Source organism: Hemitrygon akajei, chromosome 29 (genome assembly GCF_048418815.1).
Source record: "Hemitrygon akajei chromosome 29, sHemAka1.3, whole genome shotgun sequence".
Classification (NCBI taxonomy): Eukaryota; Metazoa; Chordata; class Chondrichthyes; order Myliobatiformes; family Dasyatidae; genus Hemitrygon; species Hemitrygon akajei.
Window position 1 is genome coordinate 26,751,056 of NC_133152.1, and position 104,955 is coordinate 26,856,010.

The following is a 104,955-nucleotide window of genomic DNA, read 5'->3' on the forward strand; positions in this document are numbered from 1 at the left end:
CTTCCCTGCAACAAGACGGTCCCATCGAGGGGTGATGGGAGAATACTCGAAGGGGGTTTCTTATGTCCAGTCCATTCTGCAATTTAGTTTTTGTTGCATTCATTGCAGAAAGCCCTGCTTTGCAGAGGTATATTGTTGGAAATGGAAGCAACATTTTCAGTGCTTTCGTGACTATCTCAGGATATTCAGCCTTGACTTTGATCCAGAATGCCAGCAGAGATGTTATGTCAAACATACTTTTCAGCCCACCGTCACTTGCAAGCTCGAGGAGTTGATCTTCTTCTCACGCTGACATGGGTCACGGACTCATTCCTTTGCACGTCTTGGGTCATTTGCGGTCGGGAAGTAATGCTTGAATTTTGTCAACAGCGAAGATAGGTGATCGCACACCAGCTGTGAGAAGGATGGTGCAGCCTCAGTCTCTCCCAAAATCCCAGCTAATGTTGGGAACACGTCAAATATGCCTCTGTCCACTCACCATCCCCACAGTTCCAGTTTGGCTTTGAAAGCGGACACTTTATCTGCCAACTTGAAGAAAGTTGTCATTTTCCCCTGAAGTGACAAATTGAGTTCATTGAGCAGGTTGAAGATGTCACACAGATAAGCAAGTTTTGCTATCCACTCCTAGTCACTTAAGTGTGCTGCCAGTGGTGACTTTTTTCCTGAAAGAAATCTCTGTAGCGCTCTCTTAACTCAAAAACCCTGGCTAGGGCTCTCCCCGTTGATAGCCACCTGACTTCAGTGTGTAAGAGAAGGCGTTTGTGTTCTGCATTCATTTCCTCGCAAAGCTGCTCAAACAGATGTGAGTTAAGGGCCTTTGCTTTGACGTGATTGATAACTTCAACAACGTCACTCAATATGCTGTTAAAATCAGGTGACATTTTTCGGCTAGCTAGCATTTCCCTGTGTATGACACAATATGTAGACTGGCATTCAGGAACTTCTTTGACTTGGGTAGTGAAACCAGACAGCCGTCCAGTCATAGCTGCAGTCCCGTCTGTGCATATTCCAACACAGAATGACCAGTCCAGTTTGCCTGACATGTAGTCATTCAAAGACATGAATAATTCTGCTCCAGTTGTGTTAGTTGGCAGTGGCAGTGCACACAACATATCCTTGTGGATGTCATCTTGAAATATTTATCGCACATAAACCAGCAGTATTGCCTTGTTGTCGACATTGGTAGACTCGTCGACCTGGATAGCATACCATGGTGACTCGTTAAGCCGTTCCAACAGCTGTGCTTCGATGTTCTCCGCTATGTCATCGATTCTCCTTGAAACTGTGGTAGCTGAAAGAGAAACCTGTGCCATCTTGTTAGCTGCAGCTTCTCCCAACAGTTCACAGCACATGTCCTTGGCAGCAGGCAGAATCAATTCTTCACCAACAGTGAAAGGCTTCCTAGCCTTAGCGATACGGCTAACCACAAAGTACGATGCTCTCAGAGCAGCAGCATTTGTGGAGGCGGTGGCTCTCAGCACTTGCTTCTGTCCCGCTTGCTCACGTTTTTTCTGCTCAAAAAACTCAACGGGTTTGTCTTTAAATGCAGGGTGCTTGGACTCAAGGTGCTGAAGCAGTTTTGAGGGCTTCATTGCCTCATTAGACAGCTTGACTCCACATAGTGGCTTGGAGCGTGCGAGTCACCGGTTGCATTAAACCCATATTTTATGTACGACTCGTCGTATTTTCTGCTGAAGGAAGCTTTCTTTTTTTGCAGTTTCAGCCTCAACTGTCTCTGCGTTATCATCATCGTTAGGCCTTTTATGTCCCCACCACCTCTTCCAAAGAAACTCTCAAGTAAATGTTTGTTTTTTACTCATTGAGTAGTTGTAAGTTAAAGACCGACTGATGACCTCATGTGCGTTCAATTTTAACAGTGGGCATGACAGGGAATGAGGAAAGGTGCAGCTGACTCATACCATTTCATATCGCCAAATCATATCGTTTCCTTGCGGCCCGGTACCGGTCCGTGGCCCGGTGGTTGGGGACCACTGGGCTAGTGTTAGGGCAAGTACAAGAAAAACTGTAAACTACAAGGATAGACTGAGGGCTGTGAATGGGAAGCAATCTAAATTGTTTCATTTTAGACTGGCACAGAATTTAAACTGAATGGCCTTCTCTGCTGTAAAATTTTACATCTGAGACACTGGAATAAAGAATTGCCACCAGTTTCAGGTGAAGAAAGGCATTTGGCAATTTACCTTTCAGAGAATTGGTGCCCTTTCTAAGGATGGTGTGCATGAGAGACCTTAAATTTTGGTAGCTTCAACTGAATCAGTCAGATCTTTCTTCTAGAGAGGCGATGCTAAAAACAGGAGGGCATAGGTTTAAGATCAGAGGAGAGATACTAGAGGCAGCTTTTTTTGGAATGTGCAACCAGAAATAGTGGTTGAGGCAGGTATACTAGCAATATTTAAAAGCCACTTAGAAAGGACAGAGATAGAAGTTTAGAGAGCTATGGTCCAAACATGGGCAAATTGGAGTAGCTCACTGGACACACAGTTGGTATGGACAAGTTAGGCTGAAAGGTCTGTTTCCATGTGGTGTGTCTCTATAACTATGGCTAAAAGATGTTACAGCTTTCCTTCACATATTTCTGCATTTGTTCCCAAGGTATTGTGCAAAATGATTTGAACATTATACTGATTGACATGTAACATTCTGCTCCACAACAGATCCTCATCCTACCAAATGCAAAGTTCCATCAATAACAATCATTATTCATAGAAATTCCAGTTTCCTAAGCAAGCTAAACTCACACAATGTGCCGAATGAACTCAGAAAACAAAATTCCAAAACCAGAGACTGAACAAAATCTTGACGTTGAAGAGAGAAAGATAAAGGACAGAAATATTCTGGAGACAGAAAAAGAACAGGATCATTTACCTTCATTCATTTGGGGTATTTATGGATTATGCAGTCAGCAATGATCAATACCATTTTAACACACCGTGTCCATGCTTACAAGAAAATTTACCAGCACATGTGTACAGAAATAAAAATGTAAATTTATTTTACTGCTCTCTGATACTGGGAGAAAACCAAATATCCTCTGGCTTGGCATCAACAGGGCCATTTAATCTGTGCCATCATACACAGTAAGTGCTAGCAGCATCTAAGAGCACATTACAGACATACTCAATTACGTCTTTACCTATTATTCACAGATGGGAATAACACTGTACCTCCTTCCCACACTATTCATTCCCTTAAACCAGCTCTGTTGTTCAATTAAATCATGACTGGCCTACATCTTAACTCCAATATTTTTCCATATATCATTTAATACCTTTAGTTAATAAAAATCAAAGGAATCCAGATCTAACATCAATTATGTCTATGGACAAAGACTGAGCAGCCAGATGAAAAAAAATCACATTTATTTAACAAGTTTTTGTTACAATGTACTAATTTCTCATGTTTTGGTCAGTTAGGAGTATTAGGTTTAATGATTAGTGTGGTGAAATTATGGTGTAAGAGCATCTCCTTGTGCTTACATCCAGGACTGCAGATACAGATCAAAATTAATGCAATCCAAACATTGGCACTTGTCATTCTGGCTAAGTGAGATTCATACAAGAAAACAGAATATAATTAGTGAATAAAAACAAGCATTAATACATCAATTTCCCAAAAGTACTTTATCATCTTTTAAGTACTTTTAAAGGTTAATCACTTTAGTGGGAAATACAAATTTAATTTATACACAACTGTCTGCATACAGCAATGTAATAATCAGATAAACTGAGGTTTTCAGGTGTTATCTCAAAGACAAAATCTGGCCAGAACACTGGGCAAGGGGGAGGGTAGATAGCAGGACCCAGCTTTGTTGCAAGCAGTGCCAAAGCATTTTTGAATGTTCACCTAAGAAATGTAACAATCAACATCTGCACATTTGCAAAAACAAAACCAGAACAGAAGTAACAGTTCCGAGTGACCCTTTATTAAAACAAATGCGTGGTCTCAAATTTTAAAGAACTCCGATTCAATTCTGGAACAAACTACATCCTGACAGACTGAGAGTAGGAGTGAAAAGAGGAAGAATAAACAGAACGTAGCCCAAAACTGATATTGTAAAGGGTCTGCAGGCTCTTCTATCCACCACTCTGTGCCCCTTGTACTAAACCCACCCCCAAACTAAGGCACAATGCCTATTAAACCGCAGTACATATACACCCTCCTCATTATTTAAACATACATTGGCATTCTCCATTAAGACACAGCCTTAGGATGCTCACGCCTCCTCAAAGGACGACAAACTTTAATCTTTCCAGCTCCAGAAATAGTGAAAGAATAGTCAGATGTCAAATATGGCACCTCTCCCGTCACGCCAGGCTGAAAAGGAAACAAAGACAGTCAAAAATGAGGCTTGGGGGAATCTGCAACAATTTCTTGGTCCATCATTTCCAGCCTTTAGAGTATTCTAGGCCACTGCACCACTACATAAGACCTTAAATATGACCATCATCAAAAACCTACTTCTGATTTACTGTGACTTCTCTCCCATTCTTGTCAATCACCTTGCCTTTTGATGAATCACAGGAGCTGAGGGCATGGGGAAGGTTAACCTCAAGTACAAATAATGCCCTTTCCAAGAACACACATCTCACCTTCTGCACCAGTCCAAACCCTTCCCCAACCACAGAAGTTTAAATTCATTCCATTGTGCTCTGTACTCACTCCTCTAGGTTGACACAATTTGTGATGAAGGTCTACTGTTGCTGCTGCTCCACGCTCTTGTGATACCATAAACGTACACCAGACCACATAACATTTGTATATGGACATGGATTTTCCTCATGGTCTCTTCCTTCCTCCTCCCTCCCTCAACCCAAAGACAAAATATGAAATATCTTTGCGGCATGATCACCGAGTTACCTTAACCAAAACAAAAAAGAGCACCCCTTTATCCTTGATATAACATGCCACATTAGCAGCTCTTGAAATGAGATACCAATCGTATACTACATTATATATATCTCATATAACACATATCATATATCATATATGATATATATGACATGTATCAGTCCCACCCAAAAGTTATTACACAACTTCATCATGTACCAGAAGCTCAAAGGATATACTATCCAATATACTGCCAATTAACAATGAATAATTCATAACCATATACAATCAATTCAACCCTAAGTATCAAATATATACCACCATAAGATTCCAAATTTCCTTGCATAGTAAAATGACCACTGAAGTACCCTCAACAATAATCACAGATAAGTGTAAGACTTTCACTCTGCAATCTGTATCCTTTGACATTCGCTTCCCAAGGCACCACTTACCTGGTTTCTGAAGACAGTATGGGGGATGGTGATTGCCCCCACAAGCAAACAATTCACTTGCTTCAGCCTTGCCACAGGAACTGAAGTCAGTATGTAATACAATCTCTTTTCCAAGTTAATGCCACGTATGATTCCTATGGAGAGAGGATCTAAATTTAGACCCAAATGCAGGACACCTAAATTTCTAAAGTCAAAGTTGTACCTAACTTAATTTGTCCACTTTATTGTGGCTCTGTACAGTGGGTTCCAATGCATAAATTTCACAAAGAAGGGAGATGGTTGACATAATTGGAGAAAAATAAGTCTTTGAGCAAGCAATGAAGTAAGATTTAAAGCCACATTAGAGCAGTATGGTGCCAAGGGTCAACCTTAAATGGCAGTTGTTAGGAATTGCTCTTCCACAAAGTGGGCCGAATGTGTATACATTGAAAAGTAGGTGGGATCTTTCAGCGCAAATGAGTGCTTGATTACCCCAATCACATATCACTGCTTCTTCCAGCTCCTGGATATAAGCACCCGAGGAGAGATTAGTCTACAACTGATCAGGCATACCCCACATTGAATAGAGCCTTTGCCACCATAAATGGCTGGCTGTATCGTCATTTGTTGAGTGTCATTCCTGCCAATCACACGGGAAGATTAAAGAGTGCTGCAAAACTTCTATTCCACAATGTCAGTTGTAAAGTCTATTTGTTAGATTGATTTCTTAAAGTTTGCCTTGATTTATTATTGTCTTGGATCTATGACTGTTCCCAACTGCAAACACAAGAAAACCACTGCATTTGTGAAATACATATTCTGCAACAGAAGGAGAAGTGACCCTGTACAACAAATTAACTAAATAGTAGATAATAAAAACAATGTTATTCAGGTGTAGACCAGGCCCGGGACAGTCTGAAACCACTTGAGACTAAACCTGATTACAATGGCCAGGAGGCACAGTTTGCCTTCCGTTACTCAATAGTTTAGTGAATTATTGTTAGTGAAGACAGTGCACTGAAACAACAGCCAGGAGAATCTCCTGTGATGATCAGAAGATGGGCAAGTTAACTATATTTGCCCATCTTTCAGTAAGAAAAACACACGGAAGTAACGGCTGGCTATGCACCTTAACAGTACTTGGAACATGCTTGCATAGCAACTTCGCTTAGATAGGAACACCCTTGTCAGGTAAGCAGTTTCAGATAGTAGAGCAGAAAGTTGAGAGCTTGCCCTACTGTAACTGAGGAAAGTGATACAGTCTTACAGGGTGCCAGCTGCAGAAAATATTGAGCTCCAGTCCTTTAGCCTACTCACATGGAATCACATCTCCCAGTAATGTGGCTAACATTCCTTTCATATTCAAAGTAATTTTGGGAGAAAATACTGCCAAATTTGACCACATAACACTAATGAGTACCCTTCATGATCCTAACATACCCAGAGTGCATCAGAGATACATCAATGAACTAGAACTGATCATTTAGCTTTACTATCGGTGGTTATTTATTTATTTAGAGATACAACGTAAAACGAGGCTCAACGCGCCACACCACCCAGTAACAAACCTATTTAACGCGAGCCTAACCACAGGATAATTTATAATGAGCAATTAACGTACTGACCAGTATGTCTTTGGACTCTGGGAGGAAACTGGAGCACCTGGAGAAAACCTAACGGTCACGGGGAGAACGTACAAACTCCTTACAAATGGTGCCAGAATTGAACTCTGAACTCTGACACCACAGGCTGTAATAGCATCATGCTAACAGCTATGCTACCATAGTGCCCTTAGTTATCTTATTGAGCTCCATAAGACAGCTGACCTTCCACTTGCTAACTCTGGCAGTGAGGTGGAATTTGAACTGTGAAGAGTGTTTTTGATTTGTAGCACATGATGTGATACTTACCAACACCAAAGCAATTACATACTGGAGTCTGTGAGAGCAGCACAGGTCCATCAGCATGGGAGTTGACACCACCTGGTATTCTGCACAGGCCCACCAGACTGGCATTGGCTGCATACAAGATATGGGTGGGAGTCACATCACAATGTAATACATGCAGTGCAACTGCATTAAATGGCACCTAGGGGAAAAAAGTATCCATTTTTAGTAAAAAAAAAGTAAACAAACAGAGACTACACAGACAAGTCCAAACACCACCCACTGGAATCTGGAAAAATTAAATTTAAAAAGTAGTGCAAAAAAAATACTGGGTTAGTGTACATGGATTGATTGTCCATTCAATGGATTCATTGTTCCCTCGACTTCACCTTCCTGAAGTCCTCAATCAATCCCTTGGTCTTACTGATGTTGAGTGCAGGGTCATTGTTGCCACTCCACTGATTTATCTCACTCCTGTTACTCCTAGTCACCATCTGAAATTCAGCCAATGATAGTTGTGTCATCGGCATATTTAGAGATGCTGTTTGAGCTGCGTCTGGTCATAGGTGTAGAGTGAGTAGAGAGTGGGCTAAACATGCATCCTTGAGGTGCACCAGAGTTGACTGTCAGTGAGGAGATGTCATTTCCAATTCTCACAGACTGTGGTTTCCCAGTGAGAAAGTCAAGAATACATTTGCAGAGGAAGGTAAAGGCCCAGGATGTGGAGCTTGTTGATTAAGTTGAAGTTATGAATGTATTGAACACTGAACTACAGTCAATAAACATAGATATTGCTATTGTCCAAGTGATCCAAGGCACAGTGGAGAACCAGTGAGATTGCATCTGCTGTAGACCTATTGTGGCAACAGGAAAATTGCAGAGGGTCCAGTTTCTTCATGATGACAAACCTCTCAAAGCACTTCATCACAGTAGATGTGAGTGCAACTGAGTGATAGTAGTTGAGTCAGGTCACCTTACTCCTCTTGGGCACTGATATGTTTGTCACCCTTTGAAGCAGTGGGAACCTCTGACTACAACAGTGAGAGATTAAAGATGTCTTTGAGCACACCCACCAGTTAGTTAGCACAGGTTTTCAGTGCCCTACCAGGTACATCATTAAGGCCTGACACCTTGTGAGGGTTCACTTGACAGATGGTTAGACATGAGCCTCCAAGACAAAGATCAGTGTCACCAAATGCCGCAAGGATTCGCACAGGTATAAATTTATTCTCCCTTTCAAAAGTGTGCATAAAAAGTGGTGAGCTCAGCTGGGAGTGAAGCATCACAGCCATTCACGATACTAGGTTTTGCTTTATAGGGACTAATGGCCTGCAAACCCTGCCAGAGCTAACATGCATCTGATTCTGTCTCTACTTCAATTGGAATTGCTTTTTTGCTCTTAAAATAGCCTTCCGTAAGTCACATAAAAACATAGAAAACAATACAGGCCCACAAAGCTGTGTCAAACATGTCCCTACCTTAGAACTACCTAGACTTTACCTATAGCCCTAAAAATACCCATATTTTTCTAAGCTCCACGTAACCATCCGGGAGTTAACAAGACCCTACTGTTAACAAGCACGTTAAAATTATGCCCTCTCATGTTAGCCATTTCAGAAAAGCCTCTGATTATCCACGCGATCGATGCTTCTCATTATCCTGTATCACCTCTCATCTCCGTCACTCCAAGGAGAAAAGGCTGAGTGCTAATGCTGGTTTCCGTGGCGTGAAGCTACTGAGAGTATGAGACTCCCCCACTCCCCCGGATAGGATGCCAGTCTATCGCAAGTCTATCGATTTCAGCTGGGTGGACTGGAGCAGTGTGTGGTTAAGTGCCTTGCTCAAGGACACAACACACTAACTCCGCTGGGGTTCGAACTCATGACCTTCAGATCGCTAGTCCAACACCTTAACCACTTGGCCACTCAACCTATTCTCATAAGGCATGCTCTCCATCCAGGCAACATCCTTGTAAAAATTTCCTCTGCACCCTTTCTATGGCTTCCACGTCCTTCCTGTAGTGAGGTGACCAGAATTGAGCACGGTACTCCAAGTGGGGTCTGACCAGGGTCCTATATAGCTGCAGCATTGCCTCTTGGCTCTTAAACTCAATCCCACGATTGATGAAGGCCAATGCACGATATGCCTTCTTAACCACAGAGTCAACCTGCGTAGCAGCTTTGAGTGTCCTATGGACTTGGACCCTGAGATCCCTCTGATCCTCCACAATGCCAAGAGTCTTACCATTAATAATATATTCCGCCATCATATTTGACCTATCAAAATGAACCACCTCACACTTATCTGGGTTGAACACCATCTGCCACTTCTCAGCCCAGTTTTGCATCCTATCAATGTCCCGTTGTAACCTCTGACAGCCCTCCGCACTATCCACAACACCCCCAACCTTTGTATTATCAGCAAATTTTAATTTTAATTCCCAAATATTGATTGACATCTCCCTAGAGTGAGGGGTTTAGATGGGGTAGAGTTTGTTTGGTGTGTTCTGGTCAGGTGTCAGGTCTGTCAGAGCATTTTGGAGATAGTGATCACAATTCTATCTCCTTTGCCATAGCATTGGAGAGGGATAGGTACTTCCTCATCCAGGTCTTTTATAAAAATCAAAAAGAGTAGGGGTCCCAGAACAGATCCCTGAGGCACACCACTGGTCACCGGCCTCCATGCAGAATATGACCACTCTATGCCTTCTGTAAGCAAGCCAGTTTTGGATCCACAAAGCAATGTCCCCTTGGATCCCATGCCTCCTTACTTACTCATGGGGTACCCTATCAAAAGCCTTGCTAAGATCCATATACACTACATCTCTACCTTCATCGATGTGTTTAGTCACATCCTCAAAAAATTCAATCAGGCTCATAAGGCATGACCTGCCTTTGACAAAGCCATGCTGACTATTCCAAATTATATTATGCCTCTTCAAATGTTCATAAATCCTGCCTCTCAGGATCTTCTCCATCAACTTACCAACCCCTGAAGTAAGACTCACTAGCCTATAATTTCCTGGGCTATCCCTACTCCCTTTCTTGAATATGGGAACAACATCCTGAACCCTCCAATCCTCCAGAACCTCTCCCATTCTCATTGATGATGCAAAGATCCTTGCCAGAGGCTCAGCAATTTCCTCTCCCGCTTCCCACAGTAGCCTGGGGTACATCCCGTCCGGTCCCGGTGACTTACCCAATTTGATACTTTCCAAAAGCTCCAGCACGTCCTCTTCCTTAATATCTATATTCTCAACATTTTCAGTCCACTGCAAGTCATCCCTACAATCGCCAAGATCCTTTTCCGTAGTGAATACTGAAGCAAAGTATTCACTAAATACCTTTGCTATCTCCTCCGGTTCCATACGCACTTTTCCACTGTCACACTTGATTGGTCCTATTCTCTCACGCCTTATCCTCTTGCTCTTCACATACAGGTAGAATGCCTTGGGGTTTTCTTAATCCTGTTTGCCAATGCCTTCTCATGGCCCCTTCTGGCTCTCCTAATTTATTTTTAAGCTCCTTCCTGCTAGCCTTATAATCTTCTAGATCTCTATCATCACCTAGTTTTTTGAATCTTTCATAAATTCTTCTTTTCTTCTTGAATAGATTTACAACAGCCTTTGTACACCACGGATCTTGTACCCTACCATCCTTTCCATGTCTCACTGGAACGCACCTACTCAGAACCCCATGCAAATATCCCCTGACCATTTACATTTCTTCTGTACTTTTCCCTGAGAACATCTGTTTCCAATTTATGCTTCCAAGTTCCTGCCTGATAGCCTCATATATCCCCCTACTCCAATTAAACGTTTCCCTAACTTGTTTGTACCTATCCCCCTCCAATGCTATGGCAAAGGAGATAGAATTGTGATCACTATTTCCAAAATGCCCTGACAGACCTGACACCTGACCAGAACACACCTAACAAACTCTACCCCATCTAAACCCCTCACTCTAGGGAGATGCCAATCAATATTTGGGAAATTAAAATCTCTCACCACAACAACCCTGTAATTATTACTCCTTTCCAGAATCTGTCTTCCTATCTGTTCCTCGATGTCCCTGTTACTATTGGGTGGTCTATAAAAAGCACACAGCAGTTATTGACCCCTTCCTACTCCTAACTTCTACACACAGAGACTCCATAGACAACCCGTCCGTGACTTCCTCCTTTTCTGCAGCCGTGACACTATCTCTGATCAACAGTGCCACGCCCCCACCTCTTTTGCCTCCCTCCCTATCCTTTCTGAAACATCTAAAGCCTGACATTCCTGCTCCTGCACCATCCAAGTCTCTGTAATAGCCACAACATCATAGCTCCAAGTGTTGATCCATGCTCTAAGCTCATCTGCTTTATTTCTTTCTTTCCAAGCTCCCTGTAGTCTGTTTTCAGGACCTCCTCCCTTTTCCTACCACGACCTCTGGCTGTTCTCCTTCCCACTTCAAGATATCATGGACTCGATCAGAAACATCCGGACCCTGGCATCTGGGAGGCAAACTACCATCTGCGTTTCTTTCCTGCGTCCACAGAATTGCCTATCTGACTCCCTAACTATAGAGTCCCCTATCACTGATGCCATCCTCTTTCTTTCCCTACCCTTCTGAGCCACAGGGCCAGACTCTGTGCCAGAGGTGCGACCACTGCTGCTTCCCCCAGGTAGGCTGTTCCCCCCCAACAGTACTCAAGCAGGAATACTTATTGTTAAGGGGGACAGCCACTGGGGTACTCTCTCGTACCTGCTTCTTGCCCTTCTCTCTCCTGACTCTTACCCACTTCTCTGTCTCCTATGGTCCCGGGGTGACTACCTGCCTGTAGCTCCTCTCTATCACCTCCTCATGCTCCTTGAGCAGATGAAGGTCATCGAGCTGCAGCTCCAGTTCCCTAACGCGGTCCCTAAGGAGCTGCAGCTCGGCACACCGGGTGCACATGTGATGGTCTGGGAGGCCGGGAGTCTCCAGGACCTCCCACATCTGACACTGAGCACAGAAAACCAGCCCCACACACATACTCTCTGTCTTTATTTTAAACAGATAACCTACCTGGCTTTGACTCTTTATCGCCAAAGCCTTCCTACTCTTGTCTCCCACTACTCTGTCGCCCACTCCTCCAACGCCCGCTCTGTAAATCTGTCTTCCTTTTAAACTCTTCCTGCTGTTCTCACTGGCCGACCTCCACGCACTTGCGCAGTTGTGCCCCGTTCAAACTGCTGAAGAAATAACATCTGAACTTCCTGTACAGTTCTGGATCAACAGTCTTGAATGCCATAGATCTAGCCCTCAGTAACTGGTTCATCCACGGCTTTTGATTCGGGTACATCTGATAAATTCTCAAAGCATGCACTCATTCACACAAAGTCTTTAGGAAGTTGGTCACAACTGTGTATTCATTCAACTTCAAAGATGAATCGCTGAATATTGCCGTGTCCACCGACTCAAAGCAGTCCTGAAAGTGCTCCTACGCCTCCCTTGGCCATTGGTGCTGTGGTCCCTAGTCTCTGCCTATAAGCTGGGCGTAGTTGTACAGCCAGACAATCAAATCTTTCAAAGTGTGGGCGTCGGATGTGTGTGGGTTAAGTAAAAACAAATTAGTTATGGAATGACAATTACCTGATACGGCAGCATACGATGCAAGGACAAGGGGTGGCCGATGTCCAAAGGCTGCAGGTGGCTGAAAGAACCCAGAAGAGCCAAATCTCTTAGCACGTTGCTGCGGTATTTTCTGGGAGGAAAAGAAAAATTAATTATTAGCAGATTCAAAACAGTGTAAGGACAGGAAGATTCGGTTGTTATCTATACTGCATCCAACACAGAGCTATATTTGTATCAGGCATCTAATACTAGAATCACAAAAGATATCTTTTGGAAAAAACAAACAGATTTTTTTCTCTTTGAGAAGAGAAACTAAGGGGCGATTTCAGGGATTTTGAAACTGTATATACGGTAGTAAAAACCATATAATTATAGAAAAGCAATGGCATAAATGTTTTAAAGTAAACTAGATTAACAGAAGCATGAAGAGAGCATATTGTAAAGCCAACATTGTTAGAAAATGAAGGATGGAGAAAGTGCAGGAAATATTTTGTTAACCCTGATATGCATTAGTTGGGCTAGTTATCTCATTACTAGCTGAATACTTCGAGTCAGCATATTTGAAATATCATCTCAACCTTACACACTGAACCACGTCTCTTTAGCAAACAACTGTCTTGCCAACTAATAATCTCACAAGCATGTACTCACTCAAATATTCAATGGTTCCATGACTCATAGATAAGACTGGGTAGGGGCTTCACACGTGGAAATAACCAGATTATTGCGGTTAGTTCAACGTGTGAGGAGGTGGAAATGGTTATGTAACAAAGGAGAACAAACTTCAACCAACAACTTTAATCCTTCTGGGTGGCAGAGGTTGCAGATTTCTGAAAGACTTCGGTCATTGCTCCATCGTAGAAAATAGCTAGTACCCTATACATTTACTGTACACTGTTTATAGTGAATGGATGCTTATGTTCTTGTTGGGAGCTTACAGAAATGTGAAGACATTGAAATAATGTAGTTAATTTTTTTTTTACTTACAAACAGCTACCATCTTCCACTCCAGGAAACTCAGAATGAATGTACATCAATTTGTGCCCCTGGAGTCCCACATGCATTTGCATCTCCTCATCGGATGAATTGGGGGATGTCCTGAGGTCGACAGGTTTTTGCTGAATCTGGTGTTTCCCCTTGGTTTGCCACCCAGTTGCTGTCTGCACAAATTCCGATGTAAGAAGCACAGAGTCCTGGCTCCCCCTCGTGTTGACAAGCTGCACTACATGTGTTGGGGCCAAGAGCCGAATCAGATCGACCAAAACAGACAACCCTAATCCTATTGAAGAGAAAGAGAGGCAGGTTATGATACAAGATCAGATGGATTTGTAGAGAATTAACTGAGGCTAAATGCATGGGAATTTTCTCTAAGATGTATGATGGCTGGCATACATCAATTCGACATGATTATCAAATACCACAAATTAACACCTTTCTATAACCATTGCTAAGTTTATCAGAAATTGTCAAAAGTGGTCTTAAATTTAATATCAGAATCAAAAACTGAACAAAAGGAATACAAAAGTGAAGTTACCAAAAGATACGGCTGAGTTCATGTTTCAAAACCATTCTCATTGTTACCTTTAAAATGAACGTGAAGGTATTCAGATCACCATGACAATAGTGGCAGGTGATGACGTAATTGCAAAGTATATTCAGTTCCCAAGGAAAATGTCTGGCAGCAATATATGCATATAATGGTCTGACGTTTATTCTAACGACAATGCTGCCAGCTACTTGGGACAAACAAAAACTGTGTGTATATGGTAGGGATTTTAACATATTATGGGTGTATGGAGTGTCCAGGGATAAGTAGCACTTCTGGTAACAGGGCTTGTCATAACCATTCTGAGGCAGCTCATCCACCTTTGGTCCTCACTGGACATCCAGCTCTCACCTATGGCTCCAGGTAGCTGTTTGTATGCGACAGAGACCACATCCTGGTACATTGCTTCGACGGGCAGGCTAAACCAGCAAAGGGTGGCTGGTAAGCCTCCTACCCTGGTGAGACAGGGACATGCCTGACCTAGCACGCAAAGTCAGCTTCAGCTGACTGGGCGGATGAGATCAACAGTCAGGTTCCACAACACTCCCTGGAGAGTGAAGGGCACGAGAAGACACAGTATGGTCATCCACTGCAGTCAAGGAAGGTCCCAGATATGACGACTACTTGCACACTGGACCAGGATTTCCGAGGTTGAGAGAGTGCAACTATCACAGTGCAATGGCTTTTCCACTTCAAAAACTCTCCAACACAGGTTTCTTACTGTCATTAAGGAATGTAACAGATGACCAACTGTATGATACTAGATAGGTAAATTCTACAACTCGTTGTCTTTGGCGTTCTTAGTCCAAAACTCCCTGGATGAAAACGAGGGTTACAATCCAAAATATCAAAGAACGTTCACCTCATGGTAAAATGGAAGGAAATGGTACACTCGAACTTCTGGGGAAGATGGGTTTTAATCACTGGAAAGAAACCAATTCCAATATCCAGATTTCTGGAAGGCCACGGGTGTGCAGAGGTTATGCTGCTGTCTTACAGATTCAGCACCTTGCGTTTGACCCTGATCCCTAATTCTTTCTGTTTGGAGCTTGCACTCTTCCATACCCCTCTTCCCACACAATGGTGTAGGTTTCCCGTACGGACATCAATTTCTCCAACATCCTAAAGATGTGGCTGATAGTTAATTGCCAACTGTAAATTATTCCTTATATAGCTGAGAGGTACAAGTTTTGGGCAAGTCAGTGGGAATTGATTATAGGAAATAGGTGGGAGATTATTCTGGGTAACAGCACAATACAGTAACAAGATACTTGACTGACCAAACGTCCTCTTTCTGCACTGTGAGAATTTATTTAAAAAACTTGAGGATATGACCTAAAGGATCAAATGAAAATTCATCACCAATACATTAGTTAGTACTGCACGCTTTCTGACCTTTGATCCAGCCCATGGTGTTTATGATCAGTGGAGTTTCTTTCTTGTACTCAGCATAGAGATACCTCACAACTTCCATATATCGATCTGGGTCCCGGTCACAGAGCACATTACCATAATATACCATTTTACGGGGCTCACACTGGTGCATGTAAGGTGGACCTATTAAAAAAAGTTAAAAAAGAATGTGGGAAAACAAAGAACATGCATGGAAGCAAGGAAACAGTCAAGATACAAGCAAGGGAGTACGAGTACAAGGTGGGAATGCATGCATAAGAAGCTTATGTGGAGGTGGAGGAATAAGAGGGTATGGGCAAAGAACAAAGAAGTGAAGAGCAATCCAACAAGTGTATCCTCCAACACAGCTAAAATAAAAGTAGGCTGCTTGTATTCTTAGTGATGGAACTTAGGCATGACATTATCTACTGCCTGAACATTTAGTCCAAGAAGATTCTATTTAATCACAGTATATTTCAAAGCATACCTGTCTCAGCTTTGTTCAGTTGCGTACTTACTGAAAACAGGCTTGGTCACCAAATGTAATGCCATGCAACCAGGGGAACTAAATTCTGTCTGACCTATGTCAAGTTCCAGAAACTCCACACATGGAACACTGCGGGGTGAAGAGAAATATACCATAATAATGTTTCTCTGCTATCTCCTTAGAGAGATACAATTCATAAAAAGAGCAACAGCTTTTAGTATTTTAGAACACATAGTATATTACGCTTCTTTGCTCAATAAATTATTTAAATATCTGTGAGCGTTCAACACAAGACACAGGAGGATCAGTGCATAGACATTCAATCATGTCTGCAGCTAAAACGTTCACACTCTAATGATAGAACTGTGCAAATATTTCCTATCATTTAAAGGATAATACCAGATGAAGTCTGAAAACTTACTGGTTCAGAAGTGAATTCATGAGATGTCTGTTGAATGTCGACTTCCCCACGTTCTTCCCTCCACATGTCAAGATGACAGGACAGCCATTGTCATCTTCTAAAATAGAACCACATATACTACATTACATAACAAGACCAGAGGTTTAATTGTATAACACAATGACCCTGCTACAGTCCACTTAGATTACATTGAGAGATGGTAATAATTCTTTTTCTGGCTCAATATACACTGCAACAGCAGTCAACCACTTCAATGGGAGTTACACAATTACAGCATCATTCTAACAACTTTCTGCAGGAGCACTGTTAAGATTGTCCTGTCTGGCTGCATCATCCTGTGGTATGGAAGTATAAGGCATTGGACTGCAAGACCCGACAGAGGATAGCAAAAACTACCGAGTATCACAGGTGTTTCCCTACCTCACCCCAACCCCTCCATTTATGACATTTACTGGGAGTATTTTATACAAAGGGCCTGAAGCTTTGCTGAGGACCCTTTACCTCCTATCCCACAATCTCTTTGACCCACTACAGTCAGAAAGCAGGTACAGGAGCACCAGGAGTAGAACTGCCAAACTGGGTAACAGCTTCTTCCCTCAGTCTGTGAGTCTAACGAATACCCTGCCACCAGCGAGGTCTCGTTGGTAGAACAGCAAACTGTTTACTATACTGTTTAATGTTTACTGTTTGAATGATATTTATTAGCTTACTTGTGGTACCATTTTGTTTTATGTGCTGTGTATATGTTTTGTGGGTGCATGTGGTCCAGAGGAACGTTGCTTTGTTTGTTTGTATATACAGTTCAGTCAGACGACAAGAAACTTCAACATGAACTTGATCAAGATCATGGCTAATATGACTACAACCTCAACTCCCCATTCCTGTCAAATCTTTCATCCCTTACTTATCAAGAATCTATGTATTCTCCTTAAAATATTCAAGGATTCTGCTTCTACAATCCTTTGAGAAAGAGAGTTTGAAAGACTCACAGCCCACACCTCAACCCTGTGAGAGAAAAAAAATAAACTGTGTTATATATCTGTACTAAATAAGTGGTTCCCTTATTTTTCAAAAGTAACTCCCAGTTCAGGGTGGTGAACTTGGGCATGCTTGCCCAAGATGACACATGCAAAATACTTGCTTACTATTACTAAAAGTATAGCAGAGACAGATTGAAATAAATGAAGTATTTTTCAGGATAAGTTCATTTATCACATGTACATCAAAACATACAGTGAAATATGTCATTTACATTAACAGGCAACACACCTGAAGACACGCAGTGTTGCCTCTCGATTCTTTAAACTCCACCCATGATAACAAGATACATAATGATTATCTCCACTGCCAAATTAAGAAATGAATGTGGTTTTTTTTGCAGCTTGAGAGCAGTGCGATGTTTTCGTAAGGAACATCTCACGCCTTTTTGGCGCCAGCTGGACGGTTGCAAGAACACCTGACGTTGGATGATGCGTTTTGAAGAGACCTGGTTTAGATTTTAGTATTTGGATAGCAATTAGTTACAATTACAATAGGATTTTTAAAACATTATTTTTTCAATTGGCTTTTTAAAATATTAATAATTTTTTGAACAGGTTTTCAAAGATTGGGGGGAAAGGAGTGGGGCTTGCTTTGCTGTTGTTGTTTTGTTGCTTGTTCTGTTCCGTGGTGTTCGGGCATGTCATGTTGGTGCCAGAGTGTGGAGTGACATTTGCTGTGTTGCCCCCAACACAGCCCATAGTGTGGTGGTTGTTAATGGAAATGACACATTTTACCGTTTTGATGTAAATATGATAAAGAAACGAATCTTGAAAAATGTTTACTTTATTTCAATCTGTCTCTGTTACACTTTTACTAATAGTAAAACAATGAACTCACTTAAGTAATAGGATTCATCCTTCTTCCTCAGAAAAAGTCCGCAATTATTGTTATTAAGTAATTAATCAGTGATAATCTCTGCTCAAAATTACAATTGCATGCAAGAGAACTTTTAAAAAATATCACCCATTTGGGCACATGCTCTATAAAAGGTTTGTCACTCTATCCGAGTTTCAGAAGAGGGAACGTTCTCAACAAATACACCTTATTTAATCTCTCAGGTTCGTGTATGCTTCAGTCAAGTCCCTACTCACTGTATTAAACTCCAGCAGATGCTAGCTGAGACTGAAAAATGCTTCCTCTGTGCCAGCAATCAGTATTCTATGAATTGCTTCCAGTACTTTAATATTCTTAAGGGGACCAACAACTATAACATTGTAGTACTGATGTGGTTTCAACATCAAAAAAAAAGCACAATCATCCTTCTGTATTTAAGTTCCTTTGAAATAAATTAAACCTTTGCTAATTACTTGTTGTACCTGCATTTCAGTACTCTATGATTTAAGGATACCGATATATTTTTAAATTATTCTTGTTAAAGTTGACAATTTCACTTTTTGTCATCATATAATTTGTTAGATCTTTGCCCACTCATTTAACCTACATACTATATATCACTTTGTAATCCCTTAATGTCCTCCTCACCATATACTTCCCTACTCATCTTTGTCATCAGCAAATTTAGCAATCATCTCTTTGATCACTTAGCCTAAATCATTTATATAAGCTGTAAAACTATGAGACCCTAGCACCAATCCCTTTGTGATTACTTGTTACACTTTGCTGACTAGGAAAAAATCCATTTATGCCCATGTTTCTATTTGTTACCTCCTGCAACAATAATCTTTTCCAGCACATTGTCATGTTCCCATTTACCTAATGATTGGATGGGCATGATTTCACTTTACAAGACCAAGTAGAAAACAATTCTCAGTAATGCGAATTTGAAACTGTATGTTTGTCACAGTAGGCTGCAAATTAAGTATCGTGAATTTCTCTGATCGCACTATAGGAAGGATGTGGCTTCGCTAGAGGGGGTGCAGAAAGGGTATAGAAGGATGTTATCGAGACTGGTGGGCCCTAGTCATCAGGAAAAATTGATGACATTTGGTCTGTTTTCCCTGAAGTGAAGGAGGCTGAAAGATAACATGTTAGAGGTATATAAAATTATATGTGGCATTGAAAGGGCAGATAAACATTGTCTGTTCACAATGGTAGGAGAATATTTAAAAAAAATCAAGGGCATAGGGTAAAGGTAAGGAGATTTAAAGACAATCCAAGAAGTTAAATTTTTACACAAAGAGCAGTTTGTATCTGGAATGAACTGCTACAAGAGACAGTGGGGGCAGGAATAGTAATAACATTTTCTCCATCTATATCAAGTCTGAGATGCTCACCCAGACACGTCTTTACAAGTTCCTGGACAGTGGTCATCCAACTTTCTGACATATTCATCCCCAGATCATCAGGGAGAACAGCCACACCAATAGAGGACAAAGCTGCGCATTCATGAAATGCAAGTTTCCCAGAATTCATCCTTTTCTGAAAGGTGAAAGAAAACTTCATTGCATAATTTGATTAGATCAAAAGGCACAAGAGCTGAATTAGGTCATTCATCCCATTGAGTCTGCTCCATCATTCAAGCATGGCTGATTTATTATTCCCTCTAAACCCCATTCTCCCACCTTCGCCCTGTAACCTTTGACACCCTTACTAATCAAGTACCTATCAACCTCCACTTTATATATACACCCAATGACTTATCATCTATGTCAATGAATTCCACAGATTCACCACTCTCCACCAAAAGAAGTTCCTCCTCACCTCCGTCCTAAAGGGATATTCTTCTACTCTGAGGCTGTGCCCGCTGGTCCTAGACTTTCTCACTACAGGAACTCCCCACGTCCAGGCTTTTCAATACTTTGCAAGTTTCAAGGATTCCCCTCTCTCCTAAAATCCAGTGAGTACAGTCCAAGTACCATCAAACATTCCTAAGATATTAATCCTTTCATCCCCAGGACCACTCTTTTAAAGCTATTCTAGACCCTCCCCAAAACCTTCCTTAGATACAAGGTCCAAAACTGCTCACAATACTCTAAATGTGGCCTGGCTGGTGCCTTATAAAGCTCAATGTTCTATTCTTGTTTTATACTCTAGTCCTCTTGAAACAAATGCTGACATTACATTTGCCTTCCTTACCTCCAACTCAACAGGAAATATAACTTCCAGGGAATCCTGAAATAGTACTTTTGGACCTCCAATTTATGCCTGTAATCCTCTACCAAACTGCATGGCATACACTGTATTCCAACAGCCACTTCTTTGCCCATTCTGTCCAAGTATGTCTGCAGACTCACTGTTTCCTTAACGCTCCTTGTCCCTCCACTTGTTTCTGTATCGTCTGCAACTTTAGCCACAAAGCCATCAATTCTGTCATCTAGATCGTTAATGAATAACAGAAAAGTAGATCAAACACCCACCCCTGGGGAACACCGCTAGCCACACAGCAGCCAACCAGAAAAGGCCCCCTTTCATCCCACTCTTTGCCTTGTGCCAGTCAGCCAATTTTCTTTCAATGCTAGTGCCCCAACCGTAATACCATAGGCTTCTATCTTGCTTAGCAGGCTCAGGTGAGACATCTTGTCAAAGGTCTTCTGAAAGTCCAAGTAAACAATATCCACTAATTCTCCATTATCTAATCTGCATGCTAACTTCCTCAAAGAATTCCAACAAATTTGTCAGACAAGGAAACCATGCTGTCTTGGAGCTATCTTATTATGTGCTTCCAAGCACCCTGAAACCTCATCCTCTATATAGGTTTCAATAGGTACATTTAACGTCAGAGAAATGTATACAATATACATCCGGAAATTCTTTTTCTTCGTAAACATCCGCGAAAACAGAAATGTCCAAAAGAATGAATGACAAATATTAGAGCTCCAAAGCCCCCCCCCCCACACTCAAGCAGCAGGAAATCAATGACCCCCCCCCCCAACTGGTAATTCGACATTCCACAGGCGCTCTCTCTCTCATAAGGGAAAAAGACGTGTCCTCATTTCACAGCAAGAGGGGAGACACAACAAACAACTCACTGATTTATGATGTTAAAAGTCTGTTGTGTTGCTTTTATCGAGCTCTGCGCCCAGAGAGTCGGCCCCAGAAAGGAGCATCTCTCTGAACACACAACTCTCGGCAGCTAACCCGCTGCTCCCGACATTCCGTGTTCTCCCTCGACACTTCAGTCAGGGGCACTGGCCTAGAATCAGAACGTCACTAGAATTATGAAAGTCCGGCACTCTGAAGACACACTAGTCTTCCAGGCTGCGTCCTTGGAATATCAAAAAGCGGCTGGTGGTGAGGCCGACAGCGGGTCCCATTCCCACAAAGAACCGAAGTCAGCATGTAACTCCCGGTCAGGGTCTTCAAAAGAGTCTTAATAATGGACTCCTAAAACCTTATGAGTTATTGAAGTCAGGCTAACCCAGGTATTCGTTTCTGCCATTTGCCTCCCTCCCTTCTCAAAGAGTGGAGTGACATTGGTTATTTTCCAGTCCTCTGGAACCACCCCCGACTCTTGTGATTCTTGAAAGATCGCTGCTAATACCGCCACAATCTCTTCAGCTACCTCTTTCAGAACCCTGGGGTGTAGTTCATCTTCTATTATATCCCAACTCACCGGTCTTATTTCCCTCAGATTTTCTAACTTTTGAAGCCCACTAGGAGCAAGAAATGCAATCATGGTACAAACCTATTCATAACACAGCCTCAGTATCAGATGCAACACTATATTTATTCACTGAGGAGGTGGTGCTCAATAATAATAAAGTCCTAGACACTACAAGTGCATGGAGTAAGTGATTGCACGTGATTATAAATCGTATGAACAACTTACTGAATGCGATGTAAATATTTCTTTGTATTCTGGGAAGCTGGACAGAAAGAGTGTCTCTGGGGTATCAAGACGCTCTAACAGCAGGACTGAGCAAGAAGAAGTCACTTCCTTCATCACAATGTGTCTTGAAGCTGCAACAAGAGCCAAGATTAAGACCACAAAAGCAAAATAGCGTGAATGCAATCCAAAACTAAAATGGAGAAGGTTGGAAATACAGGTTTCCCCAGCAATCTGAAGGTAGAGCGTTCCTATGAAACCGTTTGTAAGCTGAAATATCGTAAAGCGAAGAAGCAACTCCCATTAATTTATATGGGAAAAATTTTTGAGCGTTCCCAGACCCAAAAAATAACCTACCAAATCAAACCAAATAACACATAAAACCTAACACTAACATATAGTAAAAGCAGGAATGATATGATAATTATACACCCTATATAAAGTAGAAATATTGTATGTACAGTGTAGTTTCACTTATCAAACTCGGGAAGACAGCGAGCCAAAATCGATTTGGAGAAAAAAAATCGGCATGTACACGCATGCGCACGTACACGCACGCGCAAACAACTGCCCGCACAAGGCTTCAGGGTCATTGTAGTCTTTCTCAGGGTAAATACATGTATAAAGCAGGCGTCTTTTTCTCGTAAAAGCGAAACCCTCTTAGCGAAAACAGGTACTAATGTAGGTCTTTCGTAACAGCGAGCTGTCGTAAAGCAAACGTTCGAAAAACGGGGGTCACCTGCACTCATCAAATCTAGCAGCAATTACAGAGAAATAAAGTTTCAAGCTGATTCAAGTCAATTACTAAGATTTATCAAACCTGAATTTAGCAGGTAATTAGGGAAGCAATTTCAAGGTGGAGAACTCTCAGTTCATCTCAACAAACACCTTAAGGGCAGTTAACAACAGGGTAGGTACAGATTAAAGGTCTTGTCAACATACACTCAGTTGTACTTTATTAGGCACCACCTGATATAAAAGTAGAATGCAATGTCTATGTTATTTTGTGAAGTTAAAGGTCATTTGGAAGATTTGACGTGTTGTGTGTTCAGAGATGGTTACAGCTGTAACACGTGATTATTTGAGTTACTGTCGACTTCCTGTCAGCTTGAACCAGTTGACAATCCTCCTCTGACCTCCCTCATTAACAAGGCTTTTTTACCCACAGAACTGCCACTTACTGGATGTTCTTTATTTTTCACACCATTGTCTGTAAACTGTAGTGACTACTTTGAGTGAAAATCCCAGAAAATCAGCATTTTCTGAAATACTCAAACCACCCTGTCTGCCACCAACAATCAATCCGTGGTCAAAGTTACTTAGATCACAATCTCCCCCAATCTGATGTTTGGTCTGAATAGCAACTGAACCTCTTGACCGTATCTGCATGCTTTTATATACTGAGTTGCAGCCACATGATTGGCTGATATTTGCATTTATGAGATGTGCATGTGTACCTAATAAAGTGGCCACTGAGTGTAAATCCAAATAACCTTTAACTTCACAAAATAACCCAGACCTTCTTGCATTCTATTTTTATACCAACTTTGTAGTCTTCTTAGAAATGTTGACAGCTATTTGTGGTAATATAAAGATGCAGATTTATAGAATAGAAAATACCATTATTGTTCTACTTATACACAATTGCTAGAAAAAGTTTGTGAACCTGTTGCAATTACCTGATTTTCTGCACTAATTACTCATAAAATGTGGCCTGATCTTCATCTGTCACAATAATAGACAAACACAATCTGCCTAAATTAATAACACACAAAGCAACTGTATTTCTCATCAATGCTGAGTACACCATTTAAACAATCAAAGTCTAGGTTCAAAAAAAGTATGTGAACCTCTGGGGTACTGCCTTCTACAAAAGCTATTTAGAGTCAGGTGTTCCAATCAATGAGATGAGATTGGAGGTGTGGGGTTGTAGAGATGTCCTACCCTATTAAAAGGACACACCACGTCAGGTTACTGACAGAGGTTGCTCTTCTCAAAAAAATGTCTGTTTACGTGCACCATGCCTCAATCAAAATAACTTTCAGCGACCGCAGAAGAAAAATTGTAGAGATACATGAAGCTGGAAAAGACGACACAGCATTTCTAAAGACCAGAGTGTTCATCAGTCCACATTAAAAGAAATTGTGTACAAATAGAGGAAATTCAGTATTGTTATTCATCTCCCTAGGAGTGGGCGTCCTGCAAAGATCACGCTAAGAGCACAAAATTCAATGCTGAAGGAGGCGAAAAAGAAACCAAGGGCAACAGCAAAAGACCTGCAGAAATCTCAAGAACTTGCTAAAGTCACTGTTCATTTGTCCACTATTAGAAAACTACTGAACCCACAGTGACTTAGAAAAAGATCAGACCATATTTTATGAGTAATGCAGACAACCAAGTAATTGTAAAGGGCTCACAAACTTTCTCTTGCATTTGTATGTCCTTAAATTACAAAATACCCCAAGCATTTTTACACAGGGATTATTAAACACAGAAGTTGCCAGCTTGTTAATCAAGGAGAAATTGAGACAGATTGCTGAAAATGAGCAAAGTTATGGCCTTTAAAGAGCTTTTTAAATAAGAAAAGAGAGGCATAAGAAGGGAAATACAGAACCAAGAATTTTGGCAGCTGAAGGCATGACTATCCACAGCGCAGCATTCAAATTCAACTAAAATGGAGAAGAATAGATACATCAAAGGGTTGTTTTATTGGGAAATATATAGATGAATAAATTGAAAACCCAGATATAAAGTTTGAAGTCAATGTGTTGTTTAACCAGAGCTAGTCTATATCCGCGTTTGGGTGAATGGAAGTTGATCCAGGTTAGGATGTAGTAAAGTCTTTGGTCCCCTCAAATTAGGGAGAGCAGACACAGAAAGAATATCCATGGGTGTGCTGGAATACACCCACTTCAGCTGTACTGCAGGTAAGACAGTCATAACAAGTAGCAAGAACAAATTCTAACACATCTTAATTTTAAAAGCACAACGCTTTACAGTATCTGCGACCCTGGTTCAATTCCCGAGGCAACCTGCAAGGTGTTTGCACGTTCTCCCTGTAACTGCATAGGTTTCTTACAGGTGCCCTGGTTTCCTCCCACAGTCCAAAGACATACTGTTCGGTAGGTCAACTGGTCATTGTAAATTGTCCTGTGATTGGGCTAGGATTAAATTAGGGGATTGCTGGGCCATGTGGTTCGAAGGGCCTATTCTGCACTGCATGTTAATAAATAAATGACCACACTGTTACACAGGTCAACAATCCCTTGCCATCCCAAATGGTATAACAGGCAGGTGAAGCATCCAACCTAACAACTGGAGGTCTATTTCTCTCTGTGGATTCCAGATCCTCACCTGATGGTACATGCTGTCGTAGAACAGTTTTTACTTCCATTTTCATATCACGCTTCGTCCGGCCTGGTTTGCAGTGAGGCAGAGCCTCAATGGTCAGGGCAGCATGTGTTGGTAAGGAGTACAGATGGTATGGGGGCTGCTCCTGTCCAACTGTAAATCCGAATACCTGGACGTTCCCATAAAGGCATTTCAATTGACACCTTCCTCGAAAGGTCAATCGCTACAAAACAAAAACAGTAGTGACAGGAAAACTGAAAACCATGGTAAAAGAATATCTTTCATTCTAAACAATGATTAGATGATATAATGTCTCACAAAAGTCAATCTCTGGGCTCACAAAAGAAAATATGACATTGGAAAAGGCCAAAGGAAGGATCAAGTGCTTCTGGGAGGGGGGGGGGGGGGGGCGAATCTGAATCGCAGAAGTTTTGAGTTGTTGTCAGGAGATAGGGACTTGTGTCCCAGGATGGTCAGAAATGTCAAGATTTCATAGAGTGACACAATGTGTAGGCCTCCGTTAGTCTCGATAGACCATGGATTTGTGCCTTGGAAAGTTTCCAGGGTGCCTCAGCCAAGGCTCGAACTAGCAACCTTCAGATCACTAGACGATCGCCTTAATGACTTGGCCACGCGCCAACACAGTATACAGCACAGAAATAGGTCCTTTGGCCCAATGTCCATAGGTGCATTATACAACATTACCTTACCAGCTCACCCTATTTGTTGATGTGAAAAATTGGAGGATCACCTGTTTTCAATGAATTCATAAGAATGCCCCTCCCTCCAAGGTCCAACAGTAAAATAGATTTTCAATAGACCAAACTAAAATGAAGACAAAAAAATATTCACGACAAGTCAGGGAAATGATACTAGAGAAGGGAAAGGCTCAAGACCATCTCAAAGGCATTGAACATATCTTGGAGCTCAGTGCAGTCCATTGTGCAAAAAACAAACCCAGAGCCACACTGCAAGGTCAGGTCACCCCTCTGAACTTAAGGTGCTGGAGACGAATGGGACATGCAAGAGAGGCTACTGTGTTGATGAGTCACTCTGAGTGAGCTGCCAAAGTCAGTGGCTGCAACTGGAGATGAAGTTTGAGGTTCACAAACTCTAAGGCCTTGTACAAAATGGGTATTTATGGAAGAGTGGCAATGAAAAAGCCCTGACTTAAAAATAGCATCTCCTGGCCTATAAAGACTTTGCAAAGTATCACTTAGAAGATGCTATAAAGATGTGGAAGTAGGTCTTGGATGAGACTAAAGTGTAACTTCTTGGCCTCAACACAAAGCGGCATGTGTGGTGTTAATCTAATACTGTGCATCAACTGGAAAACACCACCCCTAATATAAATTATGGTGGAAGTAGCTTCGTGCTATGGGGATGCTTTTCAGCAGCACGGACCGGAAATCCGGTCAGGATTGATGGGAAGATGAATGCTGCTAAATACAGAAAGATCCTGGATTAAAAACCTGCTAGCCTCTGCCAGAAAGCTGAACTGGGGAGGAAGTTCGTCTTTCAGCATGATAATGACCCAAAGCACATTGTCAGAGCAACCATGGAGTGGTTTCAAGTTCAAGTTCAAAATACATTTATTATTGAAGTATGTATACTTTATACAGCCGTTGACATTCATCTTCTTAAAATCAGCCTCAAAATAAAGAAATCCAATAGAACCCATTAAAAAAGACTGTCAAAACACCCAAAGTGCAGAAATCAAAATAAAAAAGGTGTGCAAACAATAAAAGTAAGCAAATAGCATTCAGAAACAGAAAATCTACAGATGCTGGAAATCGAAGCAACACACACAAAATGCTGGCGGAAGTCAGCAGGCCAGGCAGCATCTGTGGAAAAAAGTACAGTCCACATTTTGAGTCAAGACCCTTCGGCAGGACTGGAGAAAAAAAGACAAGGAGCAGATTTAAAAGGTGGGGGAGAGGAGAGAGAAACACAAGGTGATAGGCGAAACCGGGAGGGGACGGATGAAGTAAACAGGTGGGAAGGTGATTGGTGAAAGAGATACAGGGCTGGAGAAGAGTCTGATAGGAGAGGACAGAAGGTCATGGAAGAAAGAAAAGGGGGAGGAGCACCAGAGGGAGGCGATGGGCAGGCAAGGAGATAAGGTGAGAGAGGGAAAAGGGGGATGGGGAATGGTGAAGGGGGTGGGCATTACCGGAAGTTTGAGAAATCAATGTTCATGCCATCAGGTTGAAGGTACCCAGACAGAATATAAGGTGTTATTCCTCCAACCTGAGAGTGGCCTCATCACGACAAGAGGCCATGAGTTGAGATATTGGAATGGGAATGTGACGTGGCAGTAAAACGGGTGGCCACTGGGAGATCCTGCTTCTTCTGGCGGACAGAGTGTAGGTGCTCGGCAAAACGGTCTCCCAATCTACGTCGGAGCTGAAGTTCACAAAAGTGAGCTCACACTTTGTTAGCTGCAAACCACAGCCACAGTTCTGTGCTGAGTCGAATAAAACTTGCGGAGCAGCAAGCTGGACTAGCCAATCCCTCGCCTCTGGCCTGTACACTCTGACCTTTTCCAGTCTGGCCCAGTGCATCTATCGGTCATTCCCTGCTCCTGGTCCTGCTGCTTGTACCCAACTTTTCCAAATTCTGCTGCGCGTTTAAAACGATCAAACCTCAGGTGACAGTGCTCCGTGTGGATGTGCTCAATGGTGGGGGGAGCTTTACATGTGATGGATTGGGCCATATCCACTACTTTGTGTAGGATTTTGCATTCAAGAGCATTCCTGTTTCCCTACCAGGCCACGATGCAGCCAGTCAATATACTCTCCACCGCACATCTATAGAAGTTTGTCAAAGTTTTTGATGTCATGCCAAATCTTTGCAAGCTTCTAAGAAAGTAAAGGCACTGCCGTGCTTTGGTCATACTTGCACTTACGTGCTGGGCCCAGGACAGATCCTCTGAAATTATAACACCGAGGAATTTAAAGTTGCTGACCCCCTCCACCTCTGATCCTCCGATGAGGACTGGCTCATGGACCTCTTGCTTCCTCCTCCTGAGGTCAATAATCAGCTCCTTGGTCTTGCTGACGTTGAGAGAGAGGATGCTGTCGTGGCACCACTCGGCCAGACTTTCAATCTCCCTCCTATACGTTGATTCGTCATCACCTTTGATTCGGCCTATGACACTGGTGTCAACAGCAAACCTGAATATGGCATGGGAGCTGTGCTTAGCCACAGTCACAAATGTAAAGTGAGTTGAGCGGGAGGGGGCTAAGCACACAGACTCGTGGTGCACCTGTGTTGATGGATGTGAACAAAGGATTGGGGGCTGCATACCTTTACAAGGTGATGCAATTGGATTGAATGCCATTTGCTATTCCTCACTGTACTGAGCTAGCTGATCAAATCCTTTTGTAATTTTTGACAACCTTGTTTACTGTTAATGATACCTGTAAAATTACTAACCATTTCTTGTACATTCTCATCCAAACAGTTCACATAAATGACAAACAACAACCATCTATTCCTGTGCAGACTATTTATCAGAGGCCCCCTGTCTAAAAATCAACCTTTGTTCCCAGTGCACTTGGAGATAAGGGAGGGGTTGACGGAGGAGGAAAAGGAGAATTAAACCTTTTCCCCTTACCTGTGATGGTGACATGAGGACGATACTCTGCTCATTCCCAATGTTCACTGCAGTGAAATGTAATCTTGCTGTGACATCAGAGGATGCAGTGCCACTGTCAACAAAATCTTCATATGGTTCACCACTGAGTACACCATTAACCGTAAACAAGCCAGTATTCGCACATTGCTCTGTGCCTTCCTCTGCCTCCTCAGTTCCATTGGTCTGCTCCACTAACGTCCTGCTTTTGTGAAGTGAACCATTGACCTTTCCACCTAAGCTCTGAGGTGGCGGCCCAGCGTTACTTTCTTCCTCGTCTTCTTCATGCTGCTGATCAGTATTTGATCTCTGATCTTCATCATCATCAGGCTTTTCTTCTGCACTTTCCCATTCAACAGCATTGATGGCGCTGGGTCTATGGCGTGGTCGCTTCAGTCTACGGCGACAAGGTGCAAGCAAGCAGCACCGGCGCGTAAGCACACTCAACTGCTTGGCCCCTGAAACATCAGTCAGCACCAACATGGTCTTGCGCTTCCACCTGCGGCGCCGAGTTGCTGTGGGAACAGCCTGGTTCAGACTCACCCGCCCTGGACTACTGACTCTCATCTTCTGTTAGTCTCAGGACGATCCAGCTGTTTAAGAGGAGAAATAGTATTAAAATCAGTCCCTTATACAAGTCTATACAACTTTCTGATTCATGCTTACACACTGATAGACAGATCTTACAGAATGATTCTTTGGAAATTAGGAAGACCAAGAAAATGTACTGTATTTCTTAAAATCCTTGTGTTTCAGTCTCTGCTATTTATCATTACTTTGTAGCAGAAATAAAAATGGTCTCAGATATTTGTTTTTCATTGCCTAACTGTGCCTCTTCTCTAAACTCTCAATACTTAATCAGTCATCACTCCCAAACCTCCATTGCCTTAAACACTTCAGCCAGCTCTGAACCCTGTCAGGATAATGGCATTGTGTGAGCACACAGCCCATAAACTGCCTATAATTAAAAGCTCCTTATAATTGTTGCTAACTCCATACACCTTGATAATCATTTGTTGCTAACTTCATATGCCTTGATAATTATTTAATGCATGAAACATAGCCAGCCACAACACTGACTGCTCACTATAATGCACGTTGCAATAAATTCCAATTATTTATGGCTCCTATGCCTCATGTGACAATCATCAGAGCTTACAGTAACTCAAAAATATTCTGAGCAAACCATGTTGCTTTAAGCATACCTATTCTCACATTACATAAAATCACATCAAACTGTTAATCCTCACATTATTATTCTTGATCTCAATGTGAATTGATCTAGTTTCATTCCATCATCCGCAAATAAATAACTACCTAGCCTTGCACATTTCTCCTGATTTGGGCACGTGACGAGCAACGGATTTTCATATAACTTTTGATAAAGTCCCACATAGGAGGGTGGCTAACAAAGTTGTAAAACACACAGAAGCGGATGCAATGCTGACACACACTGAGAATTGATTATTGGGCAGAAAGCAAGAATGGATCATATGAATCTTTCTCAAGTTTACATGTTGTGTCAATACTGTTGGGGCTGGTGTTTTGCACAGAAGCTATTCATAATTTATACAATGATCTGGCTGAGAGAACTAATGTCATTTTTCCATTTGGGCTGATAATACTAAACGCCGTATTACTGTGAGCAGAGAGGAGGTTGCAAAGAGATATCAAGGGATTACAGACAAGCTGAATGAGTTGACAAGAACATGGCAGATACAAAATAACGTGCAAAAATGTTAAACTATCCCTAACCTTGCCTCTGTTCCTCTTCTGCAACCCTCTCCAAACCTCACTCTTTTTGTCTCTTTACCCCTCCCCACTTTATGCCTCCAGTCGATAACGACCCACGTTACTTTCTCTACTCTTTTTACGCCACTGTCGCCAACGAGGCTAACAAATTATCCCTTTTCATTGCGCCTCCCGTCTTCATTTCCATCCACTTATCTTCATTCTCGCTTCCCCATCTTTAACAACAAGCTGCATTTTAACAACATGACTAACATAAAGCCTCTCTTACTGGCTCTGGCCCCGGCGGTCCCGCTCACACCGTGCTGGCCTACGAGATATAGGTGGCCGATCGACATCGCTCCCGGAATTACTTCCGTTTGGCGCCTCCTGGTGGCGGGAGGTCATAGCAGACAGCGAAGCTCTTCAGCAACTTCCAAAGACACCTCTGCAGAGAACCCTTCATCCGATTGTTCCAAAATCGGGTTCCCCCTCACTCGTTCGTTTGGCATATGAGCCGGGGTCCAGAGTTTGTTTACCCCTCCTGAGAATTTTGTAATTTTTTCTCCCCAGAGACGCTACTGGCGTGTGCTTCCTGTTTCTATGTTGCTGGATCTGGGGGGGGTCAGGAACATAGGCCTGATAAGTGGCTTTCTGGTCAACAATGTCGTCTAGCTGTGCCAGAGTCGAGCGTTGGGAACTTGGGTCAAGTAGAGTTCGGTATGCTGATTGTAATGAGAGCCAGAGACCGGAGCTTAGTCTGGAGAGGTGGTAAAAAAGGTGAGTGGGAAGGGGGTAGGTGAGATGTCAAGAGGCACATAGTGGATAAGAGTTCCAAGAGGGTACCTGCTAGATAGTAGTTCCATGTGTGAGATACCACCCATGCAACAGAGTCTGGTCTCTAGACATCGTTGTCTCCCTTGTCACTGGATTGAGTCCCAGTTCTGTGAAGCTTGTATGGTGCTGGTGTGTTCCATGATATAAAGTACACACATGCAACACACACAGGTACCCTCTACTCTACTGTGTGATGTTTGGAATTTTCAAAGTTAGGGCCTTCAAGGACAATCCCAGTGATGACAAACCCGAATACTGATCCACAATCCTAGCATGGGTACTCAAACACTTTGACATTGACATTGTCACCCTAACAGAAACATGTTGAGCATGAGGTTGTCACTTTAAAGAACAAGCCAGTACCTTCATTTAGAAGAGCAAATTGAAGAAAGAAGATTGTCCTTACACACTGATCTTAGCAATCAAGAATGAGTTAGTCCAAAATCACAGTGACTCCCCATGGAATTATCAAAAGTCATGATCCTTCAGATCACTTTTTCACAGAACCAAAATTCAATGTCAAGTGCACATGACCCAATCCTGGAAACCTCTGACAAAGCACAGTGGAACTTCTGCGCCACACATGAAAGCATCTTGGTCCCCCATCTCAGAGGGAGACAACTGGGTGACATTAATACCAGGTTGAAAAGAGATGCAGCCCTTTGGAAAGGCATAATTGGCAAGGAAATAGTGAGGAATGAGAACTCCATTGGGGCCGTCCTTTTGACAAAATGTTGGAGCAGCGTCTTATTATGCTGAAAATCCTGTTTTATCATTAGAACGGGTGTATGCATCACGATACTTTGTCTAATTGAGCGACCACAAAAATATCTCAGCATAGATGGTACCAAGGCTGGTGCCAATCAGTGCTGGAATGAACACCAGATAATCCACCCAATTATTTCCATCAATCTGGACCCAAAGTAACAGCATTAATAGATGCATCGTTGCAAGATCAATGTCCAATTTCTCAAGGACCCCATGAAAAGAGATCAAATGGCACGTCACATTACAACCTGCTAACTCCCCGCCAGAGTGTATCTAGAGCAGGGGTTCCCAACCAGGTGTCCCCAGATCCCTCAGTTAATGGTAGGGGGTAATGGCATAAAAAAAAAGGTTGGTACCCCTGATTTAAAGTAACCATAACTTATGGACAGCCCTGAAGTCCACTTTAACTGGAACCTGTGAACAATCTCTTGGCATCCAAGAAGAATTCAGAGTAGATACAGTAAACTTAGAGGCAATCTTGAATTGGTCCAAAGTGATTAAGACCAACAGGTGATTAATTATTTTTGCAAAACTATATCTACTAAGTAACAAACAAAAAACCAAACAATTCCGTGAATAATGCTAATCGGTGGTGTATGCAACACAATTACTTCAACAGTAGCTTTTCAGCATATAAACAAATATAACTTTTAACACGTACAAACAAGCTGGTTTGTTAACAACTAATTAAAATATAACTTAACTAGGCTTCAAGAAATGTCATTCAAAGCACTTATTAAAAAATTCTTTTGTCCTTCTATAAGTTTCTGATTAACATTCACCTTTGTTGGCTTAGTCACATTTTTAGCAATAGATGCTTTTAAAAGTGGAATCTTAAAAGTATAAATATTAAGTTTCTTTGTGAGGTCTGCAAATCCAACAATGGGTTTGGAATACATCAGAGCTTAATGTTCTTTCTCCTGCTCTCAGTCACTCAATTCAAACTGTCCTCAATTAATCCCATTAACAGGATTGACATCCTTCAACTGTAGAGATGTGTGGTTGTTTTGTCATTATTACTGTAAGTCTTCTGATATCCCTAAGGCGGGTAAGAGGTTAGTTAAACTGTTAAATTAATTTTACAGATTAAACAGAACATTAGAAGATTAGAAAGTTTTTGATAAGAACAGGCCATTCAGCCCAACAAAGCTTGCCAAAATCCTATTCACATAGTGTGTTAAATAACTACCAAGTTTAGATTTGGAAGTCTCTAAGGAAATACTCTCAACTACACATCTAGGTAGTTTGTTCCATGTGTCCACAACTGGCTGTGTAAAGAAATGCTTCCTGATGCCAGTCTGAAATCTCCTCTTACCAGCCTCCACCTATGGCCCTGTGTCATTGATGATGGATTAATTTTGAAGTAGTGGCTGGCATCCACCTTACTTATACTCTTAATGATTTTGAACAGTTCTATCATGTTTCCTCCCGTTCTATGTCTACTTGGGCTAAAATAATTTAATTATTTCAATCTTCCTAGCTCATAGCCTACAGCCCTGGAATGAGTTTACTCACCCTTCTCTAGACTCTCTCCAGTGCCTTCACATCCCTTACAGAATATGGTGACCAAAACTGTACACAGTATTCAAGGTGTGGCCCCACAAGTGCATTATACAGCTTAAGAAGAATGTCTCTAGACTTGAACTCCACTGAGTGCATTATATAACCCAACATTAATTATCTTTCCTAATCACTTTCCTAATTATATATCAAGACATATAATGCATTGTTTTGATGTTGATAGTGATGAGTTTACCAGGATGCCCAAATCCTTCTCATACAGTGCACATTCTAATTCAAGACCCTCCACTGTATATTTATATACAATATTTCTACTTCCTGCATGTACTACTTTACATTTACTTCCATTAAATTTCATCTGTCATTTATCTGCCCACATCTGCATTTTGTTTAGATCCAACTGTATTTATTTCCGTTTCCTGAACGTTATCAGCCCATCCTCTAACTTTGTGTCATCAGCAAACGTTACTAGTTTATTTGTTATGTGCTTATCCAAATCATTAAACTTAATTAGAAACAGCAGCGGCTCCAAAACCAATCCTTGCAGAACCCATCTTCTAGCATCTTCGATGGTGAAAATTATCCTCTCACCATAACTTGTTGTTTTCTGTTTTTGGGCCAATTCTGCACTCATTCACACACCTTATCCTGAATTCCTTATGTCCAGTAATTTGATTTTTAACCTCTCGTGAAGTGCCTTGTTGAAAGCCTTCTGAAAGTCCAAGTAGATGTCAACCGCTTTATTGTTATCATAAATTTTAGTAGCCTCTTCATAGAACTCCAGCATATTAGTAAAACATGATTTCACTTTCTGGATCCATGCTGGCTTTCTGCTAACATGTCTGTTCTTATCATCTACTTTCCCATCTCATTCTTTATTATTGCTTCCATTATCTTATCTGAAATACACATTAAGCTTATTGGTTGACAGTTATCAGGGTCAGTGTAGTCACCCTTCTTATATATTGGGACAAGGTTAGCCCATTACCAGTCCTTAGGGATTTCACCAGACTTTAATGACTTTTGAAAAATACATGTTAGGTGTTTGTATGGTATATATTATCACAGATCTCTTGAAGTACCCTTAGATATATGTTGTCTGGCCCTGGAGATTTATTAACTTGCAGCTGAAGCAGGACCTCGCTTTCTAAGATTTTTAAGTCACTTAAAACACCTTTTTTTCTCTACACTTACTGGCATATTGTTAATGTCTTTGCAGGTAAATAATTTTAGTGAAATATAAGTTAAGAGTATCTACCCAAGTCCTTCTGTATATAATTTAACACCCCTCTATTATTCCTAATACATTTAACTTCATCCTTAAATTTTCTTTTACTATTAAATTATTGAAAGCATTTCTTAGGGTCAGTCTTAGCATTATCAGCAATATCCTTCCCAACCTGCCTTTTGGCAATCTGAATTTCCCTCTTGACTAAAGCTCTCATATTTTCATATGCCCTACAGTCAACATCATTACTATTTTTCTGTATTCCTTATATAACTGTGTCTTCTTCGATAATTTTTAATGTATATCTTTATTCAGCCATGTAGTTGATCTATTGTTTTTATTGCTTTTCCCGACCTTGGGTATGAACTTTTCCTGCACTGTATGTACTATCTCTTTAAATCGATGCCATTGTTCCTCAACTGACTCAACATTAAGTGGTTCCTTCTAGTTTACCTTCTGAAGTCTTTGTCGATTCTGCACAAACTTTGCCTTTCTGAAATTCAATTTAATGGCTTTGGTTTTTATTGATATACTCTCCCAAAAAACTTCAAGATCAACGATATTACAATCACTTGTTCCTAAAGGCTCAACAACTTCTGAACTCAAAATTCTATAGTGATTGTTAGAGAATATCAAACTTGGACAGGTCTCCCCTCTTGTTGGTGCATTAACATACTGGGTCAAAAAACAATTACTCAATAACTCAATGAATTCAGTTTCCTGTAATCCATTAGTCACTGGGTTCTCTCACTTAATATTTGGGAAATTAAAGTCACCCATAACTATAATATCACCCTCAGAACTTGCTTTTTTAATATTCTGTTAGAGTTGTGTATTAAAATCAGTATCAGCATTAAGGGTCTATTACATACATCCAATATTATTCCCTTATCCTTACAGCTTTCAGTTCTCACCTACATATCTTCACTAAGCTTTTCCTAAGTAAAGTATATTCTTTAATTCTATATTCAACACCATCCTTTGAGGTCCGCCTGTTTTCAGTTATTGCTATTACATCATACAGTACTTGTATGTACTTGCATATAATTCCAGGTCATTTATTTTACTTTTAGTACTTGCATTTATACAGTCTATTACTGATGTTTTTCATACAATTCTGACCCATTTTTGTATTTTTGAAGGCTATAGTTGGTTTATATCCAAATATGTTATTTTCCACTAAGACGTTTAAACAGTTGAGCCTGGCCTGTTCTAAGTTCCCTGCCTCCCCCACCGCCTCCCATCACTATTCCCTAGTTTAAACAGTCCTCAACTAACTGAAGCATACACCTATGCAGTATATTAGTGCCCCTCCAGTCTAGATGCAACCCATCCTGGCGGTACAGGTTCCATCTGCCCCAAAAGTCATCCCAATGTCCCATAAACCTATGCCCTTCCAACTTACACATTGACTTGAGCCGCACATTAATCTCCTCCATCTTATCTGGACTGACGCGTGGCACAGGCAGAACTTCTGAGAAGACCACCTTGTCAGTTCTGCCCCGAAGCTTTCCACCTAACTCTTCAAATTTACTTGCAGAACTGACAGCTTGCCCTTAGCTATGTCATTTGTTCCGATGTGGACAATGACTACTGGATCCACCCCAGCTCTGGTCTGGAGCTTATCTGCTTATCCAGGGAGATCTCCTACTTGTGCTCCTGGTAGGCAACACACCGTATGAGACTGCTTGTCAGTACACACCTGATTCTCAACCCCCCCCCCCCCAATAATTGAGTCCCTTACTATCACTACTTTCTTTTCACGGGGTTTAGGTTTAGGATTAGAGAGGGTCCTGTGAGGCTGCTCCATCCTGCCTACCACCTCAGAGGTTTCATGATCATTGTTGAGCATCGTTAGGTGTTCAAAATGGTTGGACACTTCCAACTCTGGAGTTGATGCCCCCGGACAGTGTGCACCTATTACTCTGTGGTTCCTTCCCACAGTAACTCACCTGTCTCTTTCTTTCTGCTCTGGAGTCTCAACCTGTGCCTCTCTTGGGGTGCACACTACCTCCCAAAAGGATATCTGGAACACATCTGCCAATTCTCTACAACATCAGTCAGCTACTTCCTCCTCAAGTTCAGCTACCTTGTTCTCAAGGTGTTGGATAATAAACAGATTAATTAGTGAATATAAACAAAGGTAGCTTTAAATTAGCACTAATTTTTAAAAGTGTATCTCAATTTGATAATAATTAAGCTTTCATCTTGCTTTCCTTTCTATCCTTCACTTGCCCTTTTTGTTTCACATATATTTTCTGAGTGTTTTATCCTTCTTTCTTTCCTTCTCCATCTTAAAGGAGACTCTCTGTGTTCTGCTGGTTTACCTTGTCGGCTCAGCAAAAATGACCAAACAGATGATCACAAGCCAGTCAAAACTCTGAGTGAACAATTCCTACGTTACACAAATTCACTAGCGAGAACTTCTGAAATCACAGACCGTATTCATCAAGTTTTTGGAAGAGAGGGAGAGACAGGTAAGCCGCATCACTTTGATGTGGGTGTCATTACAACCTATGCGGATATTCAAGGTTTATAAGATGACACAAAAGTGCTGGAGATAATGGAATCTGGAGCAAAAATCAAGCTTCTGGGGGAACTCAGCAGGTTCAGGCAGAATCTTTGGAGGCAAAGGAATTGTTGAAGTTTTAGGTCAAGTGTTTACAGAAGAGAGCCAGTATAAAGAGCTGAGAGGGAGTGGTGAGGCAGAGGATGGCAGGCAACAAGTGGAACCAGATGAGATGCTGGGCACACGCATCCAGGTGAAGGGAGGGGAGGGGTCAAGTCAGGAGTTAGCGATTGATGAGCAAAGGGAAGAGACAGATTAAGAAAGAGAAATAAAATATGAAAAAGGGGTAGATGAGGGCTTGTGCTGGAGGTGGAGACGGGCTGGAAAGTGAACTGGAAACAATACACTGCAGATGCTGGAATCTGACATATAAGGAAGGTGACAAGTGGAACCAGATAACAAAATGATGAGGGGCAGATGAAACTAGTTGAAGAAACAGACAGGAGAATCAGAAGGTGCAGTGTTGGTTGATAGGCAGATGGAAATTGGTGGGGAAGAGGAATGGAACTGGGTGACAGAGGTGTGTGGTGAAACATGAGAAAGGACCACAGGGAGTATGAATTAAACAAAGTTAGAAAATTCAATGTTCATGTCATTGGATTACAGATTTCTCAGGGGGAATATGAGGTACTGTTCTTCTAATTTGTGGTTGGCTTCATCTTGGCAATGGAGAAGGTCGAGGACAGACAGGTCAATGTGAAAATGGGAAGGGGAGTTGATTTTTTCTTAACGTCTGTCATTAGTTCTCTCTACCTAAGATCCACAAGCCTCTGTCTCCTAATTCCATCACCCATCCTCACATCCAGCTCCCATCTTTCTCCTTGCCTGGTTCCACCTATCACCTGCCAGACAGTGTCGCACCTTTCTTTTTCAGCTTGTTATAACTTATATATTCTATGTCCTCTGCACTTTCAGTCCAGGTGCAGTGTTTTGACTGAAATGTTGACTCGTTCTTTGCCTCCATGGATGCTGCCTGACCTACTTAGTTCCTCTATTAGTTTTATGCTCAAAATTTATAATGCAGGAAGTTAAAGGGGTTTTTTTTCAGTGGATTTAATGTTGCTGGGTCAATAGTGGTTTTAAGTACAATCTGAATACTTCAACATGACTGCTAAATGATAATTCTAAAATAATCCTGAAGAAATGTAATCAGTTTTGTGGTAAGAAAACACAATTGCAAGATAAACAGATTCTTCCTTGGCAGAGATCTATCCTTGAAATTGAAGATTTCAACTCCCAAGATTGTGGGAGTTTAACTTAACTGTTAAAGCTTGATTCGTAAGAGATTACATTATATAAAGAGCTTTTAGGGGGAACAAAACAACATGAGAACAAGGAGTAAGAATTTATCTAGGAAGAAACCAAATTAATGATTTGGATTGTCAACAGTTCATCTGAGCAGTTCAGAAACAGAAGGGATGAAACAGAGGTAAATGCAAGGCAAAATAAGTTGAATTTTGAACATATATACTGTAAATGCAGATCTATTTGAATGCACATAAAAATGTGTGGATAAGTTTTGTGAGCGACACACACCAGGCCCCTTTAAGGATCAACGATGGAAATGGTGAACAGCTTCAAGTTCCTGAAGGTCAATGTCTCAGAGAATCTTCCTTAAGCCCAACACATAGATGGCAAGTGGCAAGGTGAAGTGAAGGTGGCGATTACAGGTCTGGTTACATCCTTTGAATCCTTTATGAGTGTGCCTGTAGACAGGGGAACTGCAAATCTCTTTTCAAAGAAGGTGCAGCAAATGTAAGGATAGACCAGTCAATCTCATCTCAATGTTAAGGAACTCTTAGGGGAAAATAATGACAAAATAATATGAGTAGAAATCAAGTGTAAATGAATTATCAATTGAGAACTTCAGTGGTGTAACAGGGCATATTTAAGCAGGAGTGTGGTTGATGTTATGTACATAGATTTCCAAATATATGTTAAATTCAGCACTATTTTAAAAAATGAACACAACTGAAGCTAGTGTTTTTCTAATAGTATTTAATTGAACAAATTTATGGAAATCAACATCTGTTAAGACATATGGACAATGTCTGCAGGTAAAGTTATATTGAACATTTGTAAAATACTGACTACGCAATTTCGCGGAGCAGCTTTAGAATGGGTGGAGAGAAGAGCTGCTAGAAAAAATACACATATGAAAGATTTGAGTGACATTGAGGTAGAAGGAATATTTCATTTGTTTTCCGTAGAAGTTTGAGACCAGAGATATCCAAAATTATGGAGATTCTGATTTTATTCTATTAGAAGGTTGACTAATCAGAGAACAATTTAAGGTAATCGTTAGACAACATGAGGAAAAACTTATGTGCTTGTTATCAACATGAAAGATTCTGCAGTTGCTGGAAATCCAGAACAATGCATACAAAATGATGGAGGGACTCAGCAGGTCAGGCAGCATCTATGCAGAGGGATAAACGGTTGACATTTCAGGCCAGGTTATGATTGTTATTGAACTGATTGGAAACCATGCATATAGGAATTATAACATTCAAAACATGACTTGAGTGGGAGAGGAAATATTTTGAGGAATTATGGATTATGGAATGGGATAAAAAAGACATTTCATTCAAGGCCCAAAGATTCAAATTCAGATTCATTTATCGCATGTGCATTGAAATAAATAGTGAAATGCACTGTTTGAATTAACAATCATCGCAACCTAACTATGTGCTGGGGTCAGTCTGAAAGTGTTGCCATGCTTTTCAGTGCCAGCATAGTGTACCCACAATGCTCGGCAGAACACATAATAGATAATAAGACCATAGAATATAGGAACAGAATTAGGCCATTTGGCTCATCAAGTCTGCTCCGTCATTTCATCACGGCTGTTCCATTTTTCCTCCTAGCCCCAATCTCCTGCCTTCTCCCTGTATCACTTCATGCACTGACCAATCACAAATCTATTAACCTATAGGGACATACCTGAATTGGGACAAGACTTAAGACTGGGATGCGATTTGGGATAATGCTGCCGATGCTTCGAAAAACCCAAATCCTCGGTATATACACTTGAAATTTTGTCATAGAGCATATCTAACACCAAGAATTAGACATCAAATGGGACTGGTTCCTGACCCATATTGCTCATTTTGCCCCCACGGAACCATTGGCTCTTTTATACATGTTGTATGGGAATGTCCAGGGGTTTTTGGTTTGTGGGGGAAGATTATCAGTACTCTTACAGAACTAACGGGGGTACAATTACCACTGTACATCTTCTAAACGATGACTCCCACATTTCCCTTACGGAAAAAACATGCAAAATCTGGCTGGTAGGCCTGACTGCAGCTAAGAAGATTGTAGTCCAGCGTTGGAAACCTCCCCATGATATTTCAAGTACTCACTGGCTTCAGAGCTTTTTGGACATTTCTTACCTGGAATGACCAAACACAATCTTAATGTGAACAAATTTGATATCTAACTTAAAAGATCTTCTGCTAAAATAGGAATGCTCCATCTGTGTATGTTCTGCTATTCAGTTGGTTGGTGGAGGGGAGAGGGATGGGGGGGGGAGGGGTGGAGATGGGGTGGGGATCAGGAAGAAGATGAGGGGTGGGGGTGATGGTGATGAAGGTTGGGGGGTGGCTGGGTTAAACAGTCAAAATGTAATTGGCAACTGGTTGTATTGAATGTAATTTGTTGGTGTTGCAATAAAAATCAGTGATTTAAAAACCCTATCAACCTCTGCCTTAAATATACATAAAGAATTGGCCTTCACAGCTGCCAGTGACAACAAATTCCACAGACAGCTAAACACAGAAGGCAACAAAGCAACAACAGCAAAACAAGCCCCATTCGTTCCTACCTCTGAAATACACGCACGCACGCGGACATGCGCACACAGACACACACGCACACACAGACATACACATCTCCTAACGGCAAGACGGGCCATCTCCAGCCTCTAGTGGACTTGCAGATTCGCCAAAATTGGGCTTCAACTTCTCTGGCTATTGGGCCTTGACTTTGAGACATCCGAGTGACCTTCGGGCTTTGATTTTTGATATTGACCCCAAGACTCATTAATGATGACCAATGAGCACCCTGATCTCCAGGCCTCAAATGCTGGGCTCTCTGATGACTGGGACCCCAATCAATAAGCCACAAAATCCAGTCTCGCTGACTTGATTGTGTTACGAATGTGGAGCAACTCTGAGGGGCCGAAGGGTGCAAAGTCACCCCCTCCTTTTTGAGAATTGCAAGATCGCTATTATTTCGGGTCTGAGACCCAGGAAATGAGAGAGATACATATCATGTCAATAATGAGAGAGCAAGACGCAGGATCACAGCAAAGGCAGTTGCCATAGACAACACAGAATACACAAGGTAGGGGAATGCCTCCTAACAAAGCGGAACGGAACCACTGATTACTGCTATTGTCTCTTGGAGAAGGAATTGTGTATTGAGTACTGTACTATTCATTGAAACCCCTCAGGGACAACCAGAGTGGTCTGGTTCAGGGATTGCATCATCCCAACCTGATTGACATCTGAGACCCCGTGAGTGAGGATAAAAGTAGGGTCTGGGGAACACCCCTTAGATGCACCAGGAGAAACGCTAGAAATCCAGTGACAGTGTTTTATAGCGAAAGCCGGTGGGAGCTTGTGTGTGTCCTCCCTTGCCTGGGTGGCGGGCTCATCACGGAAGAACGGTTTAGCTAAAGGAGAGGTCACACTTGAACGGCCACACCAACGAGACTCCGACGGATCGAAATCATAAAGGAAGGTTGGAAAAACCCGTAGCGGTAACTGTTCCCATTCTCCTATCTCTGTCTTTCTCTCCAACAATTGCAGCACAGCGACAAACAAACAACGGCAGCCTGTGTGAACTGCAGCGAATTTTATATTTCCATCGGACAATTCATTATCCCCTAGACAATGATAGAGCTTATTTCTTATTGATTATTATTATACCCGCACTTTTAGGTTTAGTATTGACGACGTATATTATCTGTATATTTGCATTGATATTATTTTTGTGTATTTTTACTGATAAATACTGTTAAAAATAGTATCATCAGACTCCAACGGACGTCTCTATCTTTGCTGGTAAGTAACCCAGTTATGGGGTTCGTAACAATAGACTGAATAGCCTAATTCTGCTCTTGTGTCATGTCACCATCACTTGCAGCTTCTTCCATGTAGAACTTTGATCCCAGAACTTGCTGATGACTCACTGACCTGGTCTGCCAGCCTGACATCTGATCACAGCATCCTTTATCACTTGTCCATATTGCTGGCCATCAAATGCAGAATGGAGGCCTTGACTCTGCTCTGACCTCTAATTCCCCAATATCCATGTCTCTAAACCCTAACCTGAACCCTAACTCACCTCTCTAATCCCAAAATTATCCTTATCAACCTAAAACAAAACAACTAAAAAGGGCTGAATGACTTCCTTCGGTTTCTAATACACCGAACCTCAATGCTAATGGTGTAACCCTTACTCTACTCTAACCGAATGTCCAAATCCTGAAGCTAAAGAATTATTGTCACTAATGTAATATACGAAAGCGACAGGAGCATAGAGGTTAGATTATTGGGTTGCGTTAGGTTGCAAGGCTTTTTTGACTATTGATTGCAGTTAGTGCAGGAAGAAGGCAGAAGGTAAAGGATCCCTCCCTGATCGATCAATTAATCATTCCTGAAATCTGGCCCTAAATTCAAAGGCAATGGTCCCTGCTATTCAAAAAATAGTAGAGAAAATACATAAAAGCTAAGCATTTTCAAAACAATGTTTCTCACTCAATTAAATCAGGTAGTGGATGTGCTTCCTCCCATTCATTCCAAATTATTGGAAAGTGCCCTTGGATCCCCTCCTCAGTTAGCCTTCAAGAAAGGTGAACATTGGGAAATTGCGGAATTATTGAAATGTATTGCGATATAAATTCAGGTGTCTCAACTTGCCTTTCAGTTGAAGTTTTCATCCCATTGAAAGGATCTCCTGTTGCTATTTACTGTCTGACCCCAGAGTTGAGTCAGAAAACCATCAGCAATCCCTTGACTTTCTGGTGGAGAGAGGGGATATCCCAGGCACATGTCACAGGTATGTTAATCAAAACTGAGACTGCAACTAATGGAGAGTCAAGGAATGAAATATGTCGTTAAATGGAGTCAATATGAGCAGTAGTCAGCTACAAAACTGATTCTTCTCTCTAATTTTCATTAAGAAAAACTTTCTAATTATTTTGTTAATTTATTGCCCTCCTACTTCTCTGTTTTCTTAAATTCCTGTGACTTCACATCATTCCCTTTAGGATAAAGTTGGATGGAGTAAGAAAATAAGTTGTTTCCTTGCCGTTTTAGCAAGCTTCTTTCATTAATTTCTGCCGAATACTCTCTCTATAACTGAAAAAGCAAATACATAATGGGGTGATAATTTAAGGGAGTAAACAGAAAACAAAAATAATATTTTTTTAAAATCCTATTTACCTCACCAGTAATGCTGTTCCTAATTCAAATATTTGCATTTATTGGGAAGCAAATATTTGCTTTTATTATAAAAAGTGTCCAATTTATAATTTTTGTTATTTCCACTGCTCAGAGAAAACAAGTTTATTTAATTTGAAAATTCAGTTGTGGAATCCTGATTATATAGGTACCTTTTTGAACTGTTGAAGGTTGTGGCCTTTACAACTTAACCAAGCTTTGAGCTCTAACCTGTCACTATTTTTTGGGTGAAAACTATTTTCAACTCTTCTTGAATCCTAACTTAAGTCGGTGTCTCCTAACCATCAGATTCCTGAGAAGGGAAATAAGCAAAGAAAATACACCAGTGCTTGTACTTCCTCATAAGGCTAAGGAAATTTGACATGTTCCCAATAACCCTGACCAATTTTAACAGATGCACCACAGAAAGCATCCTATCTAGATGTATCAAGGATAGGTAACGTATCTGTTCAGGACCGCAAAAAATTGCATTGTTGTGAACACATCATGAAACCCATTCTCCTCGCCACTGTTTTGGGAAAGTAGACAACATGATCAAGGACCCCCCTCATCCTGGTCATTCTCTCTTCTCCCTCCCATCATACCGAAGATACAAAAACTTGAAAACATGCACAACGAGGCACATCATCTTCTATCTCTCTGTCTTAAGACTATCTTGAACAGTCTTCTTATATGGTCATGTGTTCCTCTTCACAAATGTATTAACATATAGTGCTTTCACGTAGCTGTTTCACTCCACTTTGGTAAAACTGTACCTTGGTACAGAAAAACTTTTACTCCTGGTACAAGACGAGTCCCTGCTGCAAATCTGTATCATAAGTGAAGGGCTATTTTTGAAGAGTAGGGCAATGGACTGACTGGTTAGTCCTCTTAGAGGGCTGGCTTAGCGTATTTTATTTTAATTAGAGAAATAGCACAGAATAAGCTCTTCTGGTCCTTTGAACCGCACCGGCAGCAATCCAGCAATTTAACCCTAGCCTATATTGGGTCAGATAACTGACTACTATTTTGTAGAATTCATTGATTCTCTCTGATGACCCCTGAATTAATCTGTCTAGGAGGAGAGGGTGATCAGTACAGAGTGCGGCTTGATGGGAGTCTGATGTTGCTAAACTGGGAAACTTCGAAGGCCACTGGTTTCTATTACTGCACCACAAAGTACATCTACGACCAGAAGGAACAGAGGCTCACACTCCGTTTTTGTTTAGTAGGTGAGCCGACTTTCACGATGTTAACTAAAAATTCAAAGAATAATTTTTTGCTTCTCCTTATCAAAATTCACTAGGGTGTAAATCACTTGGAAAGCACCAACTTCTATGCTATGTAATTGAAAATTCATTTTCCTGTAGTGAAATGCAAGAGCAAAATGTCCTGCATCATTCCAGAAAACACTTTTGGGTATTTCTTGGTGAGTTGTGTTTGCATGACTGACACTATTTCATTGTGAATCATGTGAGCATCCATGTGAGCTAATCTCCTGATTCTTTGATCCTTCGTAACATCTGAAAAGTCACTTAAAATTGTGCCGAGGTATTAATAGAAATAACATCCAGTCGTCTAGAAAATCTGCTGGTCTAGCACCACTCAGATCCCTCTATACTGTTTAAATGATTATTATTGGCTACCCACACAACATTTAAGCTTTGCTTGTTCTGTGTAGATGTGAATGCTACTGGACAATAGTTGTTAAGATAGCTCGCCCTGTTCTTCTTGGGCAGTGGTATGATTGTTACCCTTTTGAAACAGGTGGGAACTTCTGACTGTAGCAATAAGAAATTGAAAATGCTTTTGAACACACCTACCATTTGATTGGCATAGGTTTTCAGAGTCCTACCAGGTACTCCATCAGGGCATGTCACCTTGAAAGACAGTCTGATCAGCCCCCAAGACAGAGATCACAGGGCCACTGGGTGCTACACAGATCCTCATAGCTGTAGGCTTTATTCTCCCTTCCAAAGTGTTGAGTTCATCTGGGAGGGAAGCATCGCTGCTATTCGTGATGTTAGGCTTCACTTTGTACAAAGCACTGGTTTGCAAACTCAGCCAGAGTTGATATGCTGTTAAAATAGTCCTCTGCAAATTATACCTGGTTTTCTTGTATAGTCCTGGGTCGCTAGACTTCAATGCCACAGATCTAGCCCTCAGAAGGCTATGAGGTTCATGGTTCATCCATGACTCTTGATTCGGGTATGTACAGTCAGTGTCAACTGTGACATAATCATTCAGAATCAAAGATGAATCCCTCAATATAGTCCAGTCCACCTATTCAAAGCAGTCCTCCTGCACTTCCCTTCTCCACACCTTCTTGATCCACACAACTGGTGGTACAGTCCTCAGTTTCTGCCTATACTCAGGGAGTAGAATTACAGCCAGGTGTTCAGACTTTATCTAAAGCATGGGTGTGGGATAGCACAGTAAGCACCCTTGATGGTAATGCAGCAGTGGTCCAGTCTGTTGGTTCCTTTGGATCTACAAATGATTTGTTGGCAATAATATAGAGACTTTTTCAAGCTGGTCTTGTGAAAATCCCCCAAATTGATAGGAAAGGCATCAGGATACGCTGTTTCATACCTGTTCGCTCAGTCCTTCTAGAGCCTGTTTGACGCTGGCCTGAGGTGGGATGTACACTGCTACCAAGATGTTTGCAGAGATTTCCGTGGCAGATATAATGGCTGGCACTTGATCATGAGATGCTCCAGGTTGGGTGAGCAGGACTGCAGCAGCACCAAGATATTTGTATACCCCAAGGAGTTGATCATAAAGCAGACTCCATCTCCTTTGCCTTTGAAAGATTTGCAGTCCTATCTTGATTCTTGATTGGTAAAGGGGTTAGGATTATGGGAAGAAGGTGGGAGAATGGGCTTTAGATCAATATAGCCATGACTGCTGCTGTAACATATTGTAGTTAATTTCTATCCTTTGGTGCCCTATCACAGATTTGACTTATCACACAATGGCCCCAAACCAGGAATCTCCAACTCCCTAATTCCTCCTAAATGCTAACAAGCCCCATCCTCTAATTGTGCAAACCTCTGATCATGAAATGACAACTTTCCAATGCAAACTATAACCTTAACTCCCAAACACAAGAGATTTTGCAGATGCTGGAAATCCAGAGCAACATTCACAAAATACTGGAGGAACTCAGCAGGTCAGGTGGCATCTATGGAAATGAATAAACAATTGACGTTTCAGTCTGACATGCTTCTTCAGAACAGGAAAAGAAGGTGGGGGAGGGGAAGGAGGACCACCTAGAGGGTGAAGGGTAAAGCAGGACGAGTGGGAAAGGTAAAGGGCTGGAGAAGAAGGAATCTGATAGGAGAGGAGTGGACCATAGTAGAAAGGGAAGGAGAAGGAACACCAGTGGGAGGTGATAGGCAGGTGAGAAGAGGTAAGAGACCTCAACAGATTCACAGGTGAAGTGTTGCGTCACCTGGAAGGATTGTTTAGAGCCCTGAATGGGGGTGAGGGAGGAGGTAAATGGACAAGTGTAGTATATTTGTTGTTTGCAGGGATATGTGCCAGGAGAGCGAATAGTGGGGAGGGTCAAATGGATAAGGGAATCATGGAGGGAGCAGTCCCTGTGTAAGGTAAAGAGTGGTGGGTGGGAGGGGGGAGGAGGTAAAGATGTGTTTGGTGATAGGATCCCACTGAAGATGGCAGAAGTTGCAGAGAATGAGGTGTTGGATGCTGAGGCTCATGGGGTGGTGGATAAGGATGAGAAGAACTCTACCCCTGTTAAGGCAGCAAGAAGATGGGATGAACACAGATGTCTGGGAAATGGAGGATATGCAGGTGATGGCAGTATCAACTGTGGAGGAAGGACAACCCTATTCTTTGAAGGAGGGCATCTCCTGGAAAGGAAACCTTAACTTTCATTCCCCAACATTCTACCTCATCTTCCTTCATTCCTACAATGGCTGACTTCATTCTTCCCTTCCCTCAAGTCTCTGATTTTTCTCTGCCGGCCATGACTGATCATGTAGCCAAATTTCTCTGACTCTGACCCTCCAAAGACTAAACTATTGCTCAACCTATGAAGTTAAACCCAACCCCCAACACCCTGCACTCCAATCCCATTCTCTGTTGGCTGAATGTACTACCACCATCCACCTGTGCCATCCTCACCATTTATATCTGACCCCATATTACCCACGCCACCCAATAACCTCTCTCATTATGCAGACTCCTGTGTCACTACCTAAAGGCCTGATCTCAATTCTATGCAGTACATTTTCCTTTCCTTACATTGACTTGATTTAGACTGATCAGTTTTCTGGGCTTCATTGTGGTTTTGAGCAAGAACTGGATACAAGTTTGAGTTAGGGGCAGGGAACCATGCTGGTATTTCCTGTTTTACAAATGAGACTCAATCCAGATAATATGTAAAGTAAAACATAGTAAAATATGTTTTCTTCTCCTTCAGCTTACCACATGCCATTTCGAAGTCTCCAAGTTAATGTGCAATTTAAAACTACAACCTGTGAAAAGATTTATGTGCAGAATTCTGTTAAATCTCTGAAGACAGAGTTGGGCTTTATGTGTGAGCAACTTTCCTGTGTGATATTATATACGACCTTTAATTGCATACAATGGCAAACATCAGAAGGCACGTTGGAACATCACATTCAGCTCAATATCACAGGTATATAGATGTGGACTAAATTACAAGGACTGCTTCATAATAAGTTAAAAAAAAAGGCAAGGCAAGGACAGTCAATGCAAATGAATAAATTCAATATCTGATGTGGAACTAAGCCTCACTGTTCAGTAGTGCAAAACAGGATATGTGACTAAATCTCACAGTGCAGTCTTGTCTAAGTTTCTTCCTTTTCTACATAAAGCTGATTTTCTTTTCCCACACAGTGCAGCCACAAAGTGAAGATGTAATTATACCATGCAAAACTGGCCAAGAATGCCGCGATGAAAAGATATTAAGGGAGGTAAGGACTATATGGGGAGTAGATTAATTCCTTTACCAAACAATACTTAATGTATAAGTATTGCTTGCTCTGGGATTATTTGAAGGAATACGAAAAAGTAAACTTTACAATATATTTCACTGCTAATCTACTTGTCTTGGTAGTGTTTGGTAGGATACTGTGGCTTTAATTAATTTGCAGTACCCTTGCTTAGTTAGTGTTAGATTTGTGAGTGTAGAAGGAAAAATGCTCTCTTACTAATGCTGTGCCTGTGTTATCATATTGAGGAAATGTTATCCTTCCAGCATGTTCCAAGGGCAGTTTACCAGTCTTGCTTCAAGTAAATCAGCAAAATCCACCAAAATGCAAGGTTATTACTGCGTGTTCAGACCCATACTCAATATGAACCCAGGCTCATACATTTAATTGTAAATGTAGTTTTAATTTAGTTTGTTATTGTAGTATTGGGAGTCACCATTTGCAATATAGGTCTGAAACAACAACCATGTGAAACATCCATCCCCCCCATCACCTGCATGCATATATAAAGCACACTGCAGTTATTCACCTCAGGCTAGTCTGGCAGCACCTGAGTGAAATTTTGGCGATGATGGAATCAGACTTCTTGCTTTCTTGCTACATGTCCTGAGTTTAATTTGCTTTGTATGGAACTTTTGGGGAAGACAGGTTGCCAGTCATATCAATTGGTGATCATACTGTTTTTATCACAACTTGTTCTTAGCACATAACACTTCCGAATTGAATGATATTTTACACTTGCTGGCTTCCTGCTCTCCTGGCATCCAAGGTATGGAAGCGTTTCAGTACAGCCAAAAGTGAGGGGCATAGGGCTTTGAATAATATAAGGCTGCAGCTTAGTACTGGAGTAGAGAGCTGTTCAGTATTTCAGTGAAGCACCTCTATTATTGGCATCTGGCAAACTTGGAGTTCAGCAACCAGTATTGCGCAGCATGGCTTCTGAAGATCTAGCTCAATATGGTGAAAAACAAAATGGCATCATAATTGGGTTGTGGCTTCAATGGAAGTCACTCAAGTTACAGGAAAACACACAAATAAGATCCATTTTTGATTTACAAACAGGCATGAAGAATGTTAAGTGGACATGAAATACATGGGCATGAAGTTTGGATGTTGGGCAATAAATGTCAAAGAAGGCATGAAATGTGTGAGAACTAAGAGTGTATAGGTTGCTATAATTTAGATGTTAAAAATGTCATGTAAGTTTCTTACGCATCTCTTTGGTGAAAGGTAACTGATAAACTTCTTGTTTTTACAGGCCTACCAGGAAATACATACATTTATTACCCAATCTAAGCCTGTGATGGGGGCTTCCAACAATGTTCCTCCTCTGTACTATGTGCAGGGAAGTTTCAGGGCAATGAAGGTGGACCACTGCTTGACAGGAATGGGGAAGTTATTTGGGAAGAACAAACCCTGCATGGATTGCTGTGGTAAATATATTTTTCTTTATTCAAACATGATATGCAAATGAATTACTGTTTTTGATGAAGAAATCAAGAATAAAGGGGCATAATTTTAAATTTGAAGACAGACTGTTCAAAAATCCTATTAAAGAAGCACATTTTCTTTACAGAAGGTTGAAAGGAGTGAAGAAGTATCTTCCCCTTGTTGCTAATACAATTTCTTTAATATTATTTTTTGGAATCTGGGCATCACCAGCAAGGCCATAATTTATTGGCCAGCCCTAACTGCCCATAAAAATGTGATGTTCAGATACATTGTTGAATTGCGGTATTCGTTCATCTGAAGGTAATCCTACAATGTTGTTGGGCAGGGAGCTGTAGGATTAAAACCCAGCAACAATGAAGAACAAGCAATGTATTTTCAAATTGGAATGGTGCATGGCTTGGAGAGGATTCTACAGATGGTGGTATTCCCCTGTTGCTGTTGCCCTTGTCTTTCTTTGTTTTAGATCTCGCGGGTTTTGGAGATGTTGGCAGAGTAGCCTGGGTGAGTAATTGCAGTGTGTTTTGTATATGTGCACTAGTGAAAGAGTGAATAAATGTTTATGATGGTGGTTGGGCGTGCCAATCAAGTAGGCTGATTTGTGGATGATGTTGAGGTTCCTGAGATTTGTTAGCATTGTACTTATCCAGGTAGTTGGAGAATATTCCATCATGCTCCTTATCTGTGCCCTGTAGAGAATAGAAAAGCATTACAGGGAAGGGGGTATATCTTTCTCTGCACAATACTCAGCTTTTGACCTGCTCTTCTTATGTGGCTGATTAGTTTCTGGTCAATGGTGAGCCCCAGTATACTGATGACTAGGGATTCAGTGATGGCAATGCTACTGGATGTCAAGAATTGTTGCTTAAAATCTCTCTGTCGCAGATATTATTGCCTAATATTTATCAGTTCACAGATGAACAAAGTCAAGGTTTTGTTGCATTCCAGCAGTTTCTTATGAATTGGAAAAGGGAAAGAAGAGATGCTGGAAATCCAAAGCAACATACACAAAATTCTGGAAGAACTCAGCATGTCAGGTAGCATCCATGGAAATGAATAAACAGTCAATGTTTCAGACTGAAATCCTTCATCAGCACTGGAAAGGAAGTGGGAAGATGCCAAAATAATAAAGTGGGGCAAGGGGAAAGAGGACAAGCTAGGTGGATTGGGGAGGGGGGATGAAGTCAGAAGCTGGGAGTTGATAGGTGGAGAAGGTAAAGGACTGGATAAGAAGGAATCTGACAGGAAAATAGAGTGAACCATGGAAGAAGGGGAAGGAGGAAGGGCACCGGGGGAGGGAATAGGGAGGTGTGGAGAAAAGTTAAGAGGCTAGAGGCCAGAATAGGAGAGGGTAGAGGAAGAATGAAAAAATACCAAAGGTTGGAGGCTTTCTAGATGGATTATGAGGTGTTGCTCCTCCAACCTGAAAAGGAATTCAACATTATACAATTATTACTGATCATCCCAATGTCATCGTTAAGATAGAGCAGTTAAGACGACTAGGCCCAGGACACTACATTGAGGAGTTCCTGCAGTGAAGTCCTGGGGCTGGAATAACTGATCTCTGACATCCATAACCGTTTCCCTTTGTGTGAGGTATGATTCCGGTCAGTGGAGTATTTTCCATTCAATATTCATTGTCTTCAGTTTGGCTTGGAGAAGATCCTACAAGCATTGGTGTTCCCATGTCTCTACTGCCCTTTATTTTTTTGTGATAGACCTCACAGGTTTAGGAGATGCTGGCAGAGCAGCCTGGTGAGTAACTGCTGTGTTTTGTACTGTATGTATGCACTGATGATGGAGGAAATGATGTTTATGGTGGTTGTTGGATGTGCCAATCATTAAGGCTGATTTGTTCTGGATGGTGTTGATCTTCCTGATATTTGCTGGCAAGTTGAGAATATTCCATCAGGTTCATTACCTGTGCCTTGCAGAGGGTTTCTTCCTTAGTGTAAGTGTAGTCACTCTCAACTCATATCTAGAAATCAGCTCTTTAACTATGTGTGAACCAAGGATGTGATAGGATATGGAGCTGAATAGCCCTGGCAGAACTCAAACTGCATTGATGAGTGAGTGAGTTATTGGTAAGTAAGTGCTACTTCATAATACTGCCAATGGTAATGCTCATCAAACTGCAGTCTTTAAGACAGAGATTAGTAAATTTTTATAAGGTAGGCCAATAAGGAATACAAAATGAAAATACATGTTTTTATATGATACTGTTCACTAATTCAACATGCATAGCAAAATGCCCTAAAGCAGCAATGTGATAAAGATAAGGGTGAGGGTGATGACTGAAAGACAAGTAAAGCCATGAATATTGATACAATTATACCTAAAACTTATCTTAAACATGTCCTCTAATTTTTCTACTTCTGATATAGAGGAAAGATATGTGATTAGCGTGAACACCTTTAGGGCAGAAAGAGCTGAAAGACCGATACCTTTTCCCTTTGTCCAAATGCAAAAATAATATTTAATGGGTTGATTGCCTTCTTATGCTTTTCACACAGTGACTTGTGGACCAGGTTCTTATAGCTTCAACTGGACTTCCATCTGTATTCCATGCCCAAAGAACTTTTACCAGCATAGATTTGGCAGGACTCAATGCCTGGCTTGTCCTCGAGGCTTTGAAACAAATGGAGAGGGAGCAGTATCTTCAACTAATTGCTATAATGGTAGAATTCAGGGAAGTCTACTGGATATCAAATCCAAATCAGCAAAGCAAGGAAAGTCTCCAGAGAATGATTTAAAAGGTAACAGCATAGATACATGAAGGGCAGGTCCTGTTTAACAGACTTACTGGAGTTATTTGCAGATATAATGTATGCAATGGATAGAGAGAAACAAGTGGATGCTATATATTCAGATCTCTGAAAGGCATTTGATAAGGTGCCACCTAAAAGACTTATCCATAAGATAAAGATGCATGGACTTGGAGGTAATGTATTAGCATGGATGGATGATAGGTTTACCAATAGAAGGTCAGGAGTTGGGATAAATGGGGGTTTCACTGGTTGGCAGTCAGTGGTAGGTAGAATGCTGCAGGGATTGGTTTTGGACCTGCAACTGTTCATGATAAACATGAATGATTTGGAAGAGGGTACCAAGTATAGTATATCTGTTTGTTGATGACACTAAACTGAGTGTAAAAACAAGCTGTGCAGAGGATATGGAGAGTCTGCAGAGAGATATAGATAGGTTAAGTGAGTGCTGAAGTGATTGCAAATAGGGTGCAATGTGAGTAAATGTGAGGTTGTCCATTTTGGAGGGAGAAGTAGAAGATCAGATTATTATTTAATGGTGAAAAATTGCAGCATTCTGTGTGCAGAGGTCCTTGTGAATGAATTGCAAAAGGTTGGTTTGCAGGTACAACTGGCATCAGGAGGACAAATGGAATGTTGGCCTTCATTACTAGAGAGATTGAATTTAAGAGCACGGTGCTTATACTGCAACTATACAGGGTACTGGTGAGGCCACACTTGGAGTTCTGCTGACAGTTGGGGGTGATGGAAAGGAGGTTCACTAGATTGATTCTGGAGATGGTGACCTGCTGAGTTCCTCCAGGTTTGTGTGTGTGTGTGTGTGTGTGTGTGTGTGTGTGTGTGTGTGTGTGTGTGTGTGTGTGTGTGTGTGTGTGTGTGTGTGTGTGTGTGTGTGTGTGTGTGTGTGTGTGTGTGAGAGAGAGAGAGAGAGAGAGAGAGAGAGAGAGAGAGAGAGAGAGAGAGAGAGAGAGAGAGAGAGAGAGAGAGAGAAAGAGAATGTGGATTTCCAGCATCTGCAGAATCATGATTCTGGAAATGAGGGGGGTGGCCTATGAGGAGAGATTGAGTCACCTGGGACTATATTTACTGGAATTCAAAAGAATGAGAGGGGAACTTATAGAAACATATAAAATTATGAAAAGGATAAATAAGACAGAGGCAGGAAAGTTGCTTCTACTGGTATGTGAGAATAGAACTAGAGAACATAACCTCATGATATGGGGGAATAGATTTAGGATGCAGATGAGGAGAAACTGCTTTTCCTAGAGATTTGTGAATCTGTAGAAATCTCTATCCAGGGAAGCAGTAGAGGCTACCTAATTAAATATATTTAAGATACAGTTAGATCTTGATTTTAGATGTTTGCATTTCAGGGGAATTAAGGGTTATGGGGAAAAAGCAGGTAGGTGGGGCTGAGTCCAAGGCCAAATCTCATTGAAAGGCAAAGCAGGCTTGGTAGACCAGATGGCCTACTCGTGCTCCTTGTTCTTATATTCCTGTAACTAAAGCAATCTGCTTAATAACATTTGTAAAGATGTGCCATCACTAGAAAAGAGTATTCTTCCCACAGCTTCATTTTTAGGAAATCATCTTACAGCACAAGTAGATGTCTTCTGACTAAGGAATGTTACTGAAACATATAAGAATGGATGCTGTGGGATGCTTCTTCTATAAAGAATGCATTAAACTTGCCAATTTCAGAGTGAGATGAGAAAGAATTTCTTCCCTCAGATTTGCTAATCTGTATAATTCTCTACTGCATTTAGCCATAGGTGTGGTGTCACTGAATATACGTTCAAAGCAGAGACTCATGGATATTTAGAACTAAGTGGAGTCAAGGGATATATTGACATTTGAGGCCAAGATTGGATCAGACATGCCATTACTGAACAGCAGAGCAGGTTTGAAATACCAAAAGGCCTATTCTTTCTGAAGTTTATTATATTCTTATGTGCTTATACTCTAACAGCTCGAAAGAAAGAAAGAGAAACCTTCAATTCCACTCATCTCCTGATAACTATTGTAGTGTGTAGTCTGACATTCCTTGGAATCACTGTTCTAACAATGTACTGGTGAGTGAATCATGTGATAAGCCTATTTTTCTTTAAAGTGGAATATGAGTGAATATGGAATTGGTAAGAGTAGCTTTTCATTCTTATGAATATGATCAGTGAGGTGGCAAGCATATCAAGCTTTGTTAAAAAAGCAGCTAATAAAGCGTGGGATCCTGGTTTTCATAAATAAAAGCACGGAGTATAATATTGAGGGTGATTTGTTGAATCATTAAATGGTGGTTAAGTTACAGCATTTTAACTTCTATATACATTTCTGTTCACACTTTGAAAAAAGAGGAAATGGAAAAGATTTAATTATATGATACAAGAATTTCAGCTTGTGTTCCTTGGAGCAAAGAAGGGTGAGAGGAGATGATGATGGGTTTAGATGGGGTAAATTGAGAGGCTCTTTTTCACTAAGAGATCATTTAATTCTAGGGGGTATAGATTAAAATGTATGGGTAAAAGGTGCAACAGGGATTAGACAGCTTCATTTTTAAAAATAGAAAGTAATGATGATCTGGAGATTGTTACCTACAATGGATTTTCAAAATGGTAGTGGATAGGGATACGGAGGAATGGAATTTAAATTAATTGCTTTGAACAAATCTTGTTTTGACATAGTGATCTTAATGGTTATAATCCACGGAATGAATCACAAATATATATCCTGATTCAAAGGGCAGAAATCAGCACTGCTGAGAGCTAACTTACAAATTCAGGACAAGGTTGCTTGCTCTTGGAGGGTACACTCTAAATGTTCTACACAGAAATTAAATTGATAAGCATCTGAATTGAATTGATTTTATTACTTACATCCTTCATATACACAAGGGCTAAAAGTCTTTAAGTTATGTCTCTGTCTAAATATGTACAACAGGACAGTCAATATAATATAGAAATAAATTGTATCAGCATGAATTAGTCAGTCTGATGGCCTGGTGGAAGCAGCTGCCCACTAGCCTCCAGAACCCAGTGGGGACAATTCCACAGATTCTTTATGTTAGAACCATAGAACATTACAGCACAGAAACAGGCCTTTTGGCCCTTCTTGGCTGTGCCAAACCATTTTTCTGCCTAGTCCCACTGACCTGCACCTGGCCCATATCCCTCCAAATCCCTCTCATCCATATACCTGTCCAAGTTTTTCTTAAATGTCAAAAGTGAGCCGGCATTCACCACTTCATCTGGCAGCTCATTCCACACTCCCACCACTCTATGCGTGAAGAAGCCCCCCCCCCCCCAATATTCCCTTTAAACTTTTCCTCCTTCATCCTTAACCCATGAGCTCTGGTTTTTTTCACCCCTGGCCTTAGTGGAAAAAGCCTGCTTGCATTCACTCTATCTATACCCATCATAATTTTATACACCTCTATCAAATCACCCTTCATTCTCCTATGCTCCAGGGAATAAAGTCCTAACTTATTAAACCTTTCTCTGTAATTCAGTTTCTCAAGTCCCGGCAACATCCTTGTAAACCTTCTCTGCACTCTTACAGCCTTATTAATATCCTTCCTGTAATTAGGAGACCAAAACTGCACACAATACAAATTCGGCCTCACCAATGCCTTATCCAACCTCACCATAACATTCCAACTCTTATACTCGATACTTTGATTTATAAAGGCCAATGTACCAAAAGCTCTCTTTATAACCCTATCTACTTGTGATGCCACTTTTATGGAATTATGTATCTGTACTCCCAGATCCCTCTGTTCTACTGCACTCTTCAGTGTCCTACCATTTACCTTGTATGTTTTACCTTGGTTTGACCTTCTGAAGTGCAATACCTCACACTTGTCCACATTAAACTCCATCTGCCATTTTTCAGCCCATTCCTCCAACTGGTACAAATCCCTCTGAAAACCTTCCTCACTGTCCACTACACCTCCAATCTTTGTATCATCAGCAAATTTGCTGATCCAATTTGCCACATTATCATCCAGATCATTGATATAGATGACAAATAACAATGGACCCAGCACTGATCCCTGTGGCACACCACTAGTCACAGGCCTCCACTCAGAGTAACAGCTCCCCACTACCACTCTCTGGCTTCTTCCATTGAGCCAATGTCTAATCCAATTTACTACCTCTCCATGTATACCCAGCGACTGAATCTTCCTAACTAACCTCCCATGTTCTTCAAAAGAACGTCCCTGTGCAGTAAGACTTCAATTAGGGGGAATTAAGACCCCCTTATCTTGTAACTATTTCCCCTAATTTGAGGTTCTCCTACTAATGGAAACTTCTTGATATCCACCCTGACATGACCCCTTAGGATCTGATACGCTTCAATAAGATTGATTCCATTGATCTGAACTCCAAGGATTATAGATCTAATTTCTTTAGACACTCATAGAGGATAATACTGTCTTCCCAGGAATTAGCAAATAAATCTCCCTTGGCCTGCCTTCATCACTCATACATTTTTAAAATAAGGGGACCAAGCTAAGCCAGAATGTAGTTTTCCAGATTTGGCCTCACCAGTATCGTGAACATTATTCTTCCTTATTTCTAAATTCCACTCTTTTTGCAATAAAGACCATTTGCCTTCTTAAGCACTTGCATCTACCTTATAACTTTTCCCACAGGAGCACCCAGATCTCTTTGTATTTCATCATCTGCATTTCTTCTCCACTTGGTTAGTAGTTGACCTTTGGATTCTTTTTGTCATATTTCATGACTTCACATGTCTACATATTAAGCCCATTTAAATCAGAATCAGGTTCATTATCACAAAATGTTATTTCTTATTGTAAGTTATAATATTCATCATAATTTATAATATTTACCTATAAGGATTCTATATCTTCTGATCCAATGTCACTTCTTCCTAAGAATTTGATTTTATCAACTGAGACACCCCATCCCCTCTGCCCACTTGCCTGTCCTTTCAGTTTAGGAAGATAGGGGTTAGAAATGGGATTGTAGACTGAACTTTATGTTAGCACCTGTATAGCACCAGTCTTATCATGTGTAACTAATTGTTGCACTCTTTAGAGAAAATCAAATTACTCAAGGTGCTAATAGGCCATCAGAAGAATCCAGGTATCGGAAGGAGGCAGCGAATAGAAACCACACACTTCTGGAAATAAGGTTTTGTTTATAAGAAAAAAGCAATATGTATAAAATATTTACATGAGCAAGAACAATTCAAAATTCAAACATTCAGTTTAGGCTTCAAATCTTAGATATCAACAAAAAACAAATTCCTGTTTAGTTAGAATCAGTGATATTCATTAGAATAACCTTGGTTACTCCAATTTCTCTAACTAATTAGATGTAGTGTTACACTCTATTTAAAAGTTTACAGACTAAACTTTCCTTTTTACTTATCCCTAGTTAGTTAGAAAACCAAATATAATTCCTATTCTCAAGTGTTATGGTTAACTTCAGTTTCAGTTCCAGGCAGTATACTGTATCTACAAGTTTAAATTCAAATTCAAAAATTATATGTTCACAGTTTAACTCCTTTCACAACAATTCTCCAACCTCACAACAAATACAGTAAATCTCATTCAGTAACTTATCAAAGTCTTTGCAAAAATAATCAGTTATTGCAAAAAAATCAAATTCAGATTCTTCGAATGAAAATAACTTACACAGCCAACCGTATTAAATCCTCTGTGTCATTACACATTTCGTTCCTGTACTGGTTCTTCATCTGGGTGGTTTGCCATCTTGGGTTCGTTGGATGAAATAGTTGATCATCCACAGCAAGTCAATCCACAGACTTGTATAAAACTTGACCAAATGCCTTGGTATGATTTTGCAGAACTGATTCCCAACTACACGGTAGGGATTTTAGACATTAGTGTCTACCAATATTGTCTCATTATAGCTGTAGCTTCAATAAATCTTTTATCGCTATTGTCTCTCCTCCAGGTGTTTCACCCTGAGGGTTTCAAGTTAGTAGGGTAAAGATACTCACTACTAATTCCACTCATAACAGTTCATGTCTTCAGCATCTAATTGATGCTGCGTTTTTCTCCTTGTCCATCCTGTGTCCAGCTTGCCCTTCCTTCGCATAGCATAAATTCAAATTTATTTTTTTTAATTAGTAAACCTTGTTTTCATCCCTCTGCAGGTAGAACTTTCTAACTTTACCATTTTAGGTTTAATTAACCAGGGTTACAATCCAGTTTACACCCACCAACTACTCCTACTCCAAGTTCAGCTTTATAACAAATGAAAATTTCAGAAGTTATTACATTGAGCTCCATTGTAAAAAACAAATTCTTTCATGAATTTGACCCCCTTTTAGAACCTGTCATGGACTCTTCATCATCTTCTCCATACAAACAATGAAGTGTGAGATTCTTTTAAGAAATCAACACATTTTGGCTCTTCTATTCTAATCGTCTTTTCCAAACCATGTCCCTTAACCCCTTTACTCTCAGGTCTGCATCCCTTGCTACATATGCCACAAATGACTATTACTGTAACTGGTTTCAGTGCCTGGTTCTATTTGCATACTTGGCCCGCATCCCCAAGTCATGGCTCCTGCCACAGACTTGGCACATGTTCCTGCACCTGCCTCCTGTCACACACCTGGCTCATGTCCCCAATCCCCTAGATTTGACCACATACTCATTCGTGATACTCAGCACCACATTCCTGAAACACATTCTATTGCAAGTGCTGTCACCGAAAGAGATTATAAGATGGACAGCGATAAAGATTCAAGGATATGGTCAGAGTCTCATTGAATTAATTCAATGCTCCTGGAATATTCTGGCTCATGAGTCACCTGCCAGCTTGTACTCCTCCCTCTCCCCCAGCTTCCTGTTCTGCCTTCTTTCCAGTCATGATGAAGGGTCTGGTCCAAAATTTTGACTGTTTATTCCCCCTCCCCTGGATGCCTCCTGACATGTAGAGTTCCTCCAGTATTTTGTATGTACTGCTAGAGGTGTAGCAAATCATTTTTGATCTCAAAGGACTGCCTAAACAAAAGGAAGAAAGCCAGTTCCAGTTGGCTGGAGTATGCATTGGGGTAGAGGTTAGCCGGGGTAGTTTCTGTTGGTTTATAGTGACAAAAAATGTATTTCTATCACTTTCATGTCTGCATAAGCATTTCTGCTTTTTGTTGTACAATGTTAGCAAAGTGTGTATGGCGCCCTCAAGTGGCATGTATTACTCACTGCAACCACTTCACTGTGACACTTTCAAAAGGTGCCGCTGAAGGACTGTCTATTCCTTGTTGAGTTTATTCTTTATACTTGGCTGTGCGAATGGCTATCTATTCTGCCTTGATGTGTCTTTTGTTACTGACTGTCTTTATTTATGTTTGTAAATGTTGTTATTTTGTTGCTATGTTTGTGGAAGTCTCAGTTCATATGTGTCTCTCTTGTCTCTTTGTATGTTTCTCCAACTATACTTGTCAGTTCAAGTATGTTCATCGAAGTCTATCACTCTGTCTGCGTGTCTCTACCATGGAGTTGTGCAGCACAGAAATAGGCTTTTCAGCTCATTATGTTAATACTGAGCTTTGTTCCTGATGCACCATCAATAACTCTCCGAGACGTGAGGTGAGATATTGGCTTTTATTGACTGGAAGAAAGAACAAGCAGTAATTGACCACCATACTACATCCTGGAGACTGAGGGCAGGGCTCAGGCCTCAATCACTTTTATACTGGGGTCTATGGGAGGAGCCACGGTTAGTGGGAGGAGCCACAGGAGCAGTCAGCAGGGGTCGTGTCCAGACAGGTATATGTAGTTCACCACAGTTCCCATCTACATTAATCCCACAAACGCATCTGATAACCACGCTGAGTAGAAATATAAATCTCAGATTCCCTTTTGAACTCTTTCCCCTCTCTATAAACCTGTGCCTTATTGTTTTTGATATCCCCACCATTGGAAAGAGATTTTGAATGTCTGCCCTATCATGCTTCTCCTAACTTTATATAACAAGAAATCATAGTCATAGAGCAATACAACACAGATACAAATCTTTCAGAACAGTGAGTCCACACTGACCTAGTCTCAGATGCTGTGTTTGTCTCTTAGCCCTGCCCCTGCAAGCAATTATCATAGTGATTCTTCGACAATACTGTCGAACCTGGCTTAACCAGTTCCTTGGGCAGGTCATTCCATATACTCACCAGCATCTCTGTGAAAATGTTGCCCCTCAAATCTCTTTTAAATCTTTCTCCTCTCACCTTAAATCTATGTTCCCTAGTTTTGGACTCCCCTACACTGGGGAAAAGATTTTATCGATCATGAGAGGCATAAAAGTCACCCTCATTTTCCCATGTGCCATGTAATAAAGACCTAGCCCAGCCAACCTCTTCCTGTAACTCGGGCCTTCAGTCCTGAGAACATCCTCATAAATCGGTTCTGCATTCTTTCCAGTATAACCACATTTTGCCTATAACAGGGTGATCAAAACTGTATACAGTACTCCATATGGTCTCTCCATTAACTTATACAACTGCCCATTTGTTCCAATTCCTATACTCAGTGCCCTGACTGATAAAGACCAGCATGCTAAATGCCCTTTTCACGATCTTGTCTAACAGTGGCGCTGCTTTCAACAAACTATGCATTTGTATTATTAGGTCTCTCTGTTCCATATTACCCCCGGTTGCCATACCATTCAAAGTATGCGTCCTAAACTGGTTTGACTTTCTAAAATGCACAACCGCACACTTAACTGTTTTGAAATCCACTTGTTACTTTTCAGCTCACTTTCCTAACTGATCAAGATCCCCCTGTAATCTACGATAACCTCCTTCACTATCAACAACACCTCCTAATTTTGTGTCATCTGAAAACTTACTGATCGTGCCTTGAGCATGTGCATTCAAATCATTTATATAACTAATCAATGACAAGAGAACCTCTGAGGCACACATTAGTCACCAGCCTCCTTTCCAAGAAACAAACTTCAACCACCACCCTCTGCTTCCTACTTTTGAGCCAATTTTGAATCCACTTAACTAGCTCTTCCTGGATTCTATGGGACCTAACCTTTCAGAACGATCTATCATGTGGGACCATATCGAAGACTTTGCTAAAGTCCAAACAGTCAACATCCATTGCCCTACCCTCAGCAAACTCCTTGGCTGCCACTTCAAAAAACTAAAAGGTTCTTCAAGCACAATTTTCTATGCACAAAGTCATGCAGAATCTTCCTATTCGGACTTTGTCTATCCAAAAATGCTGGTAGATCCTGTCCCTCTGTATTCCCTCTAAGTTCCCCACTACTGATGTCAGGCTGACATGACTGTAGCTCCCTGGCTTGTCCTTCCTGCCCTTCTTAAACAATGGAACAACATTAGCCATCTTCCAGTCTTTGGGAACTTTACCAGTGGCTAACAATGAAGCAAGTATCTCTTCAAAGGCCTGCTCAATTTTTCCTCTAGCCTCCCACAAAATAGGAGGATGCACTCGGTCAGGCCCTGGGATTTATCCAGCTTAATACTCTACAAGGGAGCAAATACCACCTCCTTGGTAATATGAATATGAAAAATTTCCACTTGTTTCCCTTAAGTCTTGAGCAACCATGAATTTCTCCTCACTGAACACTGAGGAGAAATTTTAAACATCCACTCATCTCCTGGGGCTCTGCTACTTAAACATAATAGCTTACTTCTATGAACTTGTCCTTCAGGCTACCTTTGTCAATTTGTATTATTCTATTTATACGATGATTTAAACTGCCTGCAGTTATGTCAAAACCTTTTCTGTGAACCTCCATTATTTGATTTATACTTTGTCCAACAGAATATACTATCCTATATATGTACCCATGGGCACTCATATGGGCCCTTGCTATGCATGTCTCTTTGTTGACTATATGTGTGGCACAGTCCCTATTCCAAACCTTCTCTAATACCACTTCCCAACTCTTTCTCTGTTACATCAATGACTGCATTGTTGCTGCTTTTTGCTTCTATCTTACAATTTTATCAGCTTTGCTACTAACTTCCATCTCATTCTCAAATTCACTTGAGCCATTTTTGATACTTTTCTCCTTTTTCTGTAACTCTCTGATTCTATCTCAGGACAAACTATCTGTGGACTTTTAGTATAAATCCACTGACTTCCAGAGCTGCGTGGTGCACATCTCTTCTCACCCTGTCTCTGATAAGGACGCCATCCCTTTCTTTCAATTTCTCCATCTCTACTTTCTGCTTTCTGCTTATATTCCAGATATCTGAAATGTCTTCTTTCTTCAGTAAATGTGGCTCTACACCTATTATCTCCCATTTCTTCTGTTTCTTTGACATCTGTTCTTATCCCAACACACTCCAGACACACCAGAAATAGGATTCCATAGTTCTTACTTTTCACCCTAACAGTATCTGTGTCCACATCATTCTTTGTCATTTCTATCAGCTGCAGTGACATCCCACTACTAGTTACATCTCTTCCCCGTGCTTCTCTGCCCTCTGCAGGGACCATTCTCTCAATAACTACCTTGTTCACTCATGTATCCCAAACCACCCCTCCTTGGTCCCTGGCACCTCAGAAAGTGTAACAATTGTTCTTACACCATCCAGAGACCTAAACAGTCCGTCCAATTGAGGCAAAGATTCACGTGCACCTCCTCCAATTGAGTATACTGTATGTGATGCTTCCAGTGTGACCTAAACATAGGCAAGTCCAAGCACAGACTAGGCAACTGATGCACAGAGCATCTGCACTCTGCAATGGCCATCTCAAGCTCCCAGCTGCACACTATTTCAATTATTCCAATTCCTTAGTCTATCCTTGGCCTTCGTACTGCCAGTGTGAAGCCCAACACAAACTACAGGAACAACATCTTATATTCTGCCTGAGTACTCTACAATCCAATGATATGAACCCTCTCCTGTAGTTACCACCCTCACCTTTCTGCCCTGCTCTTTCACTTTCAATCCTCCAGTGGCCCCTCTATTTTTATCCCCTTTTCCATACTCTCTTCTCAGCCCCCATCACCCATTTCAATCCTTCTCCCCCCTCCCAATTCCATTCTCTTACTGCCCACATATTTCAACCACCAGCTCACTCATATCCTGTCATGGTCTTTTCTGCCTTTCACCTCAGTTCCCTTTATCATCTTCCTTACATATGAGATTCCAACACAGGTAGCCTTTGTGTTTCCACTTAATATCGCCCCCCCCCCACCTCCCTCCTTTTTTGTCTGCCTCCACCTATTTAGTCTTCCCCTCCCCTAACTGGTTTGATCTGCTCACTCCAACATTCACTCATCCCCTCAGTTCACCAATCATCTCTAAGCCCGCTGTCTCCACTCCCTCTTTCCTCTTTAAATTTATCCACTCTCATTCCTGCTGTAGTGTTCTGACCCAAAATATCAACCATTCCTTTCCCTAGAGATGACATCAGTCTTCTGAGTTTCTCCAGCAGATTGCGTTTTGCTCCAGATTCCAGCATCTGAGTCTCCTATATACCACCCAACCTTTTCTTACTTTCATTATACCTACCTCCACGCTTGATGATGGCATCCGTTAGTCTCGCGAGACCATGGATCTGCGCCTGGAAAGTTTTACCTCAGTCTGTGTTGGTAGAGCAGTGTCTGTGTAGCTGTAGAGGCCCACACGGCAGTGACAGTCTCGGCTGAAGCGACTGCACTTGAAGGCGCTGTCCTCCAGTGTTGTCTCGGTGCTGTTTTCTTGGCGAGTGCGCTTTTCTTCAGCAGCAAGCCTCAGCTTCTCTTTTCCTCTTTTTAGACCTCTGCGTAGATCCAGCCTCCAGCGAGAGCCATCGCTTGCGATGTCCTCCCTCCTCTCGACGTTCATGTTCAGTGACTTCATGTCTCTCTTGCAGACATCTTTGAAATGAAGATGGGGCCGCCCTTGTGCTCTCTCGCTGGAGGCCAGTTCCCGTACAGCAGGACTTTTGGGATCCTCCTGTCTGACATGTGGTGTACGTGGCCCAGCCAGTAGAGACGGCGTTGTTGGAGCAGGGTGAAGAGGCTGGGTATCTGGGCACGGGCCAGGACCTCATTGTTGGTGACTCGGTCAGTCCACTTGACGTCCAGGATGCGTCTCAGGCTGCGAAGTTGGAAGACGTTGAGACGCTGCTCTTGTCTGCAGTAGAGGCTCCAGGTCTCGCTGCCGTAAAGCAGTGTGCTGAGGATGCAGGCCCTGTAGAATGCAATCTTGGTGTGCATCGTCAGCTTTCTGTTCTCCCAGACTCTCTTTGTCATCCTGTCGAATGTTGAGGCTGCTCGTCCGATCTGTCTGTTTACCTCAGGGTCTAGGGAGAGACGGTCCGTGATGGTGGAGCCAAGGTATGTAAACTCGTGAACTACCTCCAGCTCATAGTTGTTGATGATAATGGCAGTGGGGGTGCTCAGCGTCTTTGCCCAACATGTTGGTCTTCTTCAGCCTGATGGTCAAGCTGAAGTCCTGATAGGCTCGTGAGAAGCTGTCCATGAGATGTTGCAGTTGCTCTTCAGAGTGTGTTGCCAGTCTGCAAACAACATGTCCCTGATGAGTACTTCATGAACCTTGGTTTTCATCCTCCGCCGGGACAGACTGAACAGCCTCCCGTCCGATCTGGTGTGGAGGTAAACACCATCAGTTGATGTTCCAAAGGCATGATTCAGCATGATTGCGAAGAAGATGCCGAACAGGGTGGGGACAAGCACACGGCCCTGCTTCACACCGCCACGGATGTTGAAGGCCTCCGAAGAAGAACCATCAAACTGAACGACGCCCTTCATGTCTGTGTGGAATGACTGAACTATCGTGAGGAGCCTCGGGGAACAACCAATCCCGGCGAGGATTTTGAACAGGCCGTCTCTGCTCACAAGGTCGAAGGCCTTCGTGAGGTCAATGAAAGCGACATAGAGTGGTTGTCTTCGCTCTCTGCATTTCTCTTGTAGCTGTCAAAGGGAGAAGATGATGTCGATTGTGGAGCGTTCTGACCTGAAACCGCACTCAGACTTGGGATATACCTTTTCGGCTATTTTCTGCAGTCTGTTCAAGACCACACAGGCGAAGACCTTCCCAACGATGCTCAGCAAGGAGATTCCCCTGTAATTGTTACAGTCACTTCTGTCCCCTTTGAAGAGTGACAATGTTGCAGTGTCTCAGGTCTTGCGGCACTGCTCCCTCTATCCAGCACTGGCACAGTAGTTCGTGCGGGTGGTTTAGCAGGACGCCCTTTGTGCACTTGCTGGCCTCTGGTGGAATGTCATCCAGTCCTGGTGCCTTCCCAGTGGGCAGGCTGTCGATGGCTTTACTCAGCTCTTCGGCAGTCGGCAAAGCATCCAGTTCCTCCATGACAGGCAGGCATTCCACAGCATCTAGCGCGCTGTCCGAGATACTGTTTTCGCTGGAAAAGAGTTCAGAGTAATGCTCCACCCATCTCTCCATCTGCTTACCTTTGTCTTTGATGGTCTCACCTGTTATGGTTTTCAGTGGAGCTATCTTACTCTGGGTTGGACCGATGGCTGTTTTGATCCCCTCGTACACTCCACGGATGTTGCCTGTGTCAAAAGATGACAGAATGCTTTCGCCTAGTTGTAGCCAGTAGTCATTTGCTACTTGTCTGGCTGTTTCCTGGGCCTTGCTTCTTGCTGTCCTTAGTGCTTGCAGTGTTGCCTGGGTGGGGTGGCATTTGAGCTCTAGTAGTGCAACACGCTTTACCTCGATGACAGCAATGAGCTTACTTGAGCTAACTTCAAACCAGTCCTGTGTCTTGCCCCATTTCTTCCCGAAGGCCTTGAGTGCAGTGCTGTGGATAGTGTCCCGGAGAGAGTCCCATCACTGCTGAGCATCTCCTTCTGGTAGGTCTGCAAGGAGAGCATCCCCCAGTGACTTGATGAACTCTGCTGCTTTGTCTGGGTGTTGTGTCTTACTGGCATCGATGCGCTGCATGCCTGGAGGCTTGGCGTAGTGCATCTTCTTTGGCTGAAGTCTGATCTTGCAGCAAACCAGAGAGTGATCCGTGTCGCAGTTGGCACTCTGAAAAGAGAGTGTCATGAGCACGTTTCTCCGGTGACGGCGTCTTTTGATTATCAGGTCTAGCTGGTACCAGTGTTTGGAGCGGGGATGTTGCCAAGACACTTTGTGCTGAGCTTTGGTCTGGAAGTCGGTGTTGGTGACACACAATTTGTGGAGCTTGAGCAGTTGTTGCCCGTTGTCATTCTGTGGTGAACTAGATATACCTGTCTGGGCTGCTCCTGTGGCTCCTCCCACAGACCCCTGCTGACTGCTCCTGTGGCTCCTCCCACAGACCCCCTGCTGACAGCTCCTGTGGCTCCTCCCACAGACCCCTGCTGACTGCTCCTGTGGCTCCTCCCACAGACCCCCTGCTGACTGCTCCTGTGGCTCCTCCCACAGACCCCTGCTGACTGCTCCTGTGGCTCCCTGCCTCATTCCCCAGGATGTAGTGTTGTTCATTCTTCCAGTCAATAAAAGCCGATACCTCGCTTCCTACGTCTCAGCGTGAGTTATTGATGGTGCATCACATTCATACTGCCAATCCTGTACCGCTCCAGGCAGCTTGGCCAGGAGTCATGGCCAATGCCCACTCTGGCATTGAAGTCACCAAGTAGCAGCAACTGTTCCTGACTTGGGATCTCCTGTATCATCGAGAGCTGGCAAGGTTGACAGGCCAGTCGGATGTGTGGAGTGTAAGTGAGAAAATCCGCTCCGTCCCTTTCTCGCTAGGCTTTACCATCTTCAGCAGCGAGTTCTTCACGGCAAAGCTGAAACCAAGCTCTCTGATCTCGTCTAAGCCTTTCCCCTGCCAGAAGAAGGGTTCCCGATTCTGTGAGATGTGTCTCTTGGAGCATTGCGATGTCCCCTTGGAGTCTCAGCAGTTCATTGTTAATCACCGCTGATCTCTCGGTCATCTGATATACCAATGGTCATGGTCCATATATTCCAGCATCCTAATCTGAGTGCTGGCTTCTTTCTTTGTCTTCTCGTTGTGCCTGGTACAGTGTTTACAGTCCACAGTTCCGGCTACTTGTATCCCTAAACCCCACACACCCAGTGGAGTGGGTGGACTGTGGTGGGACAGCACCTAACTGGCTGGGGACTGCCCAGCTTGAGGCGGGCGGTAGCTGTCCAGTGAGACACGATGGTCTCTCCCTCTGTCGAAAGCAACCCCTGGCACTATGCTCTACGCCCATCAAGTGCAGGCTTATAACTGGTAGACTGCTGCTTTCCGTGTTGTGCCATTGTGGTGAGGTGATGCTGGAGTGTCCTCTCCAGGGTGCAGGCCTGGGCAAGGTTGTATGGAAGACCGGCAGTTGCCCATGAAGCAAGTCTCCCCTCTCCACAACACCGATGTTGTCCAAGGGAAGAGCAAAGGCTGATACAGCTCGGCACCAATGATGTCGCAGGAGTTGCCAGAGCGAGGTTGAAGGCTTCGTCAGACTGCCTTAGGGACTCCAGCTCTGGATTTGTCCTCAGGGTTTACTCCCGAAGCCTTCCCCATAAGTGGGTACGGCCGCAAGGCAGCAGAGGTTTGAAATCAGAGTTTTCCCTCTCTTAGATGTAACAGTTCATCAGTGGGGTCTTTCTACTTCCATGGTCTCTGTCATCTTTAACTATTTTCTCCTATTCTAACAGTAGCATCTCATGTCCCCTTCCAACTCTATTCCCTGATTGCCTTTTCCTGGAAAGAAAAATCCTTCACAAAGTCACTTTACAATTGCACTTTTAGGATCCTACTTGAAATATTATTTCTGCATTTGTAATATACTTCACTGCTCCCCCATCTTTGATACCCTTGTTCCAGCAAGTGGCTTCAAACCCTTTGGTCTCCTTTTTAAATTTGTGTTTCTGGCATGGAATCAATTTAGCCAATTCTAGTTTGTTTTCTCTACAATTAATGTTTCTACAACTCTCTACTCAGCTCCCTATATCAGCACCTCCAAAGGCAACACATGGACTTCTAAGGATACCTATCTCTGGATTATATTTCTCAATTGCTGACCATCTAGTTTTCATTCTCAGCTCCCTCATGGTGGAATTACACAGCACAGAAACAGATTCCTTAGCCCATTGAGTGTGCAATCACATTAGACATCTGTACCAATCCCACTTCATTCTCTTCACGTTCATATCAACTCCGAGATTCTAGCACTCACCTACATTTACATTTACAGTTGCTAATTAATCTAATAACCTACACGTCTTTGAGACATGGTGAGAAAAAGGACCACCTAGAGGAAACCTAGGCAGTAAAATATAAAGAATATAAAGAATGTAAAAGGAAACTTAAGAAAGAGATTAGAAAAGCTAAAAGAAGTTACGAGTTTGGTTTGGCAAATAAGGTGGAAGTAAATCCGAAAGGCTTCTACAGTTATATTAAAAGCAAGAGGATAGTGAGGGATAAAATTGGTCCCTTAGAGAATCAGGGTGGTCAGCTATGTGTGGAGCCGAGGGAGATGGGAGAGATTTTGAACAATTTCTTCTCTTCGGTATTCACTAAGGAGAAGGATATCGAATGGTGTAAGGTGTGGGAAACAAGTAAGGAAGTTATGGAACCTATGACAATTAAAGAGGTGGAAGTACTGGCGCTTTTAAGAAATTTAAAAGTGGATAAATCTCCGGGTCCTGACCGGATATTCCCCAGGACCTTGAGGGAAGTTTGTGTAGAGATAGCAGGAGCTCTGACGGAGATCTTTCAGATGTCATTAGAAACAGGGATTGTGCCGGAGGATTGGCGTATTGCTCATGTGGTTCCATTGTTTAAAAAGGGTTCTAGAAGTAAGCCTGGCAATTATAGACCTGTCAGTTTGACATCAGTGGTGGGTAAATTAATGGAAAGTATTCTTAGAGATAGTATTTATAATTATCTGGATAGACAGGATCTGATTAGGAGTAGCCAGCATGGATTTGTGCGTGGAAGGTCATGTTTGACAAACCTTATTGAATTTTTTGAAGTAGTTACGAGGAATGTTGACGAGGGTAAGGCAGTGGATGTAGTCTATATGGACTTCAGCAAGGCCTTTGACAAAGTTCCACATGGAAGGTTAGTTAAGAAGGTTCAGTCGTTAGGTATTAGTGCTGGAGTAATAAAATGGATTCAACAGTGGCTAGATGGGAGATGCCAGAGAGTAGTGGTGGATAATTGTTTATCGGGATGGAGGCCGGTGACTAGCGGGGTGCCTCAGGGATCTGTTTTGGGCCCAATGTTGTTTGTAATATACATAAATGATCTGGATGATGGGGTGGTAAATTGGATTAGTAAGTATGCTGATGATACTAAGGTAGGAGGTGTTGTGGATAATGAGGTGGGTTTTCAAAGCTTGCAGGGAGATTTATGCCGGTTAGAAGAATGGGCTGAACGTTGGCAGATGGAGTTTAATGCTGAGAAGTGTGAGGTTCTACATTTTGGCAGGAATAATCCAAATAGAACATACAGGGTAAATGGTAGGGCATTGAGGAATGCAGTGGAACAGAGAGATCTAGGAATAACAGTGCATAGTTCCCTGAAGGTGGAGTCTCATGTAGATAGGGTGGTGAAGAAGGCTTTTGGAACGCTGGCCTTTATAAATCAGAGCATTGAGTACAGAAGTTGGGATGTAATGTTAAAATTGTACAAGGCATTGGTAAGGCCAAATTTGGAATATTGTGTACAGTTCTGGTCACCGAATTATAGGAAAGATATCAATAAATTAGAGAGAGTGCAGAGACGATTTACTAGGATGTTACCAGGGTTTCAGCACTTAAGTTACAGAGAAAGGTTGAACAAGTTAGGTCTCTATTCATTGGAGCGTAGAAGGTTGAGGGGGGATTTGATCGAGGTATTTAAAATGTTGAGAGGGATAGATAGAGTTGACGTGAATAGGCTGTTTCCATTGAGAGTAGGGGAGATTCAAACGAGAGGACATGATTTGAGAGTTAGGGGGCAAAAGTTTAAGGGAAACACGAGGGGGTATTTCTTTACTCAGAGAGTGATAGCTGTGTGGAATGAGCTTCCTGTAGAAGTAGTAGAGGCCAGATCAGTTGTGTCATTTAAGGTAAAATTGGATAGGTATATGGATAGGAAAGGAGTGGAGGGTTATGGGCTGAGTGCGGGTAGGTGGGACTAGGTGAGATTAAGAGTTCGGCACGGACTAGGAGGGCCGGAATGGCCTGTTTCCGTGCTGTGATTGTTATATGGTTATAAAAGGGAAAATGTGCAAGCTCCATGCAGACAGCACCAGAGCTCTGGACTGGATATGAGATGCTGGAACTGTGAGGCAGCAGCTCGCCTAACAGCTTGCTCCACTGTTTACTAAAACCATAATGTTTTCTTCTCATCAACATTTGTAGCATTTTGGAAACTTTTCATGAGAATTTTGCAGGGAAACAATCTGGAAGTAATAATTTTGCAAGCGAAAATCTGCAGATGACGGAAATCGAAGCAGCACACACAAAATGACAGAGGAACTCAGCAGGACAGCAGCATCTATGGGAAAGAGTATAATCAATGTTTCAGGCCATGCTTCTTCATCCGGACTGGAGAGAAAAAGATGAGGAATCGGAGTTAGAAGGTGTTAGAAGGTGGGAGGAGGGGAGGAAGAAACACAAGGTGATAGGTGAAACCAGGAGAGGGTGAGGGGTGAAGTAAGAAGTTGGGAAGTTGATTAATGAAAGAGATTCAGGGCTAAAGAAAGGGGAATCTAACAGGAGAAGACAGAAGGCCATGAAAGAAAGAAAAGGGGGACAAGCATCAGTGGGAGGTGATGGTCAGGTAAGGAGTTAAGGTGAGAGGGAAGAGGGAAAAGACAGGCATACTTTATTGATCCCGAGGGGAAATTGGGTTTCGTTACAGTCGCACCAACCAAGAAGAGTGTAGAAATATAGAAGTATAAAACCATAAATAATTAAATAATAATAAGTTAATTATGCCAAGTGGAAATAAGTCCAGGACCAGCCTACTGGCTCAGGGTGTCTGACACTCCGAGGGAGGAGTTGTAAAGTTTGATGGCCACAGGCAGGAATGACTTCCTATGACGCTCAGTGTTGCATCTTGGTGGAATGAGTCTCTGGCTGAATGTACTCCTGTGCCTAACCAGTACATTATGGAGTGGATGGGAGACATTGTCCAAGATGGCATGCAACTTGGACAGCATCCTCTTTTCAGACACCACCGTCAGAGAGTCCAGTTCCACCCCCACAACACCACTGGCCTTACAAATGAGTTTGTTGATTCTGTTGGTGTCTGCTACCCTTAGCCTGCTGCCCCAAGGGAATAGGGAATGGTGAGGGGGGGGCATTACCAGAAGTTTGAGAAATCGATGTTCATTCCATCAGGTTGGAGAGACTACCCAGATGGAATATCACTTGTTCAGTTGTTTGAGAACTTAAATTCAGCATGAAAAGGCTAGTATCATTAAAAGTGGCAATGAAGGAATTGGATTATCACAAAATTCCACACGATTCACTAATTTAATTTTGGGAGAGAAACCTGATATCCTTAAGTGGTCTGATTTATATCTGATTCTGTATTAGTTGGCTCTTAACAGCTCTTTGAAGTGGCATAGAAAACTTCAAAGGCAATAAAGAACAGACAATAAATTTCAGCTGTACTAGCAAGATCTTTATCCTAATACTGAAGCAAAGAAAATGAAGTCATAATGGGAAAAATTAAAAACACAAATTAGAAATATTTAAAAATGAGTATCACTGTACAAACACCTTTATATGGGTGATTAGGTATTCCAGTAATCTCTATTTATTTGCAGCCTGGTGGCAGCCCTGCGTAAGGAGGTCAGAATCAATCAGTCTCCACTTAGAGTAAAGGAAAATGCAAACTTGAAAAGTATGAAATACTCCCCACATCATCTGACAATGACAGAAAACCAGGTAAAATCTTTCCCATACAACCCGCCAATGGAAGCAGATCAGAACTGGGGGCATGAATCATAAAACGAAGACAAAGCAGCATTCGGTGACAGAAACATGAACAGAAGTAGCCGTCCTCGAGAAAAAGAATGCAGCTAGGATGAACCAGAGGTTAAAAAAAAGAACAAGAATTTACAAGGGCACACACAGTGGTTGCAGTTAAACATGGTCCAGAGATGGAACCAGCAGAGAGCAACAAAAATGAAAGAAGCTGTCCTAATAATGTGTATGTCCCTGAGCCTGTATTTTTCAGTGTGCGTGTAGTTGAATGGACCTGTGAAAGGTTGTGTGCCTTGTGGTTTGGTCTATCTCCTTGTGTCCATATATTGTGTCTCTATAAACAGATGTGTGTATGACTCTATCCACCGTTGTCTATATGTGTATCTATTGAGTATGTGTACCTGGCTGTGACTCTGAATGTGCAAGTTTGTAGAAGTACTTATGTGTGTCCGTGAGTATTTTTATCTATTTGCTTTTGTTCTTTGTCAGGAATTGACAGGCGTAGGTGATATTCTCCTGCATTGCAGATATCTCCAGGACAGAGTCAAAAGAAATAAACAGAAGCTTATATACAAATCATTTTACTATACATGGGTTTTTTATTTAAATCCTCCTGAATGGCCTTCTTCTGTTATCGTAAGTAAGTTAATCTGTTCAGCCTGCAGCTATTACACTCTAGAACTATGGTCATCCCAACCTCAATGGTATTCGACCATGCCTGCATTTGAATGTGCTTGAAGGCCAAGCTCCAAGCCACGGTCAACACTTACACTGAGCCATACCACAGGATGGGGCATACACTCAATATCTGTAAGACAAAGATCCTCTAACAAAATGCCCCACAACATAATACTAACCTCTGACAATAACAATTCATGGTGAGACCCAAAAAAATAGGAATGACTTCTCATTTCTCATGGATATTCACCATCATATTCAATGCATCAGCATAGTCAGGTCAATTGAGAAAAAGGGTCTATTAAGATTAATGCTTGAGACCTGTTACTGAATACCAAGCAGGAGTAATCTCTATCCTCTTTTCATCTTCTGAAACCTGGACAATCTCCATCAGGCATCTTTAGCCACTGGAAAGACACCAGCAATCCAGTTTCCTCAGACTTCCAAATTCTTTAGAAAGATAAGTGAAACAAACCATTGTTCCCTCCCAGACCAGTATCTTCAGCTCTCAGGCACTAGTTACTTGTAGTTGGCTCCATTGGGCAAGCTTTGTTATTCTCATATCAACTAGATTTGCAAAACTGACACATTATCCTGTAATGGAAAGAGATCATCAGGTGAAGTTAGATAAAGATTCAAGGGTGTGCTGAAAGTCTCCTTGGAAAAAAAATAACATTCCCTTGATTCTTTGGTCCAAACCACGCAAAGTGGAGTAGGGCAATTAGAAACTGTATTAAAAACCTCAAGCCCCTGCACTGGGAACACACAGGTTTGCATAAATGGCAGAAAGAGCGTTACCACTCAGGAACTGATCAGGCATCTCCTGCCCTGGAACAGTCTGTGGTAATCACAGTGTCCTCATCCATGATCTCAGAACCCGCAAGATCAGCGTGGAAGCAAGTCATCTGAATGATAAAAGATTTCCCTCAGGAGAAGATATAGATATTGTATACGCTTTTGACTACTGGGAACATTGAATAAAGAAATCAAGTACATCCTGTATAAGGATGTAATCTGGCACGTAAGTAATCTTAGCTACTTTAATGATCAAAATCCTCCATGCTTTTCCATTAGGAATTTTAGTCATAAGGATTATGAGAACATTTTAGAAGTATTTAATGTGCTACAGGTTGAACTAGCATAAAGGAATATTGTACCTTATATGATCCACATCTGTGGTGAGTAATTGACACTTACACAAAAAACAAGAGCAGCAGTAATATTAAATACTGAAGCTTTGTCTGATGGTAGGTTAATCGTGGTTAATTTTCTACATTATACATTATCTTCATTTTTCTATCCCATCTGCACATCACTTGATTTTGCTAAAATTAAAATCTCTCAATCTCAACCGTGAATATATTCAAAGATGAAGCAACCATTGGGTGGTGAATTCCAAACATTCATAGACCTCTGAGTAAATATTCGTAATAATGTCTACTCTTAGATTCTAATGTCTTTAGAATCGGAATGGTGATGCTGCATTCTTGAGGCTGGCGGCAGCACTGGAAACGAGTGGCAACAAATAAGAGAGGTGAGAAAGGGAAGATTGGAAGGGAAAGACCATGAAACAATACCAACTGTAAGACACTACAAGCTTAAACACAATTAGAGTAACAAGTCTTGTGGTTGTTGGTTTAAGAAGTAACTTGTAAGTACACTGGATAAAAGTATAAGACCAATTGCTGTGAAGGAGAACTAAAGTAGGAAAGAATGAAGTCATGGTCAGACTGGGATATATGAAACCACCTGGATGGCTTAGTGCCCTAGACAATCTGAAAGTTCTTTTCTTTTTCATTCACTTGACTTGTACAAAGAATATTTCCTCCCAATGGGATCAAACAGTTGGAAAAGTGGCTTGAAGTCAAATGTTACAACGCTTTCAAATATTTATTAACTAACCTGAAAATGATTAAATTATTTATTATGTACTAATATTTTATATTTCATTGAAGTTTTTACAGTAAAGGGCATTTTATATTGGCCGTGTTACCATTATGCCTACTTTTCTTTTACAGAGAATGTGAGTTCCTGGAAAACTCACTAAAGATGTGTATGTTCTGAGAACATTCCCTTAATGGAGTGAACTGTCAATTCTCATACCAGAACCCAACTAAGCATTGGGAAGATCAAAGCCATCCCTGTCAGCTGTTGGCCCTAATTATACTCAATCCTTGGGCAGACCATATTATTCGTATGCTCAATACCAGACTCCTGAAACAGTTGCTCTATTTCAAGGATGTCCGCTATTCCTCCTTGAGAAAAAAATTCAACATTTCTGCTGACTACAAGGAATTCTTGCCCCATGACTAGTATAAACAACAAAAAAACAGCTTTCAGAATGGTATTGAGAACCTCAAAGCTATGTATCAGGAAATCACAGTAATCTTGCATTTCTGGTGGTCCACTTCACAACCACCCATTAGCTTGCCCCATCAGGCACAGTAGGTCTTACCAGTGAAAGAGTCTCTGATTCCCACTTTGCCCTCATTAGTTACCTCAGGACCCAAAGACCCAGAGTGGAAACAAGTGAAACTCCTGCCGAAATGTCTCAGCCCAAAATGTCGACTGTACTTTTTCCCATAGATGCTGCCTGGCCTGCTGAGTTCCTCCAGCATTTTGTGTGTATTGCTTGGATTTCTAGTATCTGTAGATCTTCTTATTTGTGATTCCATTCTGACAGACTACCCAAGAAATGCAAGAGAACACGAGAGAAATCAGGAGGGTTAAAAGAGGGCATTTGTTTGCTCTGGTAGACAAGGTAAAAGAGAATCCCAAGGGCTTCTTTAGCAAAATAATAGCAAAGGACAAAGACAATGTAAGCATTGACAAGAGATGATTTTCATCTGATCCCATTCCCTCACAAATATCTAACTGCATCTCCACAGCCTCTACTCTTTCCAAGTGACAGCCCAATTTAAAATTCTTGGGTCGAGTATGGGTTCAGATAATCACTGTCTCACATATCCATGGATTTATCTTTGCCTGTTGCCAGGATGGTTCTACATGAGGAAAGGCTTAATATCAGAAAGAAATTTTCATTTGATCTATGGGCATGCAACTAAACATACTTAGTCAATAAAGAATGTGCTATCCAGTCCACTATTTAATGAATGAAACCATGTTCCCTACCTGTTAGCAATGGACTTTCCAAACCCATAGCCACAAGTGCAGCCATAAATATACCGGCACTAAAAACTATTATTTTGTTGGTTTGGAAGTGAAGAGAGAGTAGCACTGTTTAGTTACTATATGATACAGAAAAATGCCCTTCCACTCACTTTATTCATGCAGACCATCAAGTACCCATACTAATACCAAATATTGGCACATGGTCCATTGTCTTATATGTAATAATGATTCATGTGCTTGTCAAGATACTTCTGCCTCCATCACTATCTCAGAGTATTCCAGATTCCAATCACACTCTAATCCTCTTACCCTTTGCTTAAAAGTATACACATTAGTTTCAGATACCCCCTTAATGTAGTCAAGTTTCCCAGTGTCTATCTATGCTTCTCAACCTCTTCTGCTTCAAGAAAAACAAATGGAGCCTTTCTAACCTCACTTCATAACTTGGGCAGTTCATCCAAGGACAATATATTCTCTTGTGTAAATTGTCTTACATATACAATTTAATAGTGACAAATCCATAAATTAACATCGATTCCATCTCATCCTTCAGTGGCTTTTAAAAGCTTGTTCAAAACCAAACCCACTGGTATTTTATGGAAGACAAGAAGAACTCACCTTTTTTTTGTATCATTTCTGCTGCAGCAGCAGTTTACATACGAAGAGTGTAGAAACCTGCTGGGCATCCCTTTGAAATGGATAATGATTGCTTGGTGGCTCACATTAAGCCTGGAGGCCAGTTTCTAGTAGGAGGGAAGCGGCTGCTGAGAAGCGGATTGTTTGAGGGAGCTATGTCAATCTGGAAGTTATTACACTAATGACCCTAAAAAACCTACATATGTGTCAAACTCACTTTTCAAAACCTTCCAAGGAATTTACACAGCAGTTTTGCACAAATGTGCACAGCACTGTGCACAAATGGCCCAGTAAATTTGCTGTATTTCTCCCGTAGAATATGTTGTCTCAATAGCTTTGTGCACATATCCCATAAAACATCAGTACAGAAACTTCAATCTCCAAATTTTAGTTTGGATACTAAGACAAAACCTTTTCGATCAGCAACATTGTGTAAAACTTATTCCCATGTGGTTTTTTAATTACTCATTGTCAGAATATGAACATTACAACCTAGAGCAACATTTATTGCCCATCCTGAGTTGTCCTGAAAAGGTGAGTAGTCAGCCTTCTTCTTGTACCATTACAGCAATTTGACTCATCTGAGTAGTCTGTTGGGCAATTTGTATCAGCCACATTGGTGTGGCATTGCAGTCAGCTTTCCTTCCTGAAGGATGTAAATGTACCAGTTGAATTTTTATCAGCCTGTACACAATAAAAACAACAAATGCTCAGAACAGTATATCAATCAATCAATCTGAAAAGCAATTAGATCCATTATCATCTGATTAAACAAATTGGGCTTTCTGATTCTGCTTCTGAGTACCACTATGTAACATACCACACTTATTCTCCACAAACAATGTCTATCAGTATTTTGGGAGAATCTCCAGCACAACCATTTGAAGATGAAGCCCTAAAACTTGGATGAAGCTCATAGCCTACTTGGCAGGAGTGATCCTTGCCTTTATACATTTCAGACATGGATTCCCTGAAGAAGACACTTCAAAACAATGGCCCAGTAGCACCAAACTATCTCTACAGAATCCTGGAAACCTACTTGTAGGATGAGGAAAACAGCATCATTCACCATTCCCAGACCAACACTCAAGTATTGAGGCCTTTATTATATTCAGTTGGTTCCAATGGACAGGCCACATCACTCATATGGCTGACACTAGACTCCTGGAAGAGACACTGTACTTTAAACTCGATCAAAGGAAGAAATTATCAGATAGACAGGGAGAAAAATCTAAAAGATGTTCTTTTACAATTCACAACTAAAATATTGCCGTATTCATGTGTTTATCAAACTGGTGATAAATTCTTATAATTATTGCCATGATGCACATTATAATGTTGTGGTTTGCATTGGCTTCTATAATCACATTTACTGAGTGAGTGAGATCCAAATGTTTTCGGTTGTCAGTGACCTCATGTCAGTCCAACTTTGCTGTATCAACCACATTCCTAAAAATCTGAGTCTTTAACAGCAAGGACTTACATTTTTGATAGCCATTGAGCCATATCCCTAGGCAGAACTGTCTATGAATATCACTGACATTCACATTGAAAAAATAGTTTGTCCCTCTAAAGATCCCATTAAGCATCATCCCGCTAGGTGTCTACTTGGACAGTATACCTGGCCAAGTACGGAAGATCTGTGTAGCTGCGTACTTACAGACATATTTAACCTTTCACTTGTCCAGTCTGGGGTTCCCATGTTTCAAAAAGGCATCAGTACCAGTGCCCACGAAAAAAGTGGTGACTTACCTCAGTGACTACCATCCAATAATGCTCGTATCAACTGCAGTGAAGTGCTTTGAGAAGTTGGTTATGGTGTGAATCAACTCGTGCTTCAGATATTACCTGGATCTACTTCACTTTGTCTATTGCCACAAATAGTCATCAGCAGATGCGATGACTGTTTTGAGCCATCTGAACAACAGCAACTCATACATCAATCTGCTGTTCATCAACTACATCTTGGCATTTAGCACAATCATCCCATCCAAGTTTATCAGCAACTTTCTCAAGAATCAGGCCTCTTTTATCTCTCTCTGCAACTGGATACTTGACTTCCTCTGCTCTGTGTGCTTAACCCTTTGGTTTACTCTTAATGTACACAACTGTGCATCTAAGCTCTAATGCCATATTCAAATTTGCTGACAAAACCACTGTGGCTGAATAAATCGCAGGTGCTGAGGCATCAGTTTACCACAGTGAGATAGGCCACCTGGTTGAGTGGTGCCGTAACAATCGCTTGCTTAATGTCAGCAAATCTAAAAAGCTAATTGTTGACTTCAAGAATGGGAGGAAGGTAAACGTATGCCAGTCTACATTGTTGGATCAGTGGCGGAGAGAGTCAGAAACTTTACATTCCTGGGTGGCAACATTTTGGATGGCCGGTCCTGGGGCCAGTACCTACATGCAATCGTAAGTAAAGTGTGCCAGTGTCTTTATTTCTTTAGGAGGTTAATGAGATTCCACTTGTTAACTGAACACTCCAACAAACTAGAAGTATCCTGGCTGCTTGCATCATGGTCTGGTACAGCAATTTGAATGCACAGGAGCTGCAGAATTAGTTGGCTCCGCCCAATACCACAGACACATCCCTCTCCATCAGCAGTATCAATGGAAGTTGCTGCGTCTAGAAGGCAACCTCCATCAGCAAACATCCCCACCATCGGACCGTGCCATGTTCTCACAGCTACCATCAGGCAAGAAGTACAGAGGCCTGAAGACCCACACCACTATTTTACTTCAACTATTCAGTTCTTAAACCAACAGTGTAGCAATGCTATGACCACTTTGATCACTTCGTACTAAAATGAATAATGTTCGTTTTCTGTTGTGCTTTCTTGTAAAATTCAGATAAAATTTATATTTATGTCATGCTTGTGAATTCTGCTTAGAAGACGCTATGTGCCTGTGATGCCATTGCAAGTTTCATTGCACCTAGGCATATGACAGTAAACTTGACTTTGACTTTTGATCTTACTCCAGAAGTGTGCTATATACTATTAGGGCCCTTAAAACAGGAACTCAGAATGGCTCCACCATCTCTATGTTATTGGCCTCTCAATTAATACTTTTATATGGCAACAAGGAACATTTGATCAGACATTTACTGATACACTGGGAAATTTGAAGAAAGTCATCATCATCATGTGCTGTGTCATAGGTCATGAGCAATCATGGTCATTGACCATGATTATTCTTGGCAATTTTTTTACAGAATTGGTTTGCTGTTCCCTTCTTCTGGGCAGTGTCTTTATAAGATGGGAGACCCCAACCATTACCAATACTCTTCAGAGATTGTCTGCCTGGTGTTAGTGGTCACATAACCAGGACTTGTGATATGCACCAGCTGCTCATATGACCATCACCTGCTCCCATGTCTTCATGTGACCCTGACTGTGTAGCATGTGCTGCACCTTTCCTGATGATGACCTATAGGGTAGCAGAGGGAAGGAGCATCTTACACCTCCTTTGGTAGAGACGGAGCTCCACCCTGCCACTCAAGAATGAATGAATGAATGCATGAATGATCTTTATTGTCATTATACAGAGATACAATGAAACTCTGTTTGGCTTCCTCTCAGGCAATTAGATAAAGCGGTAGATAAAAACAAGACAGTAATAGAAAAACAGTATTAAATAGATAAGTAGCAGAAAATAAGTTGCAGGAGCACCAGAATATCACAGTAATGCACAAAGTGCCGTTAGTGCAAGTATTTGTGTGTGTGTGTGTGTGTGTGTGTGTGTGTGTGTGTGTGTGTGTGTGTGTGTGTGTGTGTGTGTGTGTGTGTGTGTGTGTGTGTGTGTGTGTGTGTGTGCTCACAGTTTCAGTCATTGTTCTGTGGGAGTGGTGTGATGGAGGCCACAGCTCTGGGGTAGAAGCTATTCCTCAGTCTATTTGATCTGGCTTTTAGTGTCCTGAACCTTTTGCTGGACGGCAGCGGGTCAAACAGGGAGTGGGTGGGGAGTGGTTATGCTGATTGCTTTCCTCCTGAGTCTGCTGGAATAGATGGTGTCCAGTCCTGGGAGCTCCATCCTGACAATTCGCTGGGCCGCCTTCACCACGCGATGCAGGTCTTGTCGCTCAGCGGCTGTGCAGCTGGCATACCACACTGCGGCGCTGTTGATCAGGATGGTTTCAATTGTGCTTCTGTAGAAGTTAAGCAACAGCTTTTGTAGGAGTTTGGCCTGTTCCAGCTTTCTGAGGAAGAAGAGTCTTTGTTGTGCCTTTTTTACAAGCAGCGAGGTGTTGATGATCCATGTCAGCTGTTTTGACAACATAACTCCAAGGAACTTTAGGTTTTCCACACTTTCCACTACCTCTCCACGTATATGGAGGGGGTGTGTACTCTGTCCTTTGATCTCCTGAAGTCAATGATCATCTCTTTTGTTTTAGAAGTGCTAAGGACCAGGTCGTTGTCCTTACACCACTCCGTCAGATGATCCACCTCGAGCTTGTAGGCTGTTTTATCCTCGTCCAAGATCAGGCCAACCACTGTGGTATCGTCCGCAAATTTAATTATGGAGTTGGAGGTGTAGATGGGGGTGCAGTCATGTGTGAAGAGTGTGTAGAGCATAGAGCTTAGCACACAGCCCTGCGGGGTACCTGTTTTTAAGATGAGGGTGGTGGAGGTGTGCTTACCAACTCTGACTTGCTATGGTCGGTCTGTGAGAAAGTCCATGACCCACGAGCACAGGGAGGAACCAAGGCCAAGAGTGTTCAGTTTGCTGACCAGTTTATGGGAGATGACTGTATTAAATGCAGAACTAAAGTCCACAAATAACATAAGTGTTCGATTCCTCTAAGTGAGTCAGAGCAATATGGAGGCTGTTGTGATTGCATCCACTGTGGAGCAGTTTGCCCGGTAGGCAAACTGGTGTTTGTCCAGATCAGGTGGGATTGTAGCCTTAATGTGTGAGAACACAAGTCTCTCAAAGCACTTCATGGCAATGGGTGTCAGCGCTACAGGGCGATAGTCATTCAGGCACTTCACAGCTGATTTTTTGGGGACTGGGATGATGATGATCAAAATGAAATTGGTAATGAAGAATAAGGAGAGAAAGCACCTAAGTAAACTGAGAAACAGTAAATACCAGTTCAACCAGTTGTCTTACTTTTTTCCGTGTCACTAAGATTCATCTATTTTCCCTAGTCATGTCCTCTTCCTTCCTAAAATGTTCTTCATTAAGGTTTGAGTTTTAATTTCTCTAAAATACTCTATTTCTGGAAGGAACTGTAACATAAGTGAGTTCATAACCCAGCTTCTCATGCAAGTGATGATGAACATTGTTCCCCTTAAGTCACTGGAAGATGCTGGTTATCACAGACATCAGTAATTAGAGGTGATGATCAAAATGAAATTGGTAATGAAGAATAAGGAGAGAAAATATTTTATATCACAAGTTAGCATAAAATTTCTTCCCTGGATATATTTGAGGCTGATACAACTGTTGTTTAAGAGTAAAATTAGAGAGATATTTGAAGTTGAAGTTAAAGGTGGGAAGTGGAGCAATGAAAATCTTTACACATTGTGCTAGCAAACCTCCATCTGTGCTAAATACTTGTAAGGTCTTATTGTAAAAACTGGCAAAATATGCCGATACACAGACCACCATTTTAGTCTCTAAGAGATTCTACTCTCCCCTTTGTTATTGTTTTTTCATTCACATATTTATAGAATCTAATGTTTTCCTTTATTTTTGCAAACAATATATTTCAATGTCTTTTTGGCGCAATTCATTTTTAATTTCACCCTTGTACCTTCTATGCTCCTCCAGCTATCTTCAAAGTTGAGCTCTCCACATTAGTCATAAGCTTTTCTATAATTCCTTTGTTCAAACTTCAAACTATAAGTAAGAGGAAATCATTCATTTCTTCATTCCTCCTTTATCTTTCAATAAATTCAAAGTTAAGCTTTTATCTCAACACCACCAACCTGCACTAGCCTCAAACCCTTTCATCCTCCATTTAAGTCTATTGATCTCTACCTTGAGTGTTTCCAGGATTGGGGTTCCAACATCCCCTTGGTCAGAAAATTATAAAAGAATTACAAAACTCTAGGTGAAGAGAGTTCCTCTTATCTGTCCAGGTATTGTTTTTGCCTTGCAGGCAGTCCCTGGGTTACCAACGAGTTCTGTTCCTGAGTCCGTCTTTGAGTCAGATTTGTACGTAAGTCAGAACAGGTACATTTGGTCCTGACAAAGGGTCTCGGCCCTGAATGTCGACTGTACTTCTTCCTATAGATGCTGCCTGGCCTGCTGCGTTCCACCAGCATTTTGTGTGTGTTGCTTGAATTTCCAGCATCTGCAGATTTCCTTGTGTTTAGATCCAGTATTATTTAGCATCAGTTAGTCAAACGTTTGTCTTAGTATATAGTATATATTTTACCTTTCTATGCATACAAAAAAAACTTAAGAAACATATGCATTTCAATAATTAAACCACTGTGTTGCTTAGTAATAATTGTAGCTTTAATTGGGGCAGGGCCTTTCACATGCTCCATTATCCTCACTTTATCCTAAAATTGTTCCGATCGTTGACTGACTGTAGCCTGACGCTTTTCCAATGACCAATGGCATTTCATCTCTTTCCAATCGCTTTATTATTTCCACTTTATTTTCAATCGTGATCGTTTTCTGTCAACGGAACAGAAACATTGTGGGGCGTGGGTCCTGAGATCCGCCGGGTCCTAAAGTCCACTGCACTGAATTCCCTGGGTCCTAAAGTCTACCGCACTGAGACAGGTTAAATGGGACAAGTGGGGGTGGTGCTGACTGGAAAGGGGGTGGAGTCATGGTGACTCTTGCTAAAAGAAATTTAAGCCAAATACAAAGTTGCACACTCAACACAGTGTCCATGGCAACGATGTAAAATGGCGGACAGCATTGTGATTCGACTTAAAATGGTGGATGGCATTCTCCTTCCTCAGTTCGTCAGTACAAGTCATTCGTAAGTCTGACATTCGTAACTCGGGTACTGCCTGTATTTATTATCACGTGTAGCAGGATACACTTATTTGTGAGTCGTTCAGGCAGATCATGCCCTGCCTAAGTATATGGAAGCATTAAAAGAATGTAGAATATTGTCCTTGATGGGTGTTCTCCTTATTCTGAGACCTGAAACCTTGGTTTGAAATATCCCATTTATGACAAACTCCTGTATGTCAAGTCCGAGAAGAATTTTATAATTTTCTGTGCGATCACCATTTATTCTTCCAAACTCAAATGAATATAAACCAGATCTACCCAAACATCCCATCAAAACAGGCCCTCTGATGAAACAGAAAACAGAAAAAAACTGGAAACACTCAGCGAGATAGACATGTGTGAAAAGAGAAACAAAGTTAACACAGCAGGAGTAAGACCTACGTCAGGACTGATTCCAATGGATGGATCTTTGACCTAAAGCGGTCCCGCAATGTTCTCTGCGTTTTTTCTTTGATCTTCTATCAATTTGGCGAGCCCTCACTACCATTCTTCATACTTCAGATGTGGCCTCACCAGGGTCCCATTTAACTGGAGCAAGATTTCTCCACTCTTAGAAACTTTTCCTCCCCACTGGAGCTTGTTTCTGCACCATGACGATAGTTCAGAACGAAGTACTGAAATAACCCACACCGTGCAGCCTCAGAGGATCTGGCTCCGGCGAGTCTGTTACCCCATCTCAGTCATTTCTCCTACACACTGTTGATATTAACTCCGTTGTATTTTGTCCGATTTCAGGGTTGGTACGTTGTCAAGACCGAACACCTTATACGCTCAGGCATACCTCAGATCCAACATGGAGTTTGCCACCCTGCGAGCAACCTCAGCTGCCGCAGCTCGAGAGCCCGAGAGCGGGAAGATCCGAGCCGGTGATTGGAGGAACGGCGGCCACGTGTGCTGAGCACCGGCGTGCACCGCGCACTTAGCCGCGCCGGGGGAAGGAAGGAGGGCGTCGGGAGTTTTGATCGTTCTGCTCTAACAGCCCACAAACCTTTACAGCCAATCGGTCCAGGACCACAGGAACCTATTCAAAGGACTCATGCATGTCCAGTGCAACTATGTGGCTGCGAGTTTCGGACAAGTCGCACTTCATGTTCACGTCTGTGTGCTGGGCTGAGAAGGAGAAACTAGGCACCTGGTGGAGACTACTGAGATAGAAGAGATAGATTCTTAAACGTGGCCAACAAGGATTATGAAAGGAGAATTATCAGCATTGTGGAGCTATCATTTACCTTCCCACTGGGCGCTGCTTATTTTTTCAGTTTCCAGTTAGGTTTATGGGTCTGAAGTGAAATGAATTAACGAGCAGTGATCCAGTCTGGGAGCAATTACCTGCTATTAAATGAACACAAAATGATTACATTACATTTTTAAGTTTAATGGGGACTATTATTTTTAATGATGCTTTTTCAACATTTTTTATTGAAATGCAAGAAAATAGGAGCAGTAGTAGTACACCTGGCTCCACCATGGCTATGTGGCTGCCTAACCTACCACAGGTCTTTCTGCTCTTGTGTCAGTTCAGCGATGTTTCAAAAAATTTCAACCCCTTCCATGATATCTCTGTTCATCACACCTCTACAACCCTTTGAAGTAGAAAATTCCAAAAATTCACCACCCTCTGGGAGAAAAATTCCAATGTACCTCACTTTTAAATGATTGCCCTTAAACTTGTAACTGTATTCCTTCACTCAAGCAGAAATACCTCAACATCTTCCCAGTCATGCCCTTTGGATATCTTGTATGTCAAAAAGGCTACAATGCATTATGCTAAACTCTTAAGTCAGCGTTTTCCAACCTTTTTTAGCCCAACAGCCCCCTAAGGCACTTTCCAGTGCTGCCATAGTGTAAAAACATGTCTACCATATGCTAATATGAGAAAAATGACTCTTTAAATTTTTATTTGTCTTTAAACCTAGCTTACATGGTATCTGTATGCTGTACAGCAGTTTTGATATCAATGTGATCCTCGAGTGTGATGGTTTTTAGCAAGAGTTGAAATATCTGGTTCAAGCCTTAAGTCCTATGTGTAACAATGTCCAAGCAGTTTCTGTTTTTATGAGTATGTGGTTCACTGCCCTGCAGCCTCTTTCAACGGAGTAGGAGGATGGAATGAAAAGCAGTTTGGCTCTTTTCCAAAGGCCAGGGAACTTAATAAGACAGCGTAAACACGTACCACAAAAGTAGCATTTTGAAAAGTTTTTTGCTTCTTCATTCTGAATTTTGATAATTTCTTCTTGGGAGTTCTCTTCCTGTTCTTCCACCTTGCAAAGAAATGGCTTAATTACCCAGTCTGGAATTTCGAGATAGTACAAATCCTTGAATTGGTTCTGAAAATCCTTCTTCAGTGACTGCAGGTATAAGCAGTACTCTTGCAAATCACCATCTGTGAAAGAGAGTGCTGTGGCGACCCACTTCCTAGCGCACTCGAACCGGCTCACAAATAGCCAGCGCGCCGGCATAAAGGCCAGTCCCAAAAGGGTGCCAGGTCTGCTTCACCAACAAAGGGAAAAGCCCGCGTGGGACTGTGAATACGTGCCCCCTACAGCATCCGCGCCCGGGGAGGGCGGGATCAGGGAGGCTTTAAAGCGAGGCCGCGAAGTTCGAATAAAATCTTTTTAACTGCAGTTTACCGACTCCGTGTCGTTATTTTAGCGCTGCGTGTAGCACACCGCTACAATTGGTGACCCCGATGGCCCAAACAATATTTGGGCCGAAGATGAGTGACGCCACATCTGTTCATGCAGTTTCGTTGAAACTGCCAAGCTTCTGGACGCTGTGACCTCACCTATGGTTCCAGCAAGCAGAAGCCCAATTCCACGTTCGGCAGATAACCTCGGAGGACACACGTTACTACTACGTGGTGAGCTCCCTCGACCAGGACACAGCAGCCCAGGTTGAGGAGTTCATACGGTCACCCCAGAAGACGGCAAATACACAGAATTCAAAGCCCTGCTCATAAGGACTTTCGGACTCTCAAGGCGCGAGCAGGCTGCCCGTTTACTGCACCTGGATGGTTTGGGAGACAGGCCCCCATCAGCTTTAATGAATGAGATGTTGTCTCTGGCCGACGGACACACACCCTGCCTCATGTTTGAGCAGGCATTCCTGGAGCAGCTGCCCGAGGACATACGCCTGCTGTTGTCCGACGCGGATTTCAGCGACCCCCGGAAGGTGGCAGCCCGGGCGGACTTGCTGTGGAACGCCAAGAAGGTGAGTGGGGCGTCCGTCGCACAGATCATCAGGCCACGCTCCCAGCAGCAAACCAGACCAGGCCCGGCTGCAGAGCCCGCTAACCCCAGAGGCAGGGGTGAGGAGCCCAACAAGCAATGGTGCTTCTACCACCAGCGGTGGGGCACAGAAGCCCACCACTGTCACCTGCCCTGCAAGTTCCCGGGAAACGCCAGGGCCAGCCGCCGCTGATGGCTACGGCGGCTGGCCATCAGGATAGCCTCCTGTATGTGTGGGACAAGCGGTCGGGATGCCGTTATTTGGTCGACACCGGTGCCGAGATCAGCGTCTTACCTCCGACGAGTTACGACACCCGCAACAGGGCACTGGGTCCCACCCTGGGGGCCGTGAACGGCAGCACAGTGAGGACCTACGGCACCCGTACGATGCAGCTACAGTTCGGCTCCAGCCGGTTCACGTGGGACTTCACTCTGGCCGCCGTAGCCCAACCGCTCCTGGGCGCGGATTTTTTGCGGTCTCACAGCCTGCTGGTCGACCTGCCAAGGCAGAGACTGGTCCACGACGAGACCTTTCAGATGTTCTCCCTGGGTGAAGCCCAGTTGCCAGCCCCACACCTCGACCCCATCACGCTGTCCGACAACGACTTCACCAGAGTCCTGGCGGATTTCCCATCGGTTCTGGCACCGCAGTTCACGGCAGCCATGCCCCGACACACGTACAGCACCACATCCCGACCCAGGGACGACCCCTCCACGCCCGTCCTCGAAGGCTTCCCCCGGACAAGCTCTGACTGGCGAAGGAGGAGTTCAAGAGGATGGAGGAATTGGGGATCATACGGCGGTCCGACAGCCCATGGGCCTCCTCCCTGCACATGGTGCCCAAAGCGACAGGGGGCTGGAGACCATGCGGCGACTACCGCAGGCTGATCGAGGCTACCACACCGGACCGCTACCCTGTGCCGCACATTCAGAACTTTGCAGCAAACCTGCACGGCGCACGGATCTTCTCCAAGGTAGACCTCGTCCGGGGATACCATCAAATCCCAATGCATCCGGACGACGTCCCCAAAACGGCACTCATCACCCCTTTCGGCCTTTTCGAGTTCCTCCGCATGCCGTTCGGCCTGAAGAATGCTGCACAGACGTTCCAGCGGTTAATGGACTCGGTGGGACGCGACCTGGACTTCGCATTCATCTATTTGGACGACATCCTCATAGCCAGCAGCAGTCGTCAGGAGCATCTGTCCCACCTCTGTCAACTCTACGCCCGATTGAGTGAATACGGTCTAACAATCAACCCAGCCAAATGCCAGTTCGGGCTCGACACCATTGACTTCCTGGGCCACAGGATTACTAAAGACGGGGCAACCCCTCTGCCCGCTAAGGTAGACGCGGTCCGCCATTTTCCCCAACCCACCACAATCAAAGGCCTTCAGGAATTCGTGGGTATGGTAAATTTCTACCACCGCTTCCTCCCTTCAGCTGCCCGAATCATGCGCCCCCTGTTCACCCTGATGTCGGGTAAGGGCAAGGACATTGCCTGGGACGAGGAGTCCGCCGCCGCTTTCATTAAAATGAAAGAAGCCTTGGCAAACGCCGCGATGCTAGTGCACCCCAGAATGGACGTCCCTACCGCCCTCACAGTGGACGCATCTAACACGGCAGTCAGTGGGGTACTGGAGCAACTCATCGAGGGTCGCTGGCAACCCCTGGCGTTTTTCAGCAAACACCTGCGGCCACCCGAGCTCAAATACAGTGCTTTCGACTGGGAACTGTTGGCGCTATACCTGGCAATCCGGCATTTCAGGTACTTCTTAGAAGGTAGGCCCTTCACCGCGTTCACGGACCACAAGCTGCTTACCTTTACGTTCACGAAGGTGTCCGATCCCTGGTCGTCCCGCCAGCAGCGCCATCTGTTTTACATCTCTGAATACACAACGGATGTCCGGCATGTCTCGGGTAAGGACAATGTTGTGGCGGACATGCTCTCTCGCCCTAACATTCATGCCCTTTCCCAAGGGGTAGACTTTGAGGCGCTGGCAGAGGCGCAGCAGGCAAACGAGGAGATCCCTAGTTACAGAACTGCAGTCTCCGGTTTGCAGCTCCAGGACCTCCCCGTAGGCCCAGGTGAGAGGACCCTACTCTGTGACGTCACCACCGGCCAACCCCGTCCCGTTGTCCCGGCAACCTGGCGGCGACGTGTTTTCGACTCCATTCATAACTTAGCGCACCCCTCCATCAGGACAACCGTCCAGATGGTCTCCAACAGGTTCGTTTGGCAAGGACTCCGCAAGCAGGTCAGTGAATGGGCCAGAACGTGCATGCACTGCCAGACGGCCAAGGTGCAGCGGCACACCAAAGCTCTGCCGCAGCAGTTCCACCCCACCCACCGGCGTTTCGACCACATTCACGTGGATATCGTGGGCCCCCTGCCAGTGTCGTGCACCTCCTCACTATTGTGGACCGGTTCACCAGATGGTCAGAGACGATCCCGCTCACCGACACCACCTCCGAATCTTGCGCCCGGGCACTGATCACCACCTGGGTGTCCCGCTTTGGTGTCCCGGCCCACATTACCTCCGACAGAGGCACCCAGTTCACCTCCAGCCTGTGGTCAGCTATGGCCAGCCTTTTGGGGACACAGCTGCACCACACAACTGCCTACCACCCACAGTCGAATGGCCTGGTGGAGCGTTTCCACTGTCACCTAAAGTCGGCTCTCATGGCCCGCCTGCGAGGAGCTAACTGGGCGGACGAGCTTCCCTGGGTCCTACTCGGCATCCGCACGGCACCCAAAGACGATCTGCACACCTCGTCGTCCGAGTTGGTGTACGGTGCACCCCTGGTCGTCCCCGGGGAGTTCATACCAGCCCCAAGGGGGCACGAGGAAGAACCCGCAGCAGTCCTGGGCAGACTACGCGAGAGGCTCAGTGACCTGGCCCCCACTTCGCAGCATGGGCAGCACCCGACCTGCGTACCCAAAGACCTGCAGAACTGTAAGTTTGTGTTTGCACGAAGGGGCGGGCATCGGCCACCGCTGCAATAGCCCTACAAGGGGCCGTTTACGGTGATCAGGAACAACGGGTCCACGTTCGTGCTGGACGTTGGGGGGAGAGAGGAGGTTTTCACGGTGGACCGACACAAACCGGCCCATGTGGACGGGGCGCAACCGGTCGAGTTTCTGGCACCGCGGCGCAGAGGCCGACCTCCCAAACAGGGTCCGGCCCAGACTGTGGACATTGGGGGGTGTATCGCTGGTACTGGGGGGGGGGGGGGGTTATGTGGCGACCCACTTCCTAGCGCACTTGAACTGGCTCACAAATAGCCAGCGTGCCGGCACAAAGGCCAGTCCCAAAAGGGCGCCAGGTCTGCTTCACCAACAAAGGGAAAAGCCCGCGTGGGACTGTGAATACGTGCCTCCTACAGCATCCGCGCGTGGGACAGGACTGTGAATACGTGCCCCCTACAGCATCCGCGCCCGGGGAGGGCAGGATCAGGGAGGCTTTAAAGCGAGGCCGTGAAGTTCGAATAAAATCTTTTTTTAACTACAGTTTACCGACTCCGTGTCGTTATTTTAGCGCTGCGTGTAGCACACCGCTACAGTGCCATATTTTCCATGCACTGAAACTATGAGAACATTCTTCTCCCAATGTTTTGCTTATATCTTCCAATTTTCCAATAGAAGTGGACTCTGCACTTTTTGCTTGGACTAAGCTGAAACTCTCACCCTGCAGTTTCATATTTAGAATGCTCATTTTGCCAAACAGATTGGCTAGGTACGCCACATCTTCATGTAGAAGTTCAACCTTGTTTCCCAAGCTCTAGTCGTCTGAGCAAAAATTCAACCACAGTGTCAAAAAGATCTAAGAAAGGTTTTAAGCAGCAGCTTTTGATGGCCAATTCATTCCAGTGTGAAGAGGCAAGCATTCAAACTGTTCATTGTTAACTTGGCGTAAATGGTGAAATACTCTGCTATTGAATGGATGCTCTTTAATTTTGTTGCTAGCAGATATTACAAGAGTTATTCTTGAGAAAAGTCTGGCTGAGGTTTTTGATGGCGAGATGTTGACAATGAATTACACAATGGGTTGCAAACAGACTTGGAATTTATTTTTCATAAAAGCCACTAAACCAGCATGGTGACCTGTCATATGGTACTCCATCTGTTGTACAAGAAACCATGTTCCTAATTGGAATACTTTTATCCTCAATATACAGTTTGAGCTTATCGTAGACTGATTCTGCATTGATAATTTGTTTTTAACTTTTTGCATTTTGATAAACCATATCTATGCCATTAGCAATGCCTCATCTCGCACAGTTGGCTCACCCAGTTGTATTCCAAATTCTGGTTTTTGTAGCTCTGTGCCTAGTTGATACTCAACATCTTCACTCATTTCGTTAATACGTCGAGCTACAGAGTTATTATTCAGAAGAATTGATTTTAAAATACTGGTATCTATTTTGAGAACAGTGATGAGCTCTTCTGATACAGCAGGCATTATTAATCATTCACTAATTGTATGAGGTTTTCCACACTTTGCTTTCATTTTAGAAATGTATAAGAAGCGATGAGACCACTATCAAGGTCACTTTTAGCTTTCTTGGCAAATGACTCGAGTGTGCAATGCTTTTCAAATGCTGCTTTCATCTTCTGGAACTGAGTAATACCATAAGTAACCTTTTCAGAGTGTCTTTTAGAGAAGTCCTCCTGCAATCTTGATGGTGTCAAGGCTTCATTGGGCAGTACAATTAGAAATAAGACACATGGGGCATCGCTGATCTGGCAGGAACAGAATAAAACCATACTCCAGGTATGTAACATAGTATTGACGCACTTTCTGTAGTTTGTGCTTCTTAGCAGCATTAGAATTCAAGGCTTCACTGCCTTCAGACCTAGAGATTGTGCCATACATATTTAACCATCATTAACGTGCCAAATTGAAATAAAGAATTAACACAAACTGGGAATGCCTCTTGGATTGTTGACAATGGCAGCAAGTTAACACAGTTGGTCAGGTCTCATGCCTCAAGTTAGGGTACTACTTACTGCCTCCCCCCCCCCCAAGAATCTTCAATGCCCCTGATGACTTCTGTTTCCCCTAACACTCTCTTTGAACACGTATCGCCCCCTTTGGGAATCACTGCTCTAAGTAATGCAGAGTTAACTTTTTAGTCATTCATGGTAGATAGCCATCCCATCCCATTGAGATCTCTTCTGAATGGTATCTAGTGCCAGCATATCTTTTCTTAACTAAGGGGAACAAAATGGTATACAGTACTCCAGATGCTCACTGGAGGATTTGGTTAAACAGAGCTCACATCAGGTAGATAATTAGCTGCCTGAACATGCCCCATAGCTTAAAGAAAAATGAGAAATTGTCGATGCTGAAATCTGAAATACAAATACCAAATGCTGGAAACATTTTACAGGTCTGGTAACATCTGTGGAAAGAGATCCTGTACTCTTCATCAGAATAAAGTACCCCACATTGGAGGAAGAGTTATTAATGGTTTGCTTTACAACAGCGACATTGATAATTTCTTCGGCATCCTGATCTTAAAAATTATCCTATTTGAAAGCATAAGAAATAAGGGCAAGAAAAGGCTGGTTACCATCTTCTAGCTTGCTCAGTCATTCATCAAGGTCAAAGCTGATCTTCCATTTTTAATTTGCTACCTCTCAGTCTAATTTTTGAATGCATTCCATAACATAACCCCCCCATAACTGAGAATTCCGAAAGTTCACCACCAACTGAGTTAAGAAATGTCCCTTTGCATCAGTCTGAAAAGGCCAGAACCTTGTTTTGAGACTGTAAGTCCTATTTTAAGATTCCTTGTTCAGAGAAAGCATCTTATATCTTGATGAACCCTCTAAGAAATTTGTATGTTTTAATAATGTAACCTCTCTTCTAAACTCTGATGCACAGATGCTGGTCTATGTAGTCTCTCCTCATATGATATATTGCCATTCCAGTCTGGTAAACTTTTACGACAGTGATGTTATAGGAGACCAAAATTGTGCATAACATAAGACCATAAGACAGGAAGGGTCTTGGCCCGAAACGTCGACAGTGCTTCTCCCTATAGATGCTGCCTGGCTTGCTGTGTTCCACCAGCATTTTGTGTGTGTTACCATAAGACACACAGTAGGAGCAGAATTAGGCATTTGGCCCATTAAGTTTGCTCCGCCAGTTGATCATAGATGATCCATTTCCTTCTCAACTCCAGTCTCCTGCCTTCTCCCTATAACTTTTTATGCCCTGATTTTTCAAGAATCTCTGCCTTAAATACACTCAATGACTTGGAATCCACAGCTGTTTGTAGCAATGAATTCCATAGATTCACCACCCACTGGCAAGAGAAATTTTTTCTCATCTCCATTCTAAATGGACGTCCTTCTATTTTGAGGCTGTGCCCTCTGGTCTTAGACTCTCCCACTATAGGAAACATCCTCTCCACATGTGTTCTTTCTAGCCTTTCAACATTCAATAGGTTTCAATGGGATTCCCCCTCATTCTTCTAAATTCTAGCAAGCATAAGCTCAGAGCCATCAAACAGTACTCATATGATAAGCCTTTCATTCCTAGAATCATTTTTGTGAACCTCCAAACCCTCTCCAATGTCAGCACACCCTTTCCTAGATAAGGGCCCAAAAGTGCTCTCAATACTCCAAATGAGGCCTCACCACTGCCTTATAAAGCCTCAGCATTACATCCTTCTTTTTATATTCTAGTCGTCTTGAAATGAATGCTAACATTTCAGTTATCTCACCACCAACTCAACCTGCAAGTTCACCTTTAGGGAATCCTGCACGAGAACTCCCAAGTCCTTTTGCACCTTGGATTTTTGAATTTTCTCCCTGTTCAGAAAATAGTCTATGCTTTTATTCTTTCTAACAAAGTGCATAACCATATATTTCCTGACACTATTCCATCTGCCATTTCTTTGCCCATTCTCCTAATCTTTCTAAGTCCCTCTGCAGACTCACTGATTCTTCAACATTACCTGAACCTCCACCTATCTTCATATTGTCCACCAACTTGGCCACAAAGCCATTAATTCCATAATCCAAAACACTGACAATGTGAAAAGAAGCATCTCAACTCTGAGCCCTGCGGCAAACCACTGGTCACTGGCATCCAATCAGAAAAGGCTCCCTTTATTCCCACTCTTTGCCTCCTGCCAATCACCTATGCTCTATCCATCCTACTATCTTCCCTGTAACACCATGGGCTCTTATCTTGCTAAGCAGCCTCATGTGTGGTACCTTGTTAAAGGCTTTCTAAAAATCCAAATGCACAATGTCTACCAATTATCCTTTGTCTACCCTGCTTGTTATTTCCCCGAAGAGTTCCAACAGATCTGGCAAACTTTGGCCTATTTTACCATGTGCCCCCCAATACCCTGAAACTTCATTTTTAACAATTGACTCCAATACCTCCCTAACCACTGAGGTCAGGCTAGTTGACCTCTAATTTACTTTCTTCTGCCTCCCTCCCTTCTTGGAGTGACATTTGCAATTTTTCTGTCCTCCAGAACCACGCCAGACTCCAGTGATTCTTGAAAAATCATTACTAATGCCTCCACAATCTCTTCAGATACCTCTTTCTGAACCCTGGGATGCAGTCCATCTGGACCAGGTGACTTATCTACCTTCAGACCTTTCAGCTTTCCGAGCACATTCTCCTTCTGCCCCCTGACACTCTCGAACTTCTGGCATTCTGCTACTACCTTCCACAGTGAAGTCTGATACAAAATACTTAATCTGTCCACCATTTATCTGTCCTCGTTACTACCTCTCCAGTGTCATTTTCAATTGGTCTGATATCTACTGACTGTTTTTTACTCTTTATGTATGTGAAAAACTTTTGGTGTTCTTTTTGATATTATTAGCTAGCTTACCTTCATGTTTCATCTTTTCCGTTCTTGTGGCTTTTTAGTTGTTTTTTAAAAGCTTCCTAATCCTCTAACTTCCTTCCAATTTTTGCTGTATTATATGCCCTCTCTTTTGCTTTTATGTTGGTTTTGACTTTGCTTGTTGTGTCATCCTGCTTTTAGAATACATATTTTTCTTTGAAATCTATTTATTCTGCACCCTCCAAATTGCTCCAAGCCATTGCCATTCTGCCATCCTCCCTTTTTCCAATCAACTTTGGGCAGGCAGCTCTTCCCTCCTGCCTCTGTAATTTCCTTTACCCCACTATAGTACTGACACATTTGTCTTTAGCTTCTCCCTCTCAAATTGCAGGGTAAATTCCATCATTTTATGATCACTGCCAATGATCACATTCCAAATGTGGTCTCGCCAAGGCCCCAGATAATTGTAGTACAAAGTCTTTACTCTTATTTTTAAATTCTCTAACCAAAGAGGCCACATACCAGCATGAAGATGCCTGCTGCATCTGATGTCAGCTTTGAGTGACTTGTATACAAGAACTTTGAACAACAAATGTTCCCAATCTCAGTATTTCTAATATTTTTACCCCAATTTTTATATTCCCCATTGGTCATATTTTCAACCATTCACTCATTTCCTACAAAAACACTTGCTCAGCTGTTAAGTTTCCTTGTTACCTTATTGGAGTCACATGTCAAGAAGTCATTAACCATTTGTGAAGGCCTTGGTGTTCGAGTGAACCTGACTGTTATGTGTTTGACAATGCAACACCAACAAATGTATCTCACAATTTTCAGCAAAAATTGTGTTGTAGTAGAAGCAACCATAGAAGGACAGGATATGTTTTATAGAAGGGAAAGTAAGTATGTTGCTGAGACTTGAGAAACTGAGTTACAGAGAAAGGTTGAATAGGTTAGAACTTTATTCCCTGGAGCGCAGAAGAATGAGGGGAGATTTGATAGAGGTGTATAAAATTATGATGGATATAGATAGAGTAAATGCAAGCAGGCTTTTTCCACTGAGGTTAGGGGAGAAAAAAACAAGAGGACATGGGTGAAGGGGGAAAAGTTTAAAGGGAACATGGGGAGGGGGTTCTTTACACAGAGAGTGGTGGGAGTGTGGAATGAGCTGACAGATGAAGTGGTAAATGCTCACTTCTAACATTTAAGAAAAACTTGGATGGGTACAGGGATGAGAGGTGTATGGAGGGATATGGTCCAGGTGCAGGTCAGTGGGACTAGGCAGAAAAATGGTTCGTCACAGCCAAGAAGGGCCAAAAGGCCTGGTTCTGTGCTGTAATGTTCTATGGTTCTATCTCCAGAAAGTCTTAAATTCTCAGTAATGATCTCCAACATGCAATGGCAGAAAGACATAATTTTACCACATTTGTCACAGTAAGATCCCTTGCTCAAATTATTCCAGTGTTCATTTTTTCAGAACTTACAATTTTAACTCCTCCAATCTGTTACAGTATTTTAAGACTGATTCATTTTCATTTGCCATCTGTGTGGAGTCAGTGAAGTTTACCAATACGTATCGTGCAAATAAAGCTAAACACAGAATTTTCTGTTCCATGCATCTGGACATTTGTCAAGACTTAAAGCAGTGCTGCTAAAGAAGAAGGAGAAAAATCTGAACTGATAAAAGTTAGAAACACCAAGTGCTGAAGAACTCCAGGCTGACTAGATGGAGGCAAATCTTCATGCATTTGGAATGGCCACTTACATTAGCATAAAACTGATTTGCATATATTTATAAGTAATTAAACTTGTTTTAAAAATCTTCTGGGAAACTAGTAAGCTGGAGCAAAGAAGTCTCATAATCATTAGAGTTTATTAAAGAGAGACAGGTATAGGAGTTTACTGGGGAATTAATGTGTTTCAAATATGTCTTGTATAGAGTGGTTCTGTGGGGCTGTAGTTCTACCCACAAGAACTTGGCAGTATGTTTCTCCATAATACTGACTGTAGCCCCACCCCAGCTCCCCCTCTACTCTTCAGTATTTTGGACACAGTCCTGTGTGTCATATTTTCAGCCCTGATCTGAAATTATCGTCACATTCCAAAGAGCTTATTTCACTCTAAAGCACTGCACAGTTGGTTGATTTCCACCAGTCTGTGCTGTTCCCAGTCCCATGCGAGACAGAGAAACAAGTATCAGCATTATGAACCACAGAACTCTTTCTTTAAAGAGCACACTCTCAACTAAGTTATACATTGATATTTGAACTGTTAAATAGTTACAGAAAATTTATTAAATCCTACATTTTGCTTGAGATTTTTAGCCCTACTCATAGTTTTGTTGAGTAATTCTCCCAAAGAGTAACATGAAGTTATATTAGATAGAGAATTGTCCAATTGAAGGGAAAAAGGATGATGACAGAGTGGCACCAATGAAGATACAATAGTGCAGTATCCAATAATGATGGTGCATTATTGGAAGGAAATAAACAAAGTGAATAGCTGTTATGATATTAGGGCTGTCTTTTACAATCATGTATACTGGTATCAATAAGAAATGTCAAAACATGCAGGAACATCTCAGTCTGATCATCATGGTATTTGATATTTTTTGTAGTTCATCCTTTGACAAAATGAAAGAATGGATTGGAGGTACAGTGGATTCCAATTAATTGATCTATCATTTTATTGAGGCAAATGCTTGTTTTGGACAACATTTAAAGAACAAAAACTAATCAAGAAAATAGTCAGGAATCCCTTTGTTTATTTAGGACACTACAGTACTTAATTGGGACAGGAGACTGTTGCTGAACAGTTTCTAACTAGGGTCAGTTACATAAATCTGTGTGGCCATTTGACCATGCTTAAAGCAAACAGTTTTTAAATAGCATTGTTTGCTTGTGTTTGTGTTCAAAGTGCTTGTGTTTTGTCACTGATAGTTAATGAGAAATAAGCAGTAAGACAATTGAGAATTGTTTTGCTCACTGCAGTTTCAAGCATTCAGGCTTTCAAGAATTTGAAGATATTGACAATCATCTTGATTATTATGATGAAAATGAAGGGGATGCAATCACCAAAAGCATTGAATGAAGGCAGTTTATTAGCTGCACTAGGTGTCTGTGCTGATTTTGTTCATTTACAGTCAATCAAAAGAAAATGGCAGCATGTTGATTATCCGTTGTATCGATGATGACAGTGAAACCTGTGTGAGAGAGACTTTAAAGTGGAAAAGGACACTGGGACAATTCTACTCTCTTGGTGTCAGGAGTCTGGGTTCAGTGGTATGAATAGGTGAAACAAACTGGGATTTTCCTTGGTTGCAGTTGACAACCATGGATTTTTCTGTGCCTTATCATAACTTTTGCTCTCCAGAAAGCATTGCAGAACCATCTTCTTGGCTGTTGGATCTCCATGCTGATCTCATCCAACCAGTCTTCTGGAGTTGACTTCACACGCTAGGACAAGCATGTCCCTATTTCACCGGGATATGAGGCCTACTGGCTAATCTCACCTGATTTGGCCTGCTTCGTGAAGTGGTGTGGGGGGGTGTGGCCGCTGTCACATGCAAACAGTTACTTGGAGCCACAGGTGAAAGCTGTGTGTCTGTCCAGCGAGGACCAAAGGTGAGTGAGCTGTCCCAGAATGGACATGACAAGCTCCCTCACCAGAGGTGCTACCCCTCCTTGGACACCCCAATGCGCAGTAGCATATCCCAAATGAATTCCTCTGTTGATAACTATTAGGAACCAGAACACAATGTTATAGGACTGTAATAGCATTGGTAGCATTTTAATTTGTTCTGTTTTTCATTTAAATGCATAATTTGTTACTTGGTTAAACAGTAGTTTGTTTATATACCTTTTTAACTATTTCCATGAAACCGACTAATTGGGGCATCCCTTAATTGTCACAAGTTAACTGGAATCCACTGTATATAGCTGCACTTAAATGAAAGATGAGAAGTTGGGTAAATAGAGTCTGTAGGAAAGAATTTGTGCTAATAATATTGTTAAAAGGTTAGCAAAACTGATGGAAAAATGGCAAAGACCTGTTTTGTCAGTGATTCTGTTCTAAAAACATAGAAACCCTACAGCACACTACAGGCCCTTCAGCCCTCAAAGTTGTATCAAACATGTCCCTACCTTAGAAATTACTAGGCTTATCCATAACCCTCTATTTTTCTAAGCTCCATGTACCTATCCAAAAGTCTCTTAAAAGACTCTGTCATATCCGCCTCCACCACTGTTGCTGGTAGTCCATTCCACGCACTCACCACTCTCTGAGTAAAAAACTTACCCCTGACATCACCTCTGTACTTACATCCCAGCATTTTAAACCTGTGTCCTCTTGTGACAACCATTTCAGTCCTGGGAAAAAGCCTCTGACTATCTATATCAGGGGTGTCAAACTCATTTTAGGTCACGGGCCGGATTGAGCAAAATGCAGCTTCATGCGGGCCGGATCAGTCGGACGCGTGCGAACGCAGCTTTCGTTGCCTCCGTTTTTTCAGCCTACTCTCATGTGTCTCAGTCTCTGCTATAACTACAAAGTGTTTCACTTTACAAATTCCGTTTCTTATGAAGAAGACTGCCGAATAAACACTAAAAACCCTGAAAACTTGGTACCTGAATAAACTCAGCATTAGCCATATCATACGCCATAGGCGCTTCGATTACTGGAGCCAGCTTTAATAGTAATTAGATATTATCTTGCGGGCCAAAGATAATTCCACCGCGGGCCGGATTTGGCCCGCGGGCCTTGAGTTTGACATATATAATCAGTACCTCTATCATCTTATACACCTCTCATCCTCTGTCACTCCAAGGAGAAAAGGCTGAGTTCACTCAACAATTTCTTTCAAGGTTCTTCCAATTTTACTGCAAATATTTGGCTGAAATTCGGTCTACATCAAATGAAATGAAGTGACTTATCCCAATCTACAAAACTGCTGAATAACTTGTGCAAGTTTTCAGCATGCATGCTGGACCTAAATTTATTAATATATGCACATCACACAACAGCACTAAACTACCAACTAGGTTTATCTGTTGTGTGTTCCATATTGAAGGGAATGCAGGTGCATAGAGAGAAAAACAGAGACATTCTAACAATTCTACCATTTGTTGATTGAAGTACAGTCAGCATTGAACTAAAATACACCAACATTTTATGACTGTTGGAAAGTTAAAGAAAGAGCAGCCTTGTCCGCACTATGACCCTGAGTCATTTTGTCTGGAACTTTAGAGAAATCCCAAACAATTAAAATCAAACCAGGAGTCCTGATGAAGGGTCTTGGCCCGAAACGTTGACTGTTTATTTTCCCCCATAGATGCTGCCTGACTTGCCGAGTTCCTCCAGCATTGTGTGTTACTCTGCATTTCCAGCATCTGCAGAATCTCTTGTATTTATAATTAAGATCAAACACCAACTTTGTAATGGAAACACAAATGACTGCAGAAATCTGCAGAAGGAACTCATCAAGTCAAGTAGCATCTGTAAGGGAAACTTATTTACCGATTTTTGGGACAAGATGCTGCATTGGGTTCTGATACAGGGCTTCAATCCAAAATGTTCACAAGTTCTTAACCACCCCCCCCCCCCCACTGCCCCCCCAAACAGATAATGCTCAAAGAACAACATGAGCATTCTTAACAGTTTACTGAACAATATTTATGACTTAGTTTTCATAAATTAAAAGAATAATCGATTGGGTATTGATGTAATTGCTCTGACCTCACCTCTAAACTGCATTGCAGTATCCCAAGGTCCGAGAACTGTTTGATCTTTATTTTTCTTAACGTGTTGGCTCTCACTGTAGTATTGATTCCTCAGCTGATGTCTTTCATTGGGATACCATTTCATGGCTCATTAGAGTAGGGTGGTGATTCATGCTACAGCATTTGTTGAATCAGTACCGACTACTCTATTTGCTTGGTGTGTTCCTCAGTTTTATTGCTGTAATCAGGTTCATGAGTAAGGATGCTTATTGTGGTCTATTCCACCAAGAATGGCATTATTAGTTCCACAGCCATCAATCGCTATTGATCAATGCATATTGACCCCTTTGGGGTGTGGATTTCATCTTGATTTAGCCCTGGTACTGAGGAGCCAATTTCAATGTGTGTCAGCTCTGTGTGGTTTAGAGTAGATGCTAGAGGAATTTAGTTTGGCAGTTTTGGCATATTTGAATAAGCAGGCACAACAAACAATGCTGTCTCAGTGTGCAGAAGGGAGGTCATAAGTGGAGGGAGAATCAAATTACAGGCATCATATTTAAAAGCAAGAGAAAAATGAAATACCTGAGCTCAAAAACTTTAATCCATTAGCACCATGAAGAGGCTACAGATTAAAGAGACATAACCATTAGTGAATGGAAATAGCACCCAACACCTGTTTGATACCTGCTGCAAAAGAAGGGTGAGATGCCTCAAGAAAGATTGTCTTGTTGGTCATGCTATCTTTCAAACGCAAATGTAAAGTTGCAAGACATGAATCAGAGAGGGATGAAGATTCCTGGACTAATCCACCAATTGTCTTCCTATTGTACATACAAGCATGTGAAAAATGAAGATAGATAAAAAGTAATTACAGGTACATATCAGTGACTTGGATTTGGTTGTATTGAGCATATTTTCAAAGTCAGCAATTGACAGAGAGGAAAAAAACCAAATGTCGTAATGCCCATGAATGTTGGAAGGCTGCAGTGTGGGAAGAAATGAGGAAGAAAGTTATAGACTGCAGAAAATTGGTGAAATGTTCCCTCAGATGATAGACAGTATTAAGTTCAAAGGGTAAATTTCTTAACAGGAAGAATATGGAAGGGCAATGTAACCTATACAATGTGATTTTATTAGTGGTGTATGGATAAAGGGACCTGAGGCTATATGTACAAAATTAGTTGAATGTTTTGAAACCCCAAATCATGGTGTAAAATTTAAGAAGAGTCTTTGGGTGCTACATGCGTTAAAATGTGAATTGACCACCTAGGTTATTAACAGATCTGAAAAGCACTGTATGTTGAGGATGATCAACAAACAAAGATTTCAGTGGGATGTTAAGTATGGAACATAGAACATTAGAATACAGTTCAGGCCCTTCAGCCCATGATGTTGTGCTGACCTTTGAACCTACTCTAAGGCCAAACCTTCCTACATAGCCCACCAATTTTCAATCATCCGTGTACTGATCTAAGAGTTTATTAATGCTCCTAATGTATCTGCCTGTACACCTTCCACTGCACTTAATTTGGAGCATTAATGTTATCAGAATCAGGTTTAATATCACCAGCGTATATTGTGAAATTTGTAGACTTTACGGCAGCAGTACAATGCAATACATGATAATGGAAACAACCTGTGAATTACAGTAAGTATATACAGTATATATTAAATAGTAAATTTAAGTAGTACAAAAATATAAATAAAAAGTACTGAAGTGGTGCTTATGATTCAATGTTCATTCAGAAATCAGATGGCAGAGGGGAAGAAGCTGTTCCTGAATTGCTGAGTGTGTGCCTTCAGGCTTCTGTACCTCCTTCCTGATGATAGCGATGAGAACAAGGCATGACCTGGGTGATGGGTTTCCTTAATGATGGACACCACCTTTTTGAGGTTTCGCTTCTTGAAGATGTCCTGTAAACTACAGAGGCTAGTGCTCAAGGTGGAGCTGGCTAAGTTTACAACTCACTGCAGCTTACTTTGATGCTGTGCAATAGTCCACCTCATACTAGGTGGTGATGCAGCCAATTAGAATGCTCTTCATTGTACATATGTAGAAATTTTCAAGTGTTTTTAGTGACATACCAAATCTTCTCAAACTTCTAATGCCTTCTTTGTAGCTGCAACAATATGTTGGGTCTAGGTTAGATCTTCAGAGATATTGACAACCAGAAAATTGAAATTGCATTCTCTTTCCATTTGTGATCCCTCTATGAGGACTTTTGTATGTTCCCTCACCTTACCCTTTCTGAAGTCCGCAATCAGATCTTAGGTCTTACTGACACTGAGTACAAGGTTGTTGCTGCAACACCACTCAGCTAGCTGATCTATATCTCTCTCCTGTAGGTGCTGTCATCACTATCCGAAATTCTGCCAACAATGGTTGTATCATCAGCAAATTTAAAGATGGCATTTGAGCTGTGCCTAACTACACAGTCATGGGTGTAGAGAGAATAGAGCAATGGGATAAGAACACATCCCTGAGGTCCGCCAGTGTTAATTGTCAGTGAGGTGGAGATGTTATTTCCATTCTGCACAGATTGTGGTCCACCGGTTACTTGATATTATCACACCTGTTTAAGCCAATGAAAGTCTTGGTTCACCTTCTGGCATGAGACAATGTTAGTTACATCTTTGTGAGAATCTGTCTGATCTTTCCAAAAGGCATGCTTGCAGTGTGTTAGATGGAAAAGTGTATAGTATAAAGGGGGCCTAGAGATATATGTGGGGAATGGTATTGCTACTATCTCAAGTCTGAATTTCTTTCTACATTGCAGCCATCTCCTTGGAACTAAGTTCTGTACATTCGTAAGCTTAACCAATTATTTCCACTGATGGGATTACCCAAAATGCTTTCTTCCCTCTGAAGCTAAGTGGAACTCTTTCCCCTTGTCCAGTGCTAGAGTGAGGTTTCCAAAGCAGTCTCAAAGAATTATAAATTTGCACTTAAATGTGTTTGATTGAATTGCTATTATGGTCAAAAGCTGTGCATGTGAGTGGTTGTTTCTGTGTGAGTTGCAAGTGTTGGGATGCAGTGGTGCTTGAGGTGGCTTAGAGTATTATTGGCTAAACTTAATCACATGAGGGAGGTAATTAAATTTCTTTTGACACTACGTTAGGACCAGATCTGTGGAGCAAACATGCAGGAATTGATCTCACGTGCCATCTCTTTCCATGCCATTGTAGTTTGGCCCAGGAGTTTGCCCTCTGGCATACATGATCTTGTAATTAT

General features: G+C 42.2%; 2 protein-coding genes across 4 annotated transcripts; one reads left to right on the forward strand and one right to left on the reverse strand.

The window, feature by feature from the left end:
- Positions 1-3,363: 3,363 nt before the first annotated feature.
- LOC140718367 (polynucleotide 5'-hydroxyl-kinase NOL9-like) lies at positions 3,364-31,477 on the reverse strand. 3 transcript variants are annotated; one of them, XM_073031993.1, is made up of 13 exons: positions 31,368-31,477; positions 29,346-29,956; positions 25,730-25,949; positions 22,379-22,509; positions 19,884-20,028; positions 16,609-16,705; positions 16,219-16,316; positions 15,704-15,865; positions 13,750-14,041; positions 12,781-12,892; positions 7,190-7,367; positions 5,301-5,434; positions 3,364-4,335 (listed from the first exon to the last, which is right to left on the reverse strand). In XM_073031993.1, the coding sequence occupies exons 2-13, from the start codon at positions 29,928-29,930 to the stop codon at positions 4,213-4,215; spliced, it is 2,277 nt and encodes a 758-aa protein (XP_072888094.1). In that variant the 5' UTR covers positions 29,931-29,956; positions 31,368-31,477; the 3' UTR covers positions 3,364-4,212. The 3 variants fall into 3 exon arrangements, with proteins under 3 accessions (XP_072888094.1, XP_072888092.1, XP_072888093.1); XM_073031991.1 differs by having other exon boundaries at positions 31,384-31,463; XM_073031992.1 differs by lacking the exon at positions 31,368-31,477 and adding an exon at positions 31,119-31,360.
- Positions 31,478-37,753: 6,276 nt separating this feature from the next.
- Positions 37,754-74,059, forward strand: LOC140718566 (zona pellucida-binding protein 1-like). The gene is made up of 9 exons (XM_073032534.1): positions 37,754-37,922; positions 43,949-44,080; positions 45,543-45,695; positions 48,911-49,129; positions 49,351-49,427; positions 50,704-50,878; positions 53,408-53,650; positions 55,629-55,731; positions 73,366-74,059. The coding sequence occupies exons 3-9, from the start codon at positions 45,587-45,589 to the stop codon at positions 73,547-73,549; spliced, it is 1,110 nt and encodes a 369-aa protein (XP_072888635.1). The 5' UTR covers positions 37,754-37,922; positions 43,949-44,080; positions 45,543-45,586; the 3' UTR covers positions 73,550-74,059.
- The last annotated feature ends 30,896 nt before the right edge of the window (positions 74,060-104,955 follow it).

Bases quoted from the DNA above. Each gene is read 5' to 3' on its own strand.
- LOC140718367 (XM_073031993.1), bottom strand. From the start codon at position 29,930: ATGAGAGTCAGTAGTCCAGGGCGGGTGAGTCTGAACCAGGCTGTTCCC. The intron at 22,510-25,729 runs GTGAGGATCTGG...CTCTTGTTGCAG, and splicing joins ACGACAGCATGTACCATCAG to CTTCAAGACACATTGTGATG. The intron at 14,042-15,703 runs GTCAGAAAGCGT...TCTCTTCAATAG, and splicing joins CACCATGGGCTGGATCAAAG to GATTAGGGTTGTCTGTTTTG.
- LOC140718566 (XM_073032534.1), top strand. From the start codon at position 45,587: ATGTTGCTAAACTGGGAAACTTCGAAGGCCACTGGTTTCTATTACTGC. The intron at 50,879-53,407 runs GTAAATATATTT...CTTTTCACACAG, and splicing joins ACCCTGCATGGATTGCTGTG to TGACTTGTGGACCAGGTTCT. The intron at 55,732-73,365 runs GTGAGTGAATCA...ATTTATTTGCAG, and splicing joins ACTGTTCTAACAATGTACTG to CCTGGTGGCAGCCCTGCGTA.